The sequence below is a fragment of the Zonotrichia leucophrys genome, chromosome 5 (genome assembly GCF_028769735.1).
Source record: "Zonotrichia leucophrys gambelii isolate GWCS_2022_RI chromosome 5, RI_Zleu_2.0, whole genome shotgun sequence".
Classification (NCBI taxonomy): Eukaryota; Metazoa; Chordata; class Aves; order Passeriformes; family Passerellidae; genus Zonotrichia; species Zonotrichia leucophrys.
This window is the reverse complement of record NC_088175.1, coordinates 921282-1065460: the sequence shown is the minus strand read 5'-3', so window position 1 is coordinate 1065460 and position 144179 is coordinate 921282. Positions and strand designations below refer to the sequence as shown.

Below are 144179 nucleotides of genomic sequence, written 5' to 3'. Positions count from 1 at the left end.
TGTAATTCTTAAATAGACTTTATTGCTATTAAATTTAATACCCATGAAGGATTACATATCTGCTTCTTTGCAAGTCTGACAGGATTAGGAGAGTGGTGTCTGCTTAGTGTTCTTAAAACATCAAACACTCACAAAGCCCTGAGCAAGAAACCTTTTCTGAGGGCTGTAAAATGCCAAGGGTCCAGGGAATTGCACCGTGCCAGGAAATCAGATGGCGTGCCCTTTGAGGAGCTCCACATTCCAGCTGCCAAGGCACATGGTGACAAAGACACAGCCACTGTGTCTGCACCCAAATACTCCAAATTCTGCTCCCTGGCATTGTAAAAACACTGGCTTCAAGCCAGGCAGCTGGCTGGAGGAGCAGGAGCTCACACCCCTTCTCTACAGGCTGAGAAACTCTGGGATTTGGGGACAGGGTGAAAACACTTTGTAATACTTACATTGCAAGCAATTAATTGTTCAGAGATGCAGTGTTTGTAATGATCTCACTCTCTCTCAGAGATATGTATGGAAAGAGGGTCAGTTCCTCTCTGGATTTGTAGTGGGGATGTCAAACCCTTGCTAGAGCAGGAGGCACAGGCCAGGACGGGATGAGCCAGGCTGGCTCCAGCCTTCCTGGAATGGTGAGGGATTGGCACAAGGCCCTTTTAGGGATCTGTCTCTTTAAAATGATCCTCAGTTTCTCAAAAGAGGCTGAAAGTCAATATTGTTTGCTCTAATTAATGGCCTCACCAGCTCAGGCACCAGCCCTAGGCAAATCCACCCCAAAAATCCCCTGGAATAAACACTAGCACTTTGATGATAGCTAGGAGGTGACTTGCCTTGCATTACAGTAAATTGGCATGTGGGAAGAACAAACCAGCCTTGCCACTTCCCAGCTCCCTCTGGAAAGCTCCTGAGCAGGCTGGGATCCTCCACCCTCCATCTCCACGGGACAGGGACAGTGTCCTGAAGGTCAGAGCCACCCCTGGCAGGCTCTGAAGCACAGGATGTAAAGGTGCAGGGGCAGGGAAGCCTATTTTTGGTTCAGCTGCTGTTAGGGTGACTCCAGCATTTACAAAGATGGATTAGCTTTGGATATTTGCAGGCATAAGAGTTTGGCATTGGAAATCCTAGGAAAAAAGCACTTGAATTAAAGCAATTGTGGGGATTCTTATATTTAATATTATTTTTTGTGTTTTCCTTGTTACAGCTCCAGGGAAGACAAGCATGCATGGCAGGAAGGCTGGAGGCACCTCCACAGGCAGAGCTGATCTGCAGAAGGTGAATGACAGCAAAGCAGCAGCTCCTGGTGGGCACAGAGAGGATTTACCCACCTCCAGCACGATGTGATAGCCAGGAATCCCTGGAAAGCTCATTTTCTGCTAAAAAGGGGGAAGAAAGAAGAGATTAGAAAAGAAAAATGACTGTAAGAGTTGCCTTCAAAACTCCAACAGCAGATTGAAATGTAATCTCCAACTACTTCTTCACCTTCACAGCGCAGCTCAAATTCCTCCCGACTGTTTCCTTTACATCAAAGACACAGAAACTTGAAAAAAAAAAAAATCAAAGCAGCAAACAAATCATGAAGGAAAAAGGGATTCTTAAGCAGTGAGTGAGCCAGGCCTCCATTTGCCTGAGGAGAGCCCTTGCAGTTGCTTACTAAAAGGTGGGGTCACATGGGAAGGCTCTTGGCTAAATCCTCTGCCCCAAAACCCACATCTAGGCTCAGGTAAGCCTGGTTTAAAGCCTCACTTCCAAACCAGGCTATTTGCACTGAAAGACAGCTGGGGGCACAGAGAAAATCTGGAGTCATTGCCAGGGGCTGGGAAAGGGGTCAGGCACCTTGCCAGGGCTTCCCAGGGGCTGAACCTCAGCCACAGTAACCCAGCCCCAACTAAAACCCCGATTTCTGATGGGAAATAAGAGTTTTCATGAACAGAATCCAGGCTGGGAGGATGTCACTATGTCACAGGTTGGAATCATCTGCTCAATACGAGATCACAGCATCAGTCAAGAATAAATATTTGCATCCTCGTCTCAGATTTATTGGCACTGGAGGCTGATGTGAGTGCACGAGGACCCACAACCACCCAACACAGGATCACAGAATCACAGAATGGTTTGGATTAGAAGGGACCCTAAAGATCATCTGTTTCTAGCCCCCTGCCACAGGCAGGGACACATTCCACTCTCCCAGGTTGCTCCAAGCTCCATCCAGCCTGGCCTGGAACGCTTCTAGAGATGAGGAATCCACAACCTGTTTGGGCACCCTATGCCTCACCACTCCCACAGTCCAGAATTTCTCCTAATATCTAATCTCACCCTGCCCTCCTCCAGTGTTAGAGCCATTCCCCTTTGTCCTGTCACTCCATGCCCTTGCCCAAAGTCCCTCACCAGCTCTCTTGCCAGCCCCTGGAAGATGCAATAAGGTCTCCCCAAAGCCTTCTGTCTCCCAGGCAGAGAAACCCCAACCCTCTCAGCCTGTCAATATGGGGCCCAGGAGGTTTTTCCCCATATGGCTGAGTGGGAAGCAGCCCTCAGAATGAGAGGGTAATTCACTGCCCAGCCCTCAGTAACAAACACTGAACACACTCCTGACATGGGGCTGAGGGATCTGGCAGGGAGCAGAGCACTCCTGGGGAGTTTCCTTTGCATTAAGTGCTTTTGACACTAATGTTGGTGCCTAAGCAAACACATTAGGATGACTAAAAACACCCGGGCTGCTAGGAATCACAGGGCTGCTAGGAATCACAGAGCACACACTGGGAATGCATTGGCTGAGAGCAGAGCAATGTGCTTCTGTTTTTAAGGAATGGGTGTGTTGGGTTCTGTGAGGTGCCTGTGAGTGAGACAACTGCACTTCCTCACAGCACCCCTCTGCTATTTATGAAGCAGACCTAAATAGTCTGCATTAAAAAGTCACATTTGTGGATTATGCTCATGTGGAGTGTAATTGGATTTGATTGTGCTCTTTGCAGATACAGGAACTAAACCCACAGCCTGCACTCAGTAGAATTAGTGTTGCAAGGATGGCTTAAAGGGGAAGAAATTCAGCTTCACTGCCTGTATTTCCCAGTGCTGCCACACAGCACTAAAGGTTTTGTTGCTCAGATCTGCAGCCCAGATATTCCTGTTTGGAAGAACCTGAGATTCCAGGGATTATAAAGGATGCGTGGGAGTACTAGGCAGATCTCCATGCTGAAGATGAAAAAGACTCTCATAGAAATACTTAATGGCCTTTGAAGCAAGAATAAAGCAGGCAGGATATTTTTAGCAGCCTGCCTGCACTTGCCAACACCTGCATCTGCTGATGGCAGAGGCTCCCCAGGGCTGGCACTCAGCTCCTCTCTGCCGCTCCACTCTGGAGAGCAATGCAAGAAAAGTGGGAAAAAACCACACAAGCTTGGCTGAAAGGGACAGTGTCCCTTACTAAAGGACCCCTGAAAAATCACCTCTGAAATATGTCAGGGATGATGGTTCCCCTTCTACCAACCTGTTTGTACTTCAAAGATGCCACCCTGGAGCACTGAAGGTTGCATGGTGGGAATATCCCTTAGGGCATGAGAAGGACCAAGATGGGACTTACCCATCAAGACTTCACAAGCTCCTTCCTTTGCCCACCTCTTCTCTTGGTTAAGGACATGGTATTTCCAACTGGATCCTCTGTTTTGGACTTTCTGGAAAGCCAGATGGTGGCTGTTGCCCCAAGACACCAGCACTACCCAGCTATGGAAATGCTGAAGTGATGTGAGTTAAAATGTCTTTGGAACTCGCACTTCAAAGCATCATAAAAATACAGAGTGGTTCAGTGTTTTGCATGTTTGCCTACCACTCCAAAGAACAGTTAGGAGCAGGTTGATAAGTGGGGCTTTGTAATTATCCTGTGTGTTTTTCCTCTCACCCCATCTGCCATGAGTTTCCTTAGGAACAGGCACACACACTGGAGTGAAGCATTTTCCCATGAAAAACCACCAACACCAGATTGTGTATGGTCTGAGGAAATTACTTGTTTTCACTTGTTTGGTTGTTTGACATTAAAAATTTGTAGTGTCTGAATTTTCCAGTAAGAGAAACTTAATCTTATTGTACAAGGAATTCTCCCAAGCCAGTAATAACATTTCTGAAGGAACCAGTCATGGAAAACATGTTTCTCAGCACTGTTCTCAGGACAAGAAATTAAGAAATTTCTTAGGTAAATCTAAAGCTAAAAAAAAAAAAAAAAAAAGGAGAAATTAAAGCCAAGGGTTTGGGATAGAGGGATGGCTGGAACCACTGTTTAAGAATGATAAATGGGAATTTAATAAGTTTCTGCTCCTAATAAGAGGATTTTCCTGCTTCATCAGGATGGCCAACCACTGTGGTTTAGATTACAAAGGGTCATCTCACCCTGGAATAAAACTATCAGTTTATTTGCATGCTGGGCCATGCAAATCCACACAGCACTATTCATCTTCTTTCCAGCTCGATGAGAAAGTCCAGAATGAGTTTCCTGGTTGCCCAGAGAAGCTGTGGAGCAGAGTCCCTGGAATTGTTCAGGGTCAGGCTGGGTGGAGCTTGAAGCAACCTGGAATAGTGGAAGGGGTTGGAACTGGGTGATCTCTCCCTCCCTTCCAACCCAACCCACTCACATGAGAAATACATTTTGCTGACAGGGCCATATCTCTCCATTCTCCTGCTGGAAGGGGAGACATGAGTTTTGTCTCTGCTGGGGCTTGTGTGTGCAGCAAAAGCCCTTCTGTCAACAGGCACCAAGGAAACCAGCTGGCTGCATCCCAACCAAACCATGCAAGATCCAATCCACCAGCTCACAGCCTGTGGGATTGTTGCCTGCTTGAGCTGAGGCATTCAGCTGGAGCAGGGTCTGTGACCAGGGCTTGAGGAAAAGAGGGGACACATCACCCTTAAGCCCTCCTTTGGGTTTGCCTTTGCTTCTGCCACCCTGCTTGTACTCACTGTGCTCCTTTCCATGGGGAGGGGACATCCCTCCCCTCCATCACAGCATCCTCACTCTGATGATCCAGAGAAAGTTTGGCTGCACAAGGAGAAGAAAAATTAAAAAAAAATTAAAATATTTCATACTTCCCAAGGACTGTAAAGAGTATCAACTTGATGAATACTGTTCACTACTAACAGTAATGATTTATTGATTTTTTTCAGGAAGCAGATTAATTCAGAGTCAGTCTGACGTAGATCTTTCTTTCCCCCTGTATTTATTGCTGCTGCTCAAAGTCTTTCCCTGTGTTCTGTGGGCATGTTGCAGGGCTGAGCACTGCAATGAGCATGGTTGTCCTGGATTATTCACTTACCAGGGAGGATCTTTGTAACAGGAGGCCAAGGGCAATTGCAATCCCATTCTGAAAAGCTGCATTTCATTTTTCATTCAGGCATCCTTTGAGGAGCCTTGAGAGTTTCTCCATCATCTGAAGCTATTGCCTGAATCTAAATTGTTTATTCCATTGCTTTCCATGAATTTAGCACTTAAAGGGATTAGGGCAGAGAAAACTTTAATTTTCCTTCTGACCTTTTAACATCACCTAATGAAAGTTGGGGCATCAGTGAAGGGATTTTAAGTCAGTAATTGTTTTGCAGTGACTGTGTTTGTGAGCCAAACACTCTCCCTGCCCTAATCCTTGCTCCCTGTATGGAGCAGAGTCATCTGCTACAGTCTTCTGGGTTTGGCTTCACAGCAGCCTTGCCAACAGGACAGAACTTGCAAACAAGGCAAGAGAGCAGTGATCCAAATAAAAATTGCAGAGATGAGGCTGCTCTGCTGGAGCCCCAGCAAGTTCTCTAAATGGGCTGCTGCTGAAATCCTGACCTTGTTTGCTCTTGGGCTGCCTGAGCTGCTGCCTACCCTGTAGCCAAGATTAATTAATTCTCATATTGATGTGTCGAGCCGCTGCCATGGAACCATAAAACAGGCAGAAAGCTGTCGGCATCCTGTAAAACTCGAGGAGGAGACAGGGAATCAACACGTAGGGATTTACAGAGGGGCATGCCAAGTTTGCACAGCTTTCATCTCAGGTTGTGCTGCCTGAAAAGAGGCAGATCAGGTACTTCATTCTGGGCTGTTACCTTGGGCAAGAGTTAATGGATTTGCACAGGCACAAGCGAAAGGACAGTAGCTGAGGAAACCAGATCCTCGTGCCTTTGATGTCTCTTCAGGTAAGAAGCTGAGCTGAGGAGGCTGCCTCTGGCAGACAGGTTTAGTTACAGTGATGGGCTGTGGGTTCAGATTTCCTTTTGGCCCCCAGCCTCCTCCCTGGCCCTGGTTTGGTTTCCAGTTCTGTCACTTCATACAGTTGCAGTGGCGTTGCTGGAGCTAGAACAACTCATTTAGAGCAGGGTGGTCCGTGCTCGTGGAAGAGATGATAGAGAGGAAAGCAAAGCAGCTGTGCAGGAGCAGCAAGGCTGGAAGGAGAGCTGAAGGAGCTCCTGTGGCAGGAGCATCCCATCCCCATCCCCTCAGAGAAGAAGGCCCAGGGGCTGTGCAGCACTTGGCTGTGCTGGGTCAGGGCAGGTGGCTCAGCCACAGTGGGGCTGTGACAGGGACACACAGGCTGCCCGCCAGGCCAGCTCCACTGCCTCCCTGCTGCTCTCTGCCTCCCTGGGAGGGAACCAGCTCTTGCAACACCTCTGCCCTCTCCAACAATGAGCCCCTGTCAGAGCCATCACTTGCTCCTCTACCAAAGCACAGCGAAGCCACAGACAAGAGCCCTGGTGTTGCAACACCATTGTGCTGTCACAAGCCATCTCAGCTAAAAATAAACTGCTGCTAAACAACCTTCAGACTCACTTTCACCAAATGCTGCAAGGAGGACATCCATCAAGAGCACTAACTCAGGGCACAAATAACTTCAGAGACTCTGAGGAGTTTTATTTTTTGTCTCTCTTCTGAGGGTAAATCCTCCCAAGCCCTCTCCTGATCTTCTATCCCAGTCAAGTACCCTGGAGCACCTGTGGCTTCTCCACAAGCTCTATTTTAATGTGAAGGCTTTTATTTCCCCGCTTCCTCACTTCAGGGTTCCCATGGATGCCCAGGAGGGCAAATCCCCACGTGGGGACAGGAGCAACTCTCACCTTTGCTTTGAGCTGAGTAGAAGTGGCTCTTAGCTCACCCTGCCATGTTTTTGGTGACATCCAGGTTTAGCTCACCCTGTCCTCTTTTGTGGTGATGTGCATGTTCAGCTCACCCTGCCATGTTTTTGGTACATGCAGGTTTTTCTCACACTGTCATGTTTTGTGGTGACATGCAGATTTAGCTCACCCTGCCATGTTTTGTGGGATGTACAGGTTTTTCTCACACTGCCATGTTTTGTGGCACATGCAGGTTCAGCTCACCCTGCCATTTTTTTGATACATGCAGGTTTTTCTCACCCTGCCATGTTTTTTGGTGACATGCAGGTTTAGCTCACCCTGCCATGTTTTGTGGGGATGTGCAAGTTTAGCTCACCTTCCCATGTTTTGTGGGGATGTGCAAGTTTAGCTCACCCTGCCGTGTTTTTTGGTACATGCAGGTTTTGCACAGCTCTGCAGGGAGTGGGATCCAGCCTTGCGGAAAGCCATCCACAGACAAAAGCTGGCGACAAATCCCAGCGAGATTTTTTGTTTTGTCTGAGCCAGGACTGCTCCATCTCCGGCTTCTGCTGGTGCTGGCAGCAGTGCAAAGCCAGGGCCAGCTGATCTTGCCTCAGTCTTAGCAGGTTATCTGGAGTTCAGCTCTCCCCTGCTGCCCCTGAGTGAGAATGTGGTGTGAGAGCTGCCCTGAGTCACAGCCACACATTGTCCTGCTGCTGGGAAAGCTGGGCTGGGCAGGCTCCTCTCAGCTCCTCACCTTCTAAAACAAGCTGGAGAGAGTTAATATCTGCCCCACGATGCTCCTGAGGACACTTCTGCCAAGTGGCTCTGTGCACATCATACCCAGTCCCACTGCAGTCCCATCTGCTTCCCCTGCGACTGAGACAGCAGCTCCGAGCTTCAGTGTGTCTCACTCACACAAGATCTTCCTTCCCCGTCCTACACACTTTCTTTCCATTGTTTTCCAGCTCTGTGAGAAAGACAAAGAGCCTGGAAACAAAAAGTTTGGTCTTTCTTCCCCTTCCTGTCTCCCAAATGCAGAGGAGAGCTGCAGCCCCACAAGACCCCACCAGCCTCTCCCACTGCACTCACGGGAAGCCTTTGGTACCTCCTCAGCCCTGCCATCCTACAGACCTGCAGAAGACACCAGGATCTGGTCTGGAAAGTTTTGGGATTCAATCTAAAATTGATGAGGGGGAGAGCACAGCCCCTGCCCCAGCTCCAGCTCCAGCACATGAACCCCACTGCTGGCAGCAGAGACCCCATCACCTCTCACCCTGCCTGCTTGGTTTCAAAATAGCCACATGCTTAACCCACAGGGTCACAGAGCCATGCCAAGGAGGAAATTCCCCACCCTTTATCCTCCTGCTTTGCCTTTTGGCCTTTTAAGAAGACTTGGACTAAGTAAAGGACAGGACATGGAGCTGGAGGGCAGCTCAGGCTGCCTTCCCACACTGCCAGCTGTGATCCATGGAGGGGGGACATTCAGGCTCACCTGGGCCCTGGGTGGCTGCAGAATTATGGGCTGACTTGAGCTGGCAGGGCATGGGGAGAGCTGGAAAATAAAATGCCCCTGGCTCTTCAAATGCCCTCCTGGATCATTCCCCTGTTACCAGCACAGAGCAGTGGGACATGCAAGAGTGGGAGATGCAAGGGTGGGACATGCAAGGGTGGGAGATGCAGTGGTGGGAGATGCCCAGGGCTCAGCTCAGACACCCAGGAAGACTAACACAGTGTGCCCAGGTGTGGGGCCAAGCCATGGAAAGGTTTTGATTCAGAGGTACAAAATTACTTCTCAGTTATAGCAAATATATCTTTGATGCTCTTTCATCCAAGGGTTACATTTTCAGACTGGCTCAGCATGACACCTCCCTGGGACAGTGCTGAGTGAGGGCAGAGCATTTTCCAGTGCACAGATCCCTGGTGCACGGCTTTGGGGCTGCCACTGGGATCATTTTCTGCTTTGCCAGAAGGGCTCATCACCAGAGCCCCTCTCAGGACTGCTTGGCAGGGAGCAGCCCATGCTGAGGAGTGTGGGGTGCCAGAACAGAGCCAGAGCTCTCCAAACACTGCTCCAGGCCAAATCCCAACTGCAGCAGGCACAGGCATGAGCTGAGCCCCTGTTAACCAAATGAAAAGGAGTTTTTGACTGGGGCCTAGTGAGTGGCAAGCACAGGAGGCACTCCAGCTCCTCATAACAAACCTTATCAGCTTCAACCCTGTGGAAAGGTTTGTGCTCACAGAAACTGCTGGAAAGCCCCAGGCACAGAAATGTCTGGGCTGATCCATGTGACCAGTATGGAATCATAGAATGGGTTGGGTTGGAAGAGACTTTAAAGATCATCCTGTTCCATCCCCTGCCACTATCCCAGGTTGCTCCAAGACCCATCCAACCTAGTCTGGGACACTCCCAGGGATGGGACAGCCACAGCTGCTCTAGGCAATCTGTGCCAGGGCCTCACCACCTCATACCATTCCTAGTATCCCATCTAAACTTACTCTTCTTCAGCTAAAGGCTTGGGTTTATGTATTTTTTCCATCAGCCTGATTTTCTCTGTTTCTGCATAAATGCTTAACAGTCTTCTGAAATGGCCTTTTAAAATTTTCCATTTTGAATAAAATCTGGTGGGTAAAAGAATAAAAAAGAATTTAAAAAAAAAAGCCGCATGTGGCCAAAACAGACTAAATTGCCAGTATATAGGATTTGTGCTGAATCATTGTTACATTTGGCTCTTCCTTATGTCAATATCCCCTGTGCTTTTAAGGCTGCGTTAAAAATACTAAAAAGGACCCAGACAAGGACAAGGACAGTTCAGGCCGAACTTTGGTACCAATGAATTGGTCAAATATACAAAGCAGCTGCTTTAAAGTCCAGAATCAATATTTTCACATCAGAGCGCTGCACAAAACACAAACCAGAGAAACTGGGGAGGTTTTGACAGGATTTTCTTTGGAAAGTCCTGGCTGGGCTGAGGTGGCCTGGGAGGCTGACCTGGCAAGGAGTCAAGGCTGTAGGAAGCCTTTATGGGACCTTTGTGCAAGGAGAGATCCAAGGCTTTTATGGCTTTGCAGTTGTATGGGCTGAACTGGAATTTGCTGAGCTACAACTGTTTTCCACTGGATCTACTGGGAGCTGTAGCTGCCATTCTGCAGGATAAATTTGGTTATGTGGTGATGGGAATTTTCTCACATTAAAAAAAAACCAAAACATTTCCCTGCCTGTTTTATGTGTGCTGAAATACACCAAGAAGGGGAAAGCCACGCCAGATGGTGCAGAGCAGACAGGAACCCCATGGTTTGCACCCCACCTTCTCCTCCTGGCTGGCTGCACTGCTGAATAAATGGGGCTGCAGGGAGGGTAAGCTGGGATGCTGCTGCTGCTGCTTGGAAAGTAAATTACTGCTTTGTGAATGAAAGCAGCAGGGTCTGTTCATCAGATATAACTTGTTCCTGTTAGGATGGAAAAGCTCAAGCCAAGGAGCTTCTCTCCACAAAAGCAAAATTTGTGAAGCAGTTCATGCCAGGCAGTCATTACTTTTCTGATCAAAGAGCGCTTGAGATTAACAGAGGAGCTCTCCATATCCAACATGCACATGAACACCCTGTCTCAGCTGCTGGGTAGCTCCAGGAGATGGGAAGGTGGGGCAGCAGGGAGAAAAGCTGGATTCATCCAGATAGCACAGACAGCTGGCTTCTGAGGGGGAGAGAAAAAGGAAGGAAGGAAAGGAAGGAAAGGAAGAAGGGAAGGAAGAAAGGGAAGGGAAGGAAGAAGAAGAAAAGAAAAGGGAAAAGAAAAGGAAAGAAGGAAGGAAGGAAGGAAAGGAAAGGGAAGGAAGAAGGAAGAAGAAGGAAAAGAAAGGAAGGAAAGAAGAAAGGAAAGGAAAGGAAGGAAGAAAAAGAAAAGAAAAGAAAAGAAAAGAGAAAATGCTTGTCCCAGAGCACATTGGGGAGCATCCAGGATGCTGTGGAGGGCCAGATTGTCCCAGGAGAGATTTAACTGGTGTGATTTAACCCAAAATGTGCTGGGTGCTGCAGCTCTATCCCCTGGGACAGTGAGACAGAGCCTTTAGTCAGCCCTGAGGAATGCTTGGGGAGGCACTGGGGATGCTGAGCCTGCCTCTCTCCCAGGGCCAGGATGGAAACCCTAGACTGGAAATGGAGCCTGGAAATCAGGAGATGAACCCTGGTGTGGCAGGAAGGGGAAGGGTGAAGTAGAAAAAGCTCTGATAAGAAGGGTCATGTAACCAGAACAAATATTGGGTGATTCAGCAGCAGCAAGTGGCCCAGGAAGGGGTGAAGGGCACTCCTTGCTGTGTTTGGTTTGTCAGCTGGGATGGTGCCAGCCCCAGACAGGAGAAGCAGCAGAAGGAGCAAGTGGGCACCTCCTCCTCAGGGCAGCAACTGCTTGGGCTCTGTAGCCCCAAAAAAACCATCTCTGGGCTTCTCTCAGCTGAAAAGATTCATTTTCCTGTGGTAGGGTTGGATCTCCATCCCACAGGGATGGGAACAGCCCTTGGTACCAGCAGCCAGGACTCACAGCCGAGTTTGCTGCGTGTGCCAGGGGACAAACCCTGCACAGCCCATGCTCCTGCACCAGGGATGCTGCAAGAAACACAGTCCCCTCCCAGCCAGTGCCTTGCCAAGAGGCAAATAAATGTCCCCACAGCCTGTGTACCTTGTGGCTGGAGAGCAGGTCTGCCTTTAGCCCTCGTTTCAGAGCCAGGATCCACCCCCACAATGTTCACACCACCTCAGCCCTGGGCTTGGCTGCTGGGTCAGTGCCCAGCCTGACTCCTGCCCTTTTCTATCCCCCAAATCCCTGCAGCAGGCAGTCAGGAGAGGGTTCACTCCCTCTCTTCCCATGGGATGCACTCGGAGGGGTCACACAGTGTGCTCAGGCTTTGGAAAGCTGAAGGTGTTCCAGGTCACAGGCAGGATTTCCACTCCATCCCCAGGAATACAGGCCTGGAGTCCAGGCTGAGCACTCACCTTCAGAAACTCAGCAATGTAAGATAACAAACAGGAAAATATCAACCCAACCCCAGCACCTCCCAAAAACATGACCCAAAGTTTACTTGTGAAAATCCAGGCTCTCACCCCATATCTAACCACAGCTGTGCTTCCTGCTGGCCCCACCTCTCAGCCTGGGCATGGCTGTTCCTCCACAACACCCAGCTGGGAGACAGATCTGACAGATCTTCACCTGCCAGGCAGAGCCAGGTGCCAGCTGGGGGTCTCTGACATGCAGGACCCCCATGTTTCGCTCTTGGTGTCTCACAGATGGGCCATGGCTCAGAGGCAGGCTGGCAGGACACCTCTGGTACCTGTGGAAAACTTGCCAAGTTCATGGGAAAAACAGGCAACAAAAATGGTGTGTATCCCATGGGGAAGAGGAGGAACAAGTCCCTGTGCTCAGAGTGCCTCTCTCCTGTCTCTTTCCATGGAAGAGGAGAGAATGTCTGGCCCCAGGATTGTGCTGAGCAAGGGAAGCACTGCCCTCCCTTCCCAGCAGTGATGGGCAGGTGGCCATGGCACCCCCAAAACTGACACTGCCCCCACCAAAACTGACATTCCCACCCCAAAACTGACATTCAAACCGATGGCAACACTGCTCACACCACAGCAAAGACACCCCTGCCCTGCTGGGCAGAGCTGTGCTTATTTATGTGCTCATTATTTACACCACCTCCAAGTGCTGACTGAGCGCTGGAGCAGCTCGGCATGCCAGGTGAATGAACAACAGGTAACCCCCCAAAACAAAACACAGGCTCAAAGAGTGATAAAATCAACTTTTCAGAGGTCACATTGATGATTTCTCCTTGGTACAATGCTGCTCCTCCCCAAACAGGGAGCAGAAACTGCAGTGGAGGATCAGAGATGGACAAAAAGACAAAAGGAGGAGGATGAATAAGACAATGCACAGCTCCTGCAGGTACAGAGGGAGGTGTGTCTGTGGGCTGGCTGGGCTGAACATGGATTTGCAAAGACTTGTCCAGTGATTGACCAACCTGCAAGAGCCAAGGAGCAGCTGAAAATGACCTGCTCACAAGGCCAGATGGAAAGTCCCTCAAAGATCTGCATTGCTGGCTGAGAATTAGGGGGAAAAAACCAAACAGAAGATTTTAGTGCTGCTGGAGAGCACATGCATGGGACAAAAATGCTTCCCCATAAGCAAAAGGGAAATACCCTTGGGGTTGGATGGGGGTTGGAGCAAGCTGGTCCAGCAGAAGGTGTCCTTGCCATGGCAGGGGTTTGGAACAAATGATCTTCAAGGTCTGTTCCAACCCAAACCATGCTGTGATCCCATGCAAACATGAAATGTTTGTCACAGGCCTCTTGCCACGGGCACTTGCTTCTAATCTAACTGCACATCAAGGTTCAGTGCTCCTCCTGCAGTGTCCCTGGCCCTGGGGCACGCAGGTAGCAAAACACCAGGGACCTGCCAAGGAATCCAGCAGCTTTGGCTGCCCCTGCAGAGGCTGGTGAGGAGCTGCTGCCATGTCCCAGCGCCCTGACCACCCAGACACCAGGGACACTTTCCCTGCCCACACCCAGCTCTGGCAGTGCAAGAGCTGGGGCTCATTGCATCATCCCCACTGCACCTCCCTGGGCCTGCTCTCCATCAGCCCCACACCTGCCAGCTTTCCCTGGGGCATCTTCACCAGCTGGCTCCAGACAGTGCTTGCCCCGTGCCCCAGAAAATACCCAATATTTCAAATCATGTCCTGGTCACAGGGAATGCCAAAATTAAGATTTTTCCAGTGAGCAGCACCAGTTCCTGGTGTTCTCCTGAGACAGAATACCAGAATCTCTGCTTCAAGCCCTCTGTGCCAGCTCCTGCCAGCCTGCAAAGACTTGCCCCAGAGGGATGGGGCTGCAGGGTTTGGAGGTGCCTGGAAAAGGCTGCCGTGGGCAGGGATTCAGCTTTACCCACCACAAGCAGGAGGATCTTACTTGGAGACCAGAAGTGAAGGCAGAAATGGAGCAATTAACCTCTGAGGAAAGGATGGAGAGGGGAAGGTTTAAGGGCAGGGTGGTTGTTTGACAGAGCTCAAGAAACATTTGGACAAGGCTCTCAGGCACATGGTGGGATTCTTGGGGTTGTCCTGTGCGGGGCCAGGAGCTGGACTTGGATGATCCTTGTGGGTCCCTCCCAGCTCAGGATTTTCTATGCCTCTATGAAAGCAGAGCCTGAGTGCTCCCAGGAATGTCTCAGTAACACTGTCAGGGAAAAGCTGCTCCAAAACAGCTGCTCCCCTTGGGCTGGAGAGCAACCGGAGCCACTGCACCCCATTTCCATGGCTATCCCTGCCTTCCTCCTGGGCTGGGAGGCACTGGAAAGCTCCCTGTTCTCCTGCCCTCTGCTGCAGGGTGGCTCTGCCACCATCCTGACACAGCAAAGCCCTGAAAGCAGATGCAACTGCACATTAACATGAAGTCATCAAGAGCTCTTGGCCTGAGGGATCCATGAAATCTGAAGAGAAGGGGCTGGGGCCAGAGCCAGGTGAGGACCTTGGGCACCCACCCGTGTCTCAGGGCATGGAGAGGGAATCACTGGGCATCACTGCATCCCACCCACAGTTTTTCAGCCCTTCCTTTGTGGCTATTTTTGACCTTCTGCCTAATCACATAAGCTGCTTTGCAGAGCAACTACAGCCTTTGCAGCCTTTACTGACTCCCTCTGAAAGCATGACTGAGGATTGCCAGAAGGGAGATGCCAGAGCCACGCTCACTTTGATGTGGTTTATTCACCTGGACACTTTGTGGGCTTCAAATCATGCCAGGCAGGCAGCTGGGCAATGGAGGGCTGGCAGTGCCCAGCTGGCATCTTGAGAGTCAGAGGTAAAATTCATGATTAAAGCAAGAACTGTGTGCTTACAGCTCTCTCCACACAGCAGAGACAGAACCAGAAAACCAAATCATCCCCACTTCACCATAAACGCTGGGTATTGGGTTTTAGGAGCATCTCACAGTGACCTCAGTGGCCCATTTCATGTATGGTGGCATGGAAGGGAGCCCAAAGGTGAAAAGGCTTAATTAGTAACACTTGAAGCTGATTACCATGGCCCATATATAGGGTGACCTGCATCTACTATCACTTAGCATGGTAATGACTAAGTACAGTGCGTGGTTTAAATATCTCCCTAATGCTAAAGCTAAATGCATCTATAGCCCCAACCCTCTAATTGACTGATTCTAAATATGATAGATTAGCTTTCCATCTCATTATATGTATCTAATCAGGGGATGAGGGCTCCTATACCTTTGGACACTTGGTTTTCATCTCTATTCTCCTACAACAGCAATTAAAAGAAAATCACTTCTCTGCTTGTGTTGTCTTGTACCCTGTCTCAGGAAGATGCTGGATTTAGTTTTTGATGGTCACAAAACCAAGCTGCAGAACACTGCTTTCTGTCTTGGTGGGCACCAAGATTGAGAAGCTTAGATGTTGTCTGTGTGACCTTTTCCCAATGACCCCAAATCAGCACAGGGCTCCTGCTGCCTGTGGTCATCACTCCATGAACAACTCTCAGGGGCAGCAGTGCCCAGGGGGGAAAGGCTGGGAGCAAGGAGCAGGGGAGGGTCTATGCACCACCAGCAGTTTAGGTTCATCCTTTCTCAACTAAAATTCTCATTTAAATATTGCCTAAATGAGGGTGGTCCTGTGCAGGGCCATGAGTTGGACTCAATGATCCTTGTGGGTCCCAACACCTCAGGATATTCTGTGCTTAAAAGAAAGTTCCTGATTTCAATCTCAGGTGCCTTTTCCTGCACTGCCCAAAGTCTTGCACACAGGCAGGCTCCTGTCCCCTGGAGCTGCTCAATGGCCCCAGCCCGAGTGCACAGGTGGGTGGAGGACTAAGGCAGAGTCCCTGGGTGGCCTCAAGTGCCTCTTCCAGCCCAGCTGAGCACTAATGAGCTTTGTGCATTAAGGCTTTCACTCCAGGCTGGGTAGCTCCAGGCAACTCCTTGCTCACACCTTGTCTCTGCCCAGGAACTGTCTCCAAGGCATGACACTGTGTGCCACAGGCCTGGTGGGGAACTCCAAACACATTTGTTAGGGCCCTAAATCAGCTCTGGAGGAGTCCTTGGGGTACACGCCACCAAAACTGTGAGACACCTCTATCAAATCACCCTGAAAATTTGGCCACCACCACCAGGCTCCCTGGTACCTCCCTCTGTCCCAGGAGACACATCTCCTCTTGCTGAGGGGAGAGGGCATCCATCCATCTATCTATCATCCATCTATCATCCATCCATCCATCCATCCATCCATCCATCCATCCATCCATCCATCCATCCATCATCCATCCATCCATCCATCCATCCATCCATCCATCCATCCATCCATCCATCCATCCATCCATCCCCTCTGCCCAGGCCTGGATAAAAAAGGATGCTATTTGCATCAATGCTTTTTGCCCAAGATGCTCCCAGAGGAACTGAGGCCCACCCACTTGTAAACAATTGTTAGTCCATGGGTGTTCTGTCTGCCCTATGTTTAACCAAAAACAGAGGCCATGGAGCCAAAACAAAGGCTGGATACCTTCACAGTCACCCTGGCTGCTCCAGACTGTGTGTAGGCACAGAGTAATTGAGCACGGGGAGATGAACTATGTTATAATTTTGTTATTTTCCACTCAAGCATCCCAGGCACTGATTGCAGCTTGGGGATTTTCTGTGTCAGACAAATTACCAGACTCCACCAAAATAGCTGAGAGAAAGCCCCATTTTGGGTTACAACATCTCCACCAGATGAGCACCATTCATTGTGCGTGCAGAAGTTTTGGGGCCATGGCAAATTGGTGCACTGGAGCAAAAATTAAAGGAGTCAGGGTAACAGATGAGGGAAGACATCCCAAAGTGGCAGAGGAAACTCTTGCTCATGGTAAGGAGAAACAAAAAAGCCTTTGGTTGCCAGGGCCTAATTTAGACACAGGCTCTACGTGGCAATTTTCATGGTGAAACTTGGGGAGGAATGTTCCCACAAGTGCAGGGATTTTGCTAAGTCCAGGCCTAGCTAAATGTGCTTAAAGATCCCACTTGCATTTTTTTTCTCCAGTTAGAACTGGATTTTAAACTACTGAGAGGAACATTTAAGAGGAACACTATCCTGTGACATAGGGCTCACCTGACCCGTTTCCTCAGGAGCTGGAGGTAGATTTTCCCCACTGTCCAGGGAAATGCAGAAGCACCAAGCTGTTCAAAACCATCACCCAGCCTTCCCCTTGGAGAAAAAGGGGAAGGTGATGAGTGAGAATAAAGGGCCTGAGAAGAGGCAAGCAGAAAGGCTGCCCCAAGGAGAGCAACATGCCCAGATGTGTCTGTCAGATAACAATACCTCAGCTCCAGCTCTTCACAGAGCTTAAGAATAATGATGACTCAATTCCAGGTGAAATACTCACCTGCAATGCTGCCCTCCTGCCTCAGTCAGGGTTGAGCTACTGATGGTGCTGCCATTGTCCCACAGTGTGGAGACAGCAACACCCCAGAGGCTGGAGGAGACACTGGCCAGAACAACCTGCAAACCCAACAACCCCATTCTTGGGATAAACGTGACACTGTGCCTCAGTTCAGAGGAAAACTGTGCTTAGCACCAACCCCTAACAAAGCTCTTGATGCCCTGTTTCTTCCAGACAGCATTTGGGAAAAGAAAGACAGAGTTTTGTGCAGGAGGCATCTCTGGGCGGCAGACAGGCCTGGAATGACTGGAAGGTTGGAATTGCTCTTACTGTCTGGGTCTAGCAGCAGATAAGATGGAGACAGATGAAATTGCCTCTCACTCCCAGCTGAACTACAGCACACCTTGGCCAGGCTCCAAAAAAGGCTCATTAGCAGCTCCTGCAATGCTCTTCTCCTGCAAGATGTGGTGCTTATAGTGGAGGTGTTGAAGTCTTTGCAGTAGTTTGAAGGTCTGGAGATCCTGCTCCTGGAAGCAAGTGAGGTTCCATTTAAGAAGAAATGGAGTTTTAATTGTCACTGTTGTAGAAAAACTGAGGCCCTGACCCCAGCTCACATTAAATGGTTGGAAATGAGAAGCCAGGTGATGAATAAACCCCTCATTTGAAGGAGGGACTGGAGGAACTGAGTCACCAGTTTTGAGCAATCCTGAACTCACGGCTAAAATCTCTCAACTCCACTTTTATAAGAACTGCTGCCAGCAGCAGCTGTGGGAGCTCAGAGCTGGAGCAGAACTGACACCATGGGCAAGTTAAAACTCTTTCAGGGCTACCTTCACACTGACACGTTACCTGGAGGGCCCACACAGGGAAGACTTTGTCTTTGTCTGACCCAAGCTCGTGTCAAGCTTCCTTCTTGAGATGAAAGGGTTTGGGGACATTCCTTTGCAGTTCTGCCCCACAGCACCTTCTAACTCCCACATCCCTGAGACCTGTGATCCTCAAGTTTCTTCACTCCAGCTGCCCTCAAAAGGTCTTCCCCAGTGTGGATGGAGCAGAAATGATGATTCCTGTGTGCCTTCACTGCCTGCAGGGGCCTGAGGCACCTCTAAAATATAGAGAACCTTCTCAGTGACAACCCAGAGCTGTGACCCCATTTCTTGAGGACACTGCCCTCTCTCCTCTCTTTTTTAGCTTCTATTAAAGGCATGAGAGGGGAGAGAGCCTGACCTTCTCTCTCAGCTGCCAGCCACGTTTATGGACATCCCTGGGACACTGGCTGTACCAAGATCCCCAAGAAGAGACACCAAGGCAGCCAAACACCAACAGTGCTCCCTCTCCTCCATGCTATCTGACCTCCTGCTCTTCCCTCAGGCCTGGTTCCATCAGCAGGACACTTCCAGCCTGAGGGATGATGCTGAGTGCTGTGCCCAGGGGAAGGCAGGATGGGATGCAGAAGGTGACAGCTTGTGCAAGGGCTGATGCACGGGTCAGAAATGCTGCTGGACAAGCCCTGCACACAGTGACTACACAGCACACAAATGCCTTCCCCAGCCTTCCTCCCTCCCTTCTCCTTCCTCACTCTTGAGCCTTCTGGGAGCCCTGCTCTGTGGGTTTGGAGACAAGGGAGCACACTGTGGTGACTGCACATAAACAATTGGAAAAGATGGAAATATACATAAACCCTATACCTGCTCACAGGTTTATCATCCACCTCTTGGTGTTTGGCATTTTTCTCCATGCTCCAATGGCTGGCTTCACATCAATTCACAGACTTCAGCTTTCATCTAAAAAAATTATAATTGTACAACATTTCTGCTCCTATTGATGTGGAGAAGTGAAAGTCAGGAACTAAAATATTCGTAATGCAGATGTTTAAAAAAAAGAAAAGGGAAGAAAAAAAGAAAGAAAAGGAGACATTTATTATTTTGGAAAGCTCTTGATTCCTGAGTGAGCTGCGATTTTCAGACAACCTGACTCATCATTTCTGAATGCTTTGGTTTGGAAGCCCTGTATATATTTAGTAATACAAACCCTGACTTGCAGCTTCCAACGAGAATCCTAATGGCATGATAAGACAGATTTCCATCTCATTCACGTCATTTCCAAACATCAGGACGTTTACTTAGCGGGAAGAGTTGTAAAAGCTGTGAAATGCTCTCCCTGGGGAGCAGCAGAAACCTTCTGGCTACGCTTGAGCAGCTGAGCAAAGCGAGGGAGAGCAGGCAGCACCGAGCAGCTCCTCCCTCCCTGGCCCAGGCACAGAGCAGATGATCCCAGACATGTTTTCATTTCACTGCTCCTGGCTCTGGCTTTGCTAACCAAGGCCATTGCCACACCACAGCCACGGGAACTGCTCTCAAACCTGACTGGAGAAAGAGCAGCTTCTTGTAGGAGGAGCACGCAGCTCCAAGGGAAAAACTCCTGGTGCAAACCATTCAGGACTTCACAAGGAGTGAGGAACCTGTGCCAATCCTTGGGAATGCATTCAAAGCATCCTCAGCCAGCAGTTAGAATTCAATTTTTTACCTCAAAATCCCTTAGGCACTGGAAGTCTGTGAGATTTTTTCCATTGCCTATCAAGCAATGGTATTTAAAATGATGTCTTTGGCAGCACAGCCAGCATAGAGTAGTTGCAAGATGATTTTCATCTCTTCATCCCAGACCATCTGCTTCTTACCATCAGCTTTCAAAGGCCTTGAAGGAGACGTAGGCCACTGAATTTTATAGCTAGACTTCATGAACCTCTTTGAAAATGAAAGGATTGCACCGAACACAAATTTACAGACATCAAAGGGATCTTCTTTTTTCATGCAAGCACTAAAAGCAGTGCAAAGGGAACTAATTACAATTTGCTCATTTGCCAGTTTTCACACTGGAGTGAATACAAGCATTTTATGCTTTAAACCTTACAAACTTGTGGCTGCCAGCTTAATATACTTCTAAAGCCAGAAGCAAATTAACAGACTAAAACATCTTGCATCCACTGAGGCAAGCAATGAAGCCAAAAAAGCTGGCAGGGCAGCTCCTGGAAAACTCCTGAGTTTTGTACCTTTGCTTGATTTTTTTCTTTCTTTAATAAATCAATATTTATTTACATATTCAATGGCAGGGCAAGCACTAATCCAGCTTTTTCAAAGGCAAAGCCATTGCACTGGTACTTTTTATTGAGCTGATCTCATCCATACTGCTGACAGAGTCTCAGGGAACTCAACTGAAATGGCAGCTCCTCATAAAAGTATGGGAGAGTTCAGGGAGCTTGGCCAAATGTGGCTGAGTCAGGATCTGCTGACTCCAGGGGCTGAAAGCATTACCCAGACACATGAGTTCCAGCAGGCAATGGAGGGGAAGAGCTGCCCTAAATTACAAATCAGGATCCAGGTGAAAAATGAAAATCAAGAAAATTCCCACATATCAGAACCTCAGGCTTCCAAGTCCAATCACAGAACTGACAGTGAATTTGCACCAAGGGTGATGCAAGGGTACAGTGACCACTTCAAATCAATGAAAAGTGAAGCTGGGGGGAAAACTCCCTTTGTCACTGAACCCTGTCCCATTAAGCCACCAAGCAGGTGTGGGCTGGTCACAGTGAGAGCTTTCCTGCTCCCCAAAATACCATATTAGAGCCTCCAGGGATTCACCAGCTTTCTGGTTTGCAGTTCACAACAACCCTAGCAGAGCACCTCCAGACGTGACTTAGTTTCTACCCTCCAAGCTTTTAGGACACAGATTGGTGAGCATTGATATGAGATCTGATATGATGTAATATTGACACACCAATAAAGCTCTCCAAAGGTGACTACTGCACGTTCTTCATGCTGTCAGCACTGTAAACTCTCAGATCCTGGGGCCATGGAAATGGTACCATGTTTTGATGCTGAAGACAACACTGTGGCAGGATCTTCTCCAGCAGGAACTATTCCATAAGGTCTCCTGAGCCCCAAAGAACATCACAACCAATGAAACCCTGGGATGGTGCCACTGGGCTGGCAAAAAAAGGTGGATCACTTACTGTTCTCCAGCACTGACCACCAGGGAAGGAAAGGCTGCTCACAGCAGAGTCAAATTAGGAGACTTTTTTTGAGTAGGAGAGTGAAAAAGCCATCAACACAAAATTCAGACAGTTTTGGGGCTCCCACTCTTGGTGGCCAACTGAGCTGCATTCACACCTTGCCAAGCAAGCACTGCTGCAGTTGTAACTCCACAAAACTGAGAAGGAATTGGAGAGAGGAATTGTCTGGGGTCACATCTGCACCAGATGGGTGAACACCACGCGTCATTCACACATGAACAAGGTGCCACAGTGGCCCCCTCATGCAAATGCATCCATCCCTGTACTGCTTCTTGCTATATGGGAAAGCAACTCAAGCCAGCCTGCATGGCTGGTTCTGGGATCATTTTTCTGGAAATCTGATCTTTTTGTCCTGCTTATACAACTCAACCTGTCCTTCCTCTCTTGCCCCATCCTGGAGGAGCAGGGTACCTACACACTAGCACAGGGATGGGCTGAAACGTGGCCAGAAGGTGCCCATGGGAGGGAAGGAAGATCAGAGGATGAAGCTGTGCTTATTGGAAGAGGAGACCCAGGAAAGAAAGAGGGAGAACTGCTGGAACACTCAGGCACAAAGACAAGAAGAGTCCAAGCCTCTGCCCCACCTGTCAGACAATTCAGAGATGCTTCAGAGGTAGAAGTGACTCAGTGGAGTAGAGGGGACTGGAGTAGGAAGGAATCATTCTTGCATGTACATCTCAGCTTCTTCATCCCAGATTTCCTCCTCACAGCAGGTGAGCACTTTCAGACCAGTGGGTCTGTGCTGTAATGGGGGTTGTACCTCTGTAATTTCCATGTCCAAGGCTCCTGCTACCCTGCACAACTTTCACAGCTGAAGTGGGGTGAGGTCTGTGCAGAACTGTCCCTCTCTGCTGCACCTCACCCTTTTCTCAAGTTAAAGCATGTGTGGAGCCCAATACAAACATCATCAGTTTTGCAAGAGGTTAGAAATCCTTCTCCTTCTCCAGAAATTCGTATCTGCCCAAGGAAGAGGCTATAAACCTGTCATACAGCTTCAAGCCCAGCAAGGAGTGCAAAGGTGTGCCAAGGAGCTTCAGAAAAATCATCCAGCTTCCAGGAGAACAGGAAAAACACAGAACCATCTCCCAGAGCATCTGGGTTCCAAAGTCTGCACCGAAAAATCATCTCAGACTGCCTGTGGCAGAAGCTTGAGGATGCAACTGATAAGAAGTGCCCTGTGAGTAATGAGCTCTTAAATCCAAACCAAGTCACTGTGTATCTTTAGATAAGGTTTATCACTCTGATGGGAGAAAAGCTGTCCTTTTGTGTTACCTGTTGGTTGACAGCTCTGCCTTCAAGCAGCTTGCCAGCTCTGCGGCTCCCACTGCAATAACACTACAAATAATTTAAGTGCTACCACTTTGGATCAAAATTTTAATGAGGCACTAAACCCACAAAAGGGGCTCTGTGTAACATAATTAAATAGAAAGGGCCTAAATAAACAGTACAACAAGTTATATTATAGTTGAAAACAGCTGGGAGGCAAAGAAAGGAGCATTGAAGATGCATGATGTAAAAAGGCATTTCACAGAATGCAAACACTAAAACTTTTCAACACGCACAAAGAGTAAAACACTACGAGCACATGACTTCCCTTTGATTTGGAAGAATCTGTGTGGGGCACTGGGCATTTGTTGTTTTTTTTTTTTTTTTCCTTCTGCTATTCAGCACAATGAAATATTTCACATGGGAACCCAAACAGTGTCAAAAAGAGCCATTTGTGCTTCGGAAAGAAATAAATACTGCAGGAAACAGGTAAAGTCAGTGGGAACATCTGGTTCAGTCAGGCCATGGGATGTTGGATGACATCTCCAAAACGCTGGACAGTGCTGGGACTCCTCAGAAGAGTCTTGCAAACAATCAGCATTGTCACAAGTCTGTTTGGCTCAGGGCTGCAAGACACTTGTTCCATGCTCAAGCCGACTCCTGGAATCCACTGGTGGCATTCAGGCTGAGCCAGCCAGCTCAGCATCCAATGCTCTATCTGCATCAGCTATTTACAGTATCAGGTTTGTTCCACCCCTGTCAATATTTGATCCAAGAGCTGCAGAAGCCCTACAAACACAGGAAGGTTTCAATTTCACAGTAAGGTAACACTGACAGTAGTGCTGCTGTATCATGCCAGTCAGTGCACTGCTACTCCTTGAGAATGAAATTACTGGTAAACTTGGTTTTCATTTAATTTCCTCCCAGTCCTCTCATCAGCCTTTCTCCAGAGCCACAGCTATTCCACCAGGTCTGGGTTGGTGAATGAAAAGTGTCTAAATTCATCCTGGTTTATCATTGCAAGGATCCCTTCTTCAATGGGGGTCAGGATGGGCTCCTCTTTTATAAAATCTGGATCAAAGTTGCTCACATCATCTTTGGATTTCTGTCAAATGGAGAACACAAAGAAAAGACACGTCAGAAGTATGTATGATCTGCTTGATCCTTGCTCTGTATCTGAGTGCATTGAACCATCACTTCCATAACCCAGGCTGAGCTGACTGAGAGCTTTTTCTGGGCTTGCTTCTCACAGAGCAAAGCCTTTTCCAGCCTCTGAAGGTTCTGACAGGGAACCTCTCTCAAATTTAACTGACAGCAACTCTGGGGGCTTCCCAGGACACATAAATCAGTCCCGCCCCTCAAGTGGCAGCACAGTTATCAGCTGTGTTCCCAACTGGCTGACTCCACACAGCCCCTCCTCATCTGCAGAGTGTCTCAGCTGGGTCTTGGGGAGGGGGTGGAGGGCACTTCTCTTAGTGCCAGCCATTAAACTCACACAATTCTGAATTACTGGGCTGTGGGAAGACAAATGGCTGGGCTCCAGGTGCTGGATTCCTTGCTGTATGCCACAGAGTGGGGCTGCTTAGAATGCACACACACAAACTGGGTTTGTGGCACATTTTCATGAGGCATGTGTTTTTCCTACACACTGAGCAAGATATTTTATTGACATTGAGGTCAATAAAATTTATTGACATTGAAGTCTAACATTCCCAGATCCTGCCCAGCTTGGGGCAGACTGAGCAGGCTGCCTTAGCCTTTGATTCAGGTTAATGGGCAACTCGAAATTCTGCTTTTGAGCTGTCACACCTGCCCAGGTGCCTGATCCTGAACCCATAGTCACTGAGAGCTCACAGAGTGACCACAGCATGAGACAAGCCAGCCCAGGCAATGATTTGAAGGACAAGGAAGCCACAGTGACAACCCCAGAGAGCTGTCCATGAAGAGCAGTGCTCTTCTCTCACACAGCATCCTCAGGGCTGTGTGGCACCACTGGGGACAGGGCCAGCACTGTGTCCTGGGCAGCCTCTCTGCCATTTAAAGCTCTCACTGACTCTGGGGTGAGTGGCCTGGGCAGGGAGCACTGTGCTGGGTGCTGAACAGACACAGAGGGGCAGGAGACAGACAGCCCTGCTGTGAGGGGTAGGTGGAGTGAGCAGGATGAGGATTACTTACCCTGTTTAATCTTTGGGGCAAGTCAAAGGGTACTTGAGTGCCTAACCTGCTGCAGCTGCTTTTACAAATCTGCACCTTTTCACTGAGCTGCCTTTGAAAATCCATTATGGAAGGGAAAAGAGGCAGCTCACCAGGTGCCCAACCAGCAACTAAGGCAGCGTCAGAGGCCTCACCTCCCTTCCTTCACCTCTTTCCTGTCTCACAGAGCCAAAACAGAGGGAACCCCCGCAGGCTGCCCTCCCCCAGCCCCCTCCCCACGTACGATGCGGGGCCTGAAGGGGGGCTCCATCTGCCGCCGGTTCAGCAGCTCCCAGTCCAGCTCCTTGAAGTAGGGGTGCCGCAGGATCGCGCCCTCGCCGCCCAGCCCGGCGCTGCCCAGCCGCAGCGTGGGGTTCTTGGTCATGAACTGCAAAACACAAAGGACTCTGTGTTCCCTCCCATCCGGCACGGCCACGGCACAGCGACCCAGCAGCAGCCACACAAAAGTTTGTCCTCAGCTTTCCTGCTGAACTCGGCTGCTGATCAAGTTCCTCGTAAGGGAACCGCGTGTGAGGAACTCGACTCGCTCCCCAGAGGAAGAGGTCGGGGTGTGTTTCTCCCTGGTGCTTTTGGTGAAATCTTTGATTACCACAGTAAGGAAAGAAAGTTGAGTTGCATCATTTGCAGTGTTACAAATACTGCCCAGTGTGTTTGGTCATTATTTGTTTCTGTATTAATTTCTCAGCTTGCTCTCAAACACCGCCCAGCAGCCAGCCAGGCTTTGGCCTGGACTCAATCCTGAGCTGTCCCTTTTTCCTAAAGCTCTCCCTGCTGAAGCCCTGCCAGATGCCTACGCTTTCCTTCCTGTCATCTCAGGAAACAGAGGAAAATGGGCAAGGCTCTGCCTTTTAGAGCCCTCTGACCCTGAGCTGATGGGAGCAGACAGGTGACCGTCTCCTCTCTCGCTGCTGAAATGCCAATAAAGGATTTCATTCTGTAACATTTTTATTCTGCTGGCAGCAAAAAGAAATCTCAAACCTCAGCCAAAGTGCCCTAACTTGCCAGGGAGCAATGAGGAAAGGCATACATCACACAGATGGTGTGAGAAGGCCCCGGTGGGTGCTCTTTAGGTCCTGATGAAAATGATGAAGTGTGAGTGCTGTGGATATTCTTAAAGGGGAGGAGGGGAATCCTATCCTCAGGAAGAAAAAGAGCTGGTTGGCTTGTTAATTTAGAATCACAGTTCTTGAAAATTCAGTAATAAACACTCTTTCCCCCTCCCTCAAGTATTTCCAATTCACTGGAGAAATCAGGTTATGTTTAAACTGGGAAAATAGCTGCTTTTATTTGCCTATTGAAACAGCAGCATAAAGCAAGCTGCACTCCGGTGGAGGTGTCCAGACGATTTCCTGCAAGATGAAAGAGCATTATGTTTAGCAAACAGCTGAGGCAGCCAAAGCAGACAATCAGTCACTGTTTTGGGAATGGCCAAGTCTGCTGCATCTCAGCAATGGGGAAATGAAAAGAAGGGGAGGTGTGGTGAGAGACCAGCTTCATTCTGCCTGCAGGAGCCTCTCACAAGGTACCAACTCTCCTAGGACAAGAGAATAAAGGGTCCAGTCATTCCCCATCTAGAGAGAAGGTGGGGAGCAGAAAGATGACTGCCTGATTTATATAATTCTCCCCAACACCCCATTCTGAGGGAGCTGCAGGGATGCAGCAGATGGGGCATCTTGAGCTGACACCTTGTAGGACCCCAGACTCTGCTGGCATCAGCACAAACCCTCAGCTCTACCTGACCCCCTGAACCCTTTGAGGACCCTCCAGATCAGAACCATTTTCCAGCATTCTACCCAAAACATCAGTAGAAAGAGCTGCCAGGTGCCCCCAGATTTGCAGGAGGAGTGACCAGGACAGAACAAAGCTGAGGTGGCTGCTGCAGCTGGGCTCTCCCCATGGTCCTCTGGACTCTTCAGCCCCTGGTGATGCAGCATTTCCAGGGTCAGGCAGAACTTCTGTGTCTCCCCAACCCTTCCAGCCTGTTCTTCTCCCTCTCTACCAGCAGAACTTCCACACAATTTCTTTCCCAAGAGACTGCCCCAGCATTTCTGTGGGATAGTGATATCCCCAGAAACAGCTTGGTTTCCAAACAAGACATGGGTCAAGCCAAAATCTCTGAGAGACCTGGTTCAGACAAGCCTTTGCAAGCCTTGAACTAGGCTTCTTTGTTTTGCAAAACAGACTAAAAACCTCTTGGCAGCCCTGTCTTTCTCTGGAGATTCATTCTTTGTCCCCACAGATGGATATCTGCACCTCACCAGCTCTTATTTGCATTGCTGGAACACCTAGAAAGCTCAAACAAGAGCAGAGCTTGCTGGTGCTGGGAATAGTGTAGACTGAAACATTCCAAAAAGACAAGAAAAAATTGGAGAAAAGATCTGGGAATATATCACATGTCTCCTGGCTCCTGCCCTATCGCCACCTCCATCACACCAGGAACCTTCTGTTAAATGTGGAAAGGGAAAAAATAATCATGAAAGTAAATAAACTCTGAAAGGGACTGGCAACAAACTTTGCTTGGGCTCCCATTCATGCCCAACCATATAAGACCAAAACCTGAACCCAACTGCCCATTTCCAGACCAGTTCAGAGTCCTGAGATATAAAAGTGTGTTTATATTCCTATCTGCTTGATGTATTCCATGTGATGCCAAAACTGCACCAAGCAAAGAAATCCAGTGCAACAAGTGAAGAGCCAACATAAATTCATTCCTGCCTGCTTAAAACACCCTTTTTGTTAGGACAATGAGTATTAGGCAAAGGTCATCCCTTAAGGGAACACAACATTCAAACCAAAACTGTTCAAGTTCAAGTGGCCAGCTTCGATTTTTCCATTGGACCCAGAGACTGGGAAACTTCAGCTGGGTAACTCTAGCCACCATCCACCCCACAAAGGAGGCAGGAGAAGAGTGAAGGATTCAAATTCACCTGCTGCTGGAGCACATTTCCCTGGCTGGCTCCTGAAACTGATGCCAGGTTTCCACAAAACCCCTCTGAATTATTCCTTGCTTCTAACAGGAACGAGCTGAGCTATGGTCAATGCTGCTGCCTCTGTGGCTCTGTAAAAACAGGGCTGAGAAGCACAAGGGGCTGCAGTGACCCCACAGCATCATGAACCACTCTGGAGAGGAGTCTCTAAGCCTGTTTCCCAGGTGCTGGAAGCACCCAATGGAAGCTAGCAGCACCTTGGAAGTGAGTTACAGACCATGAGCTCTACCAAGAGTAGGAACACAACGTGAAGAGGCTCCCCTTGTATGGCAGCCACACTCACACTGCTCTGCTTCAGCAAAAATGTGGCAGAGGTAACCCAGAGAATCTCATCTCTGGGAGAACTCAAGGTCAGGTTGGATGGGGCTCTGGGCAATGTGGCATGTGAAACACAGCCCTGCAGCCTGGGCAGTGCAGCACCATGCCAGGCCAGCCAGGCTGTGGGGGCACACACACCTCTGCACACAGGGGCTGTGATGAAAAACCATGGCCAGGGCTGCTGCTCCCTTACATAAAATCTCCTGGTGAGTTTTGGAGGTCTGTCACAGTCTGGTGAAGAGGGTGTCTTTCTCTGGCAAGAGGCCCCAGTTCTCTATCACACTCTTTTATCATTTGCAGGAGTGCAAATGATGACTCCAACAGAGACACACTGATGTTCTGCACTGGAACAGCTGCCTGCTTTGCTGTAAGAGGTATACAAAATGACAGAATGAAATTTTGAAGCCTGCTTGCACTAAAATGAATAACAAAACCTCCCAAACACTATTTGAATTCACCAGGAATTACTGCACTGACACAGAAATTATAAATTTTCTGTTTGTGTTGCCCAGTAGGCAGAAAAACCCGAAATACTCCAATGACCTCTCAAAGGTTCCAAAGCCCATGAATCTGCTTCCTCCCTGCCTGAGGCAGCACTGACATTTCTCTGCTGCAGCAGGGCAGCATCTGGCAGACCATCTCATGCTGCCTCTGCTGTCTGATGGCACTAACAGCAAAGCAAAGAGCTCAAGATTTCTGAAAATCCTAATTACAAGCTCAGCCTCCATCTCTGAAATGAGTAACCGCAGCCCATGCCCCTGTCCTGACCATGGGAGAGGCTCTTGTGCAGCAGGAGCGGTGAAGTGCTGAGAGGGGAAAGCTTTTCAGAAGTGTGGCTCCTCTTCCCTGTGATCCCCTTGGCTGCACTCAGAAACAGCTGGAAAATGTCTTACAAAGTGTTTGCTGTTCCTGGAATTCCTGGGAAGGCCAGAGGTTGACACTTGCTTCACAGGTTTGATACCCTCAATGTCCTTCCAAGGACAACTCTCCAATGCAGGTGGTGAAAGATGTTCAGCAGAAAGATTTTTTGTGGAAAGATGTCATCTCCTAATGCTTAATTATCCCTATTTCTCCACAATGAATGCATCACAAACCTCAGCCTCTGGCACAGATGAAGAAAAGAAGAAACACAAAGAAAAAAAAATTAACAGCAACAACACGGCAAACCAGAGATGCTCCTGAGCAAAAAGAAACCCAAATCCAAGATGCCTCCCAGCAAAACCAATACCAACACTATCAAGCTCAAACCTGAACCAGGCTGTCAAGCCCTTGCTCTGTGACCACATCCAGCCATGGGAAATTACCCCATTCCCAGGGTAAGGAGGAGCCCCTTGGGACATCCTCAGACTGGGATCCTTTGGGCTACACCAGTTTGCTGAGCAGCAAACTGGAGCAAGGCTCTCCCTGACCTCAGCTCACCCTCCCAGCAGCACTCAGCCAAAACCAGCAGCTGCCATGAGCCAAAACCATGACTTCACGAGATCATTTGAAAACCTTTACTGAGAGAAAATGCAGCAAGCCATGACAAGAAATTAAAAGCTGGGGATTAGTCCACAGAGGGCCCGTGAAGTTACAAGGAAAAAATGCTGCCATGGCTGTGCCAACCATTGTGGAAAATGTGTGTCAGGCCTGGGAGCTCAGCCTGCAGCAGGTGAGGGGATCTGTGCTGGTCCTCCCCTTCTCCCACAGCTCAGACCATGCTGGGAAGGGCTCCAGGACTGCCAGGACACTGGGCAAGGCTGTGGTGGACTCTTGCAGTGTTGCTCACATCAGCATTGCAATTTCTGTCTCAAGAGGCTGAGTCTGCAAATCAGTCGAATGGCTTGGGAGTCACTGCAGGGATGTTTGCACAAATCAGCCGTTTCCTTGCATTTATTTCCTTGAATTGCAAGTCTCCTTTCTCAACACTGGAATCCCTGATTGGTTTTACACAAATGATGTATGTGTTACTTGCATCAGGACAATTAATTTCATGAGTAATATCACAGATTACGTGAAATTGCATCACGTTCTAGGAAAACATTAACAAGGCTCAGTCCTGTCACTGCACTTCAGCAAGAGAAATACAACTTTCTGCTCAGCCAGTCCCTTCACACTGTCACCCATCTGGATAAGAAAGAAATCATTCTTTCTTGTACAAAAGAACCTTTTAAACACACCAGTTCCCACCAGGACTCTGGTGTATTTACCTTGTAGGAAAAATCCTGTGTCCCAGCAGCTCATCCTTCAAACACAAGCACAGCAGAGAGGGAGGATATTCCCAATCATATAGGCAGGGAACAGAGACCAAGGAAAGTTCATAATTTTATTTTACCAGGAGCCCAAGGGCAGCCTGTCACAGAGAGGGTGGCAGTACCTCAGTGTCACCTCCCCACATCACACCCTGTGCCTCACAGGCCCCTGCTCAAATTGTGGCACTGTAATAGTCAACAGTAGTCAACTGTTAAAGGAATGGAAGATTTCCCTGTTCATGGTTTTAAAATTTGCCTGTTGGTGTTTCTCTCATGTCGGTACCAAAGTAAAGAGCAGCAGCACAGGAGATTAATGCCCCACAGTCTCCCCCCCAGTAATGAGGGAGAGCAGGAGATCAGGAGATACCCAAGGTGCTTCTCTTCATTAAGATTCATGAGCTAAACTAACAGGGCAGAAATTAACTGGAAAGGAAATAAGATTTCTCAAAGATCCATTTGATCTGAGACAAAAGGGAATCATTATATAAATAGAGCAATTACTCTAATTAAGGCTTCCCTACATGAATCTCTCTGAATGCTGCAGTTGCTGAAAACAGTTTGGCTGCCCATTATGTAAGGCAAACAAACCCACAGTCTGGGGTGTCATTAACCCTCAAACAAAGAAGAAAGATGGTTCTATGGTTCTGTCTGTTAATGCCTGTATTATTTTTAATGACTGGAAGCCAAGAGTTTTTTTGTTTTTTTAAATACAAAGCTGCTCAATTTGAGCCAGAATTATCTTTCACTCTCCTGGGCAAAGCTCCCATCAGCCTCCATCCCAATCCTGCCAGGTGATGCTCACAAATGTGCCTCATTTCCCCATGTGAGAGGGAAATGGACACACCAGTGGGTTGCAGGAGGGGAGGGAGGCACAGTTTCACTACAAGGTGAGGTCAGAGAGCTGTCCCATGCAGTCCTTGTGCTTGGGGCAGTGCCTGTGAGCCAGGCTCTTGGAACCTGGAATCCTCCTTCCTGACCTTCCCTGAGCCCTGTGCTGCTCAGAGCAGGCCTGGACTCACTGTGGCTCTCCCAAAAGCCACCCGTCTCATGTGGGGATTTGCTCTGACTGCAGACATCAGAGCCATGTGGTGTTTCTGCTCCTCTCCTGCACACAGAGGGATCAGTTGCTGGAAGATTGCTACCAGTGCAATTCAGTGGTGCTGGGGCAGGATGTGCCCCCAGAGGGTGTGGGCACCCCCCTGCTGCAGCCCTGCCCACCCCAAACTGGGAGCAGGTGAAATCCTTCAGTGCAGAGAAGGTCCAGCAAGTACAAGGTCCAGGGTTCAGAAGTACAAGACTGCCCTGAAAGCATTTAAAGGAGAGGGGGGAGGAGGAGACAGAGTGTGAAATATCTGTTATCTCCTTTTCCAGATAAAAAGGGGAAGGGAGGTAAAAATAAGCCTTCAGCCCAGCTCCCTAAAAGCCAGAAGAATGTAACAATAAGCATGACAGAAGTCACATGTCCAGTGTGCCAGCCCCAGGCAAGAAGGACAAAATGTCAGTGCAGTGGGTATTAAGCAGATAAATTTGATCTCACTTTCCCCTGGTACAGAAATGGCTGCTTGATGCTGCCCAGACAGAGCTCGAGGGAACAAGAAGGATTAACTGGATTGCAAACAGTGCTGAGCAAGAGAACAGCAAAATAAACCAAGGTGGGCTGACTAGCAAAATAAACCCAGGTGGGCAGAGCAACTCCCATGTGGGACAGACACATCTGGCTCCAGATCTCCCAGGGGTGTGAACTGATGAGACTTTGCTGACTACCACAATGAAATGCTGTCTGAACAGCTACAGACTTCCTCACTGTGCTAAAACCTACCTGTTTCATTGCCTCTCCCCACTCACCAACACTAATGCAGAATAAAAAGGCCACAAGTATCAAGTGCATTGGCTCCTGAGGATAACTACTGATTTTTGACACTTCTGCTTTTGCTACTTCTGTAGTCAGTAATAATAAGTATACACTAATTTCAGTCATTTGCTATATGGAATATTTGACAAAGGTTTTAGTCAGGATGACACCTCAGAAAGCTGAGCTTCCAGAACTGAGCACTCACCCTCAAGGGGTCACCAGCTGCAGGGCTGCTCAGACAATACCAAAATCCTGCTGCTGGTTTTCAATTACCACAGCCAGGCTACAGGTACAGCATGGGGATATGCAGGTCCATTACTAAATCAATACATCAATCAGAGCAGCACAAACATGAAGGCAAAATGAGCATCACACTTATTAACAGACTGGGAGCATGATCCCACTCTCATTTTAAGCAGGAGTAAAATCTCCCTTGGGTTGCAGGGGAAAACAATTAATCCTTTTCTGATAGTCCTGTCAAGAGGAACTGGGAATCTGTTACACAACCCTGGGTGGTCTATTTACATAGGGTCAAGTACAAAGGGGACTAAAGTGCCCTGAACAAACCTGTAAAGTCCAATAAAGAAAAAAATACTTCAAAGGAGCTTTTTTTTTTTTTTTTTTTCTTGTAGTCCTGGTTATATTTAAATTCTTTTAATTTTAAAGTTCCTGAGAAGACACAGCACGTCATAAAGTTCAAAGCTGGAGGGATGAGTAAGACCTAAAGCCCTGGACAGTTCAGTCAGTCAGAGTTTTGTTACCTCTGTCACAGTGTGAAGACCTCCCAGTTAGATGGACTGGCCCCTTCTGCCAGGGCTGCACAGCCAGAGCAGCAGCAATCATTCCCAAATCCAGGTTGGACACAGGTTCTCAAAGGAATCCTTAGGATTTGCCCCAAAACTGGATTTTAATGGACTTCACCAAACCCCTTTTGTGGGTCTTTAAAATCAGTTTAGATATGGCAGAGCTGGGGAAGGAGCCTGGGCCACAAGTCTTAGGCTCAGACATGGGAATTGCTCCTTCCTGAGCACCAGGGAGTAAGGAGGAAAAAAGATGGGGAAGACAATGTTGGCACTATGAATTCACCTTCACCTTCCCCCATCCCTGGCAGGAACAGGAGGATGAGTCACACCAGGCTGCTTTAGGAGCTTTTTCTGAAGGAAATCTGAGCTTGCACAAAGTAGACTTAAATGAGAAGCTAATTTCAGCTTGTTGGAAAAGGAATGGTAAAAGACCTAATGATTGTTTCAAGATGAATTTGGCCTTGTAAGCTCTATACAGGTATCTGCAGTTTTCTTTCAAAATGAATTATTCAGGAGCTTGGACACTGTGGGGAAGAGGGGTGCTTGAGAAAAAGGTGTGATCAATCAACAGAAGAGATTAAAATTACTAGGGAAAGCTGTTTGCTTTTTAAAAGTTAGGAGGGAAAGAGTAAGAGACAGCAGGTTACAGATATGGATGTGCAAGGCAAAAGAGGTAAGAAGGCGACCGGTGGTGGGGCACAGCCCTGTCACCTCAGCACGGTGTGTTTATGGCAGAAATGGTTATTTAAAACTGCAGAGCTCCTCCCCAGCTGGGGAACAACAGGCTCCAGAGCCCTGCTTCTTCAGCAGTGGCTGTGGAGCCAACCAGGAAATGCAAGATGAAAGCATTTCTGAAAAACAAAATAAAGGAAAAATGTGTACACAGATCCAGCACGGAGCTTCACAGAGAGATTTAAATATCAGCCTCATGCTGAAAGCCAAAGCTTAATCAAATTGTGCAAGGGAATTTATGGAGACTGCCAACTCTGAAGAGATGCCAAGGAGAATAATTTATTGGCATTTGAAGGCCCTTTTAATATCTATCTGCCTTTTTTAGCAGGCTCCTCAGCTCTGAGGATAAAGCAATGAGCTCATCCAGCTCCCTCTTTGATTTCAGTGGGTCCACCACCATCCTTTTCCTTTTAAACATTGCCTAAAAAATACATCTGGTTCATTCAGAAACAAGTTCATTCTGTCTATTCCAGCACTGAATGGGAAACAGATTATCTGCCTTTTTCTGTCACTTGGAAAGGAACAACCTGGCCCAGATCTGCAGGATACAAATGCGAAGGGGAGACACAACTTGAGCAGGGTGACACAAGGGCACCATCAGCATCTGGCTGCCTCTTTTCACTCCTTGGAGGTGCTCAGGAGAGGGCTGGGAAGCACAAACAATGGGGTTTGGTTGAGTTTACACAGGGGCCAAAGTGACTGCCCAGGTCTTAGGGAAAAGGTGAGGCATGAGGGCAGCAGAAAGCACAGAGATGTTGGAATGAGTGATGTGCTGAGGGAGGAGGCAGCTGCTTCTGATCTTCCCCTGTCCAGAGATGCTCAACCCCAAACAACTGCAGAATATGGACAGAATAAAGCTCTCCAAAGTCCAGAGGACCTCACCCTCCTGCTGATGTCAGGGGTGAGCAGCTGCAGCAAGTAGGCAGCTGGGCTCATCCACACCTCTCCTGAATTCAGACATCCTCGTCAGCAGTTTGGAACAGCCCTTTCCCCTCCACTCCTCTGTCACAGCAGACTGTTTGCTTTGATTACATCAAAAAATCTGTCTCTAAGTCCTTCTGCTGTAAGAGCTCCATCCCTTTGCCTCCTCTCCTCATCAAGGCATTTTCAATTTGCCCACAGTGCTGGGGCCAGTCTGGTTCAGCACAGAGCATTTCAGCCTTTCTGAAAATAAGGGGGTTTGGGCACTCAGGGTGGTACCCTTAGGGTGGGCAGCTCACTTTGCTTTCTCTCCTTAATTAAGCCCTGGATGAAGTCCCAGGGAATTTTCCTTTTTATCTGTATGTGGATACTTTCAGTATTAAAATGGAGCTTGTAAAAAGGAGGAGGAGGGACTTTTTACACAGGCAGATAGGGACAAGGGGAACAGTTTTGAACTGAGATAAGAGATATAGATGAGATATAAGGAAGGAGTTATTGGCCATGGGGTAGTGAGGCACTGGCACAGGATGCCCAGAGAAGCTGTGAATTATCCCTGAGGTGTTCAAGGCCAGGTTGGGTGGGGCTTGGAACAACCTGGTCTGGTGGAAGGTGTCCCTGCCCATGGCAGGGGGTTGGAACTGGATGGAGTTTAAAATTCTTTCCAACCCAAACCATTCTGTGATCCCTCCTCTCTTTACTTCTCAGCCCTCATTTTGGTAGGTGCCTGCACAGCCTGAATCTCCAGGGGCTCTGCTGGAGCTCTCATCCTGCATCCAGCCAAACTGGGCTGCCTTGTGCACTGACCACATGGGACATAGGTATTCAGGTATTCACTCCTCAGCATTTCTTTGGAATGACAACTTGTACTCCTCAGGAATCCTGGATTCAACTCATACACACAAACATAGTAATAACATTTATCTCACTTTATCATCCCTGAAAAGTGATGAGAAACACTGCTCCTTTTCATTACAAGGAGGGACAGAGAAAGGTACCCTTCAAATACAGTTTTTCCTCACCTAGTGTCAGCTGCAAGTTTGGGGAAGAAGAAAATCATACACATACACACACTTTCCTAACTTCCACCAAACTTATTTCTATGTATGCACATGGGTACACACAGGAAATCCCAACTTCCTTACCTTGTGGTCTGACAGCCAGAAACAAGTCCATAAAACACTAATCATCAGAGCAGGACCCTGCTGACCCCCAGAGCACCATTATTGCTGCAGCTGAGTCTGAAGCACCCCTCCCAGCCAGGACAGCCTCTTGGAGTTACCCTGACAGTGCAAAGGGGATTTTACACAATTCTGCAAGAACAAAGTCTCAGTGGTGTCTGCAGGGGGAAAGGAACTCAGTGACACAAAGCAGGAGAGAGTTCACTCAACCAGACCATTTGAGTCACTTCCAGGCTGCTGTTCTCTAGAAACACAGCTCAAGTTTTACTTTTGCATCCTTGGCATTGTAGTCCTGATGCAATTTTTCTCATGCTTACCCTCAGCCAAACTCTTTCACTTTCCCACCCCTCTCACTCTTCACACTAATCCAGGGGCATTTGGGCTCCCCAGTGCTGCTCCACCTGTGCTGAGAGAGAGCACAGGCTGCTAAAACCACAGCAAACTTCCTCTGCACCTTCTTCTTTTCTTGTCTGGTGTTTATTTTCACACAAAACCCACTTGGAGGTGGATATAACCACTTCTGCCCACTCTCTTAACTCCAGCAGTGTTTTTTTCAAAATGCATGTCTTTACCCAGCTGGAGCAAGAACAGGCTTCAGTCTCATTTGTGTCCCCGGAATTGAAAGCTACAGGCAAGGCTGCCTAAGCTTCACTTTTGGAGGGAGCATTTCAGCTAGGCCAGAAGTGTTTCAGAGCTCTCATTAAGACTGGGGGTTAGCATAAAAATGCCAAGAGACATCCTTGGCTTGAGCAGACTCAGCTGTGACAGGAATTTGAAAATCCAGGGTGCAGAAGGCAGAGCAGTGATAACACTTCCCTAGGGAGATGCTGCTTTCCAGCCCCTGCTGTTACCAGGCTCTGAGGGTGAAAACATCTAAGCTGCAATCTCTCATCCAAATTTCCAAGCCTTTGGGCCAAGCACTGCTACTTGAGATCACCAGTCCATGGAGTGACTCCATAGGCTGAGCCCTTCTCTCCTCATCTGAAACCACGCTCAGAAAGGAAAATCCCTGCAGCTTTCCTGGGGAATTTGCTGCCCATTACACTATCAACTTCCCGAGACCTGATTTTCAGTGTGTCCCTCCATTCTGCCCTCAAACTCAGCTGCCTGTGAGCCAGGCAGGGTGGCTGAACTGCATTTGAGAAAGGCATGCACAAAGTGAGTGAAACAGGCTGCCAAAAACCCACCCCCCTTATGGGAAGCAAGAGGATTGTATTTCATTTTGCAGTTCACTCAGCTGAATCCCAAAGCTTCAGCCTGCCTGGAAAGCTCCCCTCTCTGCTCCAGCACTTTTTGGTGGTGACAATTAACAAATTCAGAATATTGATAGGCTGTAACAAAGTAATCTCTAGCTGCACTCTCCCTGTAAGAGATTTGGTGCAGCAGTCTTAGCTCTCTGCATGCTCACACAGTTTCTCCATGATCAGACCCTGACTGCTCTGTCAGCTGATGGAAAAGAGTATTTGAAATAATTTATTTGACACACAGAAACCCAATAGCTCCTTGTAACTGCATTCAGTTAGGGCAATGGAGAAATTAAGAATTAAAATAAAAGGAAAACTTATGTCTAGGATAAGCTGAAATGGTCTGGATCCATTCAGCAGCAATTCTTCTCTTCTGCACTTTTATTGCTCCTACAAGCAAACCCATGCCCAGTTTGGCTTGCTCACACAAGCAGAGGAGAGCTCAGTTTGAGTCCTCTCCTGCTAGCCTGAAGCATCAGCACCTGAATGCCCCAGTGACACATTCACACAGGGCAGGGTACACAAGTGAGATGTTCAGCTTTCCTCCTCTGGGAATATTGACTCCATCAAAACTTGCTGATTTACCTCTGTCCTACTCCCTCCCCAGCCCTCCGGGGGAAATTTCAAGGACAAAAAAATACAACATTAGAAAGGGAAACAGATAAAAAGGTTTTTTTCTGGAGCACAAATATTTCCACTTTCAATTCTATACAAAGTCCCAGGGCACTGAGGTTAGTTTTGTTTTCCTTGGTAGCAGTGTTCACAAACCTTCCAGGAACACCCAGTGACGTAAATGAGGTCCTAAAAAACGTAGTTTTGTTATTATCAAGAAACTGCAAAGATGAACAGGGTGCAATCTTCAGAAATCATGTGGTTTCTGATGGGGGGAAATTGGTGAAATGCAATTACGCAAAATGAAAGCCAAACAAGGCAAGAGCATTTGTGAAATGAGTACTAAAACTTCCTATCCTTGTTTAAAATGAAGCTCTTCACAAAGGCAGATGGACCCAGTGCTTTCTAAACCTAGATATATCTATTTGTAGAGCATCTCTAAGCACCTGTACCCAAGTACACCCAACAATCTGATTTTCATTTCAGAGCTTTGCACCATTCAAACTCAGAGAATTCTCACTAGTCCTGTTCAAGGTTAGAGAGCAGAACTTTTAGTGAGGGGATAATCCAGTTATTAAGGCTACTAAGGCCTTAGCCTGCAATACAAGAGAATCCAGGTTTAATTCCCTGATCTTCCATGGGCTTCCCATGCCATGTAATTACTTACAATCATTTATGTCTCTGAAGTAGCTGGATGCTGATTTTCCAGAGCTCTTAGCATCATGGTTAGAAAGCACTGTCACAGCTGCTCTAAATCAGAGAGCTCAAGTGCATGTTTTGTTGGAGAAAAACAAAATAGCAATTAGAAGATGCTCATTTAGTCATAATGCTGCATCTAAGAGAAATATTAGCATCAAAAGTGTGTATAAAAGAAAATCTACATGTTTAGTAGCTAGAAAATTTACCGTCTTTCTCAAAAAAAAAACAGGTTTACCACTCTTTGTTAGACTAACTCCTAAAAATACTGACCAAACATTATCAAAAATATAATAAAAATTGTAATTCCTCAGCAGTGATAATATTTGTTATCATTCAAAAGAAATCAAAGTGTCTGTGTGTGTGGTTTTCATCTTAATCTAGAGCCCCAGACAATCCCTTGACAGGATGTTTCCTTCCCATTAAAGCCAACATGCTCTGATGCTTCTTTAGAACTCAGTGTAAGAAGGAAAGGAGGAAAGAAGGAGCTCTTCCAGTGAACAAAAAGCTCTTGGCCCAAAAGCAGCTCCTGTGAAGCTGCAGAAATTCAGCCTGCAGGCAGCTATCACCAGTGCTGAAATTGGTGAAATAAGATGCAGCAATCACCTCCAGGCAGCAGGAACACCGAGGAGCTGAAGGTCCAGAGAACATCTCAGTGGTCAATTCCCACTGGTTAATCCCAAGACTCCTGGTGAATGCCCCAAAATTCTTTTTCCCCAGAGCAGACACAGTGTAGTGCTTCTCTTGAGCAAGCAGTGCACGTGCATTTCACAGAGGCAGCTTTGATTCCATTTGTTTGTCACCAACACATAACACAGCAGACAAGCAGAGGGGCTGGAGAGGAGGCTGTTTTTCAGGCAAGGAACCAGCAGTCACTGAGCTGACTGGGTTTTGGAGATGCTCAATGCTTTCTATTTAAATTCCCAGCTCCCTGATCAATTCTGGCCTTTTTCCTCCAGGGCCCCTCATCAAGTTCCTTGTCTATTAATCACAGAAGGGACCTTAAGCTGTTAAAATGTGGGCTCTGAACACAAACTAGAGCAGCCTGGGGTGACTGCAGCTTGCACTGGCTGTTTCTGGGAGGCCCTATCAGCATGAGGAAAACACTCATTTCATCAAGAAGCTAAAACACAAATCATATTATATTACACCCTGAGATTCCTGTTATGACAAGCATCTACATGACCACAATTTACTTCTGTCTCATAATTAAGCAATATACCTGCAACAAATCCACTCCTCTAGTACTTGTCACTGCAGAAGAGGAATTGGTACTTAAGAGGTACTTAGAGTTCCAGTTCAACCACATAAACACTGCTCCAGAAGCTGCAATGAGTCTGAAGTTCATGTTTATATTTAAAATACGTGGCAAGTTATTTCCAAAACCCAAGAGGGCCTCCAGCATCACAATCAATCAATTCTGAGCACAGCCTGTGATTTCAAAGCTCCTCTTACTCCTCCAGGAGTGGATTTTATTGTCAGTTGACTTTGGTGAAACTTGTCAGATGTATTTTCAGCTACAGGAAGCAGTTGCTTCATTCACATACAACAGAAACCCCTCAGCAGAAAATTTCCACATTTTCACAACTAAAAACTCTTCTCTTTCCCTCAACTGGTCCCATCACTGACTACTTCATTTCTCTGAGACAGTGCTCCATGAGTTCCTATAAATTACTACCTTATCAAATTATTTCTTAGATCCTCTATTACCTCTATTACAATAATATTTACTGGTATGCACTCTTAAATGCATCTTTGTCCACAGTGCTTCCTAAAGAAAAGGGAATACTCTGATCCTTCTCTTTCTAAAAGGTTCTTAGAGATATCTGGTGATGTGATGAGGGCCAGGCAGAAGTCAGTAGCAGAACAGTCAAGTTAGGTCTCCCAGTTCATAGTTTAACACTGTGGTCATAAATCACGTTTTGATTCCTTACAGAAAAGCCCAGGCAGTTCCAGTGCATTAGATTCACACAGAGCCCAAAATCTTAAAAGCTTAATTCCCATGGCACAGGCAAAAATGTGAGGCATGTGGATAAAAGAACTCATGGGAAAAGTTGGGAATACATGGCAGGACAAGGACAGAGTGTCACCAGCAACATCTCTCCTCAAACTTTTTGCTGTTTCTTTTCCTCCCAAACACACAAAAATCAAAGCCCTGTCTTTGCATGCAGATAGGCAGCAACCCTGGGGGATGCTGGCATTACCAGAGAGGATTATCAGCAAGCCTTCACTTCTTGGCCATATGGTTGCTACTGATTAAACCCTGTATTTACCTGCTGCTTCTGTTCTGGGAGATGGCCACACACTGTCAATCATTAAGCAAGCAGGGGAATGCCCAGACACACAGGCAGGCTCACACGCTGCTTGCCAGGTTGGCTACTAAACCATATAACTGTGCAAACACACCTAAGTGTGGCAGGATGTTCTTTCTGTTTACCCTTCACTCCCAGATAAGAGGAGGGTCAGGGTCAGAATCTCACACGATTTCTATGTGCCAATACCCCGGCCCTGCTCTCTTTTGCTGGAATTAGGCTGGAGACAGCTAGGACAGAGAGCAAACAGCCAAAGAAACTCACTGCTTTGAGGATGGCCACTGCATCCTGCTGCAGCCACGTTGGGTAGACAACTTCATCGTTGAGAATGGCCTCGAAGAGATCGTCCTCGTTCTCAGCCTCGAAGGGCGCGTGGCCGCACAGCATCTCGTACAGCAGCACCCCCATGGCCCACCAGTCCACATCAGGGCCATACAGCATCTCCTGCAGGATCTGCAGCACAGGGGGACACAAACACCAACCCTGGAGCTTCACATGGCAGCAGGGGAGGAAAGAAGGGTTTGGAAATGGTAACGCAGAGGGTCTCACTAACAGCGCTCTCTGGTAGGATGTCCAGGAACATGAAGTGATCTCACCCTGGGAACCCCCAGATCAGCACAAAGGCACACAAAGGGCTGAATTAGCTTGGCTGAGTCTACTGGGAAGCAAGGCTTAGAATGGTGCTGGGGCTGAGCTGGAGGAGAAGGGGCACTCCAGCAAAGCCTGCTGAGCAGCCACGTGTGTGAGCTGGCATCGCCTTCCCCTTGCCCCTGCGAAGAAAACACCCACCTGGCTCCTACTGCAAGGCTCTGTGGAGAGGGGAACAGTGTGAGTGTGGGGGAATGGTGCAAACATCAACCACAGACAGAAATTCAACTGTGTTGAAGGATGTGAAACCTTGTTGAAACATCTGGCAGCATCTGGAGGGCAGCTGCTCCTTAAAGAGGTGTTTATTAAGTTTGTAGCGAGATTGGGGAATGACAGGGAGTGTGAGGAGGTAGAAAAAGGAACTGTGGAGCGAAGGAGAATTCAATCTCCTTTCAAATCAAGCTGGGACAGCATCTGTATGTGCCTCTCAAGATTTTTGTGGCCGTATTTCCATTTTTCACCTCATATTTTCTAGAGAAAAATACAGGCTTATTTTGGTGCATACAGCAGCCTGAAGAATTCCTCATGCTTTACTGCACAATGGGCTGATAATACATCTAAGGAGGAAACCCTGAGCTCAGTAATCAAATAAGGCAAAGCCAAAGACACTGGCAGTTCCAAAGCCAACCTACACTTTTCCCATGGTGCCCATTTTCCTGACCAAGGAGAGGTTTCCTTACCTCTGGAGCAATGTAGTCTGGAGTGCCACAGAAGGTGCCTGTGGTGATGCCATCACGAATGCCCTCTTTGCACATTCCAAAGTCTGCCAGCTTGCAGTGCCCCTCATAGTCCAACAGCACATTGTCCAGCTTCAAGTCCCTGAAATGAGAATATTCAGTCACTGTGTGCTTGGAGCAGCCCCACACAGATGCAGGCACCATCCCAGGCCTCAGAAGCTCAACCTGCAACCTGGGCAAACCTCATCATCATAAAAAAATTAACAGAAGTTGTGCAGGAGAGGTTTTCCTTTGCTTCATCTCTTACAAAAGGGAGGGAGGAAGAAGCATTATTCTGCCAGTGCCATTTAATGTGGGCAGGTGCTGCAGGAGTTTGCCCACATGGGTTTCCAAACACACCACAAACCTGGCTGGCAGGGCTCCTGCCCACTTAGCTCAGGGACTCACTGGAGCAGAGGTTGCAGAGCTGTCAGATTGTGTAAGGATGCTATGATGCAGCACAATGCTGCACACAGGCTGCACTCTGATTCAGCAAAGCTGCTCTGTAGCAGACACTGGGGCTGGGGAGCCCAGCAAGGCCTCTGCACAGGGCAAGCACCTTCCCTACTCTCCTGAGGTCTTGGGGCTTCAGTCCCAGACCTCCTTGTTATCAGCCTGAGTGATAAACCCCACCTGGAGCATCATGAAGCTGAGAAGAGAAGAAACTCCCTACTGACATCACTCCGCATGGGCAGGGGGAACCTTCAGGCAGCACAGGATGCCTCCATCATAAGGCAAACTCTGAAAGTCCTCCCAGCTGTATCAATTCCAGCTGTGCACTGGCATAAGCAGTGAACATCCCCCATAGCCCTCACTGGAGTGGGGACCTCCTTGTCCCTGTCACAAGAGACCTGCAGCCCAACAAGCTGCAGGGGGACACTTTTCCCAGTACATCCCCTCTAACAGCCTGGGAGCTCCTCATGGAAAGCAGAGCTGCCACAATGACAGAGACCTAACAAAGTTTGCCTGACCCTGAGATTGCCCAAGGGAACAACCTGCAGCCAGAAGCACTGTCAGGAACACCACGGGGTCATCTGCAACTTAGGCAATGCCTGCCTGAAAATACACCAGCTCGTAGCACCTCTGCTTTGCAGCTGCCAGACAAGCTGCAGGCAGCACTGCAGATGCAGGAGAGGAGCTCTGATGGCAGCACAAACAGGTCACAGCTCATTTTTCGAACTGTCTCAGCTGTTGGGCCAAGAGCTGCCCAGAGCCATCACAGCAGCACCGTGATGGGGTAGCTTGACAAAGCCACCTTCAAAGTCATTCTGATACCCACATCATGGCCAAAACTAAATACATTTTAGGGTATCAGAACCCCTTCATGTTGGCTCTAGATCCATTTTGCCCTTTGGTTGGATATCTATTTCCCTAGGAAGGGTGGTAACAGCAGTGGTGACATCTCCACATCAATATAAAAACCTATGGTTGAGCTGAAATCTGAATCCAGCTTGATCCTGTTTATCCTCCATCTATGATCCTAAAGTGACAATCAGGGGGTTGACGGCTCTGCTGTGCACTGGCATTTCCACAGCCCAAGGGACTCCAGACAGCCCTCCCTCAGCTGCCCTGGAAAGATCAAGGACACATTGTGTAAGACAATCAGAGCCACATCCTCTGCTGAAGAGATAAGGAAAAGTATTCTTATCCTCTTTTGAATGGATGGGAAAGCAAAGGATAGAAGTTAAGAAATTTGCCCGGCATCCCCCAGAGACAAGGCTGAACACCAGCTTCCTGAAGGATCATAATCACAAGATCACACATCCTCTCTCTTGAACTTTAGGATGGCTTGGCAGCACAAGCCAGCAAAAACCCTTGTGCAGCACTGCTGCCCTTCCCAGCAGGCCCACGAGCTGCCCAGTGAAATCTGGATGCCAAGGACAGTGCCCATGCCTGTTTCAGGCTGCAGTGTTTGCTCTGGGCGGGATTCTCAGCAGGACACACTTATTTTTTCCCTTCTGAGAATCACAAATGATGGCTGAGGCATGTGGGCAAAGGCTTGTCCTGGAAAGGCTTTAGGGGAGCACAGGGAGAGGTTTGTGCGTGGTTGCCCATGACAGCCCATCTTCAGCAGTAGTTTACAGCCAAAGCTCCTGTTGCTCTTCCCTGTGGTTCCTGGCAGGGCAAGGAAGCCCTCCAAGCATGAAGGCAGGCCTTGTTTTCAGGAATCTAGCACGATGTGGCTGAAATGGACAGTTTATTCTTGGCTTGGGTTTAAATGCAGCAAACACCTTCTCGGTCCTGGGCAGTGTTGACTGTTGTGGTGCACCCCTAAAGATACAGCTAGAAGGGGAATTTTGGTGCACTTGCTTGGAGATGCCCCTAGCAAACCTCCTTCTGTCCCCTGAAACATCCACCACGTCCTGGAACACTTCAAAACACACCATCCTTACATGTGAGCCAGCAGAAACACAGTCCCAAATGTGGGAGAGCAGAGGCAAGAGACAGCTACAGGCTGGGCCAGCTCTGCTGAGCACATCACCTCTGCCCCAAGGACATGCTGCAGATGTCCCAAATCCCTGTCAGCTGCTCAGGGTACCATGCTCACCCCAGCTCTGAGATGGCAGGAGCCCTGCAGGTGTGAGAGTGCTGTGCTGGCTGTGTCCTCCCAGAGAGGCTCTGTAATTACCATTAAATTTAAACTGTCTGCCTCTCTCTGGGTAGCTCTAACCACACGAGGCAGAGCTCCAGCCCTTGGCTCCTCCACACTGCACGTTAAACCCATTAACAGTGTCTGTTGTCTCCTCCTGACTCCTGTCCAGCAGTGCGAAACCCAACACTCGCATTTTCTATTTTCACATAACCTGTAATGTGACGTTACTCTGGCTCTCACTTGCCCTTGGCTACGTGCAGATCCTTTCAGAAGAGGACCTCCCATGACCACAGAAGGCTGCTCAATGCTCTCTGCTCAGCAAGGTGACAGGAGACCATCCTACACTTCCTTCTCAGAGGTCTTGTGGGCCAGCACAGTGGCAGCATCAGCCATGGGCTCCTCTGGAGCCTCTCTCTGGCTGCCCCATAAGATAAATCCCTGGGAAAGCTGTGGTTTGAGCATTTGTCCCAAGCCATCCCAGCAGTTGTGAGCTCTGAACTCACTGCTTGATGCTGGCCGGTCTACCCATAAGCCAGCACGGCCACATGAGAGGAAAAACACTGACAGTTCTCCGAGATTTACAAGGAGCTCTTCATTTTCACAGCAAGGATTCCGGGAAGCTGATGAAACTGGAAGCCATCCAGCTCAGAAAGGCCAAATCTACCTCATTTCCTTAATACTTGCATTTTCCATCCAATATTTTTAGCAGTTCCATGAAGCAGTAACGGCACAGAGGTTGTCTGAGGCTGCGTTTCTAAGGTCCAGCTGAGGTTCTGCCTCTCACTGGCAAAGCCTCTCTGGAAAACAGGCTTCATCCTGACTCAGAAAAGGCTGTCTTTGTCCTCACCCTCAGCTATGGCACCCTGGCTTAATGGCCTTGTTTAGTCTAGACCCAGAAGAAATGACAAAATGAGCTGCTTCAGTGTCACTCACTGGGAGAGGTGTTCTTTGCACATCTGCTGCTCGAGTTTGACGTTTGTAAAAAAACCAGAATTACAATTGCAGATGATCTGGTCCTTTTCCCAAGCATCTGTCAAATGCAATTTCCCTGCACCAGGGACTTTTGCCAGGGAATGTGTGTGATACACGTACCTGCCATCTCACTCCTGATGTAGAAACTGTATTTGAAAGGATGAAGTTTGGGGAGTTTTTTCCTTATTTTGGTTTCATCACCCTGTTTTGGTAAAGGCTGTACATGTAGTAAGGATCCAGAGGTGTAAGGGTGGCAGACACTGGCTTCCTGCCTCCCCTCGAGGTTATCCCAAGGTTTGCTGATCTCAAAGGTCCAGTTTAAAGCTCATTAAAGCCTGGTGCTCCCATCCCAATGCAAATGCTGCCAGCCACAAAGGTAAGTGTGGCTAACATGGAACTCCAGCCAAATGGTTTTCAAAAAATACACAATGAAAAACAAAATCCCCAAACCTGAAATTAGCTAAATGAGTGATTTTGGCTTTTCTGAAGGGAAAACTTTCCCTTTAGACACTCCTTGGAAACACCTGGGTGAGCAAATGTGCATTCAAGTCCCTTTGCAAGCAGGGATGAGATTTTAATTTTTCTCCACCTCTTCTGCTGAAGTCATTTTACTTCACAAAAATACTGCAATCTCCATCACGATGCAGAAAAATGCATTTCTATTGCCTGCTCTGGTAGCCAAAGTAATACAGATTTCCAACTCCTGCTCCAAAAGCATTGTAATTTTTTTTTTAATGAACCAACTTCAACAGAGGAGAATGAAAGATGTACAACCTGCAGAATAGCACAGTTGGTAAGACAGTTAAGGAAAAGGCAGTAGTTTTCAAGTTGGAGGCTTTGCTCCAAATACAGTGGACAACAGATTTAAACCCATACTTTGATTAAATAAAGAGGAGAACAGATGGAGGTCTCAGTTTTATGTAAAGCCCTAAATACTCTTGTGAAGCTGATAATGTTTCCCATTTTCCTTTGCATTCATAAGGAACATCCAAACTAAAATACTTCCTTTTACCTGAAACCAGTGCTGTCTAGATTTGCAAAAAAAAAAAAAAAACAAAAAAACAAAACAACAAAATATACATAATTGCTTTTAAAAAGCCTTAGCATTTATTTTGGATCCATAAAATTATTTTCTTTCTTTCCATCTTGGCGACTCAGTTAGGAAACTCAAAGAAAATAGTTATTTTCATGAATCTATTCCCACAAGCTTTGAACTAGGGATCTCCACATTTTGTCCCCAAGATTTCATACCACTTTGGGAATTAAGGCAGTTTCTACTGTAAGTCTTGGGTTGTAGAGAACTTGCTTATAAATTCCCTCACAGAAAATGGATCACATAATCCACATTTTTCCAATAACAACCAAACATTATTTATTTCTATGATCAAGTTGGCTTTTACAACCAGAACCTCACACTCTCACAGCCCCAAGGAAGAGATAAGCATGTCCTAGGCAGTGGTAGAGCTGAGTGGCAGCAGTAAATACAGGCTGAAGCTGACACCTGCAACATATTCTACCAGAGCTAAACCCAGGCTGAGCTGCTGGTATTTGCTTAGGCACATCATTAGGGCAGGAGGAAGCACTGAAATCACAAATAAAACACCAGGTTACTGGCCTTTGATAAAGGGAGCCACTAAGCTGACATCAGAAAAGGATCAAGCTGCACCAAGCTGGAGAAAAAGAGTTGAAATCCTGAGTTTTGCTGCCAAATAAAAAGAGGTAGGATACTGTTGTTACCCAGCATATAAACAGTGTGTAAGTATTTACACACACCACTGGGCATAGCAGGCTGAGATGGAAAGTGTTGCTTTACACACCTGCAGCTTCCCAGCACAATTCCCAAAATCCCATGGGATTCAGTCTCCATCCATCTCCAGCACTGCACAAAATAATGTCAAAATACACAGGGACTCAAAACATAACTTCAACTCTTTGTTTTCTTGAAAAACATTCCTTTGGGTAAAGAAAACATTTATTTTGGTTTCCAAACAACCTCTGAGGTGAAACCCACCCAGACCACTGCCAGCCACACAGACAGCCTGGCTACAGCAAACTGCAACCTGCAGTGCAGTGTCACAGGACAGAAATGAGGGGAAGATCTCTCCAGATATTTGTAATTCCTAATTATCAGAAAGTAGGAATGAAATATAGCAAGTGCCCTTCTACATTGGCGTAACAACCAGTTGTTTTCAAAATCTGACCAGACTTCAGTGTTTAGGGACTGTAAATACAGCCACGATGGCACCAGGCTGACCTTCTCATTTCTCACAAAGAAAGCAATAGCAGAAATGTGATATAATGATTCAAGGATCCAACTCAGACTCGGGGTAAGTGGTACAAATAAGTGAAACTCCACTGAAATCCACACTCATTGCTGGGCCATTGAGCAGCAGACAGGTGCCTGTCCTGGCTGGCCATGGGAGCCAGAGGAGGCTTGTGGCAAAGCTCCATCCTACAGCCACCTCAGCACGTGAGCAGGGCTCCAGCCAGGAGCCCAGCACCATTCCTGGGGTTTTTGCAGCCCCATCCCACCACAGCACATCCTGCAGACTCCTCAGACAGCTGGGAGGGGAATGTGGCAGAATACAAGAACCTCCTGCCTTGTCTGTGCTTCAGCCAACCCACCCTGCTGGCACTCAGACCTTAGGGAATGCTCTGCAGCCATGTGTTGGAATAAAGGTGTGATGGATTAGGGATACTCAGCCTCCAAAGCAGGCTCCACCTCTCTTGCAACACAAGATGTCACAGCCTGATGCAATATGGACTCGGGTCCAGGGTCAGACACAGCACTGGAACATGCTGGAAGCTCTCACCACAGCACATGGCCAAGGAGTGCCTGAGGGCAAGGGCAGGAGTGGAGTTAGCCCAAGACAGATCCTCACACCTGATCTGTGCTCTTCAGGATGTCCAAAGGCACTTGGTATCAGCCTTGCACACTCAGGGGGTAAGTCTGATTCTTGCTCTGTTGCTGTTCAGCCTAAACAGACTAGCAAGCACTGCATCCAGAAGTGCTCTGTCATTGTTATTTTAAAGTCAAGCAGCCCTTCAAGCACAAGCACAAGTTCCTACAGGCATTCTGCCTGCATGAAGGCAGCACCGTGGGGTTTTTGGCAGAGATGGGCTGGCACCCAGCACTGCTGGCTGTCCATCTGCCTGACCCTTCCTGCCTGCAGGGGCTCCCTGGGAGCAGCTCCCAGCCCACATCACAGCCCTGGCCCTCTCCTGCCCAACCCCGGGCTGCTGCTCTGGAGACAAAGCAGTGCCCAAGGCTCTGGCTTCTCTTCCAGCACAGGAGATGGCATCACACAGCATCCAAGACCTCTCTGGTGGTTTGAAGCACCAGCACTCCCACCTCCCCTGCCTCTGGGCACTTCAGAAGGGCACCTGTGGAAGATTAACACAATTACTCACAGGATTTCATTGCTGCTGATTCATCCTCCAGTTAAAACAAGAGTGGTAGGCTCAAGTATAAAGGCAGAGCCAAAAAACCCTGGGCACACCAGCAGAGATGATCACAGAGCTTGCCCCAGGCTGGTGGTACAGACCCAGTGGGACCTCACTGAGTCCTCTGGGGTCAGGCACACCCACAAACTTCCCCTTTACTGCACCCACAGCAGCTCTGAGAGGGCTGATGACAGTGTCCAAAGGCAGCTTTACAAGGGCAAAAAGACATGGGGGACGTGTGAAATGGGGCAGCCACGAGCCAGAGCCATTACTGGTGAAACACAGGCGTGCTGGAGGTTGCCACACTGGAGTAATCCCAAAGATGGCACAACCCCTATAATTTATTTATGCATCCAAATTGGGGTGCGTGCATTTTTAATAGATACTTATATATAATCTATGCATTATTTGCTGCACTTTTATGTGGGACTCTACTCAGCTACACTTGAAGTGTTTCACTGAATCCCAGAGCATTTGTCCTGCCATTTACAGCAGGAAGGGGAGAGGTGGATGGAAAAAGCTTCGTGTCCAGTTTTTGGTATGGGTGCCACGCTCTCCCTCTGGATGAGCTGCCAGCCTAGTCCTGTGATGGACTCCTCAGTCCCACTGGGCAGCAACACTGGAATTTGCTGGCCCTGAAACATTACTTGCTGAGTTGCTCCCAACAGAGCTCTCATTTTACTGTTGCCAGAAAAAGAGGGAAAAAGGAATAAAAAAAAAGAAGAAGAAAACCCCAGCAACCACAATGTTTCTTTTTGTGCATCCCATTGCCTGAAGTCTTCAGAGGAGGCACACAACAGACTCAAGACCCAAATGCAGCCACAAGAATCAGGAGACTGATGGAGCTAGGAGAGGTTAAAAAGCACAAGCCTGTTGTGTCACTTTGACAAAAATAGATCAATGTTGATTCAAAGCCTGATATGGAAATTAAAATGAAATCAGGTTTGTGCCCACAGCTCAGCATGGCCCCAACACTACAAGATGGAGTGAGAGTTATCCAGGATTAGTCATCCCCAGCTGCCCACAGCCCACCACAGGGCTGCTGAAGGCTCCAAGCTGTCCTGGGAGCATCAGGGTTGGCCTGTGCTGCTTCCCCCAGCACACAGGACAGGTCCCACTGTGTGCCACTAACCCTGCCCTGGGGGAATGAGCCAGCAGCCACACCAAAGGGACTCTCCTGCTCATCCCACAGCTGCCATGGAGCCCACCCTCCTCACTCCAGTCTTAAGGGGAATATTTCACTCCTAGAAATATCAAAGAAAATAAAAATGAAGGTGTCCCTATCCATCAGCGTACAGACTGCCTGTGGCACTGGCTTGGGCAGCAAACCAGCCTGTGCTGGTACTGGGAATGCCAGCAGGGCTCTGTGGGAAGGACACTCCTGCCTGGAACCTGTAAATCTGGTCAGGCAGACTTCTCCACATTCATCTGATACAGGTAAGGCTTACTGTACTCTGAGCATGACTCTAAATCCAGCGAAATCAGTTAAAAAAACCCAACTCCTGTCAAGTTTACTCAAATCTGAAATAGGCCCTGCCTGGAAGAAAAAAAAATAAAAAAATTACTTAACCTTATTAAGGCTCTGAATTACAGATCCAGATTTATAAAGCTAAGGCTATAGGTGCTAATCTCCTTTCTATAATGGAATAAACAAAGCTGAAGGCAGAAGTACTGTATTTTTAGACAAGATTTTTAAAAGCACCTTCCTTTGGCCTGTAGATTTCCACTGCCAAACTTACTATTAACTTTTGAGAGAGCATCCATGCTGGGCCAGCATGGCTGGGTTTGAGAATCTCACCATTTGCGCTGATTTTTATGCACAGAGCAAAAGAACAGTCTCCCTGCCAGTGACACATTGTGGGCACAGAGCACACAGCCACCCCACTGCTGCACAGGAGGGGGCTCTGCCTGGTTCCCCTTGGAATAAATGAATGAATGAATTTCCTAGGAAATGCTGTCTCTTAAGAAAATAAACTGACACCATCACTGATATAATTGGTTCTTTTTTTTCTAAGACTCCAGGGAACCTTTAGGCAAACACAGTGCTTTTGATCTCTCTGCTTTTGACCACAGCAATCACTTAAATATAAAATGGAAGAAGCTTTTGTAGGAGCCTAGAAGATGGGTCATTATCCCAAGATTTAGTTTCTCATTTCATGTGAATTACTGCTGTTATTCACTCATTACAGGTGATTCACCCAGAGCTGTGTGAAGCCCGAGGACCCTGGACAAGCAGGGCAGAGCCAGGTGCAATTCCTGGCTGGGCATGCTCAGCGCTCTGCAGCCCCACTCTGACTCCTCCAGGCTGCCTGCATGCAGGAACCAGCGACACTGACCTTTGTGCCAGGCCAGCAGGGACACACCAGACCCCCTGTGTCACCCCAAATGCCACACAGCACCAAACAGACCCCAAACTGCCCACCAACAATGCTGGCTGCTGTTATCCCCATGGCACATCAAGGATCCTCGAGTCTCACTGGTCTGGGCTCCCTCTTCAGCTGGCACAGGGGAAGTGATGCTTTCCCAAGACACTTCAGACCCTCTACATTTGCCTCACCAGCTGACAGGACTACCAAAGTTCCCAAATTAGGTGCCTTAGGTGGCTTCCTGTTAGTAAAGCAGCAGTAAGCCAGAGCAGGAGTCAAGTGATGCTCACCTGGCACAGCTGCCAGGCACAAGGAGCTGCTCCTGTTATGTATCGAACAAATTCATCACCAAATCAAATAAGCACTGTCTCCAGCGACCCCATCGAGGAAAAAACCAGAAATGGGACATGAGTGAGGAAAGTCTGTCTTTATACTGCTCAGCCCCTGAATTTTTAGCACATTCACACATCAAGTCCCTGCAAGTCCCTTTGGCCTCTGACATGTGTGACCATGGGGAAGGATGCCCAGGGTGCTGTGTCTGTAGCTGGAAATGTGCCTCCTGACATATTCACATTTTACTATTTCAGCTGTGGAGGATCTGAAGCACCTCTTGCTTACACAGGTTCCAATTATATATCTTGCTTATAAATCCCTTTAGTCAGGAAGAAGACACCACAAATCCTCACCAAAACTTATTTCTACTCTGGGGAGACAAGAAACAACAGGCAAAAACCTGTGTGCCTCTTGCTGAAACACCACATCAGATCAAAACTCAGAATTACAGATTTTCTACCCAGACCTCCCATGTTTACAACACAGACCAGAACTGCACAACAATACATATTTTCTATTACAATGCAAAAAAAAAAAAAATTTAGTCAACTTGAAGGCAAGGTGATTCTCAAAAAACTCCTTGTCTGTCCTCACTAAAGTTACACTCAGGTGCCATTTAAAGTGCACTGGTTTTTAGCTCATGTCCTCATCAAAGTTTAGCACTCTCCACCTACAAGGCCACATTTTTATTTTGTGGCAGGAAAGTACTTCTTAATGTTATTGACAATTCCAGTGGGTTCAGCCATCAAGTACTTCAAACTCATCTCCACAGTCAAGTACTGCCGCTCTCAGACTGGACTGCTGCTCTCAGATACTCTCCCATGAATAAATAATTGATTGAGGACTAATGGAAAACCATGGAGGCTCAGGAAAAGCAGAATGACTGTACTGTCCTGAGAGAAAAATGAATTAAAAGGGCATTATTTCAATCCCAACATGCTGAAATGCATCACCCACAACTGACACATTAAAGCTAATGAACCCCTGGAACTTTTCTAGATGGATTTGCAGACATGGAGCAATAGATGGCCCATGTCCCCTCTGCACTTTGGGGACATCATTTGGCAGTTTACCTGTCCTCCCTCTCTGTTCTCAAACAGACTCCACAACACTTTACTTCACAAATGGTTTGCAAACTTCTCCATGGCTTTGCATGAGGAATGATTCCATAGTACCTGAGATGATCCCATGGCTGTGAGAGCACAGTTCACTGTTTGGGGGTGGTGCTGTGGGTGCTGCAGTGTGCTTTGTCCTGGGCTGTTAACAGGAAAGCACCCACACCATGCCAGAGCAGCTGCTTTCCCATCAAAGTTATGTCCAAGAGCATTTGGAATCGGCTTTTGAACACTGGGTTCCTTCACTTCCCACCTCCCATTGTCCCTGTGGTGACTTGGGAAGCACCACAGTGATACAAATGCAAACCCACCCTGCTTCCTCTCCAGCCAACCACTTAATTTGGCACTGCAGGTTTGGAATCTGAGTTTCCTTTGCACATATTGGCATCCCCACAGCCATCCCACCCACCTGGAACTCAACCCTTGGGCATTTGATTTGCTGCCTGCTGGCACTCCTGGCACCACCAGCAACCATCACCATGGCTGGAATGACTCAAACCAGACAACATCCAACAAGATGATAATGTTTATCAACAGCCTCTCATCCCTCCCCAGCAACCAGGGCAGCTCTGCCCAGGCATGGAGCTGACACCAGAGGTGATGCTGGGATGCAGCAGGCTGTGTCCCAGAGCAGAGATCAGGCACAAACACTTTTTCTGCACATCCCCAGATGAGCCTGCCTGGCAGAATTCTTTGGCAAGTGTTTCTCCACCCTGGCTTTCCACGTGGAGCAGGAGCACTGCACAGCCCTGGTGCCTATACAGCACCTTCATTCCAGAGGAGTCAGAGCTGGTGACACATGACTCAAACACGCTGTGAGCTGCTCTTAATCCCAGCAGCCAGCGAGCAGAGCTCCCCTCTGTCCTCAGCTGCCCTTTTCTGGGCAGCTGCAGCTTTTCCTGGCACCTGACTAGAAACCCTGTGGCTTTTACCTCGTGTGCATGAGGTAAAACGTGGATTTGGGCTTAGAGCCTTCCTGCATACTGAAAGGGAACTGTTGGGGTTTAGCACTGTCCAGCTGCTAAGGTGGCACTGGGGCTGCTTTTCAGAGCCTACAGACAGCAGGATCCCTTTTGCTGGTGATTTAATCTCCTCCTCCAGCAGCACAGCCACAGAGCTCTCCAGCTGTACCTGCACTGTCATACCCTGTCCCATCCGTGCTTTTCAGGGCAGTGAGGGTGCTGCAGCTGTGGAGGAGGAACCCAGTGCTTCCCACACCCTACAAAAACCTCAAAGGCAAGAGGAAGGCCCTGTGTGTGGCACAGCTGCAGGCTCTGCCCCAGGACAGCAATTCACCTTACTCATGTTACAAGCACCTACAGGAATGGAGTCATTTCCCGGGTGGCTCTGGCCAAGCTCCCCCCACAGCTCTGTGTGATGCTACACAGGGAATCATAAAGGAGAATCACAGAGTGGCTGTGGTTAGAAGGAACCCTAAAGATTATCTCATTTCAACCCAGTTGCCATTGACAGGGACATCCTCCCCTGAAGCAGGTTGCTCCAAGTCCTCTTCAGCCATGCCTTGAACACTTCCAGGGATGGAGCATCCACAGCTCTGGGCAGCTTGAATGACTTCAGCCTCTCTTCCCTATCACACACCCCAATTTTTGCCTGACCCTGCTCATATCACATTCCACTGCTCCACAGCACTGTCCCCTAGCACAGGCTGAGCCATTCCCAGGTCCAAGTTGAGCCATTCATTCCCAGGACCAAGCTGAGCCATTCATTCCCAGGTCCAAGCTGAGCCATTCCTAGAACCAAACTGAGCCATTCATTCCTAGCTCCAAGCTCAGCCATTGCCAGGACCAAGCTCAGCCATTGCCAGGACCAAGCTCAGCCATTCCTAGCTCCCAGTACCACTCAAACAGCAAGACTGGGAAGTCTCACCCACCTCCACACGAGTCCTACATGGCTCTGCTGCTGGTATAAACCACAAGTTACTTCATGACTTTCTGGCAGCCACAACTGGCATCATCAGCCAGTGAGTGGGAAGGGCTGTGCACCCATGAGAGCAAAACCACAGAGAATTAAACCCTGCAGTGGGCTGGCAGAAAAGTCATGGTTCTGAGAGCTCTCAGAGTAGCCAGAGAGCCAGAGGCTGTGACTCACTGGGAGAGGCTGCACAAAAATAGGGCTTTCAGCAAGGCCCACAGGGATTTCTGCAGGGAGATTCTTCCCCTAGAGACAGGCAAGGGGACTCACCTCACCTTTCCCATCAAGGAGCAGATCCAATGACTGCTCTGCCAGAAGAGGAATTCACTATTGTCCGGCTGCTTGTTTCCAGCCTGGCTAAAAATGGGATCACAGGAGACTAATTGCTTCACTGGAGGAAAAAAAAAAGAACTAGTCTGGAGTGGTGGAATTTATTTTGTAGACTGTTGTTGTTTGGGTTTGTTTCCATCCTGGCTTAACGAGCATTAATGACTTCAGAAGGGGGGAGGAAAGCCATTAGGGAGAACACGATCCACACAGATACCTCTGGCCCAGCACACACTTCTGTCCCAGCCAACCTCTACAGCTCTAAAGGCATCCCTCCCTCCTCCAGCCCTTCAGAATGCAGGAAGGTGGCTGGGAGCAAAGGGAAATGTTAATTTTTTCCCTTTTAATTGGCCTGACTGGAAGTGCCAGCCTCCCTGCAGCTCAAATATTTAAGCATGTTAGCTATGCTCAGCAGCATCTCCAGAAAAACTGCTGTCCCTCCTCAGTGGCAGGGAAACAAAGGGAAAACATCCCAGAAGAGTGGATGCTCCTGGCAGAAATCAGCAGACCCTAGAGCCTGTGAAATAAAGTTTGTTTGTTTTGTTTGAGGAAGCCACTCTGAATCTTCTGAGATTCATTCTGGTGTCAGCAGAGACAGAAAGAAACCCAAAGCCAAGACAGGTAATTAATGTTGAAATTCCTCCTTACATAACAGCACTGGGACAGACACTCACTTGGCCAGGGCTGTGCCAGCAGAGCCCAGAGAGAGCCTGGGAGCCAGCAGTGCCTGTGCTACACCCAGAGGCTCCAGCCACCCCTGCATGCTGTGGGCTTCAGGGAAATAGGGATTGTCTGGCCATGATGTGCCTATTTCTATAACCCAGCTCTGCTAAGGACAGCTGTCTTTTAACTGCATCCCCCAGGGAACAGGAGAACAGCCTGAACTGCCCCAAACCACAGCAAGGTCCCAAGGAAGACACAGGCAGAGCAAAGACTTGGAAATATCAGGAGCTTCCCTGGAGAAGAGGTGGAGATTTTCAGCATGAGCCTGGTTGTAAGAAAATGAAGAGAAATTAGGGAATGCTTTCAGGCAATCAGACAGCAACTTCAATTGCCCTGTTCTAGACATGACAGAACATGAGATACTCAATACTCCATGCCACATTTAATGAGAGAATGTAAAATACCCAATACTCCATTCCACATTTAACTCATGCACAGCAACAGCCAAGCCCCCAGAGACCATCCTCTCTCTTCCATGTGTCCCCATTCCAATGGCAGCTGACTGGCAATATTTGGCATTTGCTGCCTTGCTTCCATGCCACAGGCTGATGCTGGGAAGCAGCAGCATCCAACAGCTCTGGCAGGAACTTGTGACTGTTCTGTGGCTTGGGAAAACTGTCAGTCCTGAAGGACCCCAAGGCAGCTCTGAGTGGAGATGATGAGGGGCAGTAAAGAGGGCAGGCTGCAAGATAGTGTCCCATTAATTTTACCACCCCAAATAGCTGTCCTTCCCCTGGGGCTATTACCAGTTTGAGTGAGCAGAGCAATTTCACAAGATCAAAAGAGTGTAGGGGAATCTGTGACATGGAGACTTTCCACGCATGAATCCAACTTCAGCCCACTCAAGCCACAGATGACCTGTGGCTTTTGGGGTTTGAAGGCCAGCTTCCCTTTGCTCTGGCTTATTACAGCGACCTGAGACGGTCACTGTGGTGAGAGAAGGACGAGAATCTTGTTTCTTGATCAGAAGGCTGATTTATTGATATAAGATATATAATACATTATAACTATACTAAAAAGAATAAGAAGAGAAGTTGCAGAGAGCAGCTATGCTAAGAATAGAATAGCAAGAATGAATAACAAAGTTCTTTGCCCAGGGAATCTGTCCCTGAGCTGCTCCTGTGATTGGCCTTTAATGGTACACAAGGAAGATGAGCCAATCACAGGGACACCTGCTACATTTCACAGCAGCTGATAACAATTGTTTACATTCTTCTTCTGGGGCCCTTTGCTTCCCAGAAGAAGGAGAAATCCCAAAGAAAGGATTTCTATGAAGAAATGTCTGCGACATCTCACCCTTCTAAATTGTATAAATTAAAAGAAAAAGGCTGATGTGAAATGAGCAGGGGATTTCTTCAACTGTAAAATATACAATACTAATAAATCACTAAAACAATCCTACAATCTAAAAAAATGCAAAAAGCAATGCAAAGAGAATTCAAGTCCAAGCAGCTGGGTTTCAGGAACAGTCCAAGAGCTGAAGTTGTTTCTCTTGGATATCTGAGAGTCCTTTTCGGTCCTGAAAACAGACTTGCTGCAAAAGTCCCATCAACAGTTATCAAAAACATATTGACAGTCTTACAACAATTTCAAACAACTTGAACAACTTTTAGAATGTCCTTTTCTGGCCGTTCAATGCTTCAGGGCTTCAGAGCTGCTGCCCGCTATTTTCAATCTTTTTTATTTAATTTTTTTTTTTTTTTTTTTTTTTTTTTTTTTTTTTTTTTTTTTTTTTGATCGAAAATGAAAAGAGCAGCAGCAGAGCAGAGCAGTGCCAGAGAAGGAAAGGCCCTGGGGGCCCTGGCCCATGATGGACCAGGAACCCCAAAACTGGCCCACAAAGGGGGACCAGGACCAGTAGGAGAAACCTCAACCCCCAGAAACACCAAGAGGCCAAATGCTGGCCCTGGCCCAAAAACTTCCTGAGCCCAACGGCCCAGGCCAAACCCATGAAGCAGGCCCTGCATTCCCACAGGCCTGCACCCTGCTGCCAGTACAATGGCAGCACGGGTGGTGACACGCTTCCTTTCCCCAAAACCACTGAGGCATGCCAGCAGCAGGGAAATAGAAGCCTTCCCCAGAGATCCCATCTGGGGTCTGGAGATGTTTGTTTCCCACAGCAAACCAGCTATGGTCTCCTCCAACTGTGCCCTCTTCCCCTGCAATGCATTGGGTTTGTGTCCCATCCGCCCCATGGCATCATCCCCACCCCCTCCGGGCTGGAGATCAGAGGCAGAGCTCTCGGGATGCACCTGCCCCCCGCCACTAGGGCGCAAGAGAGGCGGCAGAGATGGCAGCCTCCATGGGACAATCCCCGAAAAAACACCCCCGAACCCGCCGAGAATGCTGATCTTAAAAGCAGGGAGACGGGCTGTCCCCCCAGTCAGCTGGCGGGCAGCCCCCGCTCCACGGAAGGGAAGACCAGCCGCCGGGGCCCCTGCTACAGCAACCGGTCCGGGATGGTCCGAGCTCGAACAAGCCGCCAGTTCCAGGGCAGTCTCTGACGCTGACACGGAGGACACAGCCTCCGACAACGGCAGGACTGCCGGGGCAGCCTGTGCAGGCAGCGGGGGGGATGCCGGAACCGGGGAGGGAATCTCGCTGGATGTAGGAGTGGCCGCGGGCTTTTCCGAGGGTCCCGCAGGTTCGGCGCCGTCTCCAGCACCATCCTGAACAGGGACCGTCTCGGCTTGAGGTGGCGAGGAGGCCGATGGAAGCGGCAGAGGGGCCGGAGGGACCGGAGAGAACAACTCCTCCGCTGAGCCGGAAGCTGGAGACGCGTCGTCGTCGCTTAGCAACTCAGCAGCCACAGGAAGTGCCTCTTCTGCATTCTCAGACGCAGGCGCTGGCAGGGGCGGCACCAACGGCACTGGTTCGAGCGGGACCGCCCATTCCCATCCCCCCGGAGAGAGAGAAGGAGGGGGGGAAGAAGGTTCCGTCTGCGCAGGCTCCGGAGAAAGAGTAAAAAAAACTTCTTCGCTCGGCGCAGTTTCGCCTCCCCCCGCCGCGAAGCAGGGGGGGCCGGGCAGCCCCCACTCATCCCCCGCCGGGTCTTCTCCCGCTGAGGACAGGGGGCTGGGAAGCCCCCACTCATCCCCCGCCGGGTCTTCTCCCACCGGGGACGGTGGAAACGGAGCCTGTCCATAACAGTTAGAAATCCATTGAAAAATAGCTGCTCTCCGTTTCAAAACTGGGAAGAGCTTTAGAAATGCTGGGTAGATAAAAGGCAAAATACGTTCCTGGCCCCAGACGGACTGGAAAATGGAGTTCATGCACTCCCAGACAAAAACATCCAAGGCATACAGGACATGAGTAAAGAACTCAAAAAGCTTTGCCCATCGAAAGAACTCATAGAGATCTGTTGCTGACAGAAAAATCCCATCTTCTCTACACCATTTTTGCCAGAGGGCAATAAGTTTCTCCTCTGAAGGGGAGAACTGAACCTCTTCTTCCAAGGCATGTGTCCGCCACACCAACCGCCACAAACTACGAAGGGCTGGTTCATCAGGAAGGGAAAAGACAAAATTACCTTGTGAAAATGTCCAGCTTGCTCTGGCCAGCTCTGCGAACATCTTCCTGAAGGTGTTCCAGAAGAAGGTTCTCTTTGTGGTCAGCCTTGGCTGTGAACTCTGTCCAAATCAGGATCTTCAGTTCTTCAGCTCCTGGCTTGAATCCACTTCTGTGGTCACTTCAAAGCAACCATCACATGCTACACATACAGGATTTTACCCAGTGCAGCAATTTTTGCTCCTCTGGTCTTTATCAAATTAATTTTTGCCCTGACACGAGGGGTCACCAGATATTACAGCGACCTTAGACGGTCACTGTGGTGAGAGAAGGACGAGAATCTTGTTTCTTGATCAGAAGGCTGATTTATTGATATAAGATATATAATACATTATAACTATACTAAAAAGAATAAGAAGAGAAGTTGCAGAGAGCAGCTATGCTAAGAATAGAATAGCAAGAATGCATAACAAAGTTCTTTGCCCAGGGAATCTGTCCCTGAGCTGCTCCTGTGATTGGCCTTTAATGGTACACAAGGAAGATGAGCCAATCACAGGGACACCTGCTACATTTCACAGCAGCTGATAACAATTGTTTACATTCTTCTTCTGGGGCCCTTTGCTTCCCAGAAGAAGGAGAAATCCCAAAGAAAGGATTTCTATGAAGAAATGTCTGCGACACTGGCTCACTTCCAAAACCTCATGAGTTCCAAGAAGCAGCACAGCTTAGTATTGCCTTTTCTGACAGCAGACAGGGAACTATGTTTCAAGTGGCTCAGTCACTGATAAATGATACTTATTTAACAGATATGGTGCCACAAAGGCTTATTTGGGCATTTTCACTTCGTGTAAGGATAGGGGAAAACAAAACATTAATTCAGGCTGGAGTTACACCAGTCCAATGTCAAACCTACCACGGGTCAGGACCCATCCATGGGTCAAAATTAACTCTGCAGTGCCAAGGATGAGCTGACTGCCTGAATCTCCCTGGCTTGCTGCATCCCAAGCAGCACAAAGGACACCAAGAATTCCTGTGGGATTGTCCCTGGTCCCACAGAGACCCCAGCAGGAGCAGGACTGACAGACCCAGCTCCAGGCTCTGTGCTGCTCAAGGGTGGAGTGGCTGGGCAGTGCTGCCCCCTGACCTTCCCAGAGGATGGATTGTCTCTCTGGGAGCTTGGCCAGCTGGCAGCAGTCACAGCTTCTCCCTGGCTTTCTCATTTATCAAGGCTGGACAGAGCAGCAAGAAGCAGGAGTCAGCTGTCAAGGTTTTTGCTCCCTCTGTGCTCAACAGGGTTTGAAGGTAGAAATTCTGGCTGTAAAGCTGCTGTTTGGGCATCAAGTTTCAAGCTACTGCTCAAAATGTATGAGAAATTATATGAGTAATACTGGAATGGGGAACTGCAGCTAGGAAGAATGGTTATAAAGTAATAGGGAAAAAAACAAAACAGAGAAGGTGCAGGAAATGTCAAAGGTTACAAATCTGATAAGATTGTGTCAAAATCCCCAAAGCACAGATAAGCACACAATTCCTCAACCTATGGCTAAGAGACACTGACAAACAGAAATACAAAGCACACTAATTCAGCTTTTAGGCACGAGTCAACAAGGACATGGGACCCTGCTACATTTTCATGCTCAGGTAAATGTCAAAAGGAACGTAACAAGATCCAGAGAAGGGAGGAGAAAACCCAAAGCCTGCTTGCTAAATGTCACACACCAGCTCAGACTCTCAGCACAAGTGCCACAGAGTCTGGACAGGGAGACACAGGGCAGCCTCAGCGCCACAGCCCACGCTGGCTGGCTGGAATGTCCTTGGAGAGTCTGAAGGGAGCATTTCCTGCTGCCCCTGCTGCCACACAGGTCTGCACATGGCATAATGTCCCTTGCACAGCTAACCCTGCTTTTCCAATTCACCCTCTCCTCCATCCCCCTTTTCCTTTTCCAGCACAACAGCCAAAGATGGCACGACCCACTCTGGCCAGGCACCATGACAAAAATGCTTCAGATCAGAAATGCTTCGGATGTGGATGCACACATCCTATTGGACAGACTTAGCTGTGGCAGAATGCCTGGATCAGGGATTTAGCTAGTAAATAACCTCTCCTACTTGGAAGTCATTTTCTTGATTCATGAGCACTCCTCTACCACGCTGCTGAGAGATTTGTGCAAGCAGCTCTGGATGTTAATAATAAATCGTGCTTGTGAAACTTTAATTGATTCAGAAGGAATCAGCTCAGAGCATGGAGGATCTCTGTGGTTCTGAATATATCACATTTGTACACAGTTGAGACTTGAAGGCTTGCTCCCCTTTCCATTGTTGTCAGCTGGAATACTGCCACAGCTTCTTCAGTGGAATAATAACCAGGTAATACAATTCCAAGATTAAATTGTGCCCTCAGGCACAGCCTCATAAAAGGGGAGGTTCTCCAACCTATTAACAGCAAAGGTGCCGTGACTCAGAGGCCAAATGATGAGCAATGCTTTCCCCTTGCTCCATGAGAATAGGCCCATAAACAGCAGCCTGGCCTGCACCAGCAGCTGAGGACAAGCCCCAGCAGCAGTTCAGCTGGCACACAAAGCTGTGCCCACCATCCTGCCCAGGGAATCACTGACAGGAGAGGGAAATCTCTCCCACAGACATTCTGAATTGTAGAACACTTATTACTGCAGCAGTACCCTGTCATAGTTGACATTTTCCATTGTGCTGTTATTTTTAGTTTATATCTGTATCACTACAGGCAGCTCTGAAATAGAATCCATAGACAAGGTGTGACAGTGATGCACCACTGATATTAAAAGTTGCTGGATGGCTTTACAAAATTCCTCTGCTTGCACAGAGTAACCCACCTGCTCCCTGGCATAAAGAACAGGATCTAAACATTGGGATTACTGACCAAGGAAACATCAGGTGCCAATCTTGCTGCAGCTAAAAGAGTAAGTAAAATTCTCCCTGGCTAGCTGCAGGCCAAATATTTCAACACAGAGTCTCTCATTGTGTCTCTCACAAATACAGCAATTTCACTCACTGCAACACGTTGTGATGCAAGAAATCTTCCATTTCAGCAAGTCAGAGGAGCAGATGCAACAGCATTTTGTCAGCATAATCCTTCTTTCGAGAAGTTGTACAAAACATTTATTAAGGTTGACAGAGAGACCTTTTCCCCAGCTATATATATCAGCCTCCCTAATGCCAACCCAGGGCTCATGTTCTCAGAGAGTGACACTGAAAGCTTCCTCCTTCTGAGATGGGTACAAAGATCAATAAAATTACTGGATTAATGCTGGGCAATTCTGGAGAGCTCAGAGCAAATGTTTTCAAAATTCGTGAAATCAAACACCTGAATGCCCTTGGTATCAGGGAACATGTTAAAAGTCAGATGAGCAGTTCTGGCTAAAAACATAAGAGTAATATTTAGGGGCAGTTTTAAAAAATAAATTTTAAGTAACATAAAATATATTTAAGTTTTATGTTTTCTCCTTCTGGTGACCTTTATGCCTTTAAAATAGAAAGAAGAGAACAGGAAAGACAGAAAACCAGTATTTTTGTAGAAAAATTTCTGTGTTTCAAAAGTTCCAATCTAAATATTCCCTGGTGCTCTAGGACTTAAAGATTAAGCCTAATTGTGGTTTCCAAGTCTCCATTCTTTGCAAACTTGTCTGTAATTGTTACACATAGCTATTTCTTAATTGCATCTGCATGCTCTTTAATTGTGAAATGCCTCCATGAGGATTTATTAGTCACAAAAGGAATGCCAGAACACAACTCACATCTAATCACCTATCCCCTCCACAGATTAGGGGATTTTTTTTTTTTAATTTTTATATTTTTATTGCACCAGCACCAGAATTCTCAAACAACACCAAGCTCTCATTGCAAGCATTCCCTAAATGAGTCTGTGTCTGGAAGAGTTCACATATTTTAATATGCAAATGCAGCAGCTACCCAAAAAAAAAGTGAAAGTATGAGAGACTGGCATTCAGCAAAGGTTCTCCAGCCTTGGGGCAGGTGGATGAACTACATAAACTCTTGAGGCCCCTTCGAGCTGGGATTTTTAAATGATTTATACAAACTCATTATATGCAGAGTTTGCAGGTTTTAAAATCAGCCCCTTTAAATAACCATAAAGCAAAAGTAGACACTAGCAGAGCCAACAGCTTCTGTGGGCTATTCAGTAGTCCTTAGTCATGTGGAAAGTTCCACCAAAGTTCACAGACGATATACAGTGGAGTCAATGGTGCACAGAGATCTGATCTGTGCATCTCCAAACAGGACTGCTCTTGCTAAGCACAACTGTAAATCAGGCCTGAGCTGGCCTGCCCTCTGACTGATTGAACATGACACAGAAACGTGAGAGGCTGGGCTTTTTTTTTTTCCTCTCTGCACTTTCCATTTGATCAAGTGCAGAGAAACAATCCTTTAAGCACTGCATGCCAGAGGCTGTAAGAGAGCCCATCTCACAGGCATGCAGCAACCACAGCACAGGGGAACACTGTGCAAGATGCACTGTCTAGAAGCACAAATCAGTCTGCACGAGCTGTTGACTGTCAGATAAGATAGCCACAGACATCAGTACACTCCTGACCCTCAGACACATCCCTTTATGTTTCCTAAAGCTGAATGCAGTGTTTCCAGAGATTCTAGCAAGAAAATTCCTCTTCTACACTAAGCAGTTGTGGTAGGAATGGGATTGCTGGTGGGGTATTCTGTGCCAGTTTGCAGCTTTTAGCTGATTTGCTTCACTCATTCACCAGATAATCAGCTTACATTTCATCCCTTCTGCTGCTCTCAGAAACCAGCACATCCTTCATTTTGCTCTGCTCACATTTATATCCACTCTGATCTTTGGGGCCCCAATCTCACACTGCACTGAGCCTCAGAGCTCCCCCAAATGGAGTTCTTGAAGTGACAGAGGGCAGATCCCACAGCTGAGGTTATGGAGACTCACACCCATCCTGGCACTGGTTGAGCTGTTCCCACCCTTTCCTCAGATGCAAACAACTCTGCCCACACAGACAAATCCACGGGGAAAGGAGGCATAAAATACATCAAATCAGCAACAGTTACCTAGAGAGGCATCGACTGCAGCACAGTCAAGCAAAAACTTTCACTGAGCAATAAAACAGTTTGGGTTGGAAGGCACCTTAAAGATCACCTCATTCCAACCCCCACTGCCATGGGAAGGAACACCCTCCCTGTCCAACCTGCCCTTGGACACTTCCAGGGATGAGGCATCCACAGCTTCTCTGGGCAGCCTGTGCCAGGGCCTCACACCCTCACAGCAAAGAATTGCTTTTTTGTATCTAACCTCAATCTACCCTTCCTCAGCTTAAGGCCATTCCCCCTTGTCTTATCACTGCATACCCTTGCAAAAAGCCTCTCTCCACCTTCTTGCAGACCCCTCTTAGATATTGGAAGGCTGTTATCAGGTCTCCAGGCTGCAGCCTGGAGGTCTTTCTTATAAGGTCTTTCAGAAAAGCTTAAAAACACCTGATTGAACCAAAGGCTTATCTTTATTTACCAAGAAAACAAAGCTCTGCACAGCACCTAAGCAAACCAGCAGTAATCCCTGGGTAGCCCCCCAGCCAGGCAGTTTGCCTTGCAGAGAGAGCACTGCTGCTATCAGCCACAGATCCAGTTCCACTGCTCATTTACCTCCCTGGGGAAAGCCCCTTCACTTCAGGGGAAACAAGATCTGGCTCCAGATGTGAAAAAAGGCATCAGAATAAACAAAATCAACAGCTGAAAAACACCCACCAAACAAAACACCAACAACCAAAAAACAAAGCAAAGAGTGAACATGAGGAATCCCATGTCTACACTGTCTTGACCCATGGAAAAAGTAAACAGCACACTAATAAAAGTTGCTCTGTTAACAGTGGCTGTATGTAATTAGGAAAGGCATTCAGCTTCTGTTTTCAGCATGCAATTTTTAATTGATTTTGCTGAAAGAAACCTTAGTGTTTCAGTTAACAGCAGTCTTTCCAGCAAAACTGGTCTCCATAAAAGGCTTATGTAAAGCTTCCTTCAAGTGTCACAGGCTCATTGTTTGAACTGGCAGGGAATTAACCTGTTGCAAAAAGCCCATTCCCTATAAAAGCCAACAGTCATGAGACACAGAGCTGCACACCTGATGGGTCTCCTCCACCAAGGAAAGGTGATGAATTCAGAGGCCAGGCAGTATCCAGCAATCTTCCCAGATCCCACAGGAGAAAGTTTTTCCCTGTCATAAGAAGTCCCCACACACAGTAAGGAGATGCTCTCAGGTAACACACAGAGGAGCAAACACTGCCTGTTAATACGCTTATCTTATTTTCCCCAAGAGCTGGAGTTCAGCTCCAAGGCCAGGCCATGCTCTCTTCTGGATAATTGCATAATTATCTTTTGCCTTCCAAAAGGACCAGGCATCCTATTAAAGAACTTTGAGTCACAGGACAGCAGAGCACAGGGGTTCTTTGCACACCCTCCCACACCCAGAGGTGTGATAGGGCACCAGCAGACGCCCAACCTCTCCAGAGGGGCCAGCAGCTTTAGAAATACCAATAGAGACACAAAGGCAGTGAAATGAGCTGACCAGAGGAGCCCTCAGGATAAAAACAAGATTCTTCAGGCAGCCAATAACCAGTCCTTCTCAGCAGTATTTTATCTCCTGTGCCTCCTGGCTACTGCATGACCTCCATGCTAGACCACCTTAAGGATGGATCTGCCCCTGTGCTGTGCCAAGCACTGAGCTGGGACATGGAGGTGTCCAACTCTACACCTCAAGCTGGCAAAACGACCACTAAAGTACAGCTGGCATTGTGTCCTGCCTGCTCCATCACCTCTGCAGGCAGTGGAGGTGTGTTCTGGAAAGAGACGCTCTCAGCCCAGGATGACTCTCTCATCCTGCTAGTGAGACATATTTGCAGAGAGAGAGAGAGAGGTTTGTCACAGAAATTAAGGCTGTGCCACTAGGCTGGGCTGATTGCTTTGTGTTGCCTTTAGAAAGGTCTTACTGTATTTTACTGTAAATCTCAAAGCCCCCTCCTCCAAAAAAATCCAACCCCACCACAATCAAAATTAAGGAAACACTCGCACCTGCCCTCAATACTCAAGTAGCTGACCTTGGCATGTGGATCCACCCCTCCCAAATCTGTCCCTCAGCCCATGCCAAGGTCTGAATTTGAGGGCAGCAGGGCAGGCCAGCCATTTTTACAGTAGTGATACTCATGAGGAAATGCCCTGCTTTTAAAATAAACCCTTGCAGTCATCCACTGTCTCTGTGCTTTTTAGCAGACTGTGAGTGGACCAGCTCCCTTGTACTGAATAAGCCACTGTGTAACCTAATTCTGCTCAGATATGCTGCTTTGTTTTGTTTCTGGCAAGCACAGAAGCCAAAATATGCTTCGCCTACCCTGGGAACTGCTGAACTGGAAAGTGAAAGTCAGCAAGAGCTGCCTCAAGAAAAATAGCACATCCAGCCATTAGAAAAAATGACAAACCAACCCACCTATCTGCAACAGAGCCCAGCACTGTAATTTCCTTTAGAAATAATCCTAGAGAAAGCAGCAGTGCACAAATATTGCCCTGTGAGCAAAGATTTTATTTACAATAAGCATGATTATTACCTAACATTTTCCTGGCAGCACCCAGCCTGAGCTGATCCCAAACACGTCCTTGCCCTACTCCTCTGGTTAGGGGTGCACAATACACTGTGATGTGACATGTAAAAAGATTGTTTTCATGTCTGGATGCACTCCCCTGTATGATGGGCTAAGGAACCCCACTGTACTTGCTGATTTTCTTTCTTTTTTCAGGAAGTAACTATAAATAGGTGCTGCTAAGTTGACAGCTAAATCTCAGCTCAGGGCAAGACAGAGACCTTTCCTTGATAAGGCCAGAAAGCCATCTCTCCTTTGTAGTGCTGCAAATGAAGAGAGGAAAACAAAAGTTTTTGAAACAGAAAGATTTCTTTTAAAGAGCCCCAAATACATACAACGTATGTTTATGGGACTCCTATTCTGGCCAAAGCTTAGTAACAAAAAGGGAGTTTCTTCAAAATGAGAAGCAAACTCACTGAAAATTTCAGTTGAATCACAAAAATCTGTCTCATGAGAGAACCAATCCAGCTGTAAGCCCAGTTTTAAAATTAAGAATCACATATAGCCAAAATGCATCATCTGCCTCAAAACCCCATTCTCAGGGACTTACAGCAGCAAATGCAAAAATATTGCTCTACAGCTATTTCAAATTGCTTGTGTTTGGCTGAATTAATGAACACCTGATTTTAGCAGCCACCAGCACCATCCTGTCAGGCCACAATAACAAGTTTCAGCTGCTTCTTGATGAACTTTCAGTGCTGTCTCTCAAACCTCTCTAGCATTTCAAAGAAGAGAAAACTCAGCTTTTGGCAGCACTTGTGGCAAATGCAACTTGACTTAGCAGGGGAACACTAATTGCACTGGTAAATGCAGATTCGTTCCTGAACTGCTCAGTCTTGAAGGGGCAAAGGAAAATACAGTATTATTAAGTTAAGCCCAGAATTAAAACAAATGACACAGAGTATTCTAGGTCAGCAACTCTCTTCCTCCACTGACCCTGGAAACCCAGAAAGAGGACACCTTGAAGAGCTTGTGGTAAAACCCTTTCTGGTCAAGCTATTTCTGGTGTCTCTGCCCCCTGCTCCCTAAGCAAGCACTCACATTCTGATCATAAAATCTGATCCAAACTCTCTTACACAAGTGCAGTGACTCCATTCTGAACATCCCCTTCTATCCTGCACATCCAGGGCCTGGTGTTTGTGACCTGACAGAAGCAACCTCAGCCCAGCACAGCCCCAGCCTGCAGCTCTCTCCTCTTACATCTTCCAGAACCCCAACTAATGATAAGAACCCAAGTCACCCACCCCCCTGCAGACCTGCCCCATGAAGCTGAAGCTACCTGACTCCACAGCTTAACCAGTTTCTCAACAAGATCAAAGCCTGTGCAGTTGTTCGAGGAGCTTTCCAATTATTCCTCCAGTTTCTATCATGAATTACAGCAGCACTTGAAGAGTGCCAAAACCCAGAGGGATCAGTTACTCCTGCCCTGTGACAGGCAGCAGGCTGGGGCAGACAGGACAAGGCATTACATTATGCACAGACCCAGTTTTGCTGCTGAATGACTGACAATAACTACTGGATGTCACTATTTTAAGGAAAATGTCATTTGGGTAATTATCTGGCAGGGTCTCTCCTCAGTGGCTGGCATTATTCACAAGGGAAGAATTAGACTGAAATCCAGCTGTAGAGTAAGGAGATTTGCTATTCTATACAGACAATCACTGTGCTTTAGGAGCTTGATACATAGGGTATATATCACTACTCATCCTCAGGCTCTCAGGACATGGAGAATATTAAAATGACACTCCTCCTCTATTTCACTGTACCAATTATGTCACATGAGTTCATACTTAAAAATATTTTAATATTCTCTGTCCTCACCTGACCATCTGTTTCTTACTGCAGCTCAAGCTAGGAAGAGACAGAGAAGCTGCTTTTACTTGGCTGATCCTATCATGTGTCCATCAGATAGGAAAGTTCCCCTTGACAGCCCCCAGCCCTTTGGTCACTTTAGCCCTCAGCTATTCTGGATTTTTTGAGTTGAAACCTGAGTTTATCTGTCATAGGAGGATGTCCTACTTGACTGGGTTAAACTATGTCCCAAATCAGAGGACATTTGGCCCAACTCACAGAAATGGCATTAACAGAGCTGGACTGGGATTGGAACTGGTCCCATCCTGCACCCAGCTCTGGATCCCAACAGTACAACTGGAACCAGGCAGCAAAAAAGAGAGCCTTGACATTATTCTTTGCAGTGCTGGCATGCCACAAGTGGGACTGCAGGGCTACAGCAGGCCATGCTCAAAAATACGTGCTTTGCTGCTGGAGTCTAGGTAAGAGCATTCCAAAGAAAACAACAGCCTATTCCTCCTCCCCAGTGCTCTGGGCACAAGGATACCAGAGGTGTTGTGTGAAATATGGCAGAAAGAAACCTTTCTGTACAACCAGACTGTCTCAGTGCTGACAACTGCCTGCTCCAGCTGTCCTACTCCATCCCAGAAGAGGCCTTGCTCTGCCTCTGGGCCATGAGGGAGGATGTTGGTCAAATGGTGCTGCTGGCCTGCACGGCAGCCTGGCTCTGATCCATGCTGGCTGCCCTATGCCTTTATGCTTCAACTGACAGGGGAGCACTTCAGCAGCACAGAAAGGAAAAAATATAACCAAACTGCCCCCCTGAGCACAGAAAAATGACAAATAACAAAGGAGAGCTATGTATGGAAAAGAGCTTCCTGAGAAGAGCCTTGAAACCTGGGGTGGAGGCTGACGCATGGAGGCAACAATGCTCCAATCCTGCTGCAAACACAAAGATGCCAGACATGGGCAGGAAGGAAAAACTCCTCCTGTAGGACCATGGCAGGAATGAAAACACTTTTAGTGGCTGAGATGAGTGGCACTGAATAATAGGTACGAGAAATAAGATAGGGTTTAAAGACAGTAGCTACTGCAGGGAAGCACAGGCTTTGGTGTGACCAGCATGTTATTAGCCTTGGAATAACATGGCACACTGTGGTCAAAGCAGCAGATCCCTACATTCAGAAGGATCCCTGCAAAAAATCTGGGAAGGTTTAATTTAATGCCTGCCCAGAAATTTAACACTCCCTCCTGGGAAGTGCTGCACCTTGGCCAGTGTGCAGGGGGAATGTGAAGGTAATGTGACCCCAGCTGACAACTCATTCCTGGTGGGCAGCAAGTGACACTTCTTTATTCAAGCAGAAAACTGCAGCTCTCATCTGAGCCATGGGGTTCAGACACAGGGAGGCCATGAATGCAGAGCTCACCTGTAAATGATGCCTCTGCTATGGAGAAACATGAGGGCTGAAATAATTTCTGCAGCGTAGAATCGAGCCCGATCCTCGTCGAAGCGACGCGACTTCTGGATGTGGAACATCAAATCCCCACCATTGACAAACTCCATCACGAAGAACAGGCGATCCTACACACAGGCAGACACAGCAAACATGAACAGCATTAATCACAGCCTCGCTCAGGCTTGGAAAAGTCTTAGCAAAACTATTTTCTCCCAAACAAAAACATTAAATAAGCTATCAGAAAAGCAGGGCAACCCCACCAAGGGGGAGAAAATGCCAAGGAGGACTACATTGATAGCAGAAGGATAATTAATTACTTTATTATCCTATATTATATTACACTATATTACACTGCATCTAAACTGAATTTGTACAAAGCACCCAACTTAATTTAACTGCACAGAATCTCATGATTGTCAGCTGACAGCCCCAGCACACACATACATGCTTGGCCCTGACAGGCCAAGGAAGCAAAACACCATCATTTAGGGTAAAAAAAAAAAAAAAAAGAAAAAAATGCATTCTATTTTGGCACAACATAGGAGCAGCCAATGAGATAAGAATTGTTTTGATTATTCTTTTCTTTGCTTCTCTCAGGTTCAAAGAATGTGAATCCCACAGCAGGCATGAGACAGTGAGTGGTGGAAAAGGCTGATTTTTTCAGGAAAAAGGAAAAATCAAATCAATGCCAGGAAGATCTGTTAGTATCTCCTTGCCCTGCACTCCTTGACCCCAGTGGTCAAATAAATGAATGAATTCCTGTTCACATGTGGATTGGTCATGTTAGTGTGTGCTCATCAGTAATCAGCTCCCATTGGGTTTCTCTGAATTATCCTTGGCCTCAACCAGCAGGGAATGACAGCCCTCCATCAGTACCCTCTGAACTGAGTGGCACAAGAGAAATCTGCAAAAAATCACTCCCTAGTAAACACCGCAGATCTCAGGGGAAAGCTGCTCCATAACACAATGTGCATAACCAGACTGCAGCTTCACCACAACAGCACAACATTGTCTTGAGGATATCCCAACATTATTCCTGGAGAATGTGGGCAGTTTTCCAGGATGGGATTTCCTGCCATACACTTGCATGGCAGCAGCTTTTTGGGCCCTCAGGTTCCAGCTTTCCTCTGACTAACCTGCAGACACCTCAGGGGAATAGAGGAACTGATAAGCACGAACCATAAATAAAAGTTTCTGCTGAGCAGAAAAGCAACCTGTTTGATGAAGTTCAGTTCATTAACCACAGCTGTTGGTCTCTGAGGTTTCTCTTTTGGCTTTGTTCTGGCTTTTGCAAAAGCCTACAGATAGGGAGGCACTTGCTTAAGCTGTGAGCTCCACAGTGAGTAGGGGTTTCACATGATTTCACTTGATTGTGAGAGGAAGGACACAGAGAGATTTGGCACAAAAATAAACCCTGGAATTTTTTTTGTCCAGTTCAAAAATTCCTCTCAGCAATTGTTTCAGGACGTTCAGAATTTGTTGTTAGAGTTTTTCTCTGAATATCAGGAACAAGCAGATTGGAAAACAGGCACAGAATTCAACTGGCATCAGCCAGGCTTTTAATGGTAATATTTGCCCTTCTTTCCCACAAGCCTCTTGCCAGGTCTGATGCTAATTATCTACAAACTACTTTTAAACCCTCTCTAAGTTTAAGAGGATAAGCATTGTCGTGCTCCACTTTCTGGCAGCCAGCCAGCTTGAAAAGACTACTGGTATTAACATCTTGAGATGCACATGGCAGAAGGAAAACAACCAGAAATTCCCTCAATTCTCAATGGATGTGAGCAGGAAAGCAAGTGGCTTGTAACACATGAGGACAGCTTTCTCCACACAGTCAACCTGGGCTCTGCCCAACAGCTCCTCTGGGGCTCCTTCAGAAGGTAAAGATCATGAAATCATAGACTCATCTGGGTTGGAAAAGACCATCAAATACTAACCCAATTCTGCCAAGCCCACCACTAAATCATGTCCCCAAGTGCCACACATCTACACTTCTTTTAAATATCTTCAATGATGGTGACTCCACCACTGCCCTGGGTAGACTGTTCCTAATATTGGATATTTCCTATTATCCAATCTAAACCTCCCCTGGTGCAACTTCAGACCATTTCCCCTTGTCCTGTGCCTTGTTCTCTGGGAGCAGAGCTTGACCCCTACCTGGCTCCACCCTCCTATCAGGAGTTTTGCAGAACCATAGGGTACCTCCTCAGCCTCCTTTTCTCCAGGCTGAGCCCCTCCAGCTCCTTCTCATCAGATTGTGCTCCAGACCCTGCCCAGCTCCTCTGTCTTTCCCTGGATCCAGCACCTCAATGTCCTTTCTGCAGTGAGGGTCCCAAAGTGAATGCAGAATTTGAGGTGCAGCCTCACCACAGCTCCCAGCACTCTCACACACTCCTGCAGCACCAAGGCCATGTGCTGAACTCTATCTCCAGTCCATATAGACAACATCACCTTATTGTTTTACTCTGTTTTTATGAGAGGGTACTGAAAGACACCTGAGCTGGCTTGTTTGGGCAGCAGTCTGAGCCAGAGCAGCATGAACTGTGCAAACCCATCACCAGCCTTGGCTCTTCAGCCCACATCAGCCCTCCAATGCCACATCTTCACTGCAGAAGGTTAAACTCAGCCTGGCTGTGCTGTGCCTGCCTGTTCCTCTGCCTGCAGCACAGGTATCACCCCTGCCTCTCCAGTCAGGCCAGCTTTTACATCTCCTTGTTATTCTTTCCCACCTCCTTCCTTGCTGATCTCTCCACATGACACATGCTTATCTAGCCCAGCTTGTCCAGGCATCTCCTCAAGCCCATACTTAAAAAGAAATCCCTCTTGCCAGATCCCCAACAGGAAGCAATTTAATTTACCAGCAGCCTGGTGAGGGATGGTGTGTGTATTTATGTAAGTAATACATATGCCTGTATAAACATGCATGCACTTAGGGAAACACACATGGATTTTCTACTCTTTCCTTAAAGGTGACCTTCAGGGAAACAAAATTAAAACTTTCTATCTTAAAACATGTATATTCAGCTTCTCCAGAGCAGGAAAATCTCCATGGCCCACCTCAGACTTCTGGCTGTGCTCATCTTTAGATGCTTACAGAAAGACACTGTTTCTTTCTCAAATGTTCAGGTAAGCACCAAAACAGCAGATCTTAAAATTCACATCATTGCTGCCAGGGAATTAGCAGCTTTTTTTCTAAAAATTGCTTTTGCTTCAGACTAACTGCAAACCTGAGCAAATATAACCGCACGTGTTATATGGTCACACCCACACATGGACTCATTTCACTGGTCAAGCATAGATACAGAACTCTGGGTTACTGCAGCTTTGAAATTTTTTTTTCAATTTATTTTAAGGAGGTCCAGCTTATTGTCTGCCCACTTTCCTAACACTTAGAAATCCCAAAGGCTGCTGAAGAAAAGACCAGGATGGGTTTTACAACTGGTTTATAATGCAGCATTAGTGCGCTGGTCAGCTACATGCCTGGCAATAGGCATTTGGAAAATCAGCACTAATGACCATCCTTTGGGGAAAACCATCTAGAAGCCAGGAAAAGCCTTCCATTTTTACTCTTAAGGAAGACCAACCACTCTCCCAGGAATCATTAGGAAATAAAATAAACAGTGGTATCCAATTGAAAAAAAAAAAAAAAAAGATGAGGAGAAGGAAGGGAAAAGAGGGGGAAATAAGGAGGGAGCTCAAGGGAAGGGAGGAAAGAGGGAAGAAGAGAGAGGAAGGGAAGGGCAGGAGGAAGAAAGGAGAAGAGGGAGGGAGAAAAGGAGGGAGCAAGATGAACCGGAAAAAAAAGAAGAAAAAAAGAAAGCAATTTGCAGCCAGAAGAGTAAGACAGGGTAAATAACTTAAGAAAGGGCCAGGAAAAGTAAATCTTAAAACAGCAGATAGTTCAGACACTTGCAAATTTGACCTAAGAGTCAGTTATGTGTCTTCTCCTTTCTTAAGTAATATCAGTGGAAATGAGGAATTGAAAGATGGATTATTTTTTGACAGGGCCCAATGCTGGACTCCTCACGTGTCTATTTTCTATTGTGTTTTGCCCAGAAGTCTGCCTGATGTGGGATCTCTGTTTGACGTGGTAAGAAAGGAGCATTTGAGTCAACAGGAAACAGAGACACCAAAGGCTTCGCAGCAAGTGGCAGCCACAGGAGGAAATCACATTGCACCACTCCTGGCCTGGGATCAGGAAGAATAAACTCTCAGAGCAATTGTTACTGTAAATTAAAAAAACACTTGGAGGAAATAAAATCCACAGGATCAAGCAGGTTTCTTTGAACCTACACGCAGAGATTAATCCTGTCATTTTCACACCAGAGAGCTGTCTTTTTTATTTTTCTTGGCTTTTCTAAAAATTTATTTCTTTTCATTTCAGTTTTCCACCCCTATTTGTTCACCCATTAGCAGGGCAGGGGCTGTTGGAAGCACAACAGTGGCTGACAGCAGCTACATACACGCATTATATTTGTTCATTGTCTTAGGGGGTTTTGTGGAGTTGAAGAAATTTCCTGACTGCAAGAGCCACCAAGAAGGACAACCCATACACTGGTTACTGCCCCTTGCAAACACTAAAATCCATCTCAAGCATCACTTTAGCCCTTTGTCCTCACAAGCTCTACAAGCTGCTTTGGATCCTCGTACCTTTTCTCTTTGTCATCACAGGGGAAGAAAAAAATCCAGATTTTATTTAAAGAGCATCCTTTTTCTCCCTGTGCCCCAAACCAGCAGTGTGATGGCCAACTTCTACCCTCTTCTACTTAAAAGTCATAGCTGATGTCCATTTGCAACCTACATAAGACCTCCTGGGACCTTATCACCAATCACAAGGCTCCAATTTTCCCCCACAAAAAAAAATCAGGCCGGCTCAGGAATTCCGCTTAGTTTGCATTTGATCTTTTTGGAAATAATTCATGCACACAACTCCTTAGAAAATCAGCTTTGGGCTCAATCTGAGTTCACTGAAGCCAAAGGGCTTCCCCAAGAAAAGAGTCATTTCCCCCTGTTTTGGTAGTTTATGCTTTGCAGAGCAGAAGGGAGGTTTTCCAAATCATCCCCAAACAGACACAGCTGTGTCGCTGCTTCCCAGAGAAAATTTATTGTTTCCAAAAAGAGTAGCAGGGCTTAGGGAGCTTGCAAACAAATCATTACAAGATAATTACAAGAGCTGGCAGGCTCTCTCAGTGTTCCCAATGTTCTTCTTCGTGGTCCACAACCCCCACACAAAGCAAATCTGCCCTAGGTCTTGCTGAGAGCAAGCAAATAAACCATGATTTCTCAGCACTCGGCTCCAGAAAGCCACATGTCCAACTCCCCAGCAGTGCAAGGGGCCATCTGGATCTGGGTCAAAGCACTGCAAAGCACAGGATCTGGAGGAGAAATAAGACACAGGCTTGTAACTGAATATTTATTTTTGTAGGACCAACACAGTCACGCCCCACTCTTAGATGCTGCTCTGTGAGGAAATGCCCATCCCTCCATTCCCAGACCTCCGCAAAACCCATGAATTCCTGCTGGAAATGCCTCCACAGCATTCAGAGATTCTACGAATTCCTGTTGGAAGTGCTTCCCTTCCCTCACTGTGGTTCTTCAACATCTTCATGAGGGAGGCAGAGGGGCAGGCACTGATCTCTGTGGTGCCCAGTGACAGAACCTGAGGGAATGGCCTGAAACTGTGTCAGGGGAGGTTTAGGTTGGATATCAGGAAAAGGCTCTTCACCCAGAGGGTGTTTGGGCACTGAACAGGCTCCCAGGGCAGTGGGCACAGCACCAAGGCTGGCAGAGCTCAAAGAGGGTTTGGACAATGCCCTCAGCACAGGGTGGGACTCTGTGCTGCTAATGGATTCCCTTCCAACTCAGCCTATTCCATGAGTCTATGATTCCATACCAGCCCTTCATAACAGAATACACAGATTCTATGAATTCCTGCTGGAAATGCCTCCCCTCCATACACAGCCATGGACCAAGGCAGCCCTGCACCCCACCTGCTGCTCCCAGCTCCAAGGTTAGGGAGAACAGGCTATCCGGGGGGGGGTCACACATGCTTTCAAACCCAGGGAGCATCACAGGCATCCTGTGAACAGTCCCACCACGAAGCAGCCACCACAACAACCCTTACACAAACACAAGTGTGAGCACAAGAGCAGACCTCATGAGCTCAGCCCCAAATTTCCAGACGAAGCAAGGCAGTGACTGATGTCAGGTGAAGATTTGGTCCTCTGGTTTCAAATCACAGCCACTACATAAAGGAACAGCTCTGCCCCATGCTGGCTCAGAAGGAACCCCACGTGGCCCAAAGTCCCAGACAGAGAGACAGCAGGTTTTACAGCCAGCTGCTCTGTGGAGCTGCTCTTCCTCCCTGCTCCAGGGGCTGCAGAAGTGCTGCCAGCCCCAGGAACCACTTCTGCCTCAGGAACCAAGCCACAGATGGCACACACAGCCCTGGGGTACCCAGATGAGGGCTCACTGTGGGATGCAGCTGAAAGGCTAAGAAAGGGAAGCTTTCTCTCTTCTGCTGGTTTTGGGTGGTTTTTTAAGCTAGAAGGAGGTGCAGTGGAAATTAAGCCAGCTCAGAATGGGAATAAGGTGCTTGGGGTGTCTCCTTCAGGCTGGGTAGCTGGTGAGAATATTTCTGACAATCTCAGGTCACTTCCCCACACCAGGTTCATTTTTAGGTCCTTTAATTAATAGTCCCAAACCTAAATGAGGCAGTTAGCACTGGTTATCACCCCGTCACACTCTGCTCTCTGACACTGCTGACAGTGTGCACCACAAGACTCCCTGGGGCCACTGCAGCAAGGCACATACAGATGGCCCAGAGAATCATAAACTGGCTCTTGCCACTTGCATAAATAAACTCTGCAGGGTCCCTGGGGGTGAAGGTGGCCCTGGCACTTGGGTGCACAGTGCACATCAACATCCAGCCCATTCCAGAGGAGCTCAAGAATGACAACCACAAACCAGGATGGGCTGAGGGGGTTGTGGGTTCCCACTTGCCCCAGGGGAAAAAAACCAAAACAAATCTAACTGCATCCTCCAAATTCCTGCCCCTATTTTCTCAACTACTTGGCTGAAATGTCAAGCTCATATGCTGGAGTTTTTGTAACAGGCAAATTCAGTCGTTTGTCTGGAACAATACATCTTCTGGGGTATTCAAGTGAAGCATACACACATCCTTCCTCCTCATCCCCTCCCTGCAAGGCAGCCTAATTCACAGCAGTGTTACACTATTAGCTCATCTTTTCCCTAGAAACTTTTACACACCCTATGTGCAAAAGGATTATCATCTTGTTCACCTGTACCTGTTCCATTTAAAACCAGACCCAAATTAGAAAAAAACCTCAAAACTCAGATAAGCAAATCAATTATGTTTAAAATGTCTGGTTTTTTAATCCCAATTAAAAAACAAAAAGACACTTTGAGCATCATTAAAGTGAAGTATTAAAAGGATATAAAACAAACTGAAGAGAAGCAGCAATACAAAATCTTCCCTCTCAGACCTTTTAAAATGGTAAAGAAAAGAAATACTTCTTCCCACCTCAAAGATTACAAAAATTCAAAGGACTGACTGAACTTAGAGGGGAATAAATTGAGAAATAAGGAACTAGAGTGTATGACACTATAGACATTACCTGTTAATCAAAGATTTAAAGGTCATCTGCACCCCTCAGCTGGCTGCTGGCATCTTGGTGTCTCAGGAGAGAATAGCCCTGTAAATAACACTCTTTTTTTACAGCCCTCAGCTCAAAAAGGCCACTGAAATTGGTCTTTTCCATTCAGAGTGACCAACCTGCAACAGCTCTTCCCATTTTACAAAATACTGAGCTCTGCAATACCCGCTGCCTCAGGCAGGGCTAGGGAAGGCTAGAGACCTCTACAACTCAGCCAAAGATCTTCACAAAAATTAAGAGTGCCAAAACACCCAAAAGCCACTCGGAAACAGCTTGCTGTGAGGATTTGTGAATCACCTTCTCACCGTAAATATCACCTGTAAATCAATATGGATTCAAAGAGACTGAAAGCTAAAGCACCAGTGGCTCACACCTCCGTTAGTTTCCTCTTCTCTGAGCTTAGACTGACTTTGTTTTTTTCTTCCCCTTCCTCCTCAGTACTGACTGGCACCTGCTTGCTCAGGGGCTGCTTGAGAGCTGCTTCCATTTTAATCTCATTTTAAGCCTCAACTTCCTTGATTTTAAGGACAAAAACCATTAGTTTCACATACTGTGGCTAACCATAGGCAACATATTCGGGCTACCCTTGCAGTGAGCTTGATGATTTGTCCAAGCTACAAAGTCTCTCCCGTTAGCCACTGCAGATGGAGACAGGCATTTATATCAGCTTCATGAAAATGCAAATATCTAAAGTCCCTCAGCCATGTGGGGTCAGAAAGTTACACTGGGGGCTACGACAGGACGATGGCAGCTGACCCTTCCAAGCCTGCAGCTCATGTTTTCACCTCAGCTCTCAGTGCCCCAGTGTGCATCCCGAGCGTGGACATCCAGCAAAGTTCACAGATTAGAGTCACAAATGTCAGTCTGATCTTGTTTCACCTCCTGCCTGCAAAAAACCCCCTGGCCTCAAATGTTCCTGCAGCAAAGTGACCACTGCAATGTGGCACTGCAGATGGCAGAAAAAGCAGAGATTTTCTGAGCAGGCTGCAGAGGCCTCTCACATCAGGTTTACTGACAGCTGGAACCAGAGTGCCAGCAAACACATCAGGGGGTTTTGGTGATGTGGACACTGTCAAACCACAGGAAGATGCACTTTCAACCAGCCTGGCTTTATTCTGTGCTAAACAAGAGCCAGAGGAAAGCAGAAACTGGCTGTCTCTGCTGTGGTCACAAAGCCAACATGAAGGCACACAGCTGCAGGATCTGCACTGGGGAGTGAAGGGAGAGAGAAGAAATTCCCCTGTCCCTACCTGTCCAAGAATCCCCCAAAAACCAACCTGCCAACCCAGGTAAAGAACAACTGCAGCTCCTTCCAGCCTGACTTGCAGAGCCTTCCAGCAGTGTGGCTTGGGGCTAACACAGGTGCCAACTCTCAAGAATAAGAGAAAAAGTCTCAATGCCTGCAGAAAAGCATCCAAGAAGTGCATTTGGCTGTCATGTGAATGCACACATGGAGCTGTGCCTCCACAATGTGCCACAGAGGGAATGCAGGGGGTTCAGAGCCTGGGAGTGCATCAAAGCCATCCCCTCTGCTCCCAAAGGGCTCCCTCCCAGTGCCTTTCAAAGAGAACATCAAAAAGGCCTCACTGCCTCCTGAACGCCCACCAGCACACTCCAAGGTCTGTGTCAGGGCACTTGTTCATCTCCCAGAGCCCCAGGAAAGCTGTCACTGCCTCCCTCACCTCCACCACACCAGGCTCTGCTCTGTGCTCTGCCCATCTGGGGATGCTGGGGTGGCTGGTGGACAACCAGGCTGATGCTGGAGATCCCCTGGGGGATCCACGACTGAGGAGTCCCTGGACACACAAGGGCACTTAGACCTCCCTTGTGGCACCTGGGGACAAGGGGGGGTGAGCTGCCACCTCTCAGCACCAGCACTTTGGCTTGTGGGCCCTCACTTGAAAATGATGCTCCTGTTGAAGGCCCCAGGTCAGCTCTAGCTCTTCTGGAGGTGAAACACAGGCTCATATCTCTAAACCCTTGTCAAGATGACCACGCTGACCCTGGCAGGGCTGCCTGAGTGCCCCAAGAGCCAGTGGAGATGTGGAGAAGCACGACACAAGCCCTCAGTCAGAAATGGGGACAAAAAGCTGGGTGCCAAACAGCCGCTGCCCTCCCAAAATGGGAGCAGTTCCATGACTGTACTGTTCTGGAGTCCCAGGCCAGTCCTGCCTGGCTTGCAGAGCACTCCTGCTCATCATTATCTTGAAGGACTCTCGTTATAGAAAATCACAGCCTGCTGCCAAGTGCTCCTGTCTCACTATTTTTGGAACAACAGGGGCAGGCTCTGAGCCTCAGCAACTGTCAGCAGAGCCAGAGGGAAAGCAAATCCATATAATGATCAGGCTGGCTGATGGGGACAGTGCTGGGAACAGCATTGCCTGGGGGACAGTCCCCTGGAAGGACCCTTTGGTCATGAGAAAAGGGATAAGGGCAATAAACCTAAAACCAGAAGCTATTCAACACTATTGGCATGGGAAGCTGATCTCCCCCAGCCCTCTTCATTCTCATGCATATGAGTGGAGACAAAAGGATTTAAAAGCAAGCCACCTGTGCAGGAAGGATGGCTCCTAAACCCCAAAGACAGGACCTGCTTACTGCAAACTGATTTTAATTAAAACATTCCAGGATTCACATTCCCCAGGATTATATTACTGACTTAACTATTTATACCTATAGCCTCTTTCACCCCTCCTAGGACAGTATTGTTGAGGTGTTGCATGACACCAGGGTCAGGTAAAAGGAAACAAACACTTTTTGGTGCTTGTCACCCCCAGTGAAGGATCCACTATTATCCACAGGTCCCAGCACCTGTCAGCAACTCACAGATTACTGGAGCAGAAGCATAATCCTCTCTGGCACCAAAGAATTACTCTAAGGCCTTAGAAAAAGCAGAAGTAAATGGCTTAGGCAAGGTGGAAAGCTCTCAGGGCAAGGCCTTTAATTAAAAAAAATTGTAAAATTTAAAAAAACAGAGAGGTGGTGAGCAGGCAAAACCTCCCACAGATGTAGCTGAAGCAAGATTTAAACTTCCCCCCTGCAATGGAGCATCTGGATTCCCTCCTTGCCTTTCATAGGAAAGGAATCCAGAGGTGCAAGTCCAAAACTGCCCAGCCCAGTGCTGGGCACACAGATGGCTCCATCCAGCCTCTGCCAGCACTCTGAGCTGCTGATATTTCATCTTTAGGCTCCGAAAACTGTGACCCACAGGCAGGGACAGCCCTTGCAGCTCCTACCACCTAGTGGCTGCAGGATTCAGCCCTGGTGGAGTGAGGAGGTGCCTGGAGCCCACCCTGGGCAAATAAAGCTGCTCTTGCTGGAGGGCATCACTGAGGCTGCAGCTGAGACTGGGGCAGGCTCACACTGAGCACAGAGGCAGCACAAGAGAACAGAAAACCTTTCTGGAAACCATCAGGGGCCAATGAAAGCTCAGAAAAACCTCAGCCAGCTCTAAAATAGGCAAGCAGAAAAAGCAGCAGTATAGATGAGCTCTGGTAAGGCATTGCTGTTTCAGGTACTTGTGCCTGCTCAGCTAATTGTGGAATCACAGAATGGTTTGGGTTGGAAGGGATGTTAAAGATTATCTGATTACAACCTTCCTCTCCTGTACAGGGACACCTTTCACTAGATCAGGTTGCTCAGAGCTTCATCCAACCTGGCCTTGGACACTTCCAGAGATGGGGCATCCCTGGAACAATGCTGCATTCCTGGCATCACACAACATCACACTGTGCTGCACAGACATGTCCCAGGCTGCTAAAGTCACCCCCAGGCTGCTTACTCCAGGGGAAGAGTTTGCTGCTTTGGCTGGGATATTGTAAAAGAAACAGAATTCAAGTGGCTCTGGATCTAGTCAAATTCTCAGATCCCATGAGTGCTCTGTCGTCAAACTGCAGCAGCATCTCAGTCACTTCCAAGAGCCTTCCTTTGGAGTTTCCATGATTTCCTTTTGAACTGGGATGGGGGAGGCTGTAACTGGACACCCCTGTGTCTGGTGCAGCCTCACCAGTGCCAGGCAGAATGGATAATGGCTATTCCAAGCTCCTGAAGCAGCCTGGTCCATCATTTAGCCCACATTCCATGGAGCTGCACTGCTGGCTCAGGCTGAACCTGGCACCTTCCATCAGCCCTGCCTGCCCTCCAGCTGGGCTGCTCCTCTGCCAGTCAGTCCCAGCTTGTCCTGATCTTATGGGATCAGGCTTTGACTTGGCCTTGACAAATGGTAAGGGACCTCAAAGTGGCCAGTTCTTGAAAAATACCAAAAGGCAGGCCCTGTAGGTCATTATGTATCCAGGATCTCCACGGCAGACTGGAGTTGTGGGGTTTTTTATAACATGAACCATTAATACCACATTTTAAGTGTCTGGGCTGTAACTGTGATACATGTGATGTGGTTTCCATGTAATTGCAAACTGGGTATTTGTGCTACCATGTCCCAAGTCCATAAATTTTTAAATATGGCTGCAGGATGACATTTTGAATAAGTGGTTGCTCTTTTTACAACTATAATGATTTTTATATATAGATATCTTTTTCTGACAAGGTCTTGCTAATGGAGGGGATATCCCCATGCCATACAAGCAATTAACAGAAACCCCAAGTTTGTATCAGCCTGGTTAAGCCTTCCTGGAAGGATGTGACCAGTGAATACCTTGCTGTTGCAATAATTTCACTGCTATAGCAGAGGGGTTTAATTGTGCTTTTATAAACAATTTAAACCTGGTTATTCTGGACTGAAGTTGGTGTCACTGAGTGCAGACCATGGCCAAAAGATATCATGAACCACCTCAATTTGAAATCTGCTTTTTTTTGGTAAAATTGCTTCCCTTTTCTGTGTTGTTTATCAGCAGAGGGGAAGTGGGATTCAAGTGAAAGAGGAACCCAGGAAAGACTGGAAATAGCAGGGTCCTGCTACACAAGCACCACTCCTTTGGCACCTTTTCAAGGAGTGACCAGCTCTGTGTTCAGGGCACCAAGGGCTGAGGGATTCTTCCCTCTGCTCCTCTGATGACAAGCTGGTCCAGAAACTCCTGTTCCAGGCTGCTCTACTGTTCAGCAACCTCCTTTTAATTTCCAGTCTAACTGTACCCATGGCCAGTCTAGACTCATTTAATCTTAACCAGCATCTTGACAGCTTTGTTTCCCTCCTCCAGTGCTTGACATCTGCAGACATCAATCAGATCCTCTTTTTGCTTTCAATTTGCTAGTCTAAACAGGCTGAGTTCTCCCCTTTTCTTCCTCTTTGCAAAAGACTCTGCAATTACTCCAGTAGCCCAGAAGAGCCTGCCTGCACCCACAGCAGACTGTGTTCAGGTTTTTGAACATGACAAGCAGTTGCTCACACAGTGACCTTGAATCCTCCCTGAGTTCATAAGAAGCACTCTGCACAGCCCAGGAGCACACTTGCTGCTCTCACATCCACACTGCAAATTCAGTAAGCAAAGCCAAAGCAAAGGCCATAGCAGTGAGTGGCAAAGTCCACATTTGACCTCAAACAGAACACATCAATACTGGATATTTCCTGATATTTCAGGAAAGCCATTGCAAGTTGAAATATCACAACATAAAAGTTTCTTTGGTTACTACTGACAACAGTGAGCTTTAAGTTTCATTTCTGCTATACAGCACAGCTGCTCTGTGAACCATGTGAGCTGTGCATTAAATAAAACCCAGCACAAACCACTCATTTCTATCAGATGAGTCTACCCAAAGGCTCCACCCTAAATGAGCAGTTCTTCACCTCCATAGCTGGCTGTTGCATCACCCCAGTGAAAAGAGAAATGGGTGGGTGGCTGAATACATTTGCTCTTTTTTTGGTTTTTTGAGGTATTTTGGGTTTATGTAGGAGGAGCAAAGCTGCAATTAAAAGGGCAAGTTTCTCCTACCTCCTGTAAGAGGAAAACAAGCTCCACTGCCCTTTAGCTAAGAACAAAATGCAAGTGGAAAGGAGCCCAGGCAGTTTTGAAGAGCTACACTGCATGAAATGCTTTGGTCCTAATAACAGCTTAGCTGAGGGATTCCCAAATTGACCTTGCCATACATGGCTGTGGCCACTGCCTCCATCTCAGCCACTCCTCCCTCCACCACCCACACCAGCTGAGGCTTCCCAGCACTAGCACACACCAGCTGAGGCTCCCAGCCAGGCACTCAGCCCATGTCTTGTCCTCTATTCAGGTACACAGGGCACAAGGGACAGCAATGCTGCCATCTGTCTGCCCTACACAAAAAGCAACACCAACCATACATGGATCTGACTCAGTGTCCACTCCTGTCAGGCAGACCCTTCCAGTAACCCCTAAAGGAGCTTTTGTTCAGTTCTGAGCAGTCTACAAAGGCTGGCAGACACCAGAGGCTACCTCCAGTTCCAAGTGCAAATCTTAAAGTTTGCAGAAAACTCAGTGCAAATACAGCCTTGTTAAAAATTCAGGCAGCAACAGAGCAGAGCCTGAGATCCCAGAGCAACCAGAGGACACTGCAGGTGTGCAGACATTTGCACTTGGAAATGTTCAATGGCACAGAGATGTTTCTAGGGAAGACACAAAGAAAGGCTTTGTGCTTTACCAGTTTGTTAGGCAGCTCAGAAAAGGCCAGGATTTTTTTGCCAAATGCCCAGCAGATGTCAGAGGTGCAATACAGCACAGTGTTCTGTTCATCCTTGTCATGGATATATTTTATGAAAAATCTTCTTGCTAGGACTTTTCTCCTGAGAAGCTGACAGGCCTCAGAAATGAAATGTAAACATTGATTATCTGCTGCTGTGGAATGCAACAGGTGCATCTTTGATTGGTCTCATGTGGTTGTTTTTAATTAATGGCCAATCACAGGCCAGCTGTCTCAGACTCTCTAGTCAGTCACAAGATTCTATTATCATTCCTTTCCAGCTTTCTGATGAAATCCTATTTCTTTTGTATAGTTTTTAGTATATCATTTTCTTTTAATATAACATATATATCATAAAATAATAAATCAGCCTTCTGAAACATGGAGTCAAGATTCTCATCTCTTCCCATGTCGGGGCTGCCTGCAAATTCTACATTTGGTGACCCTGAGTGAGGAACATTGCCACACATCCTCGAGCAGAGAGGTTTCTCCTGGGTCTGAGGTGGACATTGATACCAGGCCAGGGGCCAAACCCACAGCAAGGTTCCTCATGGCAGCCAGTGCCAGGAGGAAGGCTGGCCACTGCCTGGGCTGTACTTACAGGAGTCTGGAAGCAGCAGTAGAGCTTGGTGAGGAAGGGGTGGTTCCTGGATAAGGAGAGGATGCGTTTCTCGATCATGGTGCACTCAACATCGTCATCCTGGAGAATGACATCCTTCTTCAGCACCTTCACTGCATACAGCTCCCCACTCTCTTTTATCTTGGCAAGCATCACCTAAAACCAAAACCAGGGGTGAATGTCAAGTGTCTGAGCAGCACAGAGCCTCTCACACCTTCCCAGGCTGGAAATGTCACCCATCTCACAACCAGGCTTGTGGACCACAGTGAGTCAGCCTGTCAGCATCAGTGTACAATCAATGACACGCACCATGCCTGCAGCAGGCTGCTCTGGACAGACATGCCCACATGCTGCTCCTGTCTGGCACAGGGCTGCCTGGCTGAAGGTCACCCACTGTGCCAGCACAAACAGCCTGAGCAGGGCCTTTCATTCCACCTCCCTCCTCAGTTATAAAGCTCAAACACACTCTTTCACATCATCTTCCTGGCAAAGCAGAGAAACAAAACCACCATCTCACCACATTTGAAACCACTGCCTTGTTGCCTTTAAAGGAAAAGTCTTTACATGCTCCAAGAAATGCTGCCCAAACGGGTGCTAACACACACTTGCAGCTCCTGGTATAGGCCCTGGCATGCAGATTTTCCTTCAGGTGCTAAGTTCTTTTTTGTGATAGCCAGTTCTTCACTTTGCTGTCTGCTTTCTTTCTCTTGTCTTTTCTCCCTGCTCTCTGTAACCAACTTTGCTGCACAAAGCAAGTACCACTTAGTACTTGCTCTGGAGTACCACTCCACAGCCTGTGCACCATGTTATGAAATCATTTCAGCTGCCTTAGGGCTTCCTAAATAAGGAATGTGGTTTCTCACCAAATAGCCAGGAATAACTCTCACCTTTCCAAAGCTCCCCTTTCCCAACACACGAAGGAAGGTTAAGTCTTTGATCCCGAGTCTGCTTGCTGACATTTCAGCAATGGTGTTGCCATCCTTCAGGCTGCCTTTTCCCTGATGTTTCAATGTAGATCTGGAAACCAGCTTCTGTGGAAGAAAGCAAAGGAGTGTCAGCCTGCAGAGGAATTGTACTTCTGATTCAGTCAATCCACCAACCAGGGTATTTGGGGCCTTTCCAGGGGCACTTTATGGCTGCAGAAACAGAAAGTTTTGTTGGTAGAATCACACAGCTGCCACATGTGACCAGCCAAACTCAGCACTGCTCAGGGCTGTGCTGACATCTCAACACCAGCTCCTCACATGGCATTTGGGCTTGTAAACCCACTGCCCAGCACAGCCCAGATATTCACAGAATATCCTGAGTTTAGAAGGGAAGGATCATCAAGTCCAGCTCCAGGCCCTGCACAGGACCATCCCCAAGAGGCAAGATTGACCCTCTCCATTCTTACTCTCCACAAACAAATAAAGAGAATGAGTAGGGAAATCCAAATCTTCTCTCTGCCAGCAAAATAAGGAGGACTGCATAATTTCTGCAATAGGCAAAGTGCTGTGGAGATTTAGAACCCTAGCAGATCTCATCTGAACTTATGTTTCTACTTGATTTTAAGATTCTTACTCAAAGCCCAGCTCAGTGGGACCCCAACTTCAAAACATGTCTCTTTTCCACATTTGGGCTGCTGGCTTGCTCCACCGCTCCAAATTTGATGGAAAGCTGTTCATTCCCATGCCAGCAGTGAGGTGCTGCATATTCAGGAGTTGTACCAGTACCAGCTCACATTTCCAGAGCTCTTAATTTTGAAGTCAGAAAGATCAAGCCAACCTCCAGTGCCCTGTGCTCACAGCTCTCCAGGTATGCATGTGCATACAAACGAGCACTTCTGTTCAGTTTATTGGTCTGGACAAAGTCACAGGGACTTCGTGAGCTCCATCTTGTGACTACTTTGGTGTACAGCAAAGTTCCTTCTGCACAGGAGACTCATCAGCATGGGCAAAGAACCAAGAGCAGCCACAGAAACACAGAGAGGTTTGTGTTGGAAGGGACCTTCAAGATCATTCAGTTCCAAATCCCTGCCATGGGCAGGGACACCTTCCACCAGACCAGGGTGCTCAGAACCCCATCCAACCTGATCTTGAACACTTCCAGGGACTGGGCACCCACAGCTTCTCCGGGCAACCAGTGGCAGGGCCTGACCAGGCTCACAGTAAAGAATTTCTTCATTATCTAAACCCACCCTCATTCAGCTTAAAGCCATTCAGGGTTGTCCTTACAGCACAGTCTGAGCATTTTCCTAGATCCTTTATGTCATGAATAACAAGAAGAGATCATTAAACACCAAGCACAGATTTTGTTGTTGTTGTTGTCATCTACTTTTGATGTGCAGATGATGCAAACAAGTGTTAACAAGTGCTGATTTTTGCAGAATGGAATATGGGATTTCCCTGTAACTCTCAGGATAACTGTTCCCCAAACTGCTACAGGGGGAAGAGCAGGATAAGAGTTTGCTACAAACCAACTGAAATCAAAAGGGCAAATGAGTCTGCTAGGACTGATACAGCATGATGTGGTTGATCAACATAGCTGGCCAATCGTATCCAAAGATTTACCACACCTGGAAATTATGGATTGGGTTTTAATTTTTTTTTTTTTTTTTTTTGTGTTGACAGGCACTACAGATTTTTGGCCAGGAATGTAGTGAAGAGTGAAATGGTTTCCCCAAAATCATACAGAAGAAGTAACAAAGCTGGGGAAAGAACTAAGCTTCTTCTTGAGCTCTTTTGCTCTATCACAAGCTATGCATGCAGGTAATATCTGCACTTGCAGTAAAAAAAAAAATGCATGGCATGAATCAATTGATCACTAATTAGTCATAAATCATACTAATAACTAATTAGTCAGGGGGGTCTTATTCTCCTCTTATTTGTGATACACAGATGAAAGAGCGTTGAAGAGTCACAGCACTGTGAAACACAAGCACATTGCAAAGCAACACTTATAGAATAAAACCTGGATGTCAGACATCCATTTTCCAGGTGAGGTCCTTGCCACAAGCCACAGATCTACTCCTGCAGGCCCCCACCCAGCATTACCTATCCTATGGGAAGCCTCTGTCCCCTCCTACATCCATAAAAAGATTCAGTTGTAAATGCCTTAAATGGAGAAGGAAAAAAAAGGAATACTCACTGAATTTGGGGAAATGCTTCCTGGCTGCAGACCCATGCAGGCCAAGGTTTTGGCAAGCTCTGCTGAGTTCACCCCACAGTTTGGAGCAACGTTTGCTTGGCATCGGATGTGGACGTTCATTTTACAGACTGACAGGGGCAATGGAAAGTAAGAGCAAAGGAACAATTAAAATAACTTGGAGGGGTTTGCTGCTGAGAAGCAATTTACTAATTCTGCTTCAGAAAATACACCCATCTGGGCCTACACTGCATCTTTAAACTAGAGGGATTTTTGCCACTGATCTAAGTAGAAGCAAAATTGGGACTCTTGTAAGAGAATAAACTCCTGGAAACCAGGAACAGACCCCAAACTCTCCAAGCAGGATGCCATTATTGCCTAAAGCTTTTCATAAGCACATATTTTTGAGGTGCATAACCACCATTGCAGCTATGTCTGTAAGTACAATTAATGATTCTAACGCCAAAGAATTCACAACAAGCATCCCCTGCATCTAATTTTAAAGGCAATATTCAGTGGGAAACAAAAATCATTATTGCTCTCGCTCATGGGCACACACACACCCTCTTGTGGGAGATGAAGGCAAGGATTTTACAGTCTGGATCATTGAAACAAAAACTTAACACCAGAACATGCTTAGTCATCAATTAATAGGCAGGGTAGTCAGCCTAAAGCAATGACCTTTTTTTCCCCTCAGATGCCTTTTCACTGCCTTATCTCATTAGCTGAGGAAAAACCTTCAGGTAAAGGGAAAATAGGAATGCAGGAAGAAGAATACTTTTAATAATGCAAGTGAAACAAAGTGCAAAGCAGAGTCCTTCTGGCAGGCAGAGATGAAAAAGGTGATCAGCCTTTTTTCAAACCCTTACAAAGATAAATATTCATCACTCAGCTTTCTCCTGAAGGTTGCACAAATCAAGCCCGCACAGTGCATCAAGAGTCTAAAAATAAGTGTATTTTGTGAAGAGGGAACAGAGAGAAGCTGCTCACTTTTACACTGCAGACCCTGTCGCAGGATCCCCCAGAGCAAGGAGCCACAGTGGTCACAGAATGTTGGGACTTTGTAGTTGTGGATGCCAAACTTATGAGGAATGTTGATCCCAAACCTCTGTTCAGCCACCTGCAGCACCAAAAGGAAAGAACAGGTTTAAAATTCAAACACATATTTACAAGCTGGTGTTCATTTGTATACAGGCATTTGAGTGCAAATCTAAGAAAATAATTTCAAGTCAGAAAATGTCCCAATCCATCACCTCACTGAGGTTTACAGCAAGTGAATACTGAATTAAAAGACTCACCTGCTGTGAGCCAGCCCTGCTTTCCTTTCTGGCCAGGCCAGACTACCTGGCAAAGCAGATTTTAAATAAGGGCTCCCTAGCTAATTTTAAATTCTTAAACACAAGTGAGAATTAGAATGCCTCAAAACAAGCCAATCTCACCACAGTGTGAGTTACAGCATTTTTTAATCACAGTTTCAAAACTATTGACTTGCATACTATGTGCAAAAACATCGAACTTTAGGTCAAACTGTTGATTTTATTAATTTTAATACAGAACTGCTTTCACAGCTCCTCCTAAAATTCTCATTCCTCTCTTTGCCCTCCTTGTAACTAACAGCCTTTCAGGCACACATTTCAATTTATCACTTGCACTCAATCCCCTTTTTAACCCTGTTCTTTTCCAATTGTAAATCATTCAGATCTCAAGGGCACCTTTTAAAAAATGTTTCAATGGCTGAAGAAAGCAGTCCCCATTTAGCATATTCATCACTTTTGACTTTGTTTCTCAACATGCAGATCCTGGAAAGCTGAGGCAGAGCCCACAACTCTATTAAAGAAAAGTCAGGGGTGTGACTGGAACAAGAAGTTCAAGGTGAGTGGTGCCTCCTCACTTCTGGCTTCTTTTAAAGTAGTTTAAATGTGTCATAAAAACTTCATAATCCCAAGAGAGGGGTGAGGACATTCACTATTTATCTTGCACTCTACCCTTAGGCTTCTTAACTCATTTTCATCTGGCTTGTCAAGGGGTCATTTTAAGGAGTTCAGCTCAGCAGTTTGGAGGCAAGAAATAACAAAGGCAATTGCATGGCACAAAACACAGAGCTGCCTCATGAATAAAGAGATTTGATTTGATTTGATTTTTCCTCAGTTCTTGAACCATTTCCAGTTGCAGAAATGAGACACTCGATGCACAGGGCAGTGTTAGGTGGGGATGTTACTCCCATCAAACACAGCCAAAACCAGCAAGAAGGAAAACCTTCAGAAACACAAGTTATGCAAGGATTCTTTATTACAATGGATTTCACAGAGCAAAGGTGTGGAGCAACAACTAAATGAGCCCTTCAGGCAATCAGAAAAGAAAAAAGAGGCAAAACAAAGACCAGGGGTTGGCCAGAGAAATCCACATTAAGAACTGGACACCAGATTTTGATTGCACCACAGTTAACCATGCAAGAAAATTACCAAGGAAAACTCTGTATTTGCTACTTATTGATGTCCCCCAGTGAAGATATCCTACTTCTTAAACCATGTGTTAGTCCAAGCAGTTAATGGCATTGACAGAAGAACAAGATAACATTGCATGGCTTTTAAGCAGGTCCCTGTCACTCTTTCCCACTTTTAAATCCATGAATAAAGATAACGAAGTAAATTCTCTTATAGGCCAACCCCAGCAACCCAGACAAAGTCTGATAACCCAAAATAAACAACAGGACTTTACCTTGACATCGTTCTTGCTGGCATTGTTTTGGCACGTGCAAGCTGTGACAATGAGGTGATGGCAGCGCTTGTGTACAACACAGGTGCACACTGAAATAAAAGAGGCATACTGAAAAGAGCCCTTGGAAGACTCAGAACACATAAATCCACCAGCTGGGCTCCTTAAGGCTCAGCTGCATCATCAGCACACAGTACAGATGTGAAAAACAATTGGTGGCTTGGAATTTACAACAGATCTGGAGATGTATCTTCAACCCACTGCAACAAAAATTCTGCACTGGATTACTGACACAGCCTAGAAAACAGTTGTCTATATAAAATATGGGTGATGGGCAGGGAAACAACTTTGTAGCTTCTAAAATACTAAAAAAAATGCTGTTGAAATAATTAATAATAACATGTATAATAATAATCCAAAGAAGATTATTTCACACAGCAATATCCATTTTGTTTACATTTACATACATTCCTTTCACAGGACACCAGTGCCCTATTATACTGCCCAGGAACAGGCTGTGTTAGGCTATACTGAATGACCATGAAGCAGGCAGTTCTGGGAAAAAGGGAAAGGCAAAATAAAGGGAAAGGCAGAACAATAATTAAATGCAAACAAGCACCACACACATCTCCACACCCAGTCAACCAAACCATGCACTCAGGCAGAAGTGCTGTGCCAGCCCATGAAGTCACAAACTCCTAAATTTTACTTTGTTGAAGGGAGAGAAAGGAAGGTGGCCATTCCAGCAGGGTACTTTGTGTCCCAATACCAGCTGAGCACTGTCCTGAAGGGACCCTGGGTGTCTCAAGCCCAGCTGGGTGCTGCATGTAGCAACTGAGTGGACCTGCACAGGATGGAATAGCACCCAGACATGCAGGTGTTTGCAGGAATGTCGGTGGCAGACAGACAGGGACTCAAAAGCACAGTGTGGCTGCCTGGGGAGGAAGAGGAGAGAGAGAGAGAGAGACTCCAGAGCAGCTCACAGCTGCATGGGAAAGCACTCCCAAAGCAGCACATCCCACACACACACCAAGCAGGAGCAGAGCACCTTACCTTGGCACTGGTATCCCTGCTTCCCAAACACGCCCCTGGCCAAGAGAAAACATGGACACAATTCAATGGGAAGGATGGTCATCTTGCAGATTGTTTACAGAGGGCAGAGCCCCAGAAATGCAGGAGGATCCCAAATTATCAGATCCCATGGCAGAGCTGCCCAGCAGCAGTGGTGCAATCCAGCACAGGGGTGTGAGAGCACAGGAAAGCACTGCACAGGCATGGCTCACAGGGCAGGCTGTCAACATGCCTGTATTCCCCATATTCCCCCTCACTCTCATTTCTCAGATACCTCACTTCATTACAACACACACCACACATATTACACTGATCCCAGCAGCCCACACCCTGTTATTATTTCTCCCACTCCATGTTCTTTTGAGGCATATCTACATTTTTTCTCCTTGCTCTGCCTACTCCTCCACGTGCATCACTTCACACCTCTCTGATGGCTTTTCTGTTCTCAGGGATTTTCTCTAAACTTTCAAGCAACTGGCTTTTTTCCTCAGTGCAATCTCAACTCTCCACTCCAGTGAGTCAGGTCTTTCTTCAGGTTGCTTCATACTTTTTTCCCTTGAAACGAGGGGAATAATCTGTGGTTACAAGGGAGGAACACTGCCACATGCCCACATCAATCCAGGTGGCTTTCAGCATCCAAGATACACATCATCTCTGGCCTCTCTGCAGCATAAATGTACCCTCCCAAACCTGATGGCCAAGGGGCATCACACCTGGGTAAAGTCCTAAGTGACATTCAGGACTGGGGGTGCCTTGTCCCCAGAACACAAAGCACGGGGCAGCCCTGTGCCAGGGTGTTTGGGCTGCTCTTACCAGATGAACTCCCTGCAGTGAGAGCAGTAGGTGGGCTGTCTCAGGTAGGTGGCCATGAACTTGTGCCCGTTGACCTGGTGCACCCGCCTGCGCATCGCCCGCTGCCGCTTCCGGGTCAGGTTCTTGAAGATCCGGTCCCTCTGCAGGGTCCCTGTGCAGGGGGAGGAGGAGAGAAGAGGACAACAAAACATTGAGGGCATCACACACTGTTCTTGCTTCTGGTTTTGCTAGAGCATTCAGTTTGGGCCCTCAAGCTAAGGAGGATGTGGGCCCAGAGGTGGCCATGGAGATGATGCCAGGGCTGGAGCCCCTCTGCTGTGAAGCCAGGCTGGAAGAGCTGGGACTGTTCAGCCTGGAGAAACCTTAGAGCTCCTTCCAGTGCCTGAAGGGGGCTACAAGAGAGCTGGAGAGGGACTTTTGACAGGCCCATGGAATGACAGGACAAGGGGGAATGGCTTCACACTGAAAGACAGTGGGTTTAAATTGGATGTTTTGAAGAAATTAATGACTGTGAGAGAGGTGAAGCCCTGGCAGAGGTTGCCCACAGGAGTTGTGGCTGCCTCATCCCTGGAAATGTTCCAGGCCAGGCTGGATGGGGCTTGGAGAAACATGGTCTGGTGGAAGGTCTACCTGCCCATGGTAGGGGGTTGGAATTTGATTATATTTAAGGTCTTTCCAATACAAACCATTCTATGATTCTATGACAAACTGCTTTCAAAAGCCACAATTACATCCCTGGTTTAGAAGCCAGGGGACTGTGGTCTAGAACAAGGATGGCATCTGGAGCAGGTACAGAACTTCACTGCAATATCCCTTTTAGCTCAAAATTGTATTTTTTATCTAGAAATATCTGCCTTTTCCTATTTTGCCCCCACTCCTCTCCCATGCTGAGACATGCCAGTAAGCTATTAACTCACAAGATGTAAATCCAGAAGCTCAAGGCTAATGAGTTATTATACTTCACAGCTTTTTGGGCAATAACTCCTGAAAACAAGACTACACATAACCAACTGACCACCACCACACTTGCTGAGTGAAAGCAGTGCCTTTCTTTGAGAACAGTGTTCATCCACCTTTGGTATTCTCATGCTACATTTCTCTATCACTATTTGCAGCCTTTTTACATACGTCCAGTATTTCCTGTGTTAGTAAAAAAAAAAACAGGCTACCTTCTCAATGATGGCTAGTTGTTTGATATGTGCCACACAGTTTCCTTTAAAGGGTTCATTTTCCAATGAAAATGATAGTTCTAGAAAGCAGGGATCTAGGAACTGCTGGTATTCAGATCTGAATTGTCCCAAAATGTAATTTAATTTTAGAACAGAGTAGACTATTTCCATTAAAAGGGACTTAGAATAATCATCCAGTCCAACTGACAACACCAGAATGGACCAAAAATTTATGTATTTTAATAGCATTGCTCAAACACTTCTTAAATATGACAGGCTGTGGGCACTCACCACCTGTCTATAAAGACTTTTTCCATGTCTGAATCACCTCTTATCAAAAAAATGTTTCCTCATGTCCAGCCCAAACTCCTCTGGCACAATTTAATAACACAATTTAATTATCTATCAATATAATCTAATCTTTTTACTGAGTTTAGTTCAGCCACATAACAATTTCCTAGCAAAGCTCAATTTACACAAAACAAGTGTCTCTCAAAGGGCATGAACTGAGCTCTAGATCAAGAGAGCCATTCCCATTTTGGGAGCAGCTGTCCAAACTGCATATCCCAGCCAGCTGGTCTCCTCACACAGACCTGGGCAGACTCAGCTGAGCTTCCCACATCAAAGCCTCATCTGGGGCACACTTGCCTCAGAAGAAAGAAATTAAATTTGTAGTTTTCAAGTTAGTTAATTTGCAAAGGCTCTGAAAACAAGGGCATTTTTAGGGGGAGACAACACACCAGTCTGCCAAAGGTGACTGTACAACAATGTTCTGTGTTCAGGACTCTTGTTTTGAGCATGGACTGGATGCAAGAGCAAAGCCAGCTCCTGCCAAACCCTCTGCATGGATATAATTCCACAGGAAGGGACAGGTCTGTGAACTCCCAGAGCAGGGGATTAGCAGCAGGACCCAAACACAGCTGTCACCCTCCCACTTATCTTGCCACAAAAAGGGGGCAGAGCAATTCCCTGCTTTCAACTGGCTTTGCTGATTAACCACTGGGGGGAGGGGGGTGCTGGAAAGAGAGGAAAAGCTGTCAACCTGATCAGGGCCTGAAATGCAGGAATCCCACATCACAGGCATATTTCCTGGTCCTCTTTGTAGGAGCCAAGATAAGGGAAACCATGCTGTCAGTACTGAGCCCAGCCACTTCAAGGGGCTGTGAGCCACGGGATGTATTCTTCTTGGTACTCTTGCTACAGGTTTGGAAGCAAAGCCAGCCATAAAGCCCATGGGTTTTCTGCTGAGTTCTCCCAGCCATTTGTGCACATGTCCCTTCTACAGGCACTGATGGAAACGTCCTACCCAATAGCATCACTGTGACACAGAGCGTGGCTTGACTTTGGGACAGCTTGCATTTATTCTTTAAATGGAAGTGCATGTTATAAATTAGGATTTTCCCATTTCAACACACCAAGAAAAAGGATGTGGTAAGGCTGATCCCAGCATTTAACAGAAACCTGCTTTCTTCAGCGCAGAGCTCCAAGCAGCTGGGCACAGACTGGCTCAGAAGAGTCTGCCTTTGTAGGGAAGTGCTTAAACATGTGTTTAATTCCCTCTGAGGTCAACAGGACTCAGGGGACCACAGAAATTACCAGACAGGATCAGAACATTGGTCCATCTAGCTCAGCATCCTCTGTCAGTGGGCAACCAGAAACACGTGACAGCAAGCTGGAGGAACTCTGCAGCTGGGAGATAATTTGCCTCTTTCCCACGCACGAGATGTCATTTTGATCTCCAGAAGTGAGATCTGATTTGTGGAGGTTTAATATTCCTCTCCAACGTTCAACTGCCTTGTTATCTACCATAGGAAACAAGCCCAAGAAGAACAAGAGGTCAACCAAAAGGTTCTCTAAAAGAAAGATGAAGAGACTCTGCTGAGTCTCCTGCAACTTCATGTGAGAATAAAAAAAAATCCTTAGAGTACTACAGAATGTGCCCAACTTCAAATTGAAGAGATCATCACTTTGATCTAGGTTTAGGCAAACACATAAATGTTTTTCCTGGATCAGGGCCAAACACCTCAACTGGCAAAGTGTCCTGTATGGGTGTTCAGCATGCAGAGAATTTCTGAGGCATGGAAAGGGAAGCACAGGGCTTGAGTGGGTGGTGAGCACCTAAGTAAATCACCCAAAGAAGCAATCCAGTTACCAGCCTGCTCCATGCCAGCTGCTCCATTAGAAGTCCAACAGCTTTAAGCCCCTGTTTAGCAGAGTTTAAAAGAGTATGTTCCCAATTTAGCTCCTACAGCTTCTGGGTATTTTATGGTTCCCATCAAGAAGCAGCATGGGGTAATCACCTCCCTGGAGCTCTCCCATGCAGTACAGACCACACATGGCAAGAGGAAACCAATTCTTGGCATCAGAAATAGGGGACAGTTGATGACGGCCTGCAAAGCCACCCATGGGACACTGCTGTGCATCCCTGTGGTTTGCCCAGCTTCACACAGACTGCAATTTTGAAACAGTTCACAAAGTCCAAGAAATTACAGGCACTTGCTTTTTCCTGGGCTACAGAGGAAGTCTCCACGCTGCCTGCACTGGTGGATCACATCCAGGGCCAGGCTGAAGCCTTCTCCCTAGAACTGAACTTGGTTCCATCCTCCATTCTCCAGACACCCAAATCCCACAGCACAACAGCTCCATCTTGCAGACCTGCTTGTCATTAATGCACATGCCACAAGTTGGGGTTTTTTCTTTACTAAAAGCTAACTAATATTTAAAACAGTCCCCAAATTTCACACTTCCTCCTACTACTTGGCTGTCAGACCCTGCTAATGTTCTGCTGATACTGCACATCTTTCAGGTGATCCTCACACCCATGCTTATGTTCACCTCAATTTATAATATAAAGCTGAGCATTACTAAGGAGGCTTCAGGAAGTCTTGGATTACTTTCCACATGCCATCAACCCTTTTGGGCACTCTTCTTCCCATTTTCTGGTGCTGGCTCAAGTGAAAAGGGAGAGGGAGGGAGAGCCCAGCACAACCTCAGCCATACCCTGAACCCAGGTGTAGCTGCAGGAGACCATCTGCCACATGATTCAGTGGATCTACATATACAACCACATCCCACAGAATAAATCTGTCTCAGGGCTTGGGTGCTCATGCATTCCACACACCACACCATGGAGCTATCAAGTTCATCCCTCCAACAAGCTGCAAGTGATTTTGAAATGGTGAAACACATGGCTACCAAAACCTCCTTCCTCCCAACCAGCAGGACGGCAGTTCCTCAGCTCACACCCAGCACATCTGTTCAGCAGGTCCCAGTGCCACTGGATGAGAGGCTGGGGGCAGAAATCATCCATCAATACAGCACTGAGCATGCTAATGGAAAGGGGCCAAGAGAATTGGGATTGCTCAGCCTGGATGAGGCTCTGGGGTGACTTTAATGCAGCCTTTCAGTAGCTGAAGGGAGCCCACCAGGAATCTGAAGAGAGACTCTTTGCAAGGGGATGTAGCGCTAGACAAGGGGGAACAGATCCAAACTGAAAGACAATAGATTTAGATGAGTTATTAGGAAGAAATTCTTCCCTGTGATGGTGGTGATGCCCTGACACAGGTTGCCCACAGAAGCTGGGGCTGCCCCATCCCTGGCAGTGCTCCAGGCCCGGCTGGATGGGGTTTGCAGCAGCCTGTTCTAGTGCAAAGTGTCCCCGCCCATAGAAGAGGGTTGGAATGAGGTGATCTTTAAGGTCTCTTCTAACTCAAACCAGTTTGTGATTCTGGGACAGGGAGCCCCTCATGCCTCCCACCCTTGGTGTCAGAGGATATAAAGCCATCAGAAATGTTGCCTTATATATCAAGAGTTCTATTATCATTATAGTGCAAGGGTTCTGTATCCTCAGAGTTTCATACCTTCTCAATGCTTCTCACAGGCAGCTCCTCTAAGCACCGACTGTTCCTGTCCTTGCTGCAGCCATCTGACTCCTGTTCCCACCAATCCACTCTTTTATACCACAGCTCTTATTGGCTACAGGTGTGGCCTGTTAACATCAGGCCTGCTCCTAATCTTTAGCAATTGGTCCAGCTGTAACTCATTGTAGGGATAGGATTACATTCTGTACCACCTTCATTTACCCATACTGTATCCCCCTACACAGAGATGTTTTCCCAGCTCATGTTTTGCATTCTGGCCAGTTTTCTATAGGATACATATTTTCCTTCTGGACACAGAGATTGTTTTACAAAACAAAGCCATTCTAGACAATTCAAGAAACCCAGACTTTTAAAAGCCTCTGACCTCTGGTAAAGCAACAACCACCATGAACAGTTGAAATGTCCAAACACTGCTATAAAAGCAGACAAGTAATTGCTCAGTGAAGGGAGGTTCCACATCCGTGGTTCAACTGAGACATCAGTAACTATGGGGTATCCATTCATTGTGCCTGCCTATCTGCAAACCTTAACTACAAACTTCAACACTAAAAAGCCTCTTCCCTTTTCCTCCCCTGCACTCACACTGAACATGTGTTTATGGCAGTGGAAATTATACATGCAGCGGGAGAGGAGAATAAATAACCCACCAAGTCATCTGAGGACAAAGGCAAGCAGCAGCACAGCCTCACCCACCCAGCAGCCTCCATCCCCACCCCTGAGCTTCCTGGGAGAGATCCCTCCTTTCCCCCTGCCCCAGTTTATATTCCAGGGGGTTATGTCAGGCAAATCCTTACAGCGGGGTAAAACTACAGCAGGAAAACAAGAGGAAGGGCTGCAGGATGAAGTGGAGTGTTTGGAACTGTTTGACTCAAGGTCTCATCTGCTGGAAGTAAATCTCACTGTGGTGCTATCGCCACTGCTGTAACAGCAGCACAGCAAAGGTCAGCCAGGTACCTCCTCACACATGACAGTTCCTAGTGCTACCTTCCCATATGCACCATGGCATTTTAATTTGGAAGAAATAAATATATTTTTTAAAAGCAATGTAAAAGCCTTAAATCAACAACGTTAATAGGCAAAAACTTAATTAAGCCTTTTTTTATCAGTACCAGAAGCAGTATCCACATTTTCCTCCCCTAGGAGCACTGCAGGCAAGCTCCCCTTGCACTGAGTGACACACAAGCACAGAGCAAAGACCAACCACTGATTTTACTGGAGTATAAAACACAAGATAGGAGATTAAGAGATTCCTCATTTCTTACAAGCACCCCAGCACTGAAAAACAATCCCAGATCATGCTAAATGCTCATCCAGCTGATGCCCTAACAGTGAGTAATAGTGGGTGTTTTAGGGAAAGAATACATAAATCAGATCAAGCAAATGAATTCAAACCCCCTCCTTCACCCTCCAGCCATCGGTATGTAGGTGTTCTCTCAATATTTACCTAACAGTGGGCTTTCTCACATCTACTGAATATAAACTGAGGCTAAACCAATATGTTTCTTTTTCTGGCTGGAAAACATGTAAGTTATGACAAAAATCCCTTACTAAGGTTTTGCATCTTTTAAGCAGGAGTTTTATCACCATAATCCTGTGGATGGTCAAAACCACAAGAAGCTTTGCTAATTAAAATGCTGTAAACACAAACAGACAATTGAAGAAGCCTGACCCTGAAAAGGGAAAAGGATTTAAACACCCTATTCTGTTTCCCTAACATTAGTCCTGCAGAGTGAAAGCCTTTTTTTTTTTTTTAATTACAAAGCTTTTCTTCGGTTCTCCTCAAAAGTTAAGTTGGATACACAAATCAGCCAGGTAGAGAACAGCCACCTCCACAAAGAGGTGACCACATGGGGTTTTCTCTCCCAGCAGCAGTGGATCCTTCTGCTGCTTTTGCCATTCTGTGCACAACCCAGTCTCTGCACTCTGGTTCCAGCCCCAGGAGAGGCTCCTTGCAAATCAAACATGTGGCACATCAAACATAGGGACCTATGTTTGATCCAGCTGCTGTTTTGCCCTCTGAAACCGGATAAAGTTTTGTATGAAGATCAGAGAAAGAGCCAGCTAGGGCTGGCAGCACTTTGCTGACTTTCAGGACTTCACAGAAAAGCCCATGTTAAGGGCAGCTCATCTTTTGAGATGCCAACCTGTCAATATTGTCTGAAAGAAGGAACAATGAATCCAAAAAGAGTTTTCCCCACTCAGGAGTATGAAACAACACTATCAGCAGTCTTGGAAATGCAAACATGCAATCATCCCTGCATCAAATCACACAGAACTGTGCACTGGAGGCAGGACCTCTGTTTCTTGTCAGTGCTGAAGCAGGGCAGATCCATCTTCCTTGTTTTCTTGCCAGATCCAGGACATAAATTCACCTCAGCTCTCAGTGATAACAGCATCTGAGGACTGAAGGATGACTTTTCAGTGTGGCAGCAGTGAGAACAGGATCAGGGAGGTTCACACAACAATACTGGTGAGCATGACAAAAAGCACACCACAGGCTTATTTCTAGAATTACACGAGGATCCCAAAGCTCTGGTGGTAACTGGAAGGTAAGACAGAAGAGAAACTTTTGGGGGGCTCAGTTTTCTGCAGCCTCTTGGACTTGGCTGTGGCAGCACAGGCAGAGCAGGACAGGCCTGCAGAGCTGGAGTGACCCATGTGTGGCTGCTGGGAGCATCCTCATCCTCAGGAGGGGAGAGGGCTGCAAAGCCAAGGGTGCTGCCCAGAGCTGGGGCTGAGGCAGGAATAGCTGCTTTTTATCTGTTTGCATAACTTCCGCGAGAACATGAGAGCAGGAAGAAGGCAGCTTGAGAACCTCTAAAACAAGTGTTTTTCTGCCTCTTCAAGTCTCCCAACCAGTTATGAACACCATACAGGTTATTTTGCATAGAGTTTTAATCCCAACTGCCACACAGGTTTTCAGACATGCACAGAGCAGCTTTTCCACATTTGCTATTACATGATTTTTCTTGGAAAAGTTTTTTTTTTTTCCCCCTAACAAAAGTTGGTTTTAGACATTTGCTTGCAGATGTTGACAGCTCTGAAGCAAGGCACCACAGTATGTTGCACAAGGCTGAAAAAATGTCAATGGAAAAGTCTTTCCACTCATTTCTATAGTGAGTAACCTTACCATTCCATCACTGCAAGTTTCTGCATTCATTTGCAAAACCTCAGGATATATTTGTTTGCCAGGCTTGGGCAATGATGGCAAAGAACCATCTCAGCTTGCACAGAGAGGAGACTCCAGGAGAAAAGGATTTTATTTAGAGTTCAGAAAAGGGATTTGAGGGAGAGAAAAGAAACCTGAGCACTAAGCGAGCTCGTCCGAGCCCCAGACTGGCACTGAGACCAGAATGTCACCTTGTATCTGTTCCTTACCCAGCAAGACACAGTTTCAAAAAGCAAAATAAATTAGTCTGGTTGTATCCCAGACAGGCGCTTCCCTCTGGCTGAAGCTGAACAGTGTCTTCCAGCAAAATTAGGATCTAAAAGTCACCCCAGCCCCACTGTTCCATCCTCACAAGGGAGCCCCCTCTCTGCATTCCAACTGCTCCATAACCCACTCCTGACACAATGACCTACATAAGAACAGGCAAAAAAAACCCAACAAAACCCAAAACACTTCTCACTGCATGGCTCATTGGAGCCTTAAACTGATTCCTCTCCCTCCTCCCCCCACAATTACAATCATTACTATTTCCTTGGGCTTAGGCAAGCAAATTTCCTTTGTAAGACCTCCTGTTGGTCCTTCCCACTTACTAAACTCCAGAGAAAAACGTTGAGATGAGATTTACTAGGGAGGGAAAACATTTTAATACATTATTCATTAAAACTAGGAAAAAAACCCTAACAGAGCAACTTTGATCTGTGCCATGATTAATTCATGTACCAGAAACCTCTGATTTAGAGGATCTCAAACCACGCTGGCAGCAGAAGTAGCAGGAACAGAGTGACAGTTTTTATAAGTCAGAGCTCCCATCACTTGTGCGAAATCCTCCAGAAAAGCAGAATTGGTGGCAGGGAGATCCTGAACCCCCCTGCTCCTGCTGTCACAGGCACCAGCAGCTCACAGGCTGTGGGTGATTCCACAGCAGGGATCACAACTCCCTCCTGGGAAGCCCTGCCCACACAGGGAAGCACCAGAGCCAATTCAAACCTATTTTTAACCAAGTGCAGCTTAAAGCTGTTTTTAAAGTGGATGCTCTGGGGTCATCCCCCTTTTGGGGCAGCTTCAGAAGTTGGCTGCTTTGGTATTGAAATAAAGGTGTTGACACAATGTCTGACAATCAATTAAATCTGCTGAAAACTCACATTTTTTATGTCCAGGTGTAGTTTGCTAGAGACACAGGTTTAAAATCAACCTCAAAAGAAGGAGGAGCAGGAGAACACTCTTTATGGAACACAAAGACAAAACACACAAAGCAAACAGGATTAACAGAAATCCAGCTGAGATGGGAATATAAAGCAGCTTGTGTTCAGAGGGCCCAAAGTTTTGCAGCATCTCCACAAATAAGCAACCATTACTCAACAAGCAGCCATCCCTGGGATGAAATCTCAAACCTTCCTCACCAAGGGCACTGCACTTTTCTCCACAAGAAAGCAAACTGGATCCCAAAGCACAACTGGAATCTAGTCAGGAGCAAAGTACCTGGGAAAGCTAATTCAACAGGACAAGCCAAACATTCCCCTTCTTCTGCCACTGGGGCTGTCATGAGAGGCCTCAGCTTTTCCCCTGGAGCTGCACTGGCCCTGGGCTTGCTGGGCAGGATGATCAACCCCTGAATCACCACCCTGCTACACCTGGATTCTCCTGGTGGACTGCTCACCCCACAGCTGAGGAGCCCAAGTGGTCCAGCAACAAACTGAGCTCAGATCCCACAGCTGACCCAGGAACTTTGGAGATTTCCATGTGGCAGCTTCCCAATGAGGCCTCTAATTTCCACAGCCTTAAAAAGCAGGTTGTTTACCATGCTGCTCTCCCACGCAGGTTCCCACACACCATGGGCTGAGTAAGACACTGCCACAGCAAAGCATCTGTCAAGAAAAATAAATTCAGCCTCTTGTATTCCCAGCTTATTGGGAAGAGCTCTGCCAAGAAGCAGCACCTCTTCTCATCAACACACCCCCAATTTCCCTGGCAATGCAATGAGGAAATGCTCAGCGCTCAGGCTGGGGATGGCACAATCCACCCTTGTGCAGAAACTTGTGCAGATAGCAGGGACCATGAGTGCTCTGCCCCTCCCAGTGCCAGGGGATTACTGGGAATTCCCAGAGGGATTTCCCAAGGCCTTCAGGAAATGAATGCAGTTGGCCCCAACAGCTTCCCAGCAGCTAACACAGCCAGACTTGATTCTCTCCCCCTTCCTCATCTCCTCCCAAACATGGTTTTCACCCTGCAATACATATTTCTCCACTTCTGAAATATGTCTCTGGGATTTCAAAAGCAGATGTCCCAAATCCAAACAAATACAGCTTTAAAAATGCTGGCTGCCACATGGAGAGGGTGCTGCTTGCCCCAGCTCAGGCTCACAGAATCATAAAGGTTGGAAAAGACCTCCAAGATCATCAAGTCCAACCTTTGACCCAACATCACATTATCAACAAAACCACAGCTCTGAGTGCCATTCCAGCTGTTTCCTGAACACTTCCAGGGATGGTGACTCACCATGAGACTGCTTGGGCTGGCTGGTGCCAGCAGTTCCATGATGTGACAGCATCAATTTCATTCTCCCAAAGAGGTGCCCCTTTCCAGCAGGTGTAAGAACAGCAGTAAATTCATACCCTGCCTCCCCAAGGGCTCTGACTCCTCTCAATTAACAAACAAGCAGAGGTGGGTGAGCAGGAAGAAAGTCACTTTTCCCAACAGCTTTTGAGAGACACCTAAAACCTGCACCTCACTTCATCTGTTTTCCCAGTCCCTCAATGGGGAAGGAACACTTCAGGAGGGAATTTGTTTAGGCTCAACTGACAGGAGATGAAAGCCAGCCCGTGGTTTGATGGTCACAACAGCCCTCACACAGGTTTAAGTTGTTCTTCCCCCCACACAGCACCCTGCCTTCCCACACAGCCATTTTCCAGCCACATCATGGGACACTGGGATTCCTCTGCCATGGCCTTCATGCTCAAGTTGTCATCAGCCCTTTTGGATGCAAGAGAACCCTTCCCTTGAAAGGCTTGTTTTTCCCACTTTGCCTCCCATTCACAAGTGAAATACAGAACCAGAGTCAATGCAAATAAAAACAGGAGTAGCACTAGACTGAGGCCATCATTTAGTAAGGATTCCTCACTGAACACCTAAGAACTATGAGCTGGGCAGGCTGGGCAAGAAACATTTTCCTGCCTTTATCCTTGCTGACTTGCAAGCGTGATCTGCAAGTTTGTACTGTGAACACACAGGAAGGACACATTTTAGACACAAAAATTCAGCATTGCCTGACTTCTGAGAGTTTTATTTTCTAGTGATATCTTTCAAATGAAAAGGTTTCTGGCTCTAAGGCAATTTCCTACATTTTATAAACAAAGAAAGTTATTATTGGAAGCAAGTTCCTTTGCTGGAACTGCAGCAGTCTCCTTGGTCCTGGCTCAGCAGCAAGGCTGTGGTTTGAGCACACAGCTCCAGGGAGAGAGGAGAGCACTGACAGGGGAACACTTGCCAGGAAAGGACTCTGCTTTAGTGAGGGATCAGTGCTGGTGACAGACACACATGCTCAACAAGTCTGGCAGCTAGACGGCAGAAAAGAGCTGAGATTCTGGGATTAAAAACAGTTCCAGGCTCTAGCAAGAAGCTGGCTTTGATGGTCACAGCTATGCTGCTGCTGCAGCATTTCCCTGTCCCCTGCAGCTCCTCTACAATCCCCTCTGTCCATATTTTCTCCTCCTCCCACCTCCTTCAGCCTTTTGGGCTTCTTTAAGCTGCTTCTTTCTGACTCCTCCTGCCCATACCCATCCATCAGCACTACCCAGATCAATCTCCTACTTCCTTCTCTCTCCTTATATTCTTTATCTCTGTCCTTTTTCCAGACCCTAATGGCTCTATTTCTTCTCCAAGCAACTTTTCCCAGTGTTTGCACCATTCACTGCCCCTGTCCCTTGTCTCAGCAGCTGGGGCAAGGAGAGCAGGACACCTGCTCAGCCAGACCTCCTGCCTTCCTCCCTCCTTCCCTCCTCTGCATCACCGCTGGGGCTCCCCCTCCTGCCTCCCTGCAGCACCCAGGGCAGGGCTGAGCTCAGTATGGGGAATTCTGGCCCAAAACCCAACCACAGCCCTGCTCCAATTTCCCACTCCAGACAGCTGGGGCAGGACTGGCCTCACTCAAGGCAGCCCCAGGGAAACCCAAGAGCATCCTTTTCAGACAGACAGAATTACCCTCAATTATGAAACTGCCTCATTCCATCACCTGCAACCCCCAGCAGGAGCAGCAGCCACTGAGGTGGCTCAGTGCAGGTGGTGTCCACAGCACCCCAAGCCATGCTGATGGCATGCAGTTTATCCCACATCACAAATGAGAAAATATTCCCCAAAGACAGCAGACAGGGACAGCAGAAGCTTTCATCCCTCTCTCTCTTGCCTCTGCCAAGCTTGAGATCACCCTGGCCAAACAACGTCAGGATCTCTTTGCTCAAAGCTCTGTTTTGATTCAGCTTTTCATTCTGGAAAACAAACAGAACCATTGCTGCTGAAGCACTCCAGGAAACACAAACAGCTGGCACTGAAGAGCAGGAAACTCATTATTTTCTGCTGGGCATGGTCTGGAACAACCTAAAACAGAGGTGTATAAATCGCAAGTGTGAGTAGTCACCTCCTAAAGCACCACTGGAAGATGAGCTCTGATTCCTGCAGCTCCATGCCAGCTCACCTAATGCTGAAGACCCAGTCAGGGGCAAGGACTTCTGCATGCTGGACAGGCTGGGCTGCCAGGCACCCAGACACAAGGAAAACCCTTGGCTGGGGTGCTACCACCTAAATCAGGAGTCTCCTCCAGCAGCCAGAATTGAGAGACTCAGATATTAAATTGGATACAGCCTAATTTTGTATATATATATAGAGAGAGAGATGGATGGATGGATGGATGGATGGATGGATGGATGGATGGATGGATGGATGGATGAACAGCATGGCTTTGTTTCTATTTTTTCCCCTGCAGTTTCTGGCACAGAATTACACAGTGACCCCTGGTAAAGCACTGAGGCTTCTGGACAGCCATTTACCTATTCCATCAGTTGGGCAGCTCACAAACTGTGGTCTAGAGAAATCCAGGCACAGCCTGAGGTGTGCTGCTGTCAGGGTATCCCTTTCATCCCAGTCCAGGGTATCCAGGTGCCTTCAACCACACTGGGTCCAGAGAGGGATGTCCGTGAAACAGCATCAGGGTGTGCCATCATCCCTGGATCCCAGCACTCACCCCCTACAGCTTCATGTTTGTCTCCTTCCATCCTACACATCCCCATCCCCACTCCCAGCAGCACAAACACCAGCTCCAGCACAGCCCTGTCCTCCAAGGCCAAGGAGGCTTCATGTCCCCTGGGAACTACCATCACCTCTTCCAGGAATCACAGGAAAATAAAGCAGAGCAACCTCTGTTCCTCATTACAGCCAGGAACACTGAAATCCCACTGATTGCAAGCTTACATATTTATCTCTAGGTTTCAGAGCCCAGACAAAACACAGCCCACTGAGGAAGGGAAGTTAACCCTGATATTGCTGTTTGTTGCATTTTTACAGTGCCTGGGTATCTCTGCAGTTGGCAGATCTGGGCAAGTCACAAATTACTGACAAAAACCTCCTGGCCTTAGACACACTGCAATAGCTGTGGGGCTCACACGGATCATTTTCTGAGAAATAAAAGTAGTCCTGTGGATATATGGCAGGCTGGGGTGCTGTTCTCCTCGTGCCTTTGCATTACAGGCCTCCATAAACACCAAGCAAATCATTTCCCAGGGTCTGGCTCTTCCTGCTACCAGGAATAAACAGCTTTGTTTGTTTACTTCCCTGTTTAAGTATTTTTTCCCTGTGAAAATTCAGAATTTAACAAACTTGCCTTGATTTGTTCCCTTTTTTTTTTAAGGCAGAAAGGCATATGTGAGATATCATGGTGTAAGTTCTCTCAGGTTCTCTCAGCAATATTTACACACGAAATGCAATGTGCACGTTTCGAAAGTTTCACTTTGAAATACAAAAAAAAGGAACTCATGGAGGCTTCAGGACACGGACAGAGCTTCTCTTGCTCCTCCTGCTTGGCTGATAAACCTCTGCTGGGGTTTGCAGAGTGTGACCTCCAGGAGACCAATATCTGCTCAGGACTTCAAGATCAGCTTCTGAAAGCTTTTTACTTGTTAACCTGGCATTTTATTTTTTAACCTGACTGAAATCTTTCAGCAAGGCTGGGGATCCACTGAAGTTCTCCTGCCTGCCCCACAGAGAGGCACAGCATTTGTGAATTACATCCCTGGTCCCTGCAAGGCCTCAATCTACTCAGGGTGTTTATTTTCTCCCCCATGGGACTCAACACTGTCCTGACCTATCTCCATTTCAAAATGCAGAGCTGAACCAACACAGAGTGGATCTGGAAATCTCTTGCCTACAGCACACAGGTGTGATAAGTGTAAAGCACTGAAAAAAGTGTAGACACTGGGAAAAAAATACAAGAGTGTAGAAATGTATATTTCCTGCTGGTCTCTGCCACACAAGACTTTGGGCTAGACATTAAAGGCTTCCATGTCCTCAGACTGTGAACCAAGGACAGCACAACTTTATTTATCTTATTCTGCACTGATCTATATTTGGACCAGCAATTTTTCCAGGTGGTGTCTATTACAAATTTTAAAACCCTGCTAGACCCAGTAAACCAAAAGAAAAGCGTGGCCCAAAACACAGGGTATGAGAACAAGCCATTTCTTAATTCCTGCTTCCTAGTTTCCAGTATTTATTCCCTTAACTATAAAAGATGGGCTGAAAGCAGTCATTATTGCAGTTTACAGAGGACTGGTAAAACTCTTTTTCCTCCCTGTTGTGCAAGAACCTGATAACAGATCTATCAATAGAAATTTTATGGAGCTGAGGAGCTACATTATAGTGCAGAGCAAGGATCTTGTTAACAAAATATTTAGGTTCCACTTGACACTTTAAGGCTGCAGATCTTTAGTGGTACCTGTCAGAGAAAACATTATTTCTTAAAAAAACCTTTGTGTTAGAAAAACGTATTCTAAGAAAAATGACAGCAAAAGACCAGGAGTCTCTGTGTTTGAGGACAAATCATTTGAATGTGCCAGCTGTAAAACAAAGCAGCATTTCCTGGTCCAGAAACAGGTTTGGGCTTCCTGAACCTGCTTCTTAGGTTACCTGTAGGCAAGCAGGTTCAGCTTCTCCCTTGGGGGATGGAACTAGATGATCCTAAAGCCCCCTTCCCATATGATTCTATGGTTCCTTGCTGCTGCAAACCCTACCAACATGAAATATTTAGTAACAAGTGCTATATTCACTCTACAGACTCACTTGGCTTTTCAATATTCTTGTCTTTCTATTTCTTGCCCAGAGCTCAAATTTGTCATTGTCCTTACTGACACTGAGAGAAAAGAAACAACCATTACTTATTTTAGAATGATGAAATTAAAACTGAACTTCAAGCCAGAATTATAATTTTGAGTGACAACATGAAGAAAAAAAAAGGAAAATTTCAAGAGTTCAAAGCACTAAAATAGAAACACTCTGTTTTCTATAAGACTTGCTCCATTCATTAATTCAGTCAAATACTTCATTTGTATTAATTTAATTAGCTTTGCTCAGAATTAAATAGAGCAAACAGAAGGAGAGGTGGCAAACTGAGGGCACCTTGCAGGCAAAGCTGTGAGGAGATGGGCTGCTCTGGGACTCCAGGGCTGCAAGGGGAGAGGTTCAATCCATCCAGGAACACACCTGGGGCCTCTCAGGGTCCAGCCTGGCCCAAGCACCAGCTCTGGGGAATCTCTTCTAACATCTCACAGGGGTCCAGAGGCACAAACCACAGCAGGGGTTCACCACACTCACTGCAAGGCTTTTGATTTCAAATCAAACATATCCTGGTGAAGAAGAGTTAACTCAGGGTTTGCTCTTTCACAGCTGAAGCCAGCATTCAGTGGGAAAAGCAACAAGCACTGGAGAGCAGGTCTGAATTCATGTCACCAGCTGAGCAACACCCTCTGGGGCACCTCAAGAGCCCTATGTGTGTAAGGGAGCAAAAAAGCAGATTTTCACTCTTTAAAGAGGGCCTGCAAGAGTTGAGATCTTGAGGATTATCTCAGAGTTCCTGGCACACACATGGATCACAGGGAGGGAGGGAAGCAGGTCTCTCTGGGTTCTGTTAAACCACAGCTCCTGCAGTCCCCAGGGCTGGGCAGAGCTTGGTGGGGTCCCACACACTGCACACCCTGCTCCTGTTCCAGGTCCTCAGCTGACAACGTGCCTCACATCCACTGCCAAAACACACCTCAATGAAGGCAAATCCACTGTTTTTAAGAGAGCAGAAGCAAGGAGACACAGAGACAGAGAGAGAGCTAAGAAATGCTAAAGACACCCTTCTGGGGGGAAAAATCATATTTATATCCAGAGTAAAAAGAATAAGAAAGTTTTCAAAAGGAATCATATGACTTGGAAAAAATTTGATGACTTGAAAACAAAAATCCTAAAAGGGTGAAATAAAGAAAACCCAGAAAAGAGTAAATAAATTCATTTGAGAAAAGGCAGGAAATCAATCCCTAAGCAATGCCTGAAGCCTGGCAGGCAGAAGTCAGCCCTCACCTTCTCTATGAAACAGCCTGGACTGAAACAGCTCCTGGGTGAGTGAGGAGATGCCTGGGGATGAGGGTGCTTCCCTCCACCCCAGCTGGGTGCCAGGGCCACCAGGGATGTGTCACCCTGGGGACTTCAGGAGTTGGCTTTGCTGACCCTTGTGGGTCCCTTCCAGCTCAGAGCATTCTGTGATTTCTGTGAGAGGTAATCTCCTCCCAAGGTAAGGAGATTTTCATTTTAATTTTGCACTGGTTGCTTTACACAGGAAACATCAGCTGAATGAGGGTAGTTAATATAATCAAATACAGCTTAGCACAGCAAGTATATCCAAGCAGAGAAAAAAAAGAGAGGCAGGTATAATTTCTCTAGGCCTCTCTCACTTCCTATTGCTCTGTTCCTTTCTTTTGCTGAAAAACTACATGTATTTTTAACACATCAAACAGGCAGATCTCCCTGCCTTAGAATAGCAGTGATGGACAGAAGAGCCACACGGGAACCTGCACAGAACTGACCCCTTTGCAGCTGCATGTTTGCTGTACTGCCCTCACATCCTGACAGCCTCAAACGCCTCTGTCAGACTCCCAGGAGCCACACCCTGCTCCCCCATCCCTGCTGTAGGTGAGCAGAACCAAATTATGGCTTTGGTCAGAAGAACTTTTAATCGAACCAAAAAAGCACCACTCCTAAAGTCCAAGCAGCACCAGGACTACCTGTTTTGAGTAAGCAAAACAGGACAAACAAAATAAGGCAGTCTCAGGTGGGCCTAAAACCCCAATCTCAATTGTTTTGTTGGGAGTTTTTTGTGTTTTGCTATTTTTTTCTTCTTATCCCCCCTACTTCCTCCCTCTCATTGCCCACTTTTTGGACTTCTACTTTACTGGAGGTAGACAATGGTGCCTGAGACCCTGTGAATTTAGCTATTTCCATTACCAAAACAACCAGCTCAGCATAAGAAGTCATAAGGAGCAGTGGCTGCCCTCCAGATCAGGGGAATGAGGGGCAAGCTGATTTTGAGCTTTCAAGTCGTGAATTATTCTCAGACTTTTTTTTTCAAAAAACCCCTTAAAATTTCAAATACCATTCAGAGCCTCCACACTTCCAGCAAAAGAGACAAAAGCAGAATTAAATATGATATTATGAACAAGATCTCTCTGTGTATCAGAGGGAAACCCCTGATTCCTCATGAATACCTCCTTTACCCATGGACTGGGAAAAGTCTGCATCTACAATCAGGCTTGCCATGGATTAAGACATTTTTTGGAAACTCTAAATGTGCCCATACATGGGAACAACCAGACAAGAAAAAACCCACGAGCCACCTTTGATGTTCCTGTTCTGTAAGGCTACACATCCTCAAGAACAACAGAGGAAAGAGAAGTAAATTATTTCCAACATTTCCCATTCCCCTTGGAAAGCAGTAGCTGTACAAACATCTGAGTTCTGCATTTCTCATCTCTGAGACCTTGCTAGCAACATGCTCAGCCACCAGCACAGGTCTGAAGCACACTGTGCATTTATGCTCATGCCCACCATGCTTTAAATGGCCAAGCATGCACTCCTGCACGTGGATACAAATGGGATGTAAGTCAGTAAAAGCACTCCAGTTTCTTCTCTTTCCATCCCTGTCTCTGTCATAGGACATTAAAGCCAATTTCTAACATGCTTTTCATCCCTGCAAGAAATTCCTCCAGGCCTCCCCAGCACACCTTGGCATTCTCCTGCTCTCTGGTTACAAATACAGAGATTTCCTGGGTTGCTCACATGCACACTCATAACAGGTATCACAATAAACAACAGGGACATCAAAACCATCACAACTATAAAATACAGTTACCAAAAAAAAGACTGCCCAGATGCTTTTTGGGGCAGCTGTCACACTAAAAACTTGCAAGCTTCCTGCGCAAAGTGAACCCAGGAAACAGAAATGGTCGTGAAGTAGATGTGAACAATTACAGAACAAAAAGCATCCAGATGTTCTAAACATGTCCCATTTTAAACATGCTCTGCTTTCTCCTCAGCTTGCCCTTGGAGAGGCAGCCAGGTGAAAAGCACCAGTGACAAAAACAACCTGTCTGAAAGGCCAGCTTCAGGGAAACAAACCAGAGAGAGAGAGCACGACCAGCCAGCTCCCCAGGTCTGGGATCAGAGCAGAGGGCACACAGAGCTCCAGCTGCCACCAACAGCCCCTTCCAGATTTCCCCCATCACTCAGGAAACCTCAGGCACACCCAGCATGGGGCCCCTGAAGAATCCAAATGTCTGCACTGCTCTGGAACTGATGGCAGGGACACAGAGCAGCCCAGCTCCAAATGGAAACAGCCCTTACCTTCTGTGAAGTTTCCTGTGAGAGTTATGACAACAAACACTTTGCCTTCTGGCTCCAAATCCACCTGAAAGAAAGCAAAGGAAATGTTAGAAGATTGGTTTCTTTGAGGCAGCAATTTGATAATATTTGAAGGTGTATATATTCTCATGCACACCTTAAATGAAAAAAAATAAAATAAAAATCAAGCATCTGGTGCCCAAATTGTTCAGCATTCAGGGCTACATAAAAAATAAGGAAATTGAGTCCTACGTTTTTCCTGGAAGTGCTGAATAAACTCAGCCTTGCTAGAGAAAATATAATTTTAAAAATATAAAATACAGTTAATAGTGTTCCAATTTGTGAGATACATGAAGCAGGACTAACACTGAATTCTCTGAAATATATCAGTGTGCAGCTGTGTCGAGAATTACACGGATATTTCCTCTCTATTACATTTTATCTCAGTGAAATTGTTTCAGTCTCTCAAAATACCATCATTGCTGAGGCAAATGCTGATTTCTTACATAAATCACCTTTTGGCCTTAAACCATAGGAAATAGAAAATTGTTAGTGCTGTTACCTAAGGACTTCTTGTCGTTTAATCTAAATTAGATAGAGATAGAGATACAGAACATAATTTTAGGGATCAGAGATTCAATCCCAGCATCAGTCAGCCTGTCCTTGAGAGAAAGCATTTCTTGTTTGGTGAGTAGATTTTTCATTTTGAGATACATTTTTAATAAAGGTCTTGCTTTTGGTGTTGTGTTTTTTTTTTTTTTTTCATTTGCCCACTAAGGATTCCTGATGTTTGAGTCAGGCTGTCACACAGAAATCTCAGTTAAAAAACAAAAACAAAGAAAGAAGTAAAAAGGCACACCCTGAATTTACCACAAATTTCAAGGTTAAAATTAGCAAACAGGAGTTTTACACCTCGTGGGTATGGATCACCTGTGCAGAACAGAAATTTTGAAAATGGAGATTTCTGGGGGAATTAATGGATTGCTGATCCAAACCCTCCCTGATCCTCCTGAACAACCACAGGATGATGAGCTCAGGCTGCCTCCTGTGCCCTGTGAGCCCTTTGATTCCTCTGCAGTGAAAACACCCAGCACACCACTGAAACAAACCCCAAAAAATCAACCTGAGCAAAGTGTGAACACCCAGCACATCACTGAAATAAACCCCCAAAATCAACCTGAGCAGTGTAACACCAAAACACTGAAATAAACCCAACATCAACTGGCAAAGTGAAACACCCACAACACTGAAAAAACTCAAATCACCTGAGCAAAGTGAAACACCCAGCACATCACTGAAAAAAACCAAAACCAAAACAGATCACTGAAAACCATCTGAGCAAGTGTAAACACCCAGCACATCACTGAAACAAACCCCCAAAAATCAACCTGAGCAAAGTGTAAACACCCAGCACATCACTGAAACAAACCCCAAAATCAACCTGAGCAAAGTGCAAACACCCAGCACATCACTGAAATAAAACCCCAAAAATCAACCTGAGCAAAGTGTAAACACCCAGCACATCACTGATACAAACCCCCAAAAATCAACCTGAGCTCCCCAGGCCAGAGCTATGGACCACTCCTGATCCAGACATTTGCTCCTGGTTTCTAAAAAACGCTGCTGCCACAACCCTAACAGGCAATAATGTTAAAATACTGAAAAAAACCAAAGGTGAACCCTAAAGAAAAGCCAAACAGCCAAGCTACAAATGGAAGGAAAGCACCTGCACAGCTGTAGGTGGGAGGAGGTGTCTGAGCTGGGCTGACTCTGCAGGGTTAAGGCACAATGCTGACACAGCCCAGAAAAAAGCAGATTTCTGGAGTAAGTGAAGGAGAAGCACAGCCAGCCATACATTTCCCTAGCCCACAATTTGTTGCAGAAGTAGAGAAATCATTATTTAAACTGCTGGGGATTTGTTAGGATGAGCAGAAGAAATATTTTCAGGAAAAAGAATGAGAATCATCTCATTCACAAGATTCCAGCTGTGGTTGTATGGTGCCACACACACACTCCTATCAGTGGGACACAAAACAGGGAAGCTACAACTTCTTGGGAAAATTCTATCAAAATGCTGATTTTATGGACACTACATTCTCCACTAAAAAAAAAATAAAAAATTAAAATCAGTCTCACATGGAAATTTTAAAGCAAATATTTAGTCTTGACTCAATATTAATTTCTGTGCTTGTTTGCACTGCATATTACACTGGTTTCAGGAAGCTGTGTTTGAACAGCCCTCTGTCTCCATTAATATTGAAGACAATTCCCAAATAGATTTCAACTTCAGCAATATCATGCATCATTTTTGCCTAAATTTCAGTTCCCTGGAGAGATGTGCAGCTTTGTAAAGAGATAGTCCTTTCCAAAATATATAATAATATATAATCATGCAAATTGATTTATGGGATACCAATAATTCAGGTGTTATGGGTAAATCCTTACTTACTTAGGTTTCCAAAATCATTCTTCAGTGCTTATGATTTTCCTGCCAGTCTCCATAGAGGATATGTCATATTCCTGGTTTTACACTGACAAAGAGGATCCTTCCTCCCTTCTTCTGACACACAGTATCTCTGCTGGGATGTGGAATAAATCCTGCACTCCTTGTTCAGTCTTAAAAGCAAAGGATTGTCAGGACTCAAGCACCTCGGATGAGGCCAGGGAAACCAACAAAAGCATTACCCACCTTTGTCACAGGGCACAGACAAAATCTGGCCCAAAGTCCTGACACACCTCGTTCTCCATCTCTGCAGAGAGGATTCCTCTGCCCCTAGCACAGCACAGTCCTCTGCCTACAGCAGTCTCACAAAACAGAAACAAACTCAGTCAGAAAGCAATAGCAGGAGATTTATGAGGGTTATAAACAATCTCTCTCCCCTCCAGATTCCAAGATTAAAGACCAGTCAAATCCCCTACACCTACCAAGCAGCTGCGCTCATGCTGTACCACAGTCCAAGAGCACTCAGCCAAGAGGACTTGAGCTACACTCAATGTCTTCTTACAGAACATCTAAGGGGGATCTAATTAAAAATTACAGCTGAAAGGCTCCAAATGAGGCTGAAGCCCCAGCTTGCCAGGAGCTGCTGAAACTTTGGCACACCAACACTGATGGATGCAGGACCAAAGGGGAATTCTTGTCCTAGACAAGGGTTTAAACCAGACAGTCTTAAGGGTTTCTGTAGTCTTAAATTGATAGCAACAGAACAACAAAAGATAATATACCATGAAATTAAATGAAATAATAACAGAGCACAGGGAAAAGTGGCTTTTGGACTTGCTGTGATCTCCTTTAAGGATGAATTTGACCAGCTAAGTAGCAGCCAGCTCAGTACCTGAGGTAACTCTCAGACATGTGGAACATACCCGAAACAGAAAATAACGCCTGACCTAAAAACCTGAAAGGAAAATGCCTGACCACAGAGCTGAGCTGGCCTGAGAAACATCAGCAGCTCCCCTCCACATGCCTGACAGGACGTGCTTCCCACCATCATGGGGACACCCAGAGCCATGGCCACACTCCAGTGCTGGCAGGTGACACCTGTGAGCTGCTCACACTCGCTGGACCCGCAGTGTCCGTGCAGCCCCGCGAGCTGAGCTGGGTGTGAACAGCTCAGGCCCTGGGGGTGACCTCAGGCAGCTCTCAGCACAGCCCCTGGTGCTCCTGCCCCTGCTTCACACCTCAGCAGCACCTTCACACCCTCAGCACCGCTCCCAGCCTTGCAGTGCAGCCACAGCTGCAGCACACGCTGTGGGAAACTCTCCTGACACAGCAACTGCAGCCAGAGCTGGGCATGCAGAACCAGCTAAAACCAGAGACCCACAGAGCAGAAGTCTGGCACTCCACTGTGTCCTCAAAAGGAGGAACTCCTGATATCAGCCCTTGTGGGAACCCAGGACATCCCTCTGGCTGTCCAAGATGGCCAAGACCCCTGCCAGGGGGCTCAGAAGCCCTGCACAGAGCCCAAGATGCCCCTGTGGTTTTGCTTATGACCCCTGGAGCAAGTTACCCACCTTAGATGAAGGTCAGCAAGCCACAACAGTTTAGGTATAATAACAGTGAAGTTATCAGAGGGTGGAAAAGCAGATTTTCACGTTTTTGGTATGGGGGTTCAGGAGGCAAGATGGAGGGATCTGGGCATGTCCAGCCTTTCTCCTTCTTGGCCTCCATCTTCTGCTGTGATGTTGGCACTTACAGATTGGTTCAGAAGCTCACTGTCTAACATAGGTGATAGGCATTGGAAAGTAATTGTAAACATTGTACACGTAGTTTTTAGTATAAAGACATAACACTGCCCTGGGGGCAGGCAGAGTGCCTGGACTGTCCTGCTGAGAGGACCTCGGCAGGACAGGAGAAAATTTTTTACACATAAGATACAATAAACAACCTTGAGACTGAGAAATGAAGAGCCCTGACTCCTCCTTCAAGCGCTGGGCTGGGAAAAGAGACTTTCTAACTTTTCTCGGGGTCACTCTGACTGGTGAGAGACCCCAACAAGCCCTCCTTCAACCTGTCCAGTCACCAAAGCACTTCCAGCACCAGCACCTGCTTCCACAGACAGAGAGGGCTTCTCACCGTGTTGTGCTACTCAACCAGACCTGAGCACTTGCAAAGGGAGCAGCTGCCAAAGGACTGGCCCTCCAGCCATGGAAGGGATAACCCGAGCTGGGCTGGCAGCCCAAGGCCTGGCTCCATGCTGGCACAGCTCCAGGGATGCCAGCACCTCCCAGCACCAGCAAACACCCTCGGGATCCAGCCTCCCAACAGCAGCGGGGGTGGAACACGAGCACCATGCAGATGCCAAGTTTTGCTCCTCACTTCTGCTCTGTTTATCATTTCCCAGCACTGACATTAAAGGCAAAACCCCTACATTTCTACAGAGAAACAGCGTGTCACAGTATTAATCTTGACAGAGTTGATAAAGCCCAAAGTAGATCATAAAATCAGTTTGGGTCAACAAAGCAGCTGATCTTTATTCCTAAAGCAGGAGAGGCTCAGAGAAGCTCAACAGCCCGAAGGCAGCACAGGTGATGCTCAGGGGGAACTCCTACACCACAGCATAAGAGAAGTGATACAGGAATGTAACCATCCATATGTATTTGACACAATCATCAAAGGGTAATATGTACAAAGTTTCCTAATGCCAAAGATCTGGCATGGGATAACTTATTTTAGGGAATCACAAGCTCATGCCTGGAAGGTTTAGTATCAAAGCCAAAGGAAAGTCCTGTTGTATTGGGAGCAAAGAAGAATTATGAAATTCTATGCATGCCTGATGCTGTCACTGCTGTGAGGTGCAGTGATCTCAGAATAAATCAAACTAAACTGGGGGTGTGCAGAATCATATCACTGGCAGGCAGATCTGTAAACAGTCATCACCTTACCCCCTCTCCAGCACTTTCATCCTCAGCCTGGTCCCCCAGGGAAGAACCAGGGGGAAAAACACAGACTTTCTGGCTGGTTTAGAGGTAACTTGGCCAAGTCTTAGCTCACTGGGAGAGGAAAGTGTGCTTATCAGTGTAGTAAATCCTTTAGTCACCTTCAAGGAAATGAAGGCAGCACGTTTGTCCACAGCACAAGGGGTGGAAAAGAGCAACTGCTGTACCTGTGAGAACAGCACAGGATTTTGGCCCAGAGCTAAGCACACACTTTTACTTCTGCTGAACTTCACAGCCCAAGCAGGGAAAATAAGCATTGGAGGATTTTGGCAGGTGAGCTGGAAAGGGGCAGGTAAGGATGAGGAGTTCAGCCATGGCTCCATTACACCTCCCCTGAGAGGCACAGCCAGGACACTGTGCCAGGACACTGTGCTGGGAGTCAGGAACTCCACTCCTAACCCAAAGCACTCACAGGGTGCCCCATGCCTGAACTTGCAGGGATCCTGCTGCTCCATGTGACTTCAAAGGGAGCTGCCAGGGACTGGCTTCCCACAAGGAGGGGCCCCAGTGAACCATCTCACAGAAAAGGGCTGTGCTGACATCCTTCCCAACCACAGGCCAGGTGTTACTGACTCCCCTTCTCTGCATTACAACAAATAAATCAGCTCAGGAGCAGAGCACATGCAGGGAGAGCAAAACAGGGCTCCTTAATCACATGCCTTCACACACATAATAAAAACTGGCCGTGCGTGATTCATCAATGGAAGAGGTTTGGAAAACAAATTCAGAAGGAGGGTAATCTCTCAGGCAACATATCAACACCCAGCTGAAGCATCCACTGAACCTGCAGAGCAGGTAGAGTGAGTTGGCCTCGAGAGAGCCCGGCCTGCCCCGGGAAAGGATGGGAAGAGGCAGATCCAAAGGGTGCCTGCCTGCAAGTTGCTCACTCTCCAAAATCAAGATGAGGTAGATAAGGTGAGCCTCCAGGATGAAAAGATATCTTCAAAACTGAATCTGGCAAGAGCACTACATCTCACAAACACAAGTTTATAAGATTTTTTTTTCCTCCCCTCCCATACCCTAACAGATAATCCAGTCTGGGAAGTGTGATCTGAAGCACATCAGAATCAGTGGGAATGTTTTTATTGTGTTTGGATCAGACACAAAAGATTATTCTGTTTACCCTGGAGCCTAGAACATCCCTCCTACCATTGCTGCCCTGTCCTTCCTTGCCCACAGGCACAATCCATAACCATCCTAGAAGTACAGCCTTTTTCTGAGGCATGTCAGTGCTGACATGGCTTCAAAAACAGAACAGGCCAGACACTTGCAGTGAGTAAAGCAAATATAAAAGCTACCCAGGGACTTCATTAGCTTAATTAAACAAGTAGCTATATCTTTTGACTTCCTACATAATTTTTAATTTTAATTAACAGAACTGCATATGTAATCAGTCATTTGTAGAGGCAATTCCCAAGGCTCAGTCGAAAGAGCTGAAAATTTGGGTTAGGCTAAAGCTGGTTTTTCACATGCCTCTAGTTATTTCTTGTCATCTTTCTTGTTTAAGCTCTTACCAGATCATGCTTATGGAATGTCAGATCTTTCTGTATTTTAATAAGGCAGCACCTCCTTGGACAGGTCAAATAGCAATTTTCTCAGCCAAATACACAGTGTCTGGATTAATCAGTCCCTCTCATACTTTTTGAGGCTGACAGACACCTGTCTATCAAGTCAGACACCTTTGAAAATCCTCAGGGCTGTCTAGTACAAAGGGGATTTTGCATTTCCAGACCAACACATTAAAGTGTTTTTACTACAAACGCACAGCATGCACTTTTTAAGATTCAAATTAGGGTGCCTAAAAAAAAAAAAAAAAAAAAAAGGCAAACACATACACACAACAGGGTATCAAGTATTTTCTTATTACTGCAGAAGCTGGCCAGTGCTCAGGGCAGCAATTCCCACCAGGTGCTGGGGCAGACCTGGACAGCAGTGAGAAAAGCTGCCAATCTCACCTGCAGTCAGCAGGTCCAGGTACCCTGAGTGTTAAAGCCCTCACAGCTCACCTGAACACAGTTTAATGCTCTGCAGCTAAACTCACACATGGGTGGAAAGTCAGTCTCTCTCAAAACTCCCACAACCAGTTATTCCAGCTATTACTGTAATATTGTCATTCTAATTTTTTGTTTCAGGACAGCTGCTTAAAATATTACTTTTGTTTTTGTTCAAGCTGCCTAATTATAAGCTGTGCACCAGCCATGAACAAGTATGCATAACTAATGACTCTTAGCCAATCCTGGACTCTTTAATCAATTTTAGTCTGGTTTCATCCAAGAGATCACCCATCTCTACAGGAGATTTGCAGAGGTGGGAACAAGATTTATTTATCCTGTGAAAATTCCTGCCAAGAAAACCTGCTTGAAGAGCTACAAATATAATACAGATTAAAAAGGAGGTTTCAAATCTTAAAAATAACAAACAACATTTGAAAGTAGGAGCTAGAGCCTGCTCCTATAGTGTTACAGCAATTTATATTGCTTTTGAGAAATAACTCTAAAGCAGTAAATGATTTACAAGTAATGGTTGCAGGAAGATGCTCTTTAGCATATTTGAAAAAAATTTAGTAAGTTATAAAGTTATAAAGAGAGAAACACAGACACAACTGGTTCAGGGACTATTATGTTTTTGTTCTCCTTATATTTTCAAAGAAAAACAACAACAACTCTCCAGGGGGATTTTTTACCTTTTTTCCCAAGTTATGTGCCAGGAGGAAAGGATCCAATTGCCTGTTTATAAATCCCGTGGTACTGAAGTTTTTGAAGACAAGGCACTGATCCCAACAGTAAGAACACACTCCTTTAGAAATTTAAGTGAAATTTAAAATAAAATGGGGGGGTGTGGGTGAATCTGACAATGTCATGCACACACTGGAGTCTGCAGCAGGGGAGAGCTTTCACTCACAGCCTCCTACAAGTGAGGGGCTAGAAATGGCTGGGCTGGTCAATGGGCTGAGCAGAAAATGTGAAGGATGCCCAGACCCTGCCAGTGAGGGTCCCTTTCCTGAGGGCACAGAACATGCCCAGTGTGGGATGACTGAGCTGCCACGAACAGCAAAGCTGCTGGAACCCCCAGTGACAGCTCATGGTGCCAGGGGAGATGCCAGGCACAGAGAAAAGGCTGCTCTGAGCCCCCCTGAGCAGAGAGAAGGGGCAGGAACCCCCCAGCTGCCTCCCACAGCCCGTGTGAAACCAGAATTGTGTGGGCAGGACGGATGCTGCCTTTCCCTACCACAAGCACACACAAGCACAGCTTTAGCTCTGCTGAGCACAATTAAACTTTAATTATTCACCATGCATCTTTGTAACAGCGCACCAAATACCATCATGTCCAGTCCATCACTGTATTTTCCTTCCAACTCCCCTTGTCTTCCTCCTACAGCTAGTTTTTTTGAAGGGATGGGAAGGAAAATCACAGATTACTTTAATTTCCCAAAGGCAAATGCTGACATCAATGCAGGACCACTAAATTAAAGGATGGCAAATGCAGGGCTTCATTTTCAGCTGTCTGAACACTTGATTACAGCAAATCCACCCCTGCTCACATTCAGTAGCTGCTATCAGGCTATCAGCTTTGCATATGCAAGGTATGGAAATCTGCCTGCAGACACCTGTGTGTGCAACTGCAGGTAAAAGAGGCTGACAGTGGCACAGGGTCTCTGCTCAATTTATATTGACCAATAATCAAACAACAAAAAATCTTCTATTTCCATTCAATTAACAGTGACAATATATAAATAAACTTCAACAACCAGTTATTACCAGCAAAACAAAAATCTTTCAGTAGCTGTAGAGCTGCAGTTGCAAAGGAATGATCCTGACAGTTCATGTTTTAGGTCTATCACTGAGCACACAACACAGGAATTGCCCTTCTCTATCTCCAAGATCTGGAGATTATCTACAAGAGTCTTTTCTGTCTCCTACATGAACCCAACATAACTTGGCAGAAAACACAGGAAATTGTGCCACTTTTTCTGTTTACAGTTATAAAGAAATAAATTCATTGACTGGTGCCAAGTAGGCAAGTTGGTGGCACTTCCCACATGGAAACATTCCAAGGGCCATCACAATGAGATGCTGGGCAGAGCTCCCTCAAAGCGATGCAGTGACACAGATGTGCTTAGAACTGAGGCAATGCCCCCCAGGAAGGAAAGAGCAGTGCAAAAGCAAGCCCAGTGCACACCAGAGACCTGGGCTTGGCCCAGAGAGGAACAGAACAGCCACCAGGCAGAAATACAGAAGGAGAAACAAAAATATTGGGCAGAGGAGCAACAACAGTTCTCTCAGTCTTGAGAAGTCATCCAAGGCACAGCACTCACCTTCAGCTTTAATTAACCTCCCTAACAAATCTAGGCAGACTTTATGAATCATTTATGACTTTACATTAAGCAGCACAGTCTGCACATGGTCTGAGGTTCTGTGTCTCGTTGGTTGCCCAGGGACCATCATTGCACAGCTACAGCAGGACAGAATTCAGGGGTAACTTAGGGGCAATCCAGCATCAGACAGAGCCCCCAATATCCTGTTCATGGATCCAACCCAAGGAGAAGGGACCTCTAAACCAGCTGCATCTCTATGCAAAGACCCCTCTGCAGCTGTGTCCCCAGAACCTTGCTCACTCACCTGCTTGTGTTGTTCTCCACTATTCAGTGCTGGGAAATATTTTCTCGTTATTCATAGGCTTTATTGCATAATCCTAAACTTCTGAGAAATTATTCTCATTTGAGTCTCCATTAGGTGTGTCACTATTTTTAAAATATCTTCCTACTACATGTAATTCATTTGGTGTACTGCTGCTTTTCCATTTTTGTCCAATAGCTCTTTCTTCTTTCTAAAACCAGGCCACAGCAGATGAGATCATGAACCATTAAAATCCATTAGTCCTCAAGATAATCCATCAAATTTCTCAGCACCTCAGGTAGAAAGGGGAAAGGTCACAACTTCTCCTACTCCAACCATTTCAGTTAGATACTGAGGAGCCAAATACCATCCTTTTAACAACAGCTAAAAGTTAAGTCCTGGTGCTGCAGCAAAAGGCAGTCTGATGGAAAAGTTCAGTTATTTATGATGCTTGATCACTAATAATTAGCACTGTAAGCTAAAAAAGGAGGATTCTGGAGTGAGATGTGCTCAGCATCTCGATGCCAGGAAGATGGGGTTCCACAACACAGAGGTACAGACGCAACCAACAGCTCTGCACAGGGCCTGATTTACAGACACCTTCCTTCTCCTTCCCTCCCTTCAACACCAAGTGTTGAAAAGACCTTTATTGATCTTTACTGCTCTGGGGACAGCTGGAATCCTAAAAAGTGGATGTAGAAGTTTCAGGAAGGCCCACAGTGCTGGTGTCACATTCCTATGGAGCTGGAAACCAACGTGACAGAGGGAAGGAGCTGCACAGGAGATCGTGCACTCAAAACACACCCCCCACATCCAACCCTTCCCACACATCTCCACCTTTCCAAAGAAAGACAGCAAAGCCCCTCTGGGTGCTGAGCACATCTCACACCATCAGTTTCACAGAAAAGGAAAGCCATGTTTGGGGATGGCAGGAGGAGAGGTAGAAACAGGGATGTGAGTCCTCAAAAACAGACCTAGCTCGCTGCACAGCAGCCACACTGCTTGAAAAGTGCAAGGGAAACCCAGCAAAACCCACAAAAACAACGTGAACCTGGACTCCATACAAGTCCAGACATCAAGAAGAGTCAATTGCTCCAAAGCACCAGAATTCTCAGTCTTTTCAATGACTTTAAAGCCTTGAGCTAAGCAATTGAGGGGCACACACCACCCCTGTCAGCACCATCATGAATTAATTTATGTGCAGGATCAAGTTATCAGCAATATTTCTGGCAAACCCTAAGATTTCAAATGGCATGTCTCAGGGGCATGCCAGTCTTTAGAAGTACAGCTCCCAACACAGCTCATATTCCCACTTACAGTGCTAATCCCATTACTCATCCTTACTGAGGATACAAAAAGGAGAGATTAAATCCAGCAACTTTAAACCTTGGCATGGGCTGTAACACCATGGGAAAGCCCAAGCACCTCAGCTCTGATAATTCTTCCCAGATCTGGAATTAATCACAGTGACTTCCTCCTTCCTCCTCTCACTTCCTCACCTGGCAGTTTCTTAGCACTGAAATTATAAAGCATTTATACCCAGCCAGTATTAATCCACCACAACCCCTCTCCAAGATGATCTGCCCAATGATTTGAGACCGGGAAGAAAAGCAAACTATCAAATATGAGTGGCATGTCACAGGAGAGAACCTGCTTGGGACACAAGGAAAGATGAAAAGAAAGGTTTAAAAGTACTTTAGCCCACATACTCCCTCTCCCATTACCTGCCAGCCACTTATGGGATTGCCCCATCTCCCTGGTACACACATCCCAGAACATCATGTAAAAGCACCAGCAGTTTCTGGCTGCACAGCCAATTAGATACTTCCAAAGGTACAAAAAGAAAAAAAAAAAAGGAGTGCCAAGGCATGCACTCCCCCAGCATTCCTGAAGGTATGATGCTTGCTCCTGCTGTCCAGATGTTACTGCTCATGTCTCTGCTGCAATCCCATGAGGGCCACTGCTGGGAGCCACAATCAAGTCTTCAGGCAGCAAAAAGAATGTAGGTTGCAGCTGACAACACCCAAAAAGGACACGCCACTGCCAACACTTGCTTTGCCAAGTTAGATCATATCCTATTTGTACAGTGGGTTTTGTTTATGTGTTTGGTTTTCTGTTTGGGCTTTTTTTCTTTTTTTTTGGTAGGGATGATGGAAGAATACAATCAAAATATTTCTGTGAAACAGCAGTTGGGAAAAAAAAAGTGCATAGGTGAGGTTTTTCATGAGGAAGGACAGTGGGTTGGACATCAGTACCAAAAATAATAGGAAAAAAAATTGCCCTGAAATCCTGAGGCCAAGCATTACAACAAGAGACAGACTGTCCAAGACCAAGCAATTTTAGTCCTATCAAGTCTGTGATTACAGTTTTCCTCATCTACCTCATGAGAAGATGATCTCACTACCCACTTGTGACCATAAAGTCAGAGCTGTGACTCCAGCACTGAGGCTGAGGCAGGAAGGAGCTGCACAGCCACGGCCTCCAGCCCTCCCCAGCCACCGGACGGTGACGAGCTGCTGTGTCACTGGGACACTGCTCAGCTGACCCTCTGCAGGACAGCAGGCTCTCCAGGGTTTGGTCAACAACTGGAACTGACAGGCAGCTCCTTAGGACCTACCAGCAGCACACTGTCACGTAATTCCCCTTTTCGGTATTTCTTTTTCCCCTTCCAAAGTGTGGTTTCAAGATGAGGAACCACTGTGACCAAGATTTACACCCTGGATTAAATAAACCAGAGGGCTGAGACACCCAGAAAGGGTATGCAGAGGAAAAGGTCAGAACATGGTTGGAGTGGTTTTGCTGACAGGTCAATGGAGAATATAACTTGGGTGCTGACCACATTTCCCATTCAAAACTCAGCATGATCCACAAACCTGCAGATAAACCTTCTGTTCTGCAAACAAAGCTTTTGCTGAGGATTGCCACAAGTCCCAGCACATGGCAATCCTGGGTAAGCCAAGAGCAGGACGGGCTCACTTACAAAGCCAGTCATATTTAGGACAACTGTTGCCATATTCCCTCCTTGACAAATGCTTTAATGTTTTATTTCTTTGTGAATGGAAGGCCTGGCATTTTATCTGTGCCAGAGTGTTGCATGTGTTTTATATACAAACACATATGCTTTTAACTCCAGCACACTAATGTGTTTAAAGTATAAATTCCCTCCTGGAGAAAAGCACATCCCCACCTGGGTGGCACAGCTAATGTGGACCTCATGCTCCTCTTCCTACAGACAAACAGCCCTTGCTGTGTGCAGGGACACATTCCCGTAATTCCCAAAGCAAGATTTTAATCACTCTGGGAAAAGTCACATCAGTTTTAGTCTCCTACCTTAATTCTCACCAGCTGAGGACAGAAATCCCTTGGACAGCATTTATGTCCTCTGAAAATAAAGTCAATTCACTTCCTTCTTTAAGATCTACCAAGCCCTGTAATACAAAGCCAAGAAGCCACTCAGTTCCTGTCCTCTCAGCAACCACCTTGCAGGGAAGTAAATTAAGAGATCCAGGCCCTTTTAATGACTGACCCACATTCAGTGAAGGGAAATATTGCAAACACACTTCCCTAAGAAAGATAAAAAAATACCTAACACCGTTCAACTCCTGATACACTTTACATTGCAAGAACCTGAGATAAGATTACAGTAGTGAGGGGTTTGATGGAAACATTAAAAAAAAATCATAAAACACTTTCATTTGGAAAGGACCTCAAAGATCATCCAGTTCCAACCTCTGGCCATGGGCAGGGACACCTTCCACTAGACCAGGTTGCTCCAAGCCCTGTCCAGCCTGGCTTTGAACAACTGATCCTGGAGTTGCTGACTAGATCTTGGCCGCACCATGAATTTCGACTTTTTGTGATTCTAAAAACTCCTCTTGCAGCCCAGAAGAGTTTGAAAGGCTTCTGGGGCATTACCACACATGAGCAACATAAAACAGGGGGGTGGTTTCAGATACTGAGATAGAAAGTCTGAACAAGTACTGACCCACTGGAAAATTCACAGCGAGAGATGGAAAGATCTGGTACCCTTCAAACACCTACATGTTCTGGCTGTGGCTTTGAAGCAAGCCACAACACTGTCTATTGTAAAGAGCACGGTTCCTGTGGAAACACTTGCTTAATATTGTCAGAGACGGAGGAAGAAGAAATGCTATAGGTGCACAGAATTTTACAACTACCCATTTACTGGCTAAAATATACGCATCTATTCAAAAGAGAAAAAATTCCTTATTGTTAATGGCAAAAAACATTATCAGGCACTGAAACAGCATATTTTGTGCAACTGGAGTAATTTGAAAAAAAAAAAAAACAACCAACAAAACCAGCAAACTCAAATTCCATAGAATGGTTTGGAGTGGACTTAAAGATGATCTCATTCCTACTCCACTGCCACAGGCAGGGATACTTTACCTAGACCAGGTTGCTCCAAGCCCCATACAACCTGGCCTTGAATTCACACTTCCAGAGATGAGAGATCTGCAAACTTTTCTGCAAATGAAATTTCCCCCAACCAGAACTATTAACATAAAAAGACAGTTTAGTCAACCTAGAAATGAACCACAACACTTATACTGAGAAAACGCTGATGAGCTTTTTTGAGGTCACAAAGATGTTTTCAGAGCAATCTTTCAGAAACACAGGGACACCAAGGGCTACTTAGAACCTGCAAGCTCAGTTACTCTTTTCTCACCTAATGTTCATGTCCAGAACAGGAACAGGAGCTTCACAAATGTTACTAAAATAAGAATTGCATTGCTTAAAAACAATGAGTATTGCATATGCATTGCTGAGGCAAGTATCTTTGCACTAAGCTTATTTATATATAGAAATAACATCAGTGACCTCGTATTAATCACAGACACAGCTTTCTCCATGACAAAGGGAAATGACAAACTTGCAAGGACACACCAGAAACCTTCTGAGATCACATCCACATAAGCCAAAACATGTGACAACTTGAATGATCTTTTGCTCCTCCTTGAAGAAATCCACTCAGATTCTGCAATATTATCCTTGACTAAAGCAGAATCATGCAATTCTAAAATGAATCAAGTGATGATTTTAGATATGGCTTCCACTCTCTCTTCTGAGCTCCTTCTCAGAATTTCTGAAGCTTTCAATTCTAAGAATTTTAACCAAGATAGGGCTAACCAGAAAGAACATAACCAGCCAAAAGGGTTTCTCCTTGCTAGACAAAGCACCAAGCAAGAATTAAAATGAATGTGCATCATGTCCTGTCTGTGCCACAGCACACAGGCAGCTCCACACCACAGCACCAACATCCTGCTCTCCTGCAGATGGGCAGCCACAGGCAGCAACTCACACCCAAGACAGAGAGGAGAGCAGCCACAGCTCCCAACATCACTCCAGAGGAGCACAGGTAACCTCAGAATGGGGCTTGGTACAGTGGTCATCAGAAAATGCTGGGGAAGCTCAGGGCTGATGATGGTTCAAGCTGAAGGAGGGTAAATATTAGAGATTAGGAAGAAATTCTTCCCCCTATGAGGGTGTGAGGCACAATTTGCTCAGAGAAGCTGTTGCTGGCCCATCCTTGGAAGTGCTCCAGACTAGGGGGGATGTGGCTTGGAGCAACCTGGTCTGGTGAAGAGGTGTCCCTGCCACGGTCCTTTACAACCCAAACTGTTCTGTGATTCTATGAACTGATAAATCATTAACCAAGTCCTTTGATAGATACAAAATACAGGGAAAAGCCATGCTGGCATCAAGCTTTGAACAAAAGCAGCTTAAGGGCCCCAGCTGCCCCAAAATTCTGCTCCCGCCTCTTCTTCCGGCCGCCACCACTCCCGTGCAGAGGCAGCACAATGGACGGGCGCCTTCGCACGACTCCAAAACCACAGCCAACAGCCCCCCACAATGACTGATGCCTCACTGATGGTTTCTTTAGCAAGCTCAGCTGTGAAATGGGGTAGGAGAGAAGCAGGACTCAAGCAGGAAGCTCTCTGCCTCTCCTGCTGCACAGTCACTGCCCATGGGGCAGAGGAGGGCAAAAACCTGCTGGGAGCCTCCTGGATCTGCCCTGCACAAACTGCCAGAGCCCACAGGTCACTGGGCTGCTGAAAAAGTGCTGCATCACATTTAAACACAAAACTCATTCCTACACTGGCTGACTTCCTAAGTATTCTATTAGCCCAGATGGAAAGGGTCATACTAGAACGTGAACATGTTTTGTCTACAAGGGGGTGAAAAACACTCTGTGAGGATGTGCAGCATAGCCTGGATTTTCGATGCTTTACTCCTGATCCTCCAGAATCCAAGGGTCTGATCTTCACTTCAACATTGTCACTCCCAGAGGATGACAAGTCCTGAGGATGTGGACACAGTGAGTCTTGGCCTGCAGAGACAGCTCCTTAACAGTAAATAGGGGGGGGATTCCACTGTGCTTTAGGTAGAGCAGGAGAAATCAGCCTCAACCTGTGCAAATGTACCAAAGAAACTTTTATCTATTCCTGCACCATTTATTTGGCCTACATCTTACCCTTTTTGTCCCTCAAAGGGAAAGAGAAAAGCTCCACTATCTGGGCTCATGAGAACAGCTCTAGACCTTGCTCCTTTCTTGGACATGAGCATGAATTTGAAGGTCTAGGTTTTGATAAGCCATTCAGCAAGAGCATGTTCCTTTCTAGGATGAAGGAAACAAGGGAAAACACCATCCCTATTGGCAAGACAGGCCAGATGTTACTCAAGCTAATTGAAAGCCTGGTCAAAATGAGTTCCTATCATTAGGTATTGATAGGATTATTGTAACAAGGGCAGTTTTTGATAGGAAGATGGCTTATCTTTTCCACCCAGTTCTGCTCCACTCTAAGCTGAGAACAGCTTAGTTTCTTGTAGAGTAGCTACTAAATAACCATAGTTACATCCCATTACATTAAAGAAAACTAAATAAACCAGCATTTATTCTTCTTGACTGCCACATCAGGAGTCCCTTGCAGAAACAAGGGACAAACTTCTATAAAAGAAAACTGGTTGCAGGGTCATTTGCAACCATCTCCAGTAAATCCTCCTCCCTTACAAACCAGTCTGGTGAGCAGTTCTTGGGAAGTACCCAAAGCTGGACTTATTACTGCTACTGAGTAAACAGGTAATGAAGTGATAAGCATGGGGCTCCATGTAGAAAACTGATTAACAGCAGCAATACTCCCACCAAGCCCTATTAGGAGATGGAGGCTCACCCTACACAAAGCTCTGCAGCTTTTCTATTAGCAGTGTGTTCCAATGAGCAGCTTTGACAAGAAATCCCACCGTGGATTTGGACTGCACAGGAATGTTTCCTCACATGGTTATATCTTCTTCCAGGCTCAGGAGCATACTGCCTTAGAGAATAAATTTTCATTGAATACATTAATGTGAGATTCCTCAGTCAGTGAATGACCTAGATAATAAACTCATTGACGGAAGCCAATTCCTTCCCCTTTCTCAGAGCACCATGGGCACTCGCTGTGCCCAATAAATAATGTACAGCCCAGCCAACATTATCAACTTGTTGCATGCAAGAAGGGGAAGGAAACGCGTCCAGGTCTTCTCTCAGTTAGCCAGTGTAAAGCTGGCAGTGTAATTCCATCGAAGCCATGGGGAATCCACTGATGTAAACCTCAGAAACAACAGCAGAAGCAAATACAGGCTTCTGTTCCGCTGGAATCTCACAGAAAACATAGGCAAACTTTTTAAAAACAAATGAGAAAGGAAAGAGGCAACTTTCACATTGCTGTTATTAAAAATTGATGCCAGAAAGAAGTGAGGTATGGAGGGCTTCATGTATGTGCCAGTTCACATATGAGGGAAGGATAACATGTAAAGCACGTAGAATTTAAAAGAATTGAAGGATATGAGATAGAATAAATCATGCAGTAAATCAATCCCAAATTTCACTGCTTGGAACTCTATTTTTCCTCTGCTCTTCAGCCCTGGGGAAAAGGCCAACAAGCTATATGTCCTTGTTTACCAAGAAAGCAAATGCAGGACAAAGCAGGAATTCAAACAGGACAAGCTAGTCTTGCATTAGTCATTCCTGATTTAAACAACCTTTGTTATTCTGAAGGAGCAAGGCCCACAACTGAATACATTTAGCATGGGGTGAGCACACTGACCAGTCTAGGTGGAGAGAATCCCTCCAGGAACTAACTCACACATTGACAAGCCAGCTCCAATGCTATCAGGGACAGCATTGATTTGCAACTATTTTGTCAGATAAAAGCACTTTGGAGCACAGACATCCCATGCTGACTTTTACTGTCATAGTTAAACTGTCATCCTCTTTCCCATCCTGACTGTGGAGCCAGCCAGCTCCAGAGAGCTGCCACAACCCTAAATGATCCCTCTGACAGTGCACAACCCTGAATGATCCCCTCTGACTCACACCCACAGCACCCAGCACCACTGGTCCTGCCTGAACCCACCACAGCACTCATAAGGCTGTGAAGGATGGCAAACATTTTTCTATCCAAAAACGACAAAAGGATTCCCAAATTAAGATGCCACAGTTATCACAGGAGGTTTAAGACACTAAATTTAGCAAGTGGAGATGTACATGAAGAATTTCATTTCCAAGGGATGTCTTGCTTACATGACAGAGTAAAATAAAATGTACTCATGAGAAAAAATGCAAAACACCGTGCTATGCTAAAAAGCAGACTGATGGCAAGGAATTAAAAAAAATAAGAAACAAGCAAAGGCAAAACAGAAACCACAGAGCAGACCAGAGTGTGAGAGAGCTAGAAACCAGAGGTGGTGTTAGAGAGGTGTGAGCTGCTTTTTCACACCAAGTGAGACCAGCTGGCAAGTCAAAAATCCTGTCTCTGAGAATGGCTAACATAGAATATATGAGAGAGAAGCAGGAAAAACACCACAGTGTCAGATATGGAGGTACCAGCTCAAATCTCTCCTCAGCCCCTGGATGCACATTATCAGACAATCTGTCACTGTCATTCTTACTATTAGATGTAAAGTCCTGGGACAGCAGAGACCCACAGCCTATTTCTCACATCCTGTCCTTTACTGCCTCATTCTGAGAGATTACTGGGCTCTACTGATCTGTTAAGTGATTTCACACTGCAAATGATTGTACTGATCTTTTTTTAAACATACAGCAGACATGCAACACTCATACAGCAAATCACACATTTAGAAACGTGTCCTGCATGAGTGCATTTTCCTCCTCTCCCAATTTTGACAGAAATATCTGTAGTGCAATAAAAAGTAAAAAAATAAAAATAAAAGAGAAATTCCACTAAGGCCTAAATAGCATTCTCATGTTGGTTAAAAAAATTAGATTATTATTCTATCTCCCATTTCACAAACTGAAGTCAGCTACCAAAGCTGCCCAGCTTGTGTTTCTGCACCAACACTTCATCTCCTGCCTGTTCCACAGAAAGGAGATCCCTCCTGGAAGGAGGCTGGAGAGCTGCCACTGCATCACTGATACAAATTCAACCAACTCACTCACAAAACTCAAAACTTACCAAACTGGCCAGGTGAACATCAAGAAAAAGCCTTTATGTAATGCCATCTAACAGATTCATACCTCCCTCCTTCTTCCCCTGCCAACATTTTTTTGTATTGGCAAAGCTCATGGGTAAGTACAGTGACAGCAGCTGGGTTTCAGCTCTGTGTGAGCTGTGCTGACCCAAAGGGCAGCCCCACACCACATGATGGAGCACAGAAATTCCCATCCAGAGCCATGGACGTCCAGCCAGCAAATGAAAGTCTTATCCCAGACCTGACATCCCAAAATCCCTGTGGCTTTGCAGCCCAGGACAGCATCTTCCTCAGGATGGGCTTAATTGCTTTGCAATGTGGCACTCAAAGGAGCCAGCCCGGGGTGTGACATCCATTTGTCACACAGGTCACAGGCATCTCATTGCTGTCTTGAGGGCTGCATCTGAACACAGAGCACCGGTGGGCTGGAGAGCACGAGGCTCTGTGGAGATGCAGTGGGTCTCACAAGGCACACCAGCCAAAAACACCCTGGCAGTAACCAGAACAACTGCTGTGCCTGCAGCCTGCCCCACACTGGAGGAGCCCCAGGACAGGGCAGGCAGGGAGCGGGGCCATCAGCTGGTCACACTGCTCCGGCAGCCTGCAGGATGGATCTGGACATCGATCACATGCCTCTGCTCCAGCACAACAAGGGCACAAAAGGTCCTGCAGGGGCAGTGAAAAAGCAATTTTTTCCATCACCTTGGGCCCAGGACAGACACTGAGTATCAAGAGCACAGGAGTTGCTGAGGGATGCTCGTTCCCACGCAGCATTGCTCAAATGTGACAAAAGCTGGCTCACATCTGCACGTGGTGCTGGCTCCTAAATTAAAGCAGGATGGTTTCCTCAGCAATTGACCTCCCTAAGTGATGAGAGCATCTCATGATATCAAAGCATACAAAAATATCATTGGCATTGCAGAAATACAGTTGTTTGTCTGGCTTACCCTAAGTGGCTTAGCAATGTTAATGGGATGCTTCTGGATGCTCTTTGTTCCAGATACACATTTATCTTTGATATCATTATTCTAAAGCAGGGCTTTCCCTCACAAGCAGCCAGCAGAAGGGCATGGCTTGGGGGAGGAACAGCCACGTGGTGATCTCCACCAGGACACGGCGCCAGGTTAGTTATCCACAACTCCAGCCTGGGTCCAGCATGGCCCTACAAATAGCACAGGGTGGAGCAGGCAATCAGAGCAAAGATTGCTCATTGTCTCCAGAAGAAATTAAATTTGCAGCATGGTCTGACATGTCTTAACTGCATGCTTAAATAGGATGAAATCTGGGAGGCAAGAAGGTGCAATGGCTGATCCAGAATCCTTATAAAAGCTGCCAGTAACTCATTTCATGTGGCAACTCTGCTGTTCATCTTTTTCTCCATGGTTACACAAAAGGCCCCCAATTTCCTGGCTGTATTAGCAAAGCACAATAGCTAAAGCCTAAAACATCAAAGGAGCCTTGATAGTTTGTGAAGAAAGGGTGGGAGTCTTATTCACTTTAGTAAGGGATATGTTTTTCATATTGAATTACCCTGTAAATCAGTAGACTTTCTAATGGCATTTCAATAGCTCAAATGGCCCCCTTGACAATCCATTCTGCAGAGTTTATTGCCTATAAGCTCAAAATGGCCAGAAACCAAATCATTACTCAGAAAATACTCCAAACAAAAAGCCTCTGACAGCCTAGGTGAAATGTGCTTTACTAAAAGACCAGTGGAAAAAGCTAAATATAAACCACCAAGAGGGTGAGGTGGGGCCAGCAGGGCTGGGGACAGAGCTTCCTGGGGTGCTGGGCTCGCTGGTGCTGCTGCAGTCAGCCTGCTGCCCCGTCCTCCTCCTCACAGCCTCTCTGCAAAAAGCACCCCCAGGGCTGCGGGTGCAGGTCTGCAAACACCTTCTCACGAGCTTCTAGCACGAGCAAAGGCAATGTGGGCATCAGCCCCTGGCTGCCTCTTCTCCCTCCAACCAGGGCCTTCAACTGGTTCAGCAGCAGCACCATCAGCAGGAATGTAAAGGTGCCCCTGGCATGAAAGGCATCCCCCCACTCCAGCCAACCACATCAACAAGGGCTTGATGGAACCACAGAGCAGAAGGGACCTTAAAAACCACCTCATTCCACACCCTCTGCCATGCACAGGGACACCTTCCACCAGACCAGCTTGCTCCAAGCCAAACCCAGCGTGGCCTTGAACTCTGCCCAGGATGGGGCACCCACAGCTTCTTTGGGCAACCTGTGCCACCCTCATTGTCAAAAAAGTTCTTCCTTACATCCAAGCTAAATCTCTCCTCTATCAGTTTAAAGTCATTACTCTTTTGCTATCTCTCCATGCCATTGTCCCTTCCCCAGCTCTATTTTAGCCCCTTTAGGCACTAGAAGGTGCTTTAAGGCCTCCCTTTGGCCTTCTCCAAAACCCCAAATCTGCCTGTCCTCATAGCAAAGCTGCTCCAGCCCTCTGAGCATCTTCATGGCCTCCTCTGGACTCCCTCCAGAAAATCCCTGTTCCTCTTTTATTGGGGGTCCCAGGGATGGATCCAGTACTACAATACCTCATTCCCATCACCTCGAGGTGACTGCCACTGCTCTTGGTGGCAAGAGTACCCAAAGGGTGCCCATTACCAATGTGACCATCTCCCTCCAGGTCACTGCAGCACCTGATTGCCTGGACTGTCCTGCCTTGTCCTGGAATTCTGGCTCTGCCCCAGGAACAGAATCCCCCCCTGCCCTCCCCCACCTCAACCACAGTCCCAGATGAATGCGGTGACATCTCTGGAGGGGACAGGAACACTGTCACTTCACTGTCCATATGGCTGCTCCCCAGAAAACCTTGAGAGCCAAACCCACCTCTTGCTGCACTCAGTTCAAAGCCAGGACATGAACTCCAGTTCCACACCCCCCCAAGTCACCAACCACTGGAAACTGGCTCTTCTCATGCTTGGGTCAAATCTTCTCACACTCAAGCAAAGTGCCCACATTCTCCAAGGATTCTCACAGCCTTTTATTGGGGAGGAGCAAGAAACAGGACTCCAAATAGCTCCACTTCTGAGGCTGGAACAGGGCAGGACATGTGCAGCGCTTTGTGACAGTCAGCTGTCTCATCTGCCTCCATCAGAACAACTGTTTTTAGCATCACACCCCCACAGGCTATTGAACACCTGACAAATAGCAACAATTTTTCCCTTGGTTATCACAGCCTCTGTTTTAGGCTGCAGGGCACCCCCAGGTAGCTGTGGTGCATGGGTCTGTTGGTATTTTGAGGGGATCTGTTTGAGGAAAGGAAGAAAAGCTGAAATTCCAGTAGCTTTCAGACCTACCTTACCTTCTGCACTGGGTGTTTCTCTCCACGAGTCCTATTAAACACAGTAACTGCATATCAGCAATTACAACTACAGAAACAACTTAAGGCTTCCAAAAAGTTAGGGAAGGAGCTCCTTTTACTCAAGCCTAATTAATATGGCAGTGTGACCTTCACACAGATCAGAGATCTGCACTATGTACATCACTGTCATGTGCATGGAAACAGAAGTGAAATGGACTTCACCCCAGCCTGCTCCTGCCCTGTGGATGGAGACACCACTTATTCCACCTCTACAAGCTTAATTTATCTCTGCAGTTGGACAGACACAAAATACTGCTCCACAAAATCCTCTGTCAAGAGCTATAAAGTATTTTGGCTTCCTGAAGCTACTTTTGCCCACCCTGCAGTCAAGCAGGAGCCAAAGGAAGCAGCAAACATATTATATTTGACCTGCAGCACCCTGCCCCTCTCTCATGGCCATGATGCTCTGGAGAGAAGGCGACTTATCTTTTAACTCTTGAACTTCACATTCAACAAACACAATTGTATATAAACACGGGTAAAACATGATTATTTCTGCCTTAAAAAAAACAGGGAAGGATACAGACAAAAGAGCTGAAGTGAAGGAACACACAAGAATTGCCTTAATCTCTTCCTGCACACGAGCAACAAACTCATCAGGAAGTTGTGACTGGCTCACTAATCTTATAGCCCATCTGTTATGTGATTTCCTTCAGTGTACTCTCATGATTTGCTACTTCAAGATCAAGGTTTAAATGTCTATTCCTTGTTAAAGTCTTACAAATTATGGCATCTCCGCCCAGGGACTAATAATTTTTACAGTCGTGAATAAATAATTCCCTTGTAACAATGCCATTCAGTATCTGTAAAGAGTGTTTCCCCAAGGTTAAAAATTACTTCAGCTACTACATAAAACTCAGGTATTGTAAACATCTCCCATTTCAGCTACACTGAGTACTCCATTTGTTTCACTGATATGTGACAGCATTCTATACTGCACTCAGAGACAGTCAAAGAGGAGATAATACCTTTTAAAGGTGCATATGTGAAGTAAAAAGATCCTAGCACAGGCTAGTGCAGAATTAAATGCTTTCAAGAGGCAAGTTTCAGCCCCAATGTAAATCCCAGCAAACAGCTCCAGAGAGCAGGCAGCCCAGCTCCCTCCCTGCACCTGGTCATGCACACCTGGGTAAAATGCAACCATTCAGGTTTGCACAACCTCACACCCACACAGGCAATGCCTACCAGAGACAACATGGCACTGGGGAGATGGTGCTCAGCACTCTGAAGGCACGATGGCATTTAATTGACAATGTTAGTAAAAACTACTTTGCTGAAACCTGACCAGTTAATATAAGAAAGGGGAAACAGCAAGAAGGATACTGGAAGTTAATAAGCTCTTGCAAATTTGATCTGTGGAAAATTAGTCAAATGTGTGTAACAACAAACTCACAAATTAGAAGATATCCGGCCCATGCTAATGTGTTTACTAGAAAGACTTTGGAAAACAACCCAAACGGTTGGAAGGAAAAGGGTCAGTTTGGAAGTCTCTGAAACAAGAATTTTAAAGCAAACCATGAACAGAGAACACTGCCCCAGCAGCCAGTGGGATGACTCAGGTGTATAAGCATTAGTGATGAGACAGCTCATGTCCATACACTTACTCATCTGCATAAGTGTTCAGGTCATAATTGCAGTGGTGTACCTGCAAGTCATCTGGGAAGCACCAACTCTTACACACCAACTGCTCCTCCTTGCCTCTCGCTGAAACCTCCTACAGTTCTCACAAAAGGTGCTGAACAATGTTACAACTAATCACTTTTTTTCTTTTTTTTTTTTTTTCCCAGCAGGAGAAAATCCATGTTTATAAACAGAGCAGCATGAGCCTGAGAGCTGACAGCAGCCACCTGCCCTGTTTGCCTGTTATTAATCACTTGGATTTTAGCAAAATACTGTTTCACCTGTCTCTGAAAAGTGAACATAAAAGTTCTATTTCAAATCAAAATGAAAAATTGTGCACAGCCAAGTGAGCATAAGCCAGGTTAAACTTGGGAAGATTCACTCCTTAGTTGCCTATCTGTGCTTTTATTTTGGGGATGGAAAAAGGACAGAAATGAAGGATTTTGGAGTGGAGGTGTTTCAAATCATGTACATTTCCTTGTGGTGTTTTGCATTGTGCCAGCAGCTCACAGACCTTGGGTTAGTACAAACCAGCATTTCCTCTCCTGATTACACAAACTCCCGTGACAGTCCTGCTGGATTTATCAAGACATATTAAATTATCAGGGCAAGATGCTGTTCCCTGTCATCATGTGATCCAGGCTGCACGCTATGCGAGATGCTAACAAAGCAAATCAGAAGGGAGGGGAGAGAGAAAGGCAACAGAAGGCAAACATTTGCTCATTCCCCTCTAAATCCACCCCAGCTGTAAGTTTCAGACATTCATTTAAAGGGAGAGCAGCAGCTCCTAACCTCTGTCTACATGCCCAGATGTAAAATCAGTTTACATCAATCTAGTTAAAAGAATTCACTGATTTCCCACCCCACTGCACTCATCAGCTCACAGGTACAGGAGTTCATAAAACACATGTCTATCCTGCAAGGATTAGAAACTTCTCCCTCACCACCAGATGAATATTTCAGGCCACAGTCTGCATCTGCCCTAAAAATCAGCACTGCAGGATGGACCAAATGGAAGAAATGTACGTGCATCCACACCAGCAGCAGTATTATGACAGGTATTTTTGTAATGTAAATAAGGCCACCACCTTTGCAGCAGAGCAGTCCCACCCCACGTCACCAGCTCAGTGTGACCAGGACTCCAGCCTCCTTACAGGACCGGGCCTCTCTCAATAGCAACTCAAAACATCAGGAAAAACCTCATAGCTCTATCCTAAGCTCACTCCTGTGCCTGGCCTGTGGGGTCTGTTCTGTATTTGAACCTGGTTTAGCACAAAGCCCAGGAGCAGAGCAGATACTTTCCAGGGGCACAGGTGGCCTGGGAAGCTGGATATGCATCCACCAGACAAAACCTGTGCCCTCAGCTGTGGCTGGGCTGTCAGGAGGAACTCCTCAGCTAAGCCATTGGAAAATTGCTGGGACCTTTCTGTCTGACCCAAAAATTGCATCAGGGATTGTCTGAGAGAGAACACCTCCAGTGCACAAACCTCACACCCATCCATAAGGTATCTAACTAAATGGCCCCAATATACATTAATTAATCATTGTCTGTTGTCACCCCAAAGGTGCAGCATCACACCTCAGCCACAGAGAGAGCAGAAAGTCCCAGCATCCTCCCCAGCGATAGGATCAAGATGTTTATCTGTTTTCTACGCTGTCAGCCTCAACATCTGGTTTTATTGTGGTGGTTATCTGACCGCATATCCTGAACTTCTCAGCCTCACAAAGTTTATACCCATCACAGCCTTGAACATTCTCAGCTCTTCTGCACCTTCTCTACTCAGAATAAATGCCTTTTTTTATTAAACTAACTCTTACCAGCAAACTGTCTGGATCAATGCAGTCACCTTGTCCTCCTTTACAAGACTGGAAGCAAAGGTACAACTTTAGAGACTGTACTGTTTCTGTCACCATCAGGACTCGTCCATAAATGAGGTTCTCTGGGCTGCCTACAAGTGACATTTACCTGGAAATAACCTAGAATTAGCTCAGAGTGAAACTGCACTGACCCAGAGCAGCGGTGTACATAACAGACACAAGACTAGTCCTGCCATTCTGCTAAGAAGTCAAAGAAATCGGCATGCACACATCAAACTATTGTGCAAGCATGTGTGGAGCAGGGCAGAAATACATCCAAGCCAGGTATCCGAGTCTCCCAGTGCGCCTCTGTGCGCTGAGCAAAAGGAGGGAGGAACACCTTTGTGTGAATTTGCTGGTGTCGTTTGCAAGTTACGTATTACGGGTCTTGTCTCTGTTCATTTACAAACATGAGGAAAGACTACAGCGTTCTCACCCTCAAGCTACGACAGCTGAGGGTCCTTAGGGTCGTCAGGAACAGCACATGCGAAGCAGAGGGACACAAACAGACGCGTGAAGGAAGGAGCACACCTGTGTACCTGCAGACACACACCGGGCTGCGTGTCTGCGGCACAGGCATGCAAGGACAAGCCCCGGCTCCCCGAGCGCCCTCCATTCATTCCCAGAGGAGTCTCCCAGAGGCTTCTCCTCCGCACGGGTACTCACCCAGCCCTCGAAGGTGTCGCTGGGGGCGGCGGAGCGCAGCAGCTCCTGGAAGTGCAAGGTGCAGTTGGCCACGAAGTCATCGTAGCCGATGGGGGTGTCGTGGAACACGGAGAGCTCGATCTGATGGCCGTCGGTGACCGTGGCCGAGAACTCCTCGTTGTAGGTGGGTTTGTTGGTCTTCTGCTTGGTGCTGGTCTGCCCCACGCGCACCTGGTCCACGCTGACGGTGACATAGGGATCCAGGAGCTGGTATCCCTTGCGGAAGAGCGAATGCCGGAGCGACCAGCGGGTGGGCTGCAGCCCCACCGCCTCCCCGATCCGCACCTTCAGGTACCCGCTGAACTTCATGGCTCCGGACATGGCCGCGCCCCCGGGCCGCCCGGGAGCCGGGAGGAGAGCCAGAGCCCGCTCCCGCCGGGCGAGGCTCCCAGCCTCTCCTGCCGGCCCAGCCCGCCGCAGCCCCGCCGCGCCTCCTCAGGGGGCCGGCCGGCGGCACCGCGCCCGCCCCCGGGCTCTGCCGGGGCTCCGGAACCGCCCCGCCCGGCCGCCCGGGCTGCTCCTGCCGCGGGGGAGCGCCGCGATCCGGCTCGGGGACACCGGGGCGTGGGGCGGCGGCGGGCGGGGAGGAGCCGCGGGGCCGCGCCGTGAGGGCGGGGAGCGCACGGCCCTGCCCGGCCCGGTGCTGCTCGCAGCGAGGAGCAGCCCCTACCCTGCCCCGACAGAGGACACAGCTCCGAGGGCAAACTCTGGGACACCCCTGAGGAGCTCCGGTGCTCCCCGTTCAGCACCTCCCGGAAAGGGCTGGGGCTGCGCCCGCCGCTCGGACCGGCGGCCCGGACGGGAGCGACCCGGACCCGGACCCGGACCCGCGCTGCCCCCGCACCTCGCCCCGGGCAGCGGCGCCTCCCCGCCTCGCTCCGCCGGGAGAACGAGCGCGGAGAGCAGCAGGATGTGTTCGCGGGTTAATTGCGGGTGATTAACGCGCCTGGCACTCGGCGTGCAGGCTTGGTTCTAGGGTGGATTGTCTTCGGGGGTTTGATCGCACTTAATAAAGTCGGAATTTAATTAGTTGTAATTGCTTTGTAGATTTCGCAGCAAAGCGGTGCGAACTGGGTAGGGAACAATGAAATCCTGCCTTCCCGGTGCATTGTTCAGCCGGCATCATCTGAATGAGCTTGCACTCCGTAAGATGCGGTCCTTCGAGTGACCCCACCGCAGCTGGATGGTGCCAAGAGTGGCTGACAGCTTGCAGCCCTTTTTTTAATGTATTTCTTTATTTTTTTTATTTTCTTTTCTTTTCCAGACACTCCTCTCAGCTCAGCTCTGCCATCTTTCACATTCCTAGCAGACCGTCTTTGTTTTCTCCCATCCCTTTCCTTGCTTGCCCCCTTCTCCACACTGTTTTCTGCTTCTAGAAGTCCAAGTTTCGCAGGAGCACCAAGCCCAGGCTCCTTCCAAGCCTCAGACAGAGCAGGTTGTCTCTGATTGCCTCCTCTGGAGAGAGCAGGTGGAACAGGTTCAGTAATGTGATCACTCCTCACATGGAAGCAACTGTTCTGCCAGAAAAACTTGTAGACTCTTAAATCAGACTCCTGACAGGTCTCCTTTCAAGGCTTTTAAGTTCCTTGCTCTATCACTATTAACTGGAGAAGACAAGTGTTTTAAGATTTTTTTTTAGCTTGGTTAGGACAGCTCATCCTGAGGAGGAATACAGGCTTAGTTTTAGAAATTGCCACCCCAGGTTCTGGGATTTTGTTTCCAGGGGTGACCAGCTCCAGATCATTTAACATGGAGTACTCTCTTCTCATAAAAGACTTGTAGATTTAGGATTTTTGTGTTGCTGTTTCTTCTGAAATGCATTCTAGCATTAGCGATGATCATTCTAGGTAATTTTATTTTCCCTGGTTTCAGTCTTAGTACCTTCTTGGAGTCCGGTATCCCACAGCAGTGAGCTGGTTAGAAGTAAAAATTTCCTTTTATCAGCTGTGTATCAGCCATTGCTTTCATGTCTGGATTCACCAATTCCTTATGACACCATAAAATAAAAAAGTCCCCTGTTTACCTTTTCAAGATGATTATTATTATTATTATTATTATTATTATTATTATTATTATTATTATTTTGTACTTTCACCACTTCTGTCCTTCTGAGTTATGAGCTGTCCCTTGAAGCCAGGGCAGAATCCATGCTGACCATCATGGGCAACCCAGAGTTCTTAGAAAACTTTACCAGGACTCATTCAGGGCTGCAGAGAAGGTTTAAAGACAGCCTAAATTTTAAAGCACCCAGCATGGGTACCCAAAGGATAAGGCTGAAGGCCTTAGAAAGGCTGGAGCACTCACTCTGTAAATTCCAAATCACGAAATATAGATTTTACCTTGCTTAGAGGCCTTTCAAAGGGCTCAGTGCAATAGTAGTGAAGAATGTTTGGCACTAGGAGACTAAGTTAAGAGACTAAGTTAAGTTAAGAATTACAATCACAGACTGCGATAGTACTGTCAAAATTTCTCTTTACCTTTTCCTCAGTTTCCTGAGCAGGCAGAGATGACAGTCATCCCAAGCATTACTTGTTAGAAGTAAGGGCTGGCTCACACATTTACTGTTAGAAACAGGGAGAAGACAAAAATCTGATGGTTAAAGGCTCATTTCCTCTGCTTCATCACACAAGGTGAAGTACTTTGCCATGCTGGAGCTTCATCCATAATAGGAATAAGGGCTTAAAGAACTTTTTCTATACAATGGTTCATTGGAATCTCGTGTGATAATGTGATTCCTCTACCCAGACTTCAGATAAACCCAGCAAGTATTGTAAAACTCATGGTAAAAAGCAGGTGAGCCACATTTGCAAGTATTTCTGGTGAACAGCAGTGCAAACCAGTTTGCTGCTGCAGGAAAAAATCAATCCTGTGGACTCATATGATGTGAATCTAATTAATTTTGTTTATCCACTCAAATCAGTCTGGAACAGATCATCTCAAACAGCATCTGAACACACCCCTATTCTGAACTCCCAGCCAAAGCCCAAATGTCCTGTTCTCAAAGAGAACTGAGCAGCGACATGAAGTCAGAACCTACCCTGCCTACTCTCAAGACATCCATGCAGTGGAAAAACATCCCCAGTTAGGTATTTCCTTCCAAGAATGAAAACAGCCCTGCACACCATGACCTTGCAAGGCTGAATGCAGCTGCACCATCTGGTGATGGCTGCACTGATCCTCCTTGCACAGCTCTGGGGGCCAGCCAGGCCTGCAGCAGTGTGGATTCTCTTCCTGCCCTCAGCAGGACCCTGGAGATCAGGCTCCAGGCATGGCAGGGTGATTCACTCTGTGCCCTGCAGTGCTCAGGGAGCCTGAGCTCTTCCCAGTGCTTCCTGCCAAGCTGGATTGTTCTCTGAGCCATCAGCCCATGGCACAGAGCTGCTCAAGGAACCCACTGAGAGGATCTCCTGATGTGCCTGAGCAGCAGAGTGGTGGGAGACATGCAGGGGCAACAAAGAGAAAATAAAGCAGAAAGGCTGTGCAATCTGAATTATGGGTAAATTATAGGATAAACAAGCCAGAGCACAGGCAATCTTATTAACCTGGCACTCTAGGAGAAGGTTTTAGTGTAGTAGTGGAAAACCCCCTGGAAATAAAACAGCTTAGAGCTCACCAGCAATTAAAAAGACAAGGATACTATTGGTAATTGTTTGAAACAACTGACAGCAATACCAAAACTGTTACTCAGGCTCTGTATAAATGACACACTCATATAATTTATAGTGTGCAAGCCTGCTGTTCCCTCCATCTCAAAAAATGCAGAATAGATCTAGGAAATGCACAGAAAAAGATGACAAAGGTGATGAAACATGGTTGTGAAGGGAAAGAGACTGCCTAGCTTGATATTTCTAAATCTGGGAAGCAATGAACAAAAAGGGAAACATGAGCAAGATCTGTACAATCATAAACCACATGAGCTGTATGAATGGGAAAGGATTTTTCATTCTTTCCCAGCCAAGACCTAAAGGATACTTACAATTGTTTTGAGGTCAGAGGTTTAAAAACATAGAGAAGCAAATGCCTTTTCACAGAATGCATAGTTATAATTTGGAGTTCATTGCAAAAAATGGAGGCCAGAAATATAAACAGCCTTATCCAGGAGTAGGTGTTAATGGAGGATAGACTTAATAGGGGCTACTGACCATGAGATAAACCCTGGCTCAGGAATGTCTCAAACCACAAATTGGCAGCTGAAAGGAATCAACAGGAAGGAGATGGAACAGCATGGCTGTGGTATGATGCACCTAGGAGGGACACAGTGAGCATGCTATGCTCCTCTGAACTGTAATTTCCATATCCAAGTAAAATTGAAGAATGGCACCTCCTTAGGCTGGCTTAGGCACCATTCCCTGCAGGTGGGCGAATGGTCAAAGATGGGAGCAACTCTCAAAGTTTACTCCTGCATTCTTCCTTCAGGTCACAGTAACCTTAAGGATAAGTTTATGCAACTTCTCTCTTATGTTTTTGGGAATCTGTCTGAAAAACATCCAGTTCAGATCCACAAACAAAGCCAAAGAGCTTGGCCAAGTCCTGTTGTAACATTATGATTTAAGCCTGGCCTCATCTCACACTACAGATATACACAAATTTCATGCACCCTGTAAAAATCTCCATTTCTTTTTTCTGCAAAACTGTGTATTATTCCCTTCCTCAGTACCCTATAATTCTGTAACAATTTAGTATCATCCTCATTTGGCAATTTAAGGGCAAAGTCTTAAATTGCTCCACATTAAATTTCTACCAGACACTGGTTACATTCAGCAGTGAGTCTGTAAAGCAATGGAAGAATTTTGCCTTTCACAATTACCATTGCAAAAAGTGCCAGTGACACTTTTTGTAACTGAAACTGCAGCTAAA

General features: G+C 46.9%; 1 protein-coding gene across 2 annotated transcripts; it reads right to left on the bottom strand.

Moving 5' to 3' along the window:
• Positions 1–22891: 22891 nt before the first annotated feature.
• Positions 22892–139780, bottom strand: PRKCH (protein kinase C eta). Of its 2 annotated transcripts, none has more exons than XM_064713782.1 (14): positions 139284–139780; positions 112218–112281; positions 93079–93229; positions 92248–92282; positions 91198–91286; positions 89470–89599; positions 88483–88610; positions 86244–86387; positions 85339–85512; positions 70432–70586; positions 42226–42364; positions 41162–41350; positions 25235–25378; positions 22892–23902 (listed from the first exon to the last, which is right to left on the bottom strand). In XM_064713782.1, exons 1-14 carry the CDS (start codon positions 139641–139643, stop codon positions 23756–23758), a joined length of 2049 nt encoding a protein of 682 aa, XP_064569852.1. In that variant the 5' UTR covers positions 139644–139780; the 3' UTR covers positions 22892–23755. The 2 variants fall into 2 exon arrangements, with proteins under 2 accessions (XP_064569852.1, XP_064569853.1); XM_064713783.1 differs by lacking the exon at positions 139284–139780 and adding an exon at positions 123994–124092.
• Between the last annotated feature and the right edge of the window lie 4399 nt (positions 139781–144179).

Bases quoted from the DNA above. Each gene is read 5' to 3' on its own strand.
- PRKCH (XM_064713782.1), bottom strand. From the start codon at position 139,643: ATGTCCGGAGCCATGAAGTTCAGCGGGTACCTGAAGGTGCGGATCGGG. The intron at 89,600-91,197 runs GTAAAGTCCTGT...TTGGTGCTGCAG, and splicing joins CCAGCAAGAACGATGTCAAG to GTGGCTGAACAGAGGTTTGG. The intron at 42,365-70,431 runs GTGAGCTCTGCA...TTCTCATTTCAG, and splicing joins AGCAGAGGCATCATTTACAG to GGACTTGAAGCTGGACAATG.